At 37.7% G+C, this 109370-nt stretch overlaps 5 protein-coding genes across 12 annotated transcripts in view; 3 read left to right on the top strand and 2 right to left on the bottom strand.

The window, feature by feature from the left end:
* Positions 1-1499, top strand: part of LOC146466268 (uncharacterized) — a 77783-nt gene extending 76284 nt beyond the window's left edge. For all 8 annotated transcript variants that reach the window (XM_085127575.1, XM_085127570.1, XM_085127574.1 and 5 more), the window contains exon 3: positions 1-1499. This exon is cut by the window's left edge and continues 1523 nt beyond it. The gene's annotated coding sequence lies outside the window, so the exon portion shown is untranslated.
* A 2271-nt stretch (positions 1500-3770) lies between these two features.
* Positions 3771-21508, bottom strand: LOC146466267 (dipeptidyl peptidase 2-like). Its single transcript, XM_085127567.1, has 11 exons — positions 21331-21508; positions 20087-20223; positions 17663-17826; positions 16533-16671; positions 15678-15765; positions 14885-14943; positions 9407-9697; positions 8679-8835; positions 7397-7461; positions 5656-5726; positions 3771-5223 (listed from the first exon to the last, which is right to left on the bottom strand). Exons 1-11 carry the CDS (start codon positions 21479-21481, stop codon positions 5142-5144), a joined length of 1404 nt encoding a protein of 467 aa, XP_084983693.1. The 5' UTR covers positions 21482-21508; the 3' UTR covers positions 3771-5141.
* Positions 21509-35568: 14060 nt separating this feature from the next.
* LOC146466266 (dynein axonemal intermediate chain 3-like) lies at positions 35569-58372 on the top strand. The gene is made up of 25 exons (XM_085127579.1): positions 35569-35902; positions 37439-37543; positions 38364-38522; positions 39189-39347; positions 39640-39680; positions 39910-40029; positions 40837-40948; positions 41213-41291; positions 41743-41867; positions 43306-43395; positions 43764-43856; positions 44337-44462; positions 45380-45453; positions 46154-46280; positions 47700-47787; positions 49059-49180; positions 49477-49540; positions 50738-50868; positions 52126-52198; positions 53240-53297; positions 53394-53467; positions 54680-54771; positions 55760-55882; positions 57434-57487; positions 58149-58372. The coding sequence occupies exons 1-25, from the start codon at positions 35654-35656 to the stop codon at positions 58233-58235; spliced, it is 2625 nt and encodes an 874-aa protein (XP_084983705.1). The 5' UTR covers positions 35569-35653; the 3' UTR covers positions 58236-58372.
* A 5247-nt stretch (positions 58373-63619) lies between these two features.
* On the top strand, positions 63620-67572 carry LOC146466265 (histamine H2 receptor-like). Its single transcript, XM_085127593.1, has one exon. The coding sequence runs from the start codon at positions 64825-64827 to the stop codon at positions 65926-65928; it is 1104 nt and encodes a 367-aa protein (XP_084983719.1). The 5' UTR covers positions 63620-64824; the 3' UTR covers positions 65929-67572.
* Positions 67573-73701: 6129 nt separating this feature from the next.
* On the bottom strand, positions 73702-80882 carry LOC146466264 (uncharacterized). The gene is made up of 5 exons (XM_085127595.1): positions 80558-80882; positions 77403-77447; positions 75652-75827; positions 74778-75111; positions 73702-73904 (listed from the first exon to the last, which is right to left on the bottom strand). Exons 1-5 carry the CDS (start codon positions 80880-80882, stop codon positions 73861-73863), a joined length of 924 nt encoding a protein of 307 aa, XP_084983721.1. The 3' UTR covers positions 73702-73860.
* Positions 80883-109370: the final 28488 nt, after the last annotated feature.

The raw sequence follows: 109370 nt of genomic DNA, 5'->3' as shown, positions 1-109370 counted from the left end.
GATTTCTATCCTTGTAAACCTGACTGGAAATTTAATTATTTGAAAGAGACCAAAAAGTTAAAACACATGGAGGACATCAAATCTTCTTTGAGTGTAGTAGGAGAGAAAATAAAATATCTATAGGCGAATCCTTGCTGACGTCATTGTTTACATTTTTCCTCATTAGCATACGACTTAAATCATAGAAGCCGTGGCCGTATATGTGAACTAAATGCAAACGTAGAAAGAGCTGATTAAGTTAAGCTGTTTGAGCAATTTTCAGCTCTTTGCAAGTAATATTGAAGGAAATATCAGCCATCAAAAACTGCGAAATTGCTGGGTGGCAAAAAAGTTCATGAGCCATACATTCTCTGTACAATTTCGATGTTTTTAGAAGAGAATGTCATAGGGCTTAAATTTTCAGAGAAAACTGAAACTGTTATGCCGTTTCAATATTCAGAGTTTTTAGTTTATTAGAGTCATCAGATAGTGATAAGAATACGTAATGAGGCAAAAAGTGTAAACAAGGACTCGCCTGTAATTCCTTGTTGTGAAAGCCACCTTTGGATGAGCTCCACCAATTACGTCCATTTGAGCCAATACGCTCTCATTTATTCACATTCCCACTTTTAATGTTTTTGCGAAGATTGCACTGCCCATAAACCAGTATTTTTTTATTGCGGGTCTTAACGGGTGAAATGGAAACTTGGATTTGTCTTTTTTCGGACTAGGAAAATAGGATTTCACACACTGGAAATAGGTTGGTCACTGGAACTAAGGAAAATAATTTCGAAGCTGGAAATAGGAATATATTTCAAAACACCTGCTAACACTCGTAGATGGTAAAACAGTAAAAAATCAGAATTTTTTAACTTTAGACTGCAGTGCTGTTTCGCCATTCTACAATCTAGTCACTCTTTTGTATATCAGGGTTTGTCACTTAGAACGGCGGACCAAAGTAAGTGTCTATGGTCATTGGTAAGCCGTTGCAATGACATGCGCAGTAGGGCCGGTACATTTTAGTGGAAAATACTCTTGCATAGCTGTTAAGAAGTACATTAAAAATATAAAACGAATATACGACAATAAATTCTAGTGGTGTCTAGGTATTGCCATGTAGAGCCCCTTCCCCGATTGCCTGGTTATCTATCACAAGGTTGGATGGACAGCCCTGCAGAATTGGATGATGAGAAACATCACGAAGTTTCTTCTTCAAGGAAACAGTACACGATAGAACAGCCACTCGCAACTGTTATAAGTACTCCTTCTTTGTACGTATTGCTAGTAAGACGATGTAGTACACGCTTGTTCATTCCGAAGCAAACTTAATTAAGATGTACATGTGTACTACTGAATGATTGTAAATAGTTTTCATTTTAAATGTTTTGTGATTGTTTTAGATTTTAGAATGGTTATTTGGGGAAATTGTTTTATATCGGGTTAACCTCACAACTTCCCCTTTCAGGAAGTGTTTGACTGGTTATTTGATTTCCTGAATAAAATATAATTATGTTATGTTATGGAGAAGCAGGATTGTAATACTGGTCGATCCCTCCAACATGACCACCCAATTGATTTATCGCATCTCTCGCTACAGGCTAGGCTGTGATCAGCGGGAATTTAGCTATTTCAGTGAGTCTTTCAATCTTTGAGAAGATATCATATTTGCCATGTACTTGTGAAGTTCACATGTACACCAGACTATCACAGTCATGTTAACACATATTTTGAAATTTTTATATTTCAACATTTTGATCAACATATTTAGATTGATTTATTGAAGTACTTTACAAGTCGTGATCGTGATCTGAGGTAGTAACCCGCTACAAATATTTGGGAGTGGCGCAAGCCTTTAAAAGCCAATTTAGCTCATAAAAAACATATCCGTGTAAGCTAGATTTAAAAAGGCTAAAACACGAAACCAGGGAGTCGCGTACGCTTCTCAGTCTTTATTTACAAGCCAGATTCTAAACCACAGACAGCCCAAATTACAAAATCATTATCTTCATAAGGAAACTCGGACTGGCTTTTGCCTCCAAAATATTTTCAAAATAGTAATTTGGAATTCACATTGAAGGAAGAATTTTTCAGTCAATTTGTCGATTTTCTTGTGATTTCGGGCCAATATAGCTACAAGAAATAGCTCAGCAAACTCAAACACCATGTTAGAAAAAAATATTGAGTTTTCCTGGCAGGGGCACTCCCCGCTATGGTACCCCGCTGGGTACTTTAACGGCAACATCAAAAAAACGACACTTGAAAATGTGAGTTAGCGTGAACAACTGGGGCCCGGTATATACCAAACAAGTGGATAAATAGCCAACCCCAATTAATCACCTTCTATATGTATAGAATGAATGATTTGCCAGTAATCATACTATTTCGAACTATTTTCATACTATTTCGAGACCATTACTTGACGTAGATTCAATAGATTTCACAATCAACCTTACGCAAGAAAGAGTGTTTATTAGTATATTTTATCGCATCAATCACACAAAAACTTACAATTATCACGTACCAACATTATTCATCTCCTCTTCTCACAAAACCACGGCGTTATTCTTTGTCCAGAAACAACTTTACGCCATACCTTTCTTTCTAGCGACTTGCAATGTTTTCTCCCTGGTGATCCCAGAATCCTTTGCGCAAACCTATGTCTCTAGTTGTGAAATCATTCATTTGAGCGTCCAATCAGAGCGCACGAAAAACGTTATCCACTGGTTTTCTATTTACTAACAGCAATTATTGATTACACTTAAACTTTCAACACAGATTCAAGATTGATTGAATAATTTCTTTCCATGCAACCAATTAGTTACAAATTCATGGGAATTCTCGGCAAAGTTCATGTACCTCTTTCAAGTTGCCCATAAGACTTTTTAAAATCCCTTTCTAATTTTATTTTCCCTTTTACTCTTTATGTTATGTTGGTTTTAGTGACTTCTGGCGACGTTCGTCGCTCGCTGTCGCGACTTCGTAGCTTCAAGAAGTCGATTTGTGCAAAGTCTAGTTACCCATCAGTCCCGAACCCTTCGTCCCATTTGTCTCGTGGTAGGTAATGGCAAGAATTGAACTAAAGAAATAGGGGTTCTGAGCTAAACCCCATCTTGGACCCCCTTCCTCGTTGGGCACCTCGAAACACTTAAAGCACTCGGCCTATAGCCTCATGCTTTCATCTGTTTCTCGGTGACTGGATACCCCTATGAAGCACTCGCACTCGTTTTTGATATATGACTTGAAAAAATTGGCCAATTTGTTTTCAAGTTTTTTTCCCAGCGTTTTGGAAAAATCACTAAAAACAAATAAAATTGTATTTCATTCTTCCTCTGAGCAATCATTTCATAGGTTAGAAAAGAGATTCTTATTTTATATTTGAGTAGTTCTGACCAACCCACAGCAGAATCTCCATGACAGTGCCTCTTTAAAACCATTGAATCAACTGTATTATACACGAATTTCTTGGTCTTCAGCTATGCTCGAAATACAATTCGTTAGTAACCAGCTTTCAAGTTACAGAGGTAAGCTTGCTGGTGACTAGCATTTGGCCGGTGTTTCGTTCATCTTTCTTAATCTATAATACGTTATTTCCCGTTAGCAACGGATTAAATCACCAGGTCCATAGCAATAACAATTTGAGTCATCATCGGTTACAAAATTTCTTATTCATATTTTAACAGTTTCTCCCATTGTTTGGCAAAAAATCAACATTAAAAGCAAGAAGCGAAAATTACAAACATTTCCAAACGAAAACAAAACCAAAACAAACTCTCAAGAGTTACACAATCAGAAGCTTTATTGCATTTATTTTATTAATTTGTTGTTGTGAACTTCATAGAACTCTGCTTATTACTAGGCGGCTGCCTTATAAATTGATCGGGTCACTACTTGTATCACTTTTTCTTACTCGTCGATGAAAGAATAATCTACACGTCAAGTATAACACTGAGTTATCGGCCGATTAGTAAGTTTAATCGCGTGAGCCAATTAACACGTTAAAATTTGACGGCCGATTTCTTTTTCTGTTGGTGTAGCAGTAAAAATCGGCCTGATTCAAAAAATCTCAGGCATGATTTTCGTCCACTCACTCATTTTCTTGGTCAAATTGGGCCACATTGGCGCAATAGACCATTCTCCAAAATGACGGCCAAAAATTCAAATAAGTTAAAATTAAAAACGTATACCAGCACTAGAAAGAGCACTTTTCCTTTAGTAACCCTGCCAAGTTTCAGCATGTCAGGTGTAATATCGGCCGAGAAAAATGAAAAATTTACAGACGTTTGTATGACTGGGGGTATGACGTAAACCCCAGTCATACAAACGTCTGTAAATTTGTCAAATTTCATCTACATTTCCTAAGCTGATATAACACCTAATATGCTGAAACTTCGCAAGGTTACTAAAGTAAATTAAAGGTGCTCTTTCCAGTGCTGGTATCAGTTTTTCATTCAGTTCAATTTTAACTCATTCAAATCTGTTTTCCGTCATTTTGGAGAAGGGTCTATTTAAAGGTACGTGTAAATAAGTCTTAATCCTCTTTCATATTGCTAGCAAGTTCGTGAACTGGTACGTTCAACAACGAAGGAGCTTTTTTGTCGATTAACACGTTGTCATCCATAAATGTAAACAAGTGACAAGCAACATGACTCTTTTCTACGAGCATTGTTGTTGAAATTTATCTAATTTTCAGACTAGGCATTGTAAACAAAGTAAACGAGAAGTGTCGGCATGCAAAGAGCCTGGCCTGGCAATAATGAAGTTCTCAAAAAAACACCAGTCTTTTCCACGAGCTGTGCTGATGAAATTTGCCCAATCTTCGAATTACGAATTTTTATTTTCATTGTTGCGGTAATCTTCTGTTTTTTAATGACATTTTAATGCATGGTCATCTCAGAGGATGCTTAAATTTAACACTGTACCTTGACTGAACAACGTGCAAACTTCAAACGCTGTTGTCTCTTCTACAGTAGAACGTCTTGTTTAAGCAGGCTATTTTTGCAATGTAAATTTTAAGAACCAGGCTCTTGGCTAGCCCAGAATGCCTACAATATAAAAAATTATTCACGTTTCCGATCACTTAACTTAATTTAGCTTAGTAAGCCACTGTTATTTTAATCTTCAAATCCTATTTGAGAGATGTTACGATTCTACAAGACGTGCATCTACTGCAAAAATTTACGGATCAGTTGTAGCTCTAATTCCCGAGCTTGGGTAACTGTTGGTGGATCCTGGGGGTTGGATGCTCTGAAAAACAAACAAAAATATACAACAGTCAGCATCTACAGAAATGTTACAATAACAAACAAAAACAGACAAACCACCCTCTGAGGATTTTTCACCTCCTTAAGAAAACAAACTCACATTTTCGTCCATTTTAAGTCAACAGGGGTGGGTTGCAAAAACTGGGTTGCGTAACTGCCAATGTCAGAGGTTAAACTTTTAAGTCCCAAATGGTAACCAGCATCATGTTTCTCCTTATAAATATCTTTACTTAATCAAACAAGACGTGACGAGAATAAAGTAGTAATACTAACAGCTGTCAAATTTTACCGCTATTTTAGGTGAGTCACTGCATTAGTGGGTCCTTACCTGGGAAACTCAAAAGTAATTGCAAAGAGGGAATAAAAATTATCACATACAAATCAGTAACGGGCTAAAAATCATGAGAAAATATACCTGAGATCAAGATGGTGAGCTCCACCCTTGACCAGAACTGCGACAAGTGTCGGGGACACATCTTCCAGAACCTAACAACACAAAACCGGGACAATCATTATTCGTCATCAAAATATCAACACTATCACCATGCTATGCACAAAAAAATACTGCAACTGTTTTCATTTAACATTTTACATAAGCTACGCCTACTTCTGCAAATTGCAAAAATACTTTGAAAACTTTGTACGGTAGGAGATGCAACCTAGATTCTTTTTCTCTCTTTGTCTGTGCTCTTCCCTCGACTCGATTGGCTCGTTCCTATTTGTTGTTTTATGATATTGATAGATACGAAAACCGTCAGCAAATTGTCAAAACATGATAATGATGTATTACTCAGTGAGTGAAACGGGCATAAATAAATCCGAGTATTCCATCTTATTAGGACTCGAACCTAAGACCTTCCGATTACTAGTTCGGATGCTCTTCCACTGAGCTACAGGAGACTCGTGGGAGCTAAGGCCATTAAACTCGGTTCATGGGACAAACATCCTGCATACTGCTAGGATTTGTCAAAACATGTTAAAAGAAAGAAAAAAAACGCCAGCCACTGGTAACGGTATGACGCTCAGCACTGTAACACAGCCTAAGGAATAAACATTTTTATAATATAGAAGGGGGAAGAGCTCCGGTATAAATGTGGCTAGGGTACTTGTTATCACCCCTTAGCCATGACATTCGCCAGCGATGTAAGCAAAATACAAAGGATCAAAACCATTCAAACGCTGAGAATGGAAGAGAAAACACAAGAATCAACATGTTTTGATGCTCATATTCTTCCATGGTTTAAACACCCTTGAACAAACTCGCTTTTACTTGCATTGCTTGCTTCGTTTGGCACTGTTGAAATCTAATGAACAATAAAGACCTATTAAGCTTGCTTTTTGAGGGGTGTGGGGTTGTTGACCTTTTTTTTAAAACCTTTTCTACGAAAAACACCATCCACAAATTGCTCCTTGCAATGGACTTGGATCCCATTCGGGGAGGGGAAGGGAGAAAACGTAACCAGGAGAAAGGGAAGTCCCTAGACGGTTTCTTGATCACCAAGGGCGTGTTTTTTGGTCTCCTCTGGAATGAGAATGGACCAAATGTAAATGACTAGAATTACTGATATAAAAAAGATTAACGAAAAAGGACCATTTTGAAAGAGGAATAAAAACTCGTCGATTCTGTTCAATTTCCGTCCCAAGGAACACAATGAATGGAATGGTATTTTAACGATTCTAGAATGAAAATAGGTAATTAAGAAAACACGTCAGAACGCGATTACAAGTAATTTCTCACTCGGACTCCAGAAGTATTCCCTAAGTGAGAAAAATTAATAACCTGAGAATATCAGGAGTATAATTGAAGGGCTTTAGCTTAAATTCACTGGATTTTTTTCCTTTTCCATTAATTCTATCTGGAAACGTAACCTCGATGTTTTATCGCTGCTTTGCTTTGCGAGCTTCGTTTTGTGATGAAAACGGAAATCTTGCCTATAATCATGTGTTTTTATTCCAAACGAACTGCAAAAAAGCAAAACAATCTCGAGGCAACGTTTCCTAATATAAAGGAACTGAAGGCCGCAAGCAAAAACTACAACAAATCTGAGCCAAAACAGCAAAAAGCGATCTAAAATTCGGTTAAGCCTCGAGCCCTTCAATTAAGACTCGTTATGCCACATGTAGAGAGGAGATGCCTACTGTTGAGTTCAACATACCCCTCCTGGTCTCCATGGATCTAGGTCACCATTGGAGAAAATAATATTGGAAGCTGAAGATATATCTGAAAGAAAGAATAAAAGTTCAAAACAATACAATGTCTTGGATCCTCTATTTACTTGAACATGACACCAACTGGTCGGGAATCGGAAAAATGATGTCCTTATTTGATCAACCATTGCTCTAGCGACTGGGCTTCATGGCCAGGGAGCAAGTCGCGAGAGGTCATGATTAGCTCGTAGTAATTGCTGCAACGTGAATGTGAAAGGTACAATGCAGCGAGACCACATTCTCTAGCAAAGCTCTAGTAGACCATACTCAATACCTTGGTGTTCTATTCCAAGTCAACTGTGGTGAAACCAAGAGCCATATCGGGGGTATCCAGGGATGCATTGGACAGACATACCACAGGATTTGAAAAAAGCAGGAAGGCAGTACTGAACGGTCTAATTACTTCCCATATAACATGAAGTATTCCCATTTCCCTCCCCTTCTGTGATACGTGTCTCCTGGGCCACGAGAAAGATTGACATGTGGGATAAGTAAGCAGCATTTGCTAGTATGAGGTGCATTGATGAGTTCTGTCAACGAAAATAGTGAATCTTGAGTAAAGGCTATTCAGCCCTTCTTCAACAATACAAACTTTGCACTTTAAAAGAGTTGTGATGTTATGTTTTAACACTATAACATAATAAATGGTAGTTTTTTGCAGTCAGTGACACTGACATACTCGGGAAAGAAAATTCGTCTTCTCCCAATAAAAGTTAAACGTTCTTGACCTTCTGGGTCCAGTAAAACAAAGCCCGATTAAGCTAATCCTGGATTAACGCGAAACTTTGGTTCGAGTTTAATTACTAATCAATAAAGATTCTTGCAAAAGATTTTTGGCCCTCAGTTTTGATTTAGACTTTTCTTTTCCTTGAGCTTGAAATTAGCCTTTAAAACCATTCTTAACGAGCGAGATGAAAACCTTGATCATTTTTAAATCGTAGATTAGCGTTAATCGCCTTTCGAACAACCCTGCCTTGGTAACTAATTTGGATTGTCTACGACTAAGCTATAGAGGAATTGTGGAAACCAGGCCTTTAAACTAGATCTATGTGACAAACATGCCACATACTGCTATGATCTGAATGGCCTAGCGGTCTTTTAATGCGCAGTGGTAGATAATATTGAACTTGTAATCGGAAGGTCATAGGTTTGCCGCAGGACTGTAAGAAGAATTCAGAGTACATGTATGTCTGTGGCACTGACTGAACAAAAACCTCTATCAAAACAAACCTTTTCCCCAGAATTGAATGGGAGTCCAGTCGGGTCGTTGAGTCACTCCCCATTTTTCCAAGCAGTAGTCTGCTCTCATTTTCGGAGTAAACGGCAGAACAGGAAACATGTCTGTCTTGTTATTGGAACCTGCAGGCAGTGCCAACTCAGTGCAAGCCTAAAAAAATGTCACAGAAGTTTGTCACACAAATTTGTTATGAAGCCTATTCCAGACACCAGATTGTGGGGCATACAGGAAGTCACCTAAAAGTCAACTGGGGAGAGTTTGGACAGCACCGTTTTCACTATCGTCGAGCCTGGAATGGGCTGGTTTGGCAAGGTTGTGTTTAAAACGTTTTGAAGTTGAGCTCCAAACTGAATGGGGTCTTGTAAGAGTCGGGGGCTTAACGGGGACATTGAGTTGGGCCAGAGACCTAAAATCAAACACGATATTGTCACAAATCCTTTCCGGCACACCAAAACAGTGTCGATGGACAAAAATTGGTGTGGGTGGTGCAAGTGATTTTTTGCACCAAAGGGGAACATAATTATTATCAGGCACATACAACAGAGAGACTGGCAATTAGCTGAAAAAGGCTAATTATTGAAAGAAAAATTCCAAGCCTTGGAAAACACTTTGGGCATAAACCTTTTCGTGAGGAGCCAATGATCATTTATGCTCCTTCAGATTTGTATGTGAAGAAAAAGATCCCACATTTTTTAAACAAAAAACAGTTCCTTTTTCACACCTGGTAGTCCCAGGCCTGGCTCTCTGGTCCCAGACCACACCCAGTGGGATCAGCGCAATCAATATACTCAGTAGCTGGGTCAAGGCATGGCAGTGTTCCATTGGTTCCATTGTATACCAGCTCTGTGGCACCAGCAAGACCCTCAAGCTTGGATGATGCACTGGCCATCATTTTACACACCACATCCACAGGATGCCCAGGCAAGGGTGCAAGAAAGTCGGTAGGATATGGATAGTCACCCATAGCAAGGGTGGTGAAGGCGTTACGAATCCAACTTAAAAAGTGCGGAATCTAAAAAAAAGGGTTTTACCATCATTTTGACAAAAGGTTAATAAGCCATTGTCGGAAAAATATTGAACTCTAATAGAATTAAAATACCTGTACCTGTCATCTAGCTGCTTCATAACCTACATATGGTACTGATATCAATAATTGATATCAGATAACATTTCATTTACAAGCTGTATACATTTCAACAGCCATACAGACATGGTTTTTCATTTTTGTGACACAGAACATATTAATCCTTATCAGTCACTTTTCAAAACTCAACTTGCAGGCTTACTGTATCATCAACAAAAAATATTTTTCTCAAATTGATTGATTTGATCTTCTAAATTCAAGGTGCGACTCAACAGAGAGCTTAAGCAACGGCGACGGCAATGCAAAAATGTCATTTACTTGAAAATATTACTTCATTTTATTTGTGCTACTTCGCAATTATTTCAATAACTGACTAATACATGTTATATTGCAAGAGCTGGCGTAGTGGTCAAAATATAATTTAAGGTTACCTTATACCTTCAGAGGTGTCTTCAGATGTGTCTCGCGTCCAAGCGATGTAGCGCGTCCGGTTTAAACTGTAGATACCTACACCCTTATAACAAATTGAAGCTTATAAAGCTGGCTATCAAACTAAACCAAGAATTTTGAAATACAATGAATTGCCGAATTTTTAGCGCTGTTTTCTCTAATCAATTTTTTTACTTGGAGGAGCCACTTCAAAGCGCTAAAAGTCAAAGGGAATTTGTTCGTTTGCCTTCAAATTTGGACAGTTGCTAGTTTAACATATAAACAACAAAACCGTGTCTGCGAATTTTTTCTTTCGAAATAGTTTTTCTCTGAGAGCCATTTTTGTACGATCACTCCACATTTTTTTCATCCTATTTCAAAAATGCTCAATAACTTTTCATTGCGATTGAATATGGCAAAACGCAGACACGTTTTTTAGCGCTTTGGGTCAGGAAACTGAGAAGCAAATTAAATTAGCGAAAAACAAAATTCGCTTTGACTTGTAGCTTTAAAAAGGTGATTCAGACGCTCGCATTTAGAGGTCGTGAAAAATTCGACAATTCATTTTATTCCAAAATTCTTGGTATAGTTTGATAGCCACGTCTATAAGCTTTAAGGTTACCGGATACCTTCGAGAGTCGTTTTATTGCCAAAAAAAATTTTGAGGCCAAATTAAACATTTCTAGTCTCGCTTCATTTTCAAAAAAATATATATTACAAATCTTGAGGCGTGCGCGAATTATCAACAAGAAAGCTTTTTCAAATGAAATTCCATCACCCGCCAATTAAACTTTGTCAGCGTCTGGGCTTCCCGTGATGTTTCTCGCGGTAAAACATCCGGAGACGTTCATTTCATGTCGCCTCTCTTCCTTTTGTTTACGTTTGCAACTTGTGATTTATTCACACCAAGTTTTCGCTTGTGTTCGTTTTGCGAATCGTGTATGGCGAAAGATAAGAAAGAAAAGAGTCCGTGATTGAAAACTAAGACGAAAACTGGTCCTAAGAAAAAGAAGAAGAAAGTTTCCGATGAAGGATGGCGAAAAACTCTTGCCGAAACGGCATAAGCGCGTAGCGCATAAGCCCAGGTACAATAATCGATATATCGAGTTCTTTGAGGCCCTTTCCCTCCCCACATATTGCGCTCAACGCTGGCCTCCAGGTTGCGGGTGAAAATATCTCCATCAAACCTGCAAAGCAGAAAAACTCGGATATTGAGCTGCAAGCTTGCGACGGCAATTTATTCGCATGGACAATGGAATATATAAATAGTCCTTCAACGTACCCCAGTGGCCGCATTTCTGCCTGCAGCTGTTCTTTCGGATCGATGGGGCTCACTGTCGAGGCCACTGCAGTTTTCCTTTTCTTCGAAGAATTTTTTCTGCCCGGCATTTCGCGAGGAAATCCGAGAAATTCTGACTGTAATAGAACTGCAGTCACGCACTCAATTTTTCTGGCGCGACACCAGTAATCTCAGGGGACTCAGCAGTAGATCTCTTGTAATTCTATTGGCTTTCGATGTCGGCGGCATCCACAGTGTTGAAATATGGCGCAGCAAGGGCGTGAAATGTTTGTAAACCTTTAGCCTGCGAGCAAGCTCTCTTGGGGGTGGGGGGCGGGAGGGAGAAAGAGGAGAGAGCTTGCAACGATGTCTCAGGAATTTGAATGCCGCCCCCAATACTCCCGCGGCTCCCTGCTGTCCTAGCTGTCAGAATTTGGCCAATAAGCGCTAACCGAAAACAATAGCAAACGTAAACAAACATGTGAAAGGTACAATATACACTTCGAAAAACGGGAATCCTTGCTGACAAAAACTGTAGTTTCTCTGATCGAGTATGCCTACCGAGTGCCACAAAAATCAGAAAATTTAGTGAAGGATTTTACTTAATTGTGAGCACACTAAAAGCCGATTGACCAAAAGGTCGAGGTCACAAATCAAATGTCGTCCCAAGGGTCAAGCGAATCTTGCCGACTGCAGTGTCAACGCCACAAAACTACTGGACATAAAAAATGTCGAAAACTTGACACGGTCCGGCCAGGGAAAAAAGAAGCAGTGCAAGGAAATCGGAAGGATCTCAATTTTGCAGCCGGGTTACCGAGAACGAGGACGCAATTCTCAATATCGACAATGTGGTTTCATTGGAACACTCAACTCATGTGAAATTGGTGATGTTATGAACGAATAGCAAAGCCGCAGACGTGAGAGTGCCAGATCAAAAGGAAATCGTTGCGCTTCTAAAGAACGTTGCCCTAAAAAACTGGCAGTTCGCTGCTAACGCCGTACCGAAGCACTCGGAATTGAGTCAATATATTCAGAAAGCTTTAATTTGTGGCGTAAGCTGAAAGATATTCATATTTTTTTCAGCTGAGCCAAACACCAAACAAAAGCTTAAATTTGGCCTCAAACTTGTCCCAAATCTCGTAGGTAAAACTGCAAGAACATCGCGACTTTGAATTAAAGCATTAGCAGCTTGACTTTGCTCGGGTTTTAATTCCAGAGAAAACCTAAGTTATTTAGAGAAATTCTCGTAACCTTCACAAATAGAAACTCCGCCACCATTTTTGTGTTGTCAACACGACGCACGCGAAGAGCAATGACGTAAGCACCAAATTCAATATCCACCAATCAGCATTTTGCGTTGAAAAATTCAACGCAGAAATGAAAATTCCTGAGACATCGTTGCAAGCTCTCTCCTCTTTCTCCCTCCCGCCCCCCACCCCCAAGAGAGCTTGCTCGCAGGCTAGTAAACCTTTAGAAGCGAAAAAGCCTACTTCGTTTTTACGCGAGTGCGCTTCCTTTAAAGCAATTTATACGATACAAGGATTTGACGGATTGCCTTGAAATTTGGCCCGAAGATTCCCAAGACACCGAGCAAAAAAGCTGTGTGAGAGATTTCCGTTTTGTAAAATTGATCTCCCGCAATGGCCTTCGTCGTAAAACGTATCGGTGAATTTTTGATCGTCAAAATTGACAGTAAAATTGCGAAGCAACCAATAGGAATATCGAAAAAGCCTCACACAGTTTTGAAGATTAATGCCTTGTGATTGATATGATGCAGTAGTTTTGATTCTGCGGTCGAATTCCATACCCGATAAATTCGCTCAAAGAGACATCGGTCGTTTTGGGCTTTTGGGACGCACTCTCCTTACGGCTAGAAAAAATCAAAGCGAAATAATTTTTACCGGATAGTACATTTTATTAGCTTTGTACTGATATATAGTTTATGGTTGTTGCATTTAAGACAGCGCGCAAATATTTTTTTTCGCGAAGGACACATGCGAAGGTATCCGGTAACCTTAATTTGATATAGAGGTTTAGGTATCTACAGTTTCAACTGGACGCGCTACATCGCTTGGACGCGAGACAACTCTGAAGGTATAAGGTAACCTTAAGTGGAAATTGACCTTGAAATCAAAATTGCTCAAAATTGGCCACAATTTGGGAAATAGACTCTATCAGACATTAAAGTAAAGTCCTACATTTTGTTTTATTGAAATATTTCTATAATCTTGACATCTTAATGGAATTAGTGGAGTTGTAGCTTATAGGTTACTTCTTGAAATTTCAACCTTAAGATCAAAAAATAATTATGCAGGAGCTGTGATTCTTACACAATAATAAAATTTCATACAATACTAGAATTAACTTATTTTAAGGTGGCCGAACACAGTTATCCAGTACACAAGTGTTAGTAAACGTTATTTGAAAACTACGTACTTCTGAGTACCCGAAATTACTATGGTGCAAGATTAACTAAGAAGGAATAAATTTTGATACTTCTTGTTGAGCAAGGTGCCGTTGCCATGGCAACACAGCAAGCTTTTAACTGTCCACAAATAATGGTTTTTCTTAATTTTTAGAAAATGCACTCGTTAGATTTTTTCCATTTTTTGTATCCAGAAAAACTCACAAAATACTGACATAGTGGCGCTGCTTCCACGTAATTTTAACAGACAGATCTCCTGTAAATGTTGGTTTTGCACTTTAATGTTTTTTGAAGATACCCTCCGTTAGATTTTGTTTTTGGTTAGTAGGCAAGTTACGCTTTTAGAAAACTACTGTTTTGTCAAATTTCACGAAATTCTAACGAGCGGTTCCTTAGAAAACAGTTCATTTCCATTAAAACAACCAGTCACAATTTTTCGCTCAAATGCGCATGCGTGGCTTTTAATTAGGTTTTCTCAGCAAAGATGAAAAGCGTACAAAAAGGCTTAGCTCATTGTGAACTCACTTTCTTTGTTCGGCGATAAATGAAGAAGGATTCACAAACCAGAAACTAAGTTATTTTAAGAGCAAAAATTACCTTTGTGATCCATTTGGTATAAAATCGAGGGATCGATAGTAATTTGCTTACCACAACCCTCGCGCGCGCTTAATAGCATCACCTAACAGAATGTGTAAAGCGCGCGCAAACTGTGTTCGGCCACCTTAAAACCAAATTTCTCCCTTAATAGCATGTAGTTTTTTTTACCACATTTAATAATTTATACATCAGGCTGCCAATAAATATTATAATTAATAATATTTTCATTGAAGTAGTGTGTGTAAAAGGCCCTATTAGTGACTCTTGATTTCATGTTAAATTCTCCCCTTTTTGACATAGGAAACACAAGGTAATTTCAAAGGAGAATCTGGTAGTTTATGAGAATTCACTTAGCTAGCTACTTTCTAGACACCTCTTCAATTACCTCTGCAACTGATTCAAGTGGCTTGCAAAGCTTAAAGGTCCTTGAGATCTCTGCTAGTCCTGTAAATAAGAATCATAAGAATGCATTGAAGCTATACACTGATATATAAATGGAATCACAGTTTTTTAGTTTACAGTGTTGCAGGTGTCAATTCCCATATACAGGAAAAATCTGCCAATCAAAAGGGGATGATTTAGAGAATCTTTGCTGTTTTCACTGGCTTGCAAGCTAAAGGTGGCAAGCATGAGATGCAAAGAGGTTTTCAATACCTCAGTTTGTTGCACCATCTAGGAACGAAGTTCAGAGAAAATCTGATAAGCTTCCTTTAGCTTATCCTCTATGTACCTCTCACACATTTATTAAGTTAAATGTTTAAGACATGAGCAGCAGTGTTTTATCGGGATTTTAAAAACCACGAGGCGTAGCCGAGTGGTTTTAGACCTCATAAAACATGTGTTGCAAGTTTTTGAACGGCTTCAAAAACATTCCTGGAAAAGCGTGTGTCAAGAGAGTTCATAACAATGATGCTTTTGTGAGCATTGGAAATTAGCATACGAGAAAAACATTAAACACCGCATACTAATAAGGAGGATTTATCCGGTTTTAAAACCACTGCACATGATGTTTTATCGACCATTTGATAGGTCAATGTGCTTATGAATTATTAATGAGTTTTTGAAGTCATTGTAAGAAATGGTCTTCATAATTATTACGTATAAATTATTTGTTTGTAGTGGATCAATTTATGATAAACAGTTCCTTTAAATTTGCTCATGTATTCATGTACACACACCTTTGGGCCCTTGATTCTTTAGCATCTCAATCATTTCAAAAGCAGTGACAACATAACCAGGGCAGCTGGGATCAGCATTATAAAAGTCCTGGAAAGTACAACGTAATAATTATAAGAAAGAAATACTTAAAATTAAATAGTAATACAGTAAACTCTCGCATTGTGGACAACTCACTATTACGGACACCCTGATAATACGGACAGCAGCATAAATTCCCGCTATTATGGACTCTCGCTATTGGACACTACATGTAACTAGTGGCTCCGAGGGTCTCCGCAATAAAAGGAGTTGACTGTATTTAAGAAACAAATGGAAAGACAGGAAGCACATTTTTGAAACTTTTATGTTAACAAGGTGGTTATAGGAAAGCATAGACCCCAAGTGACCTGCGCCGGGTGGGTCTGGCCCGCATTTGAACGTTTAAACCCGCTGACCCACCGCAACTGAGTAAAAACCCACATTTGTGTTCAAGCTCTGAATTTTTGATAAAATCAGCCAATTCCTAAAAGAATCTTAATTTTCATGCCATGAATCCTACAAATAACAAATAAATGGCTCGTAAAACATGTTGAAAAACTACACAAATTGCATGAAATGGCCATTTTAGAGACCCTAATTTTCAAAAATATCTGGGGGGGCATGTCAAGTCGCTTTGTTTTGGATGTCCCAGGATGGTAGATTTTGTGCCATGTGACCGTAAGCTGCAAAGGGTCCATTATTACATGTATTTAATAATCCACTATTATTTATAATAATGATAAGGATGAGATGTTTCTGCAGTTGATTATTTTTTCAAGAAAAGTGTTAAAACCATGTCATAATTAAATGACTCATATATTTCAGGGTTATATCACCTTTGTTACTGCAGAAAAGAAGAATTCTCTCTCAGTACCCTGAAAGGTAACCATGTAAATTGGCGCACTTGCTGCCAAAGCTGCATCAATCACATTTGGATACTTAAATCTCATGTAGGCACTGAGCATTCCACCATAACTGAAATTATTAAACGGATTAACATATATTTAGTTAATTTAAGTGCATCTGAAGAAAAACATTTAATGAACCTTTTTTGAATTTCTTCTCTCATTCCAGAAATATTTAAGTAAAACTGATAGCATCACAAATCATCTCACTGTAAAGATAAAATCATATCAAAATCTATCTTGGGAAATATTGGAGTGATGCTGAACTCAAACTTGGCACCAGTAATGTACATCAGGTAAGAAACAAAATGACACCCATTTGATGTTACCATGGCATTACTCTTGCCACTAGTCCCTTTCTGCTATATCTCCATTTTTGACCAGATAAGGAGAGGCAGACAGTCTTACTTGAAATGCAAAAAGTGCCCATGTTGCCCTACATTTTCTCACCAGCTCATTGGAAGTAAACAATGTCTGATTAACACAAAAAGTGAGAATGTCAATCGAGCATGAAACAGACCGAAAAACAAAGCGGGCATCGTTTTGTGTCTTACCTGAGCTATATATTACGTAATTAAAGTTATGCAATAAAAAATGGTAATTTCTTCCAGTAAGATTCAAATGAGGCCCTTAGTGATCTGACGTATGGTATTATATTTAGAAATTAGTGTAGCAAATATAATGAATAGTTGGGCTTGGTGCAATTTAAGTAAATGAAATTGTGGCAATGATTGTCAGTTGGTTGGGGAAGAGGTACACTCAGAGCACTTTCATGCCGTCAATAAAATGTTCTGGCCTTTCTCTGATGTAACCACATGTAGACCTTGACTGAGTATTGAGACAATGACTAGTGACAGTGCACTTAACAACTCTGCAGAGAACAGCTTTGTAAATAATAATAATAATAATAATAATAATAATAATAATAATAATAATAATAATAATAAAATAATAATAATAATAATAATAATAATAATAATAATAATAATAATCATACTCTTAGAGCGACAGACTGGTCTAACATCAAAATCTTTTTGTGCTTGGCCTCATAAAGTGCTAACCTTCCGCCAAAAGCGACGACTTTGGTCTTTGTTGCTTCAAACTGAATCTTGAGTTCTGTTACCAAAACAGCAAAGTCTGCCAAGGCATGCTCTACGGTAAGGTAACCAACGTTGTTATGTTCAAATGACTCTGAACCAAAGGGCATAGAATCTCCATAATAACGCTGCAAATAAATAAATAAATAAATAAATGAATAAATAAGCAAATTAATAATTAAAACAAAAATATGTAAAATAGCAAGTACTATCTAGTGACTTTATTTGTAAAAAAATAGTATGTCATTTTAATTTGTTTTAGCAATACATACAAAGTCATCTACTACATACTTTAAACACTGAATTTAAAACAAAAACAAAAAAATAAAATTGCGGGCACAAAACTATAAGCTTATATTATTTAAAAAAACATCTTGATGTTAAAGATTGCTGACTAATTAACCTTCCCTCAAATGTTGAGGTTTAATTTTTTTGCTTAAAATTTTTCAAAACCATGTTATTGATTTTTGTTTTCCTTTGTGCAAAAAAAAAATCGATGAAACACAGCAGCTCGATCTAGTACTCTAAGTGTAAATCTCAAAACACCATCTTGGTAATAAGCTTAAGATCGGGGCCCAGTTGTTCTAAAGCCGATTAACACTAATCCACGATTTTAAAAAAGTTAACCAAGGTTTTCAGCTCGCTCGTTAAAAACCCAATTTTAAGCCGATGGTAAAGAAAAGTCAAAGTCAAAACTGAGGGACAGAAATATTTTTGAAAAATATTTTATTATTGTTTAGTAGTTTAACTCAAATCAAAATTCTTCTTAAAATTATCCAGGATTAGCTTAATGGGGCTTTGAACAACTGGGCCCAGGTTTTTTTCTTATATTACATAAGCCAGCCCTATAACATTTTTTGCACTTTAATTTAGTTGGCTGTTTGAAGCTGTTAGGTTGTATACACCTTAACTGGGTTAAATAAAAAATACTTTCTGCTAGAAGTAAGCAGTCAGTTTTTACTGTGGCCCAAAAATTAAAAATTAATTATAGATAGGGCTTCTGATATTATGCGATGTTGCGATTTCGCATACTTGACCTAAAATCGCAACAAATCGCATAATTCATGAAAAATTGCAGAATTTGTACAAAATCGCACAATTTAAGAAAAAAAGAGCAAAAATCTTGCTTAATGTTAAGTTCTCCGATAATTTGAATGTTATCTCAAGGAGTTTTTTCTTTCAAAAGGTGTCAAAAATCACCTGGAAGCATTCCTTCCTTGGAATTGAACAAGCGAACCAACAGACGTTGGGGACCTGGTGCTGGTTTTCAATATTAAGCGAGTGATCGTTGGCACGGAATAAACAATCCTTTTATGTAAATACACCAATCACTGCAATCATTGATATATTTTCAAGATGTCATTTGATCCCTTCATACTTGCGATGTAGGTATTGGTGTGAAAAGTGCTCGAAAGTCGCTTCCAATATGTACTAGCTATTTTGTTTTAACTGAAACAGACATCCTCATTATGGATAAGTTTGATGTTAAAATGCCGAGCGCTTCTTCGCAGGAGAAAAAAAGATCGCACCTTCCTGTAAATATTTCGGCGAAAGCAGTAGTGAAAGACAGGGAAAGAAAGTACCCCAAAGGAATTTTTCATGTTGACAATGGTCTGTTGTTTTACTCTTTGTGCAACATAGTGGTTGATCATCTTCGAAAGTTTGTGACCTTCAAGCTTGAAGCCTAGTCACACGTACAAGCAGAGCGCGGAAAAAAATGCAGATGGGAAGCAACAAATGCTGACTTGACCAAATTAGCAATATCTGATTTTCAATGATTTGAAATGAGGCAACAAATGATTTATTTCAGCTGTTTCTTCATTTATCTGTGCTCTAATTGCTTCTTGAACAGCAAAAAAATGGATTATGCTCCTCTTAGACCTAATAAAACAAGGATAAATTAGCTAAAATGAAATCGCATAATTTGCCGCATAGTAGACCTTTCTTGCCACATAATGAGACTTAAAAGTGCCGCATAATTTCCAAATTTTTTTCGCACCCTATCAGAAGCCCAGTTAAATAGAGAATACAAAAAGAATGCAATTTTTGGTAAAATAATAAATATAAATGTTAATCTTGAATTAATAAATAACTAAAAATAAAAATTGTATGCACATGCATATATAAATAGTTATAATAAATTATTTAGTTTACAACACAAATCATTTTAAGTACGCAGCTCTGTTGTCAACACAAACTCATTTTAAATGAAATTTCATCCAATTTCTAGATCATCGACTGTAAAGAAGCCAAGGTATTGGGATGTTATACCTCAAACTTTAATCGCTGGAATTAATTGCTGGTACAGTATAATTGCATGTGTAACTAAACACTGTACTATTTAAAACACAACACAAATGTGACCAATAATAAACAACTATAACTAACATGTTCACCAAATATGACCAGGGCATTAAACTGTTCAGCTGCCTCAAACATAAAGCCAGTGTTGTCCCAGAAGCCAGTGATTGGACCTTCATTACCAGTGTAAAAGAAGATGGGTCCCTCTTTATCCCAGTACTGATCTGCAAAGATATCTTTGATAGTTATGATAATAGTAAATGGCCATGACACATGTTTGAAACATTGCAGTTATCAAATGAATACACCTGTAACTGACAAAGCTGTGGACTTAACACAAGTGTGCTTTATTGGGGCTTATCAAGACCTTCTTCACCTATACTTTGCTTATAACCAATAAAGGACATACTCAGGACAAAGATTTGGTGTACATAATAAGAGATAGAGCCATGAATTTTATCTGTAGCAATAATGGAGCTACAAATTGTGCAGTTCCAGGAAAAAATCCATACCCACCCCATGGTAGGTCATCCAAAATTCCTACGGGGGAGGGGGGTCTTTGAAGCCAAAAATTTAGAAGCAAAGTATGAAGCTAAACTGGAATTTTCTGGGCAGAGGGGGGGGGGGGGGTGCAAAACAAAAAACCTTCCATAGGGGGAGTATGGATATTTTTTCGGAACCGCACAATGTATTTTCAGTCAGTAAATAAATATGACACCAGTGTCCTAGACTTTGTGACTAGAAAATTTGAAATGTTTAGCCTTATTTTTTTTTTTTTTTTGGTACTGTGTAATGTGGCCATCCCCCCCCCCCCCCCATGGGGGGAGTATGGATATTTTCTGGAACTGTACAATGTATTTTCAGTCAGTAAATAAATATGAAACCAGTGTCCTCGAGTTTCTCACTAGAAAATTTGAAATGTTTAGCGTTGTTTTTGGTACTGTGATTGTTGGCCGGGGAAGTCATATTCTCCATATTTGAAGGCGTGTGAGGTTGACAACCCTGTAATAGTTATTATTTAAGCAGGTAGATATATGTGGGTCTGTGTTTAACAGCTGTGGAAACATGAACAGTAAACAAGAAACGGTAAAAAAAAGGCAGTAAACTCCCAGAGGAGAAATTAAAGTCTTATTGTTCAGGTCCACCAACATGGCTGCCATGACGTCAATGTAGGGCTGTGCGGATCCCGGAAATCTTGCCGTATGTTCTTTATGCAAAAGCAGCAGTCGTGCAGACTATGGATTTATATATAACGCAGTTAATTAAAAGAGGCAGTTGTGCAGAATTTGGCGTTCTTCGGAACTGCAGGCTTTTTTTCATCAACCACTTACCTGTGTATAGGTAACGCTGTTTAAACGTCAGATCTTGCACGAAATTAAAATGGTCAAGTTTCTGCACAAAATATCCCGTCTTGTACGGAACGATAGCACCAGCGAAGGAAAAGAAAGCGCCCACACACAGCCAAAAACATAACCAAGTCATTTTCGTGCTTCAACTGAGCGCAGTCCTGTGAGACACGTGACTGTCAACTGATTTTGATAAAGCTGTCACGGCTAGGTGATGCGAACGTAGAGTTGCGTGACGGCGAATCTTGCCTGGGCGCGCGAGCGCTGAATAATAAATTTAGTTCGCGTATTTGAAGGAGGCTGAGGGGGAGAGGGAGGGGGGGGGGGGAAGGAAATACGAGCGAAAAAACATTTTTCCTCCTCTCCCCCTCCCCCCTCCTTAATTTCTCAGCCAGCCGTCCTCACTTTTGACTCGCTCCAGCTCTCTCGCGCTTCCTCGCCCAAGATGACAGCAACGAAGGATTATTCAGCGCTCCCGCGCGCTCCAAAAATACGCCTGCATTGCAGGCTACCTTATCCCAGGATCCTCGCGAAATTCAAACTGGCTTACGATCGTCCTTACGATTATGTTGAGGCCCATAATGATCTAAATGACTAACAATTAACAGAATGGACAATTTAGCATATTCTTGCTCCTAAGAGTAAATGTTCTTCATTAGAGAAGTAATTTGTTGCCACTGTGCTACACAGATTAACCTAAAACCAGGAATCCGGAGTAAAAAAACAAAAATGAAAATTCGTCGATGTGAAAATTTCAACAAAGGTTAAAGTCACTTGGGAAATAGTTTTTATAGCTCTTGAAAAATTAACATATCAGTCAGGAGCCCAGTGACATTTTCAAAAGTTTGCCTAAGATTTCAATTGCTGCAGTTAAGCCTATGGTGTTAGTATTCCGAGGCAGTCCTTTTAAAGCGTAAAACTTTAAAACACACCAGAACGACACCTATCGATGATAATAAAATCAAATACACAGAATCAGTAAATCAGGATATACTTTCTTTTCTTTCTATTTTTCTTTTTCTGTGTAACTTGCCATATGCCGCAGGCCCGTAGTGGGGGGGAGGGGCAGGGGGGGGGCTTGAGGCCTTCCAGAATTTTTGGAAGTTAAAAGGCAATGTGCCCAAAAATATATAATTAAAACAAATAAATGTTGCATTCTGACGCTGCAAGTGCCTTTTCACTACCTGTCAGTTTTCTTCGCTAACAGGCACTCCTATCTTGTGAATCGGAAATAAGAATCAAAATGGATTGAAATCAACCAATCTGAAGCCGTGAAAGCTGTCGAAATAAACTACTTGTTTTCTAAGACATCCGCTCACTTTAAGCAATACAAATGTCCCTAGTTTATAACAATTTAGTGTTCCCGCGTTGTCACACAAAAAAGCCACACAAATAAATCCTCAAGACCAGAGAAAAAAAATTATCCTGCAGTCGGATTCTTACTGCCCGATTCGAAATTTAAAAAGAGAAAGAAAAATTTGTCGTCGTTTGTCTACGTCCTCCTTCAAAGGTGAAATTAGGCCGGAAACTTCACGTAGTAGTCCACGTTAAAGAAAAGACAAAAACATGTACCTAAGAGTGTGATGCAGGTGAAAAGTTATTAATTGTTTTACTTACTAAAGCCCCATTTACACTACAGGAAATTTTTGGCACGGCTCGGATAAAAATGGTACACGTACCAAAAACTATAGCACTGATGTCCTGTTTACACGTCTTTTTTTCTGCCGTGCTAAGCGGCGTGAGAAAATGTTTTGGTACGGGTAAAAGGCTCAACATCTTGGGTAGCGTACGCGATTATTCCTTAGGGCGCATGCGGCTTATGGCTTCTTTCATTCAAACATGGCGGGTGAGAAGTATTTGGAGTGTCTACTTCTAAAAAGGCCACACATCTTGTCGCATGGACGTCGAAAATTATTCTCTTCCTTTTCTTCTTTCCAGAATAATAGAAAAGGCGTGAAGACGCAAATATGTTCATTGTCATAGCAGCAATGCTGCCTTGTAACTGTCCTATCGAGCAACGATTTTGGATGTTAACACGTAATGGTCACTGATTTGAGTTGCTAGAAACAGTATTCAGGGACAAGGAGTGTATTCCTTTACATCATTTCCTTCCTTAGAGTGACCGTGAGATTTTCTTGGTGACTTGCTTGTTGCAGGGCGCGCCGATTCCGCCATGTTGAATGGAATTACTACACATGCTCCAACAGATGGTGCTGACCACAGTAACGAAGGCTCGTCAGGAAAAAATTGGTTTGGCACGGTCAATCGATTACACTACACATTTCGTCCGAGCCGGGCCGAGTTTTTGGGAACGCGTACCAATTTCACCCGTGCTCGGACTACCTTTTCAGAAGGGCCGAGCACGGGTGAAATTTTGGGTCGGCAGGGATAAAATTTGGTACGGAAAAATCGTTTACACTACAAAATTTACCCGAGCCGAACCTTTTTTTTGGGTACGCGTGCCATTTTTATCCGAGCCGTGCCAAAAATTTTCTGTAGTGTAAATGGGGCTTAAATCTACCGGGATTTTTTATGTTCTCGTTGCATCTTAAACTCCCAAATCAGTCTGTTTCTGAGTGACGAGAGGGGGGGGGGGGGGAGGGAGAGTAATTTTGTTTCACCATTTTGCTAAGCCCCCTCAGTTGTTTTAGCCTTGCTACGGGCCTGTGCTGATTAGCTTTTGTGATCGAGTAGGGGATTTTCGTTTTTTCGGAAGAGCTAGGAGCGAGAGATGTGTACGATTGGTGGTATATTGACAGGTACAGTAGGCAAATTAACGCATTAACGATGGTCACAATGGAAATATATCTTTACACCTGTCATAACATTGTGACTAACGTATATTATGGCTCAACAAATTTTTTGGGCATAAGGGTGGGAATGGGGCTTAAAATATTTAGATTTATTACCTCTAAATCAAAATCAATAGATCTACGGCTACCAAGGTATCGGGAATTAGAGGGTATGAAATAATTTGTTATCTACATCCTGCTATTGTGATTACTCTGGGAAATCGTTCACAGGCTCCTGAAGTTCTTACTGTATTTCAAAAAAGGCCACCACCATAAAGCGTTTCCTTTGTACCGGCAGCTCAACACTCTTTTTTGAAAAGGCGGATAAATGAATACATGCATACATGACTGAACGTACGAATGTATGCCGGCAGACATGACAGAACCAGGAGTGAGTGAGTAAGTGAGCGAAGGAACGAATGAATGAATGAATGAATGAACGAACGAACGAACGAACGAACGAACGAACGAACGAACGAACGAACGAACGAACGAACGAACGAACGAACGAACGAACGAACAAACGGACAGACGGACGGACGGATGAGTTAATATAAATGAATAAATAACTTTGCCCGCTATCTTTGCAGGGTCGGTGCCAATTCGAAGCTGTTTTTTAGATGAAACCTAAGCCACCCCAATACCGACTTGTTTCAAGAATTTATTATTATGCAGACAGTGAGTCTTGCGAAGAGTTGATGAGTGATAAACGCAACCCTGATTCTTTTCTCTAGTTACCTTTTTTATTGTCTCTCTACTTGCTATGGCAGGAAAAACGTGACGAGAAGGAAGAGGTGTTGGGGTATTTTAAGAGTACGTTTGAAGTTTGGGAACCTTTATTCCAAACCAGTGACTCAACTGCCTCAGCACTTGAAATCTAAGGCAAACTTTTGAAAATTTTACTGGGCCCCTGACGGCTATTATAATTTTTCAAAAGCGACAAAAACTGTTTCCCAAGTGGCTTTAACCTTCGTTGAAATTTTCATGTTGACGAATTTTTATATTTTTTTTTTATTCCGGATTTCCATTTCCGGATTCCTGGTCTTAGGTAAACCCTTTCTCGAGATAACACGGAAACTATAATCCCTGATTATGGCTCCTGGATACAATATGAAGTGAAATTAAACTATAAAAGAAAAAAAAAAATGAAAACAAGAAGCACTTCAGGTCACGTTGATATAATTTTGAGATCTGTTTTGCAATGGCTTCTGGACATCGAATTCCACCAGTGCCACTATACTGAGGCCTCTTGAGTCAATACGTAAAACCAACTAGTCTTTTTTTTAAGAATCAAGAGGGGGCTTAGCCATGTTTCACCAAAATACGAATTTTCAATTTGAATTATATAGCACGTCTTTGTTAAATTTTCTTGATGGGAATGTTAGCATATGAAGTGAAATTGAATGAAAGATCAACTGAATTACAAGATTCAAAAGAACAAATTATAACCAAGGATCCGTTGAGAAAAGTAGGCTCTTAAGGCTGGTTTCCATATGATCGCGGATCGCAGATCGCAATAAGGTCTGCGATCGTCTGCGATCATATGGAAACTACTTCTGCGATCGTCTGCGATCCTGCGATCGTGATCGCAGAAGATAGAACCATGCTCTATCTAAAGGCTGGTTTCCATATGATCGTGGATCGCAGATCGCAGATCGCAAACAATCGCAATTGATCGCAGACGATCGCAGGAGATAGAACGTGGTTCTATCTTCTGCGATCGTCTGCGATCACGATCGCAGTATCGCAGGCGATCGCAGACCTTATTGCGATCTGCAATCTGCGATCTGCGATCCGCGATCATATGAAAACCAGCCTTTACATCTTCCCAAATTATAGGTATCGTTCTCTGAGTACACGAGGTAAATAAAATCACAGGAAATTAAAAAGGAACGCAGTCGAAGATAGCATTTGGATGCTGGTAGTGGAAAAAGAAGATAGTTAAAAGCATTGAAAGAATTGAGAAGAAAAACTTGGTACAAAATAAAAACCCGTCATTATTCATAGAGGAGCAGCATTTTAATAAATTTACGGTTTTGTGATATTGTTTTTTTCAATTAGCTAATTCTTCCCCCAGAAAGGATATTTTTATCCAGTATTGTTTCATTGTTGCCATTGTATGGAACGTTAGAATGACCTATCTGATTCACTGTTTGCCCACATGTTTATAGGAGGGTCTGGATGGGGTTAACTGACAACTGACAAATAGCCAAAATTTTAACTGACAACTGACAAATAGCATAAAATTTAACCGACAACTGACATTTATACTCGCTGGTACTGACAACTGACGAAAGACTTGCTGCTACGTTTTTCGGCTAATAATTGATATATTTTATACCAAATCACCAAACAAACGTGTAAAACAAACAGCAGCAGAGTAGGGCGTCATATTTTATACCAACAATTCATATTAGTTAATAGTTTATTTCTAACATGACCCAAATTTACGTGGAACGCGCTCTAGCAATATACCGAGTCAATACCATGTCCGCTCGTTCCGGCGTAATAAAGGCGATTGCTAGTATGGTCGTCCAAATGTTTCAATATTCGCTAAGTTGTATTCGCTGTCGCTAAATTACATTCGTTATCGCTAAATTACATTCGCTGTCGCTAAATTGTTCATTCGCTGTCGCTAATACTTATTCGCTATCGCTAAAATGTAAATTCGCTGTCGCTAATACTCATTTGCTATCGCTAAATTACATTCGCTGTCGCTAATACTTATTCGCTATCGCTAAATTGTACATTCGCTGTCGCTAATACTCATTTGCTATCGCTAAATTTCATTCGCTTTCGCTAAATTACATTCGCTGTCGCTAATACTTATTCGATAACATTGATATTCATTCGCTCTCGCTAAATTTCATTCGCTGTCGTTGAGTGTTTCCATTTCATGCGCTAAAAATTAACTCAGGGTATCCCCACACGGGAAAGTTTGTGGAAAGCCGCTAACCGCAGAAGCATGTGAGATCTCACGATGGCCGACGAAAAGGTATGGAAATGCCCTTCTGAAATTAAAATTTCAGATTTAGTTCGCTTCTAAGCCGTTCCTCAGTGAAAAGCTGGAGCTAGTATACGAAAAGGCTTTCTCCGGGGCTTTGTATGAGCTTAAAGTTTGGTTCATGGCACCATCGTGCTTCGTCGAGGCGGGAAAATACTTCAGGCGAATGCAGCGGGACTCTGTAAAATGTAGATACGGACAGACGGGCGGGCGGATGCGGACGGCGGATGGCGGATGGGGCTTTAAAAAAAAAAAAAAAACAAGAAAAAAGAAAATAGCTAGGATGTTGATACTCTTAAATTTTTTGATTAATTGCCACCTTCTAAGAAATGCTAGCTTTGGCTATTTTTTTTTTTTAATTTGAATTAATTTAAATCTTATTGTCAGTCAAACAGCGAAAACGCTAGAGAATGTTTCTTCTCGTTTTTCAACCAAATCAGTCTGAGTTTGCAGAGGAACTCCGTGCATTAGTACGACACACCATCCGGCAAAACAACACTTTTATATTCATGAACAGTTACGGGATAATCTAGCCTCCCAAAAACGACTGCGTGGGAGGCTAGGGATAATCTGATAAACGGGAAAAGTAATGTATGAGCTCTTGTTAGGCATTATAGATTGGAAATCGTGGTTATTGTTCGAACAGACACATCGATACAAGTTATTAAAGATTATTTTAAGATGTCCAAAGATTTCCCTGCGTAGGATTTGCGAACGTGTCATTTTCCTCCCAGGACATGAAATCTGCACACAAGCGACGTTTCCTTTCGAGTTTTAATTTAGAGCAGAGCATGTCTTGAACAATCGAGACGAATTAAAGATCGCGATTTTTTTTGTGGTCCCTCGCTGAAACGAACATGAACTTCTCGTGCTTGAAAAAATGTCACTTTTTTTCTCTGGGAAAATTTTATGGGTTCCATATTTGGACGTTTGCGGACACGAAAAAGTTACGTTCTGCCAAGATGTCTGATGTAGAGGAACACGAGTTAGAAAAGACAGTATTCCTCGGTTTATTCAGCAGTGGAACACCAATTTCAGGTCCGCTTCTTAAGGAGAAAGCGAAACATTTCTCAGCGCAGTTGAAAGCGGAGTCGACCGATCGCGAAAGCTTCATCAACCGGTTGGTCAGACAAGTTTAAAAGTCTAGTCACAATTAAATTCTATTTACTTTATTTCGTTCCTTTACATTACTGTCTCATTAATATTCATATTTTCGATTATCCGGACTATTTATTCAAGTCCCAACGAGTCCGGATAATCGAGGTTCGACTGTACCAAGTTCACGGAGAAGACGACCCCTGACAACTAGGGACTGAAGGTCGCCGCCGAGGCAACTGGGGAAAACCAGAAACTGACCGAAAAAACCTGTTTTTTCTGTCAGGTAAAAAAACTGAATGTTCAAAAAGGGAAAAACCAAAATCCGCAATGAATATCAAAACCGAAAAGACGCAAAACCCGATCAAAAAAGTCCCCCTATTGTAAGGAAAACTTTGCTTGTGTGCAAATTTAAAGGGAAGAAAATGATACGTTCGCAAATCCTACCCATATAAATCTTTGGACATCTTAATTAAAATAATCTTTTAATAACTTGTATCAATCTGTCTGTTGCCTAACAAGAGCTCGTACAGTACTTTTCCCGTTAATCAGATTATCCCGTAACTGTTCATGAATGTGAATGTGTTGTTTTGCTGGATGGTGTGTCGTACTAATGTACGGAGTTCCACTGCAAACTGATTTGGTTGAAAAACGAGAAGAAACATTCTACGGCGTTGTCGCTTTTTGACTTACAATAAGATATAAATTAATTCAAATTAAAAAAAAATGGCCAAAGCTAGCATTTCTTAGAAGGTGACAATTAACCAATAAATTTAACAGTATCAACATCCTATTTCTTCTTCTTCTTCTTCTTTTTTTTTTTTTTTAAAGCCCCATCCGCCGTCCGCCGTCCGCCATCTGCCATCCTCCGTCCGCATCCACCCGTCCGTATCCTTGTTTTACAGAGTCCCGTATTTTCCCACCTCGACGAAGCACGATGGTGCCATGAACCAAACTTTAAGCTCATACAAAGCCCCGGAGAAAGCCTTTTCGTATACTAGCTCCAGCTTTTCACTGAGGAACGGCTTAGAAGCGAACTAAATCTGAAATTTTAATTTCAGAAGGGCATGTCCATACCTTTTCGTCGGCCATCGTGAGATCTCACATGCTTTTGAAGGCAAATCTGCGGTTAGCGGCTTTCCACAAACTTTCCCGTGTGGGGATACCCTGAGTTAATTTTTAGCGCATGAAATGGAAACACTCAGCGACAGCGAATGAATATCAGCGATAGCGAATAAGTATTAGCGACAGCGAATGTAATTTAGCGACAGCGAATGAAATTTAGCGATAGCAAATGAGTATTAGCGACAGCGAATGTACAATTTAGCGATAGCGAATAAGTATTAGCGACAGCGAATGTAATTTAGCGACAGCGAATGAAATTTAGCGATAGCAAATGAGTATTAGCGACAGCGAATGTACAATTTAGCGATAGCGAATAAGTATTAGCGACAGCGAATGTAATTTAGCGATAGCAAATGAGTATTAGCGACAGCGAATGTACAATTTAGCGATAGCGAATAAGTATTAGCGACAGCGAATGAAATTTAGCGATAGCAAATGAGTATTAGCGACAGCGAATTTACATTTTAGCGATAGCGAATAAGTATTCGCGACAGCGAATGAACAATTTAGCGACAGCGAATGTAATTTAGCGATAGCGAATGTAATTTAGCGACAGCCAATACAACTTAGCGAATATTGAAACATTTGGACGACCATATGCTAGCTTTTGCCGCGTTGATTCGGATACGGCATTCGAACGACACCGAAGCCGTATTCCAATCAATTCCGATGAGCTAGAGACAGTTCAGTCTCTAAAGAAGGATCTGTTGTCATTTCTTGGGCTGAGAGAACTGGCAATAAAATTCGGCCTTGGAGAGTTTGATTTAAAACTTTACCGCATGGCACCGAAGCAGGGAGGAACAAGCGAAAATTTTGCGATAATTACAGATGGTCAGTGGAAAATGGAGCTGCCAAGCTTGCTGGAGGAAACAGGCAGCGAACTAACGCTTCTGAAACAAGGAATGCGCCGGCTGCATGACAGCATGGCTGCGACTAACAAGGAATACCTTGAAGAGGTTGAGTTGTGCACGTTACTCACAACAGTTGTGGAGAACATTGACGCCGTCTCCCTTTTAAACATGAGACGTTCACCGCCTTACAGTCAGGGGCACCCAACGGATCGTTTCGGTAAATTATCTGTTCGGAGGGCCCTTAATCCCCTACAATTTTCTAAAGGGAATTTTCACCACGAACTTTCGTGATATGGGAAATTTAAGGCCTAGTGTTTTCGGATTGATAAAAATGTTGATTCGGGTACCAAAAAAAAGGTCAGCTAAGATTTTCGGAAAGGAAATAACTGACCTAAGGTTTTCGGGAAATGGACAAAAATGCCTTACTAATTTCGAAAAGACTCAAGTTCCCCTAGATCCCCCAAGAATAACCGAACAGATAAAAATATTATAGCGCTGCCTAAAATGAACTTATAGAGCTTTAAAGCCACTCCAGATCGCCTAAAATAACGTTTCAAAGGATAAGAGAGGAAATTGTCGTTGGGTGCCTCTGTACAGTATTCCCAAGACTTTGGAACCATCACAAAGGAGACTTTACAAAAGACCACCATGGCTTTTGAAAGTATAAAATCCATGCAACCGCTTCCGTCAGCAGAGATTAGCGCTGAAACGGAGACTGCCATGAAAGAATTGGTAGAGAAGTATCGTCCAGTAAGACAAAGAACAGTCAGGGGTGAGACTACAAATGACAAAGCAGGGGCTCTACCACCAACGGTGTATACGAAGCCACCAGATTGCAGTAAAGTAAACTTTATGTCAAACGAAGAGAGCAATTCTATCATGGAAGATCCAGAACGACTCAACAGAGATGTTGAAGATGAATCAGTCCTGAGGTGCCATCTAATGATGTTACAGAAGTCACACTTGTAAATGACTGTCTCATTGATGTGGTCGTTGGTGCTGTGCGACCTCCACAAGAGGACGAGTACGATACAGCTTCAGACAACGATATCTCTGACACTGAGGAGGAAATTTCACCTGTCGCAGTTTCAAGGTCTGGCCGACCAATACGCGCCCATTTCCGCCTGGATTCGTAAGGTATGTTCTCAGTAGATTGGCCATGGGATGATTTGCATAAAGGCCAAAGAAACGATTGTTGTTACAAAAATGTAAACATAAAATTAAACATTAACCAGAAACAAGTTTTTACAATACTTTTTCGGTTATCAGGGTACGCTCCTATCTGTCTTACATGACGTTTAAGTTTATTTGGGTCCTCAAGAAATTATTAAAATCTGCAGTTAATTATTAACAGCCATTTAACTGACAACTGACAAATGGCCCAAAATTTAACTGACAACTGACAAATAGCCTAAAATTTAACTGACAACTGACATTTGTACCCCCCCATCCAGACCCTCTTATAGGTGTTAGTGAGGCCTAGAATAAAAAGGCTTTTGTCTTTCGAACAAAACATCAAATTATCAATTTTCATCAATGAAAAGGAACTGGAAAAGAGTCAAAACCTTTCCTGAAAAAGTCCGAAAGATACCTTTTTCAGGCTGGACGTATGTTAAAGTGTTAGCATTTCACTAACTGAAGAACAGAAAATGGTGGGGAAACCTATCATTTAGGTATGTGAAAGGGCCTTCAAAAATATCTTGAACAGAGCCAACGAAAAAAGAAGCAGTACTTTACTCTAGGTATGGGAAAGGGCTGCCATTTTCTATGGAACGAATATGAAAGTGGTAACGGTAAGGGTAAAGTGGTAAAGGGCCGACCATTGCTTCAAAGTCACACCTCGAGGGTGTGAAATGCAAATTTACTCATCTTTCAGTCGTTGCCCGTTGTTGACTCCAGTATCTACTGGTATGAAATAACCATCCCTTAAAACTTTATAAAGAAAATCAAAACATCCGCCACGACACAAGGTGTAAGCTTGTATCAAATTTTGTCCGGTGATTGCTGTCTAGAAGGCTTGTTGGTCCAATCGTTATGTATAATATAACCTAATTATAGCTACTAAGACTACTGATTCGGAGCAAATACAATCCCCGTTCGAGGTCCTCTGACTTATTTCCAATTCTTTATTCCCGATACTGTCTTATACACTGCCACGAAACTCAACTACTTTCAGTTGATTTTCCAAATAAAAACCTGTTTACAACTCCTAGGCTCGGCCAGTTCTAAATGTGTACACTGATGGATATTTAAACGCGAAAATTCTAGAAAATAGGTTCTTAAGGACGGTGCCTACTATTGTTACTGCGCATACGTTCTGCGCATCGCAAGATACTCGGGTTTCCTATGGGTGGTGCCTACTAATACAGGAATATTTTTGCGCGGTTTAAAACTATACGGAGAAAGCAGAACTTGTCAAATGCTTTAGGTATCTCAAAAGAAAATTGGGGGTGACCATGCATTTTTCAGAGATAATTAAGCGTCAATTTAGGAAAAAATCCCATACATTGCTTTATATTTTGGCGCTTTTTAGAGATATTATTGCTTAATTATCTCTGAAAAGTGCGTGGTTACCCCCAATTTTCTTTTTGGATTCCAATAGGCCTTGCTAAGATCTACTTTTCCCGCATTGTCATAAACCGAACAAAAATACTTCGGTATTAGTAGGCACCGTCCTTAATCCAAGCGAGTTTTTATTCTATGTCGTCCGCCTCGTCCGAGGCGTTCGAAGAACGATCAGCGCTAATGCAGGTCAGCTACCATGGCAACTCATAGTATATTTGTGGGAATTCGTTAAACAATAAGATAACAATAGGAATTGAGATTAAATCTATGAAAATAAAACTGAACGGGGCAATTCATTTTCTTGATTTATATAATTTACTTTAGCGGAGCTTCGTGCGCCGAATGCGCGCGCGCGGAGCCTCATGGAAAAGAAAATTTGAAAAGTACACAGGACATGATCAAAGGTGGTGACTGTGCCCCTTTTAGAAAATTAAATTTCTCCGTTAGTATTTCTAACACCATAGAAACAGGCGAAAATGCTGATTTTTTTCTTAGCGAGAACCAAATAGAGATTGATTAAAAGAACAATGTCTTCAATCTGATCTTAAACACAGAATTCCCTTAACGCATGTGATATTGGGTTGAAATTTGTTCACTTATTCTAGTAGTTTATTTAGGCAGGAATAGACTTGCGAAAGCTGGTTTTTTACCTTTAAATTTAAAATTTAATCAATTAATTAAAATTTTACTTTTCTCTCTCTCACAGAAGATTTATGAAAATGGTGCCAAATTGTTTCTGGTTGTCATAGCAATAGGCTTTGCTTGCATTGCTGCAAAATCTCGAACTCCTTTAATTCCATTAAGGAAGGGGACGGTGACAAAGTCAGTGGGTGAGTGAGTTCTTTGGTTGGGGGAGGGGGGGGGGGGGAGGTGAAAAATATGCTCAAAACATTCCTTTACTATGACGACAAGAAAGTACCACCAAGGAATTGTGAAAGTACCGAGGAAGTGCAGTCCTGATTATCTCTACCAATAAAGTGAGTATATTAAATTAAACAGATAAAGAGGTTAGTTTCTAAAGAAAAATTTAGTTTTATTGCCAGAGTGGATAAGGTAAGTTGGCCACTGTAAGGTGATTTGAGTGTTAAGTGACTCGCGAAAAAATTAAAGGTGAAGTTCACATGGAATAATTGGAGAAAGCGTACGAAACCGTGGCGTGAAAAGGCGCCAATCGTGAAAGTTCTACGAGGAACAAGGTAAATCAGCGGGTAGACTCAGTTTGACAAGGATTTCTGTCTCAAGCGTCCAAATAACAGTAAGTTATCACTATCCAGATTGGACCTTTTTTTTATCGGACCGAGGGGATTCCCCCCCCCCCCCTCCCCCAATGCAAATATATAAACTCTGACAATGAGGCTTAGAGGATAGAAAGAACGTGCAAAGATCTTTCTTTGAGGTCCGCAACAGCAGATGATGTTGTTGGATGACGTGGCAACTACGTCGTAATCGACAAATAATGGCCATTTTGGATCCACCGTCTTGGAATTCTGGACTCCCCAAAACTTCAGGAAAGAGTAATTAATACCAATAAGTAAAAACTAATATGAGCTAAAAACTTGAAAGTTACCGTAAGAAAAACTATTTTTTTTCTCTATTTTATAAAAGGATTTTCCAATTTCTGAAAAAACTTCCTTTTCAAAAATTGGTTGCCATGGGAACATCAAAGTCAATAAATATTAACCGACCACACCAAATTTTTCCCAGATAAATTTCCAAAAAGTCATTAATTTTTTTGTGGCGTTTACGCAAATATTAAAAGGTATTCAGGTTCAAAGTTGTTTAAAGGAACTTAGCTGTTTGTTTTTTGATATAATTTAATTCAATTCGATTAGTTATTGGAAACTATAATGTCACCCATATTGCATCCAACTAAAGGTTGAAATTTCGGTTTCTTGCCTCTTTAGTGGCTTCGTAATTTGAGTGGTTATTTAAGAGTGAGTAATATTGAATCTGATGAATTCCTGTATGGCCATATAAAAACCCGTCCAAAACTCATAGATTGTTCCCTATTTAGAAAGGCTTAAAACGTGTTAAGGAAAAGAGAAAGGATACAAAGCCCCCAGGCACCCCCATTCCACACTCTTCCTTCCCACCAACACTTTGTTAATTGTGACTTATCCATCAATTTTCAAAAGAAAAAGCAAGCCAATGCAGGTGTTTTTTTGGCATTAAATAAAGGAAAGGGATAAACAGGATTTAGGACGTTCTCAAGTAAATATGAAACATAACAAACATATTCGTTTGTAACAAAAAGTTAAAATTAAACACTTCTTGAAGTTTTTGCTCTTATCTCAAAAGATGATTAATATAAATGACCGCGGGGAAGTCGCAGCCCCTCTCCCTGCATGTGCACATGATCAGTGCTCTACCAACTGAGCTATCAAGCCAACTGGGAGCTGGTCATATTGTAAGTTCAATAATGACCAGCTCCCAGTTGGCTTGATAGCTCTGTTGGTAGAGCACTGCACCGGTATCGCAGACGTCATGGGTTCGATCAGAGATTCCGTTCAAGCCTGAATTTTTTTAGGCTTTCTTTTCGCAACTGCTTTTCAAGTTGTGTACTAACAGCGAAGATCTTTCTTAATTCCATTTAATCTTTCATCTGCGCTTCAAAATGTATGTTACATATATTCTTATTTGATAATTGAATGATGGAAATGTTTGAGAAGGAATAATAAAACAATGAACACTCCGTTATTCCTCTTCAACCCTCGAACGGCTCCAGTCCCCCTCATACTTGTAGCTGGCGAGGTCCACGTTCTCATGGTTACGTATGTTTGAATTTTGATCCGGGACATTGTTATTCAAAATGGCGGCAATTAGAAGCAGGCTGTACACCATTTGAGCTTAATTTTGTAGAGAATTATTGTTAGAAAATGCCCGAGGAAAGGAAAGAAGAAGCAGATACTGCCAATGCGGGTGAAGAAGAAGGAGAAGAAGAGATTCCGTCCGACATATTGCCTCTTTTCTTCACGAGCAAAACGCAAGAAATTTTTGGTTGCAAGGGCGACGAGGATGTGACTGAGGAGAATCCGTGCAAGTTGATCCCAAAAGGGACAATTCTTCAGGATTTTAAAGACAGAGCAGCTGTTTCAGATTTCCATCCAGCTAAGCAAATTGTTTTGGTAAGTTTGGCTTGTTGGGTCATGATCATTGATGGACACGATCGTAGATTTTTATCCCCGTCTCAAGCCTATTGAAGTTAATACAGTAGTAAGCTTAAGTTTAAGCTTAAGTTTTAACCTGAGCGCTCAGAGGTTAAACTTTGAAGTAACTTTAACTTTATTTATTGCTTAAAATCACTTGCGTGCATCGTTACTTTAGTACTTCTTGACAAAAGTCGTAACATAGTGAACTGGAAGCCTGACAGATCAGAAGCCTTTCTAAGCTTATCTAGGAGAACCCCCCCCCCCCCCCCCCCTACAAAAATCGATCGTAATGTACTGTCACTTGATAATTAAACTTTCCTCTTCTCCACGTTTTACAATGAAAAGTTCAAAATAGTACCAGAAACATGCCGATAAACTTACATATTTGTACTTGGTTTACGGAGTTGGAGCTCGGCTTTGGCTGACTGAGTTAAAGGGAAACTGAAGTCATTGTTAGTGTATGTGCGAGTTTTAATCCAAGACTTGAAAAATATGCACCTCACTTGTTGAATTTGATTCGGCAAAGTCAAAATGGAATCTCAAAAAATGAGGAAGGCAGCCATGGTTTAAACCAAGCTAAACTAAGCTAATAGACATTAGGAAAGATGTCATTATAGGCCTTATCACCGTTTTCAATGCCATTTTGACGAGTAGGTAAACAGGCTTGAAATAACAGTGTTTGTATGGAAATCCGATGTCAAATAATTTTCATAAAACATCGCTTCTGAAAACTCCATGAATTGGAAACTTCTGGCACTAGGAAAAGGATTTTAAGAAAAAAAATTGAGGGATGTAGCTGTGCCAGAAAGCTTCCAGTCGTGTTTTGAACTTTCCCTACATTTCCCTGTATTTTCTCCTGCTAACTCTTTTTAGTAGCAGTTCACAGCTTGTTCGCTATACAGACAAATGTACATGTATGGAAAGTTCAAAACACGACTGGACACTTTCTGGCACAGCTACATCCCTCAAATTTTTTTTCTTAAAATCCTTTTTTTTCCTAGTGCCAAAAGTTTCCAATTCATGAATATTTTTTCAGAAGCGATGTTTTATGAAAATTATTTGACATCGGATTTTCATACAAACACTGTTATTGCAAGCCTGTTTGCCTACTCGTCAAAATGGCGTCCAAAACCATGATAAGGCCTATTGGCAGATAGTTTGTGGCTGATGATTAAAGCTGTACACACCAGTATGTAGTGGATGAAGCTAATTTCTCCTCATTTGACCTCATTGTGATCAAGGAAAAATTTAGGGAGACAAAAGAGAGTGGTTAAGAGAAAATGACTAATGACCAGTTGAAATAATCATTTTTAGCAATATTTATCTTTTATCACTAAATGTACATATACAGTGCATTTCAAAGAACTTAGCTATCCATTTTTGCCAAACAATCCCTCTTGTCTGCTATTTACAGTGTAATGCCATGGTTGACCAGATGGTGCATGTACAATAAATATAACACAGTTGTATGACTGTATTTCATAATTATGATTGTTATATTTGTTAATGCAGGATTACCCAGGTGATGAGCTTCTTGTGGTGTATGATCCCGTGTTCAAGTATGGACAGAACTTTTACCTTGTCCTTACAGAGGAAGCTAAGGAGAAGATCCTTAATGTAAGTTTTACATGATATTTAAATTGTGTTTATTTAAATTCACACATCGCATAAAAAATGAATCATAATGTGTTTACAAATGAAGACGAAAACATGTAGATAATTATTGATTTATAAATGTAATTGATTATTTACCTGGTGTAACATCTCCTTTTTTGTATTGTATGAAGAAGGGCCATTAGATTCAGATTATGAAGTTTTCTTTTAAATCATACAATCATGTAGGTATGCTATCCAGTCCACATAGTAGGGAGCTTAAGCAACAAGGACGGCAACGACAACGCCGCAAAACAATAGGTTTAATGAGCAAAAACAATTGCTCTGCACGTGCCTTTTACATTTTGGTACATTTCTTTGCGGTCCTCTGTAAAACAGCAAGTGAACGTGAAATGACCACATTTAAGGTTTTGTGGAGAACGTGAACGCGCAACAGTGATTTTTTTATTTTCTTTCTTAACTTGTGTGCCACACCTACCAATTTTGTTCCTGGATATTTCGAAATTTTTTGTAAAAGTTGAGCGAGTTGAAATAATCGCGAAGTAGCACAAATGAAATAAAGATTTTTTTTTGGGGGGGGGGGGGGGGGGTGACATTTTCATTGCTGTTGCCGTCGTGGTACTGCATGCAGAATAATCTTTGAAGTTACCTGCATGCACTGATGCATGTAGGTTGTTACACTTCAGTATAAAACCTCCCCTGGAGGTTATTAGTCCCAGAGGCCTGGAGGTCAGAAAGCTTTACATGTATCTCCAATCTGCATGTTTGTAAATCCTAGGGAAATAATAATGTGTAATAATGTAATGTTTGTATTTCTAATCAGCCTCCTCAAGAGGAACTCCCAGTTGGCGAAGGAGAGGAAGGGGAAGAAGAAGACTTGGTCTTAACACTAAGGAAGTTTCCCAGAACTCCTCAACCTTGGGAATCACTAGGAAGCGAAGTGGAAGTGGAGGAAGAAAATGTGACAGAAAGCAGGCCAAAGGTTAGTTGCTCAACATGTACAGCTGAAAATCACTCATCATCTTGTCTGGCAAGATACTGTACCATTTTTTTTTAAGCCAGCTATTACAGATACATGTACTGTACATGTACAAGCACAAGGAAGTTGTGCACACTTTTTTGTAAGTTTGCATGCATTAAAAGGGACTGCGTTAGCTGGATCACATGCGCAGTTAAGTCTGGTTGAGACTTATTGACATTACAACTCGTTGCAGGATTTTTGCTTTTCTGCCATAATAATATTGTAAAAACTTTCAAAAATATCGCAACAAACAGCGTCTGTGTAAATTACATGTCCTAAAGAACGTTTGTAAAATAAAAAAATTGTCTTTCCGAAGATGAACGTGATTCAAACAGTTGAAAACAGCTTGCTGAACTCTGCAGTGCTCTACCAGCTAAGCATCTAAGCCAACTGGGAGTTGGTCATTGCAGTGTGAATTTGTAATAATACCTGTAGACTAAGTTTATTTTAATACCTCTACCAGTACATTACATGTATGTGGTACAGGTGTACTCTAAATTATTCAGTGTTTTATTTGGAGGGATTTCATAATCATTATTTTACCTTTTCATTGGTCATGCATAGACCTGGAAAATATAATTGTATACACGCATGTACTATTTTAAAAGTGCTTGTTATCTTTTTCAGGTCAAGTTTAGGATTTCAAGGAAAAGGCGCGAGTTTGGAGCTCCTGTGTATTTTAGTGACCGAAATGTTTCTGATGCTAAAGATGGATTCATAGAATGTCCATCATATGAAGATGACAGTTATGGACTCCTGAAGAAAGAGTTGGACAAGGGCATACAGGTTAGTCTGAAGCCATAACACAAGTTTAAAAAAAAAAATGGTTGCTTCATACAGTACTGGTTAAAACTAATTTGACGTGGCCTCTTTCAAGTCTCAATCCTTGACAAAGAAAAGTTTTGACCTATGTGCACGACTAAACCATGTCAGCTCCAGAAACTGAGTCCAAGCCACATTCGTCTGAGGAAGCTGCTGTCATTCCACTGCTCTCCAATAATGCAGCCTTAACACCCACTTGTCAAACTAAGTGGGTTAAGTGATAAATCATAAATGCTGAAACTTGCCTTTTTTTTAGGCTGTTCCAGTGTTAACTGATACTGGGAATCAAACAGAATGGTAAGTTGTACATGTATATCACCAGGTGTGTAGCTTTGAAGTAAAATGTCATCTGGATATCTTGTGAATTTTAGTTATTGATCCTGTGGCATGGGCACATTAATCAGTACATAATGTATGTTTCTAAGAGATCAGTTTATTAACCCCCACGTTTTTGGTGGAGACTGCAAGTACATCTACAATTACACTGTACAGTCATGTACATGTAATACTCTTGGTTGCACCACAGGAGAAAGCCTCGCAATGCTGTGACACAGTATGTTCCAAGAACCCTTGAAGAGAAATCTAAGGAAGACAAGAAAAAATCATCTACTGACTTACTCAGTTTTATTGACAAGGTCACACCAAGGTAAGAAAAACCTTACATTATTTTGTACTATAATTATATAATTTTAATAATGATAAAGTCATGTCCAGGATATGAATATGATCAGACGTTTCCTAACTTGTTTGTAACTGACTGTATAATTTACATCTGTACAATGTAACATGGTATTTAAACAGTATGCGCAGAATCTGTGAACTGGAAACATAATTATCATTTGGAATAATTTCAACTCTGAAGTTAACATTGTAGCTTAAAAATGGTAAAGTCATGCGAGCGCTTGTGTGCTGTGCGTGATAGCTGTTCATCCATTTTCAGTTGTTGTTTTTTCAATTGTCTGTGACACTTTGAGTGCGCTTCACAGGATGTGACCATGTTTTGAATGCAGGACTGCTGTTAAGTTTTAAGCCACATGTTGCATTAAGCTTCATTCATAATTGTACCTGTATTAAATAATTAAATAATCTAGTAATGTTGCTTTGTGAGTAAAACAAACCTATGACCATTGTAGTATTAATTTTGTCAAAACATCAAGTCCCTGTCAAGGGTGTTCAGCCGTAACAGGTAGGTTACAGCTCTCAATTACAGCTCTGGAATGGATGCTGTAAAGCTGTATTTCCCCAGAATGTAGCTGAACTACAGTGTACAGTGTACAGTGTACAGTGTAGTCTGCATTGAAGCCTGGAATGAGGCTAAAATGCATTTCCTTGGTTTAGCTTTCTGGGTTTCACATACAAACAATAATTTATTAACCTCTGTCAGTTTGAGGCTCAGGTGATTGATTCTGGTGAGATGTGGATTATGATGATATTAACTGCTTTTTTGTTGCAGGTTTGAGCTGGCTTTGCAGCAGAATGAGATTTTAGACGTATTTTATGATGACTATTTCTCCCTGGCAGATGATGAGACCACTTTTGGCGCAAAATCTGACAACTATTTGAAGGTACATGCATTGTACATTGTACATTAAGACAATTTTTCAGATTTTGACATCATGATTTGTGCCTCATACCTGAACAAGATCACCAGAAATTATGCAGCACAGCACCAGTGCTACAGTGCAAGCAATTGTAAAAAAGTTCTTTATCTTAGCTCTCAGTATTTTTCCTATTTCCTGCAAATAATGCAGGGCCAATGAACAATGTAATGTAACTAAGTGAAATAATATTAATTAAATGTGTTAAAATAATTTGTTCATTTCTGGCAGGAGTACCAGTCTTTTACTGATCTTCAGTATAGCAAAGAGAAAACTATCACAGATATTCAGTGGCATCCTGCTATCAAAGGTGTGAATTATTTTACGTATTACCTTAATAGTTATTGGTTAAAATTTAATGTATTTAAATGCAATTTAAAGGAGTGAACAACAAAGAGCGCCAACAGTACCCGTGGTCAGAGGTCCGTTTGGAAGCGCATGCGCAATAGAGTGGTGTAGGTCTGGCAGTGCGTGGAGTTCGTTCAGCCAGCGTGGCCGAGAGCAGTCGTCATCTAGTTCTCCCCCCTACCCTCCCTTTTTTCTCTTTCTTTCCACTGATTTTTCAGTGTGACGGGTGCCTGTTTTTGTCTCTTGTGCGTGGGGGCTCATGGCTGGGTTGCAGTGTTGTGCCAGCCATGGGGGCGTTATTCAGTCTAGGGGCTGGCTGCCAAAAGTGGAAGCCCTTGGATATTCCAGGCACTCAACCTCCACTAAGCGATGCAGATTCTGTGAACCTACCAATCTTAGTTTTTTGTCAACAGGGATCATTGCAGTTTCATGTGGCGAGGGTCTTTCTTTTGACGACAGGGTAGATAACTTCTCACATATTCTTATGACATCTTCATTGGTTCTTATTTGGAGTTTCTCTGATCCAATTCATCCTCTGGTAAGTAACTTTAGCATGAATGTACTGTAGTATGGCTACAGACTCACCCATGACTGATTCAGGGCTGTCCCAGTTATTATTATATCTCTCAGTTAGTCATACGCAGTGTGATTGGTCAATTTTGTGGGCCATATTTCACTGTATGCCTGCTTCAACTAGTTTCAATTCCTGCATGGACAATAAATAACCTCACAAAAAAAAAAAAAAACGGGAAAAAACTTACAGTACAGACCTCAAACTTGGTTAGTAAGAGGTATGTACATGTATTAAACTGAAGAAACTGATTTTGCAGGGAAAGTAGCCAGCTGTACAGTAGACAAAAATTAGTCTCTGCTTCTTCAGGTGTCAGTTCTTGACAAAATCATAAATAGACTGTTTTTTTCCCTGTGGTTCTAATAAGGCCCTAATACATTGGAAGCTCGATTTTACGATCCCGCAAGGGTACAGCAAAATCGTGTCGTTAAATCGGGATATTGTTGTAAACGAACTCCCGATTTATAAGTAATTTTTGCCAGGACACAGAATGTTGATAGTTAAATTGGGAATATTGTTAGATTGCCGATCGTTATAATTAATTGGGGTTCCACTGTATCCAGTTATATGTAGCTGTATTTAGTGTAATACAGCAGCAAATTTATGTTTTACCACAATTGTTTCTAATCTCACAATCTGATTGGCTAATTTTCCATTGTCGATAAGAGTCTAGACAACGCTGCTCATGTCAATCAGAGCGCGGAAATTTTGACAGTTATTGTAAAAATTTTCTTTGGCATTGATTTTGTGGTAAAAAACAAATGGAATGTGGTTTAGCGTTGTCTGCACTCTTATCGACAACGATATTCGTCATCACAGTGGCTGCGCCTCGTGAGTCCACAACATTTTGATTCCTGTGATGACGAATATCGTTGTCGATAAGAGTGCAGACAATGCTAAACCACATTCGATTTGTTAAATTGAGAAATTGATGGCAGTTTTCTATAATGCACTGTCTACAATGTATACTCTTACAGACCATAAGATTGTATCATGATAAAAATTAATGTTCAAAACTCAAGCGGTTTCACTGCCAACTTTTGAACATTTTATGGCGTCTTTTTATGGTTACTCTATAAGAGTATAGACCAAAGAAAACTGTCATTGATTTGTTTTTCAAGAACAAGAAAAAAGAAAAAAGAAAAAGTACCAACAAAATTGGCTGTACATGTATTTTCCAATTGAGCATGGGTTACATCTGACGTCATTTTTATTGTCTGTACTCTTATAAAAAATAGCTACGAGCCAATCAGCATGTGGGAATTTTGACAGTTATTGTCAAATCTTGTGTCCATGGTTTACACTACTCATTGTATTGTCTCAAGATGGTTAACTAAAATTATATGAAGTATTAAAACACTGAATTAGTTAGTAATCAACTGCTCAATGTTTGTATCATTTTCAGGCTCTGCTTGAAGCTCCTGATGATATCTTCTCCTTCAAGTTTAATCCTTCTGATCCAAATATTATTGCTGGAGGCTGCATCAATGGACAGGTAACCATTATTTTGCCTTGCCTATAAATTTTATTCATTTTGATGCACAGCAGAATTCACCTGATTTGCTAATTGTCTTGATCAGTAATCAAATTTTAGGCGACCTTTAGAACAAGTCTTTTAGAGATTTTGTGCCTGTCCCCTCTTCCCAGTGCATTGCTGTTTCCTAAGAAAACTTTGAAGGAGCCCACCAGGCCAATTTAGCTAGAAAGTTTATAGGAGCCCACCATGTGAAGTGTTAGGTGCTGCTGCAAAAAATTTTGGCACCTAGAGCATTTTCTTGGGCAACCCAGGCTACTGGGCTCAATTGCTAGTCAGCCGGCAGCCTTTTTTTTTGCAAATAAATTATTATGTTGTTGTTGTTGTAGATTGTGTTGTGGGACATAACAAACCACGCTGACAGGTTACGCAGTCACAGACAATCCCACGGACAAAGCAAGAAAAACTCCATGAACTCCTTGGTAAGGAAGAATTGTAAAATAGGAATAAATTGATTTTGATTGTTATGAAAAAAAACTTAAGAAATGTAGAGAAAAAAATGGGGGTTATTGTTAACACTTACATGTCGGTTTAATCCCTACATGTAAGAGTGCCAATTGGCAAATAATGCTGTAAATTTTTCAATATTAGATAGATTTCTATGAATTTTTGACACCAACTGAAGATAGTCTTGTGAGCCAAGTTTTTCAAGTTTTTCTTGTGTGCATGTTTGTATTACAGAAAAATCGCCTAAAACTGATTATGGCTCAGAGTCTTCCTCTTAAACATCTCTTAAGGTTTTCCCCCTGGTTTTCTAAAAATAACCTCAAAATTATCAGAGAAAGGGTTCTTTGTCAAATATTTGGGCAGTTTTGCACAACATCAGCAAAATTCGTCGTGACAGCGCTCGTTTCAAGCAGATAGTGCTCATGAAAACATCAAATGAATGTTTCCTTTTATAGCCTGGATTTGAAGATGAATCAAGCTTTGATCGCTCACCCATTCTCCGATACTGTGCAGTGTCATCCATTGAACACAGCCACAAGACAGTTGTGACTGACATTACATGGATTCCAGACCACATGGAGGTAATTTCTCTACCAAACAGATTTAAAATTTATCACCTTCCTTTAGCAACTGAATGCCCGGCCCCTGCCATTTTGTTTTTCTTATCTTGATTACTACTAGGACCTTCTGAGTGAATGAGCTTACAGCTGTACATAGTGCTAGCATCTTCCTAGTGCTAGGATCTTCATTATATCTCTCAGCTATATGTAGGAAGATCCTATCGAGAAGAACATCCTAGCGCTAGGGCCAAGTAAAACCTTATGCATGTTGACCGAATACAGCATTCTGCAGTTCACGTTCCGGCGAGTATCGAGCGATTGTCAGCTTGATAGTTCTGCTCCAGGGTTAAGTTTAAACAGTTGCTGGCTTTCTTTTTAAACGGGTAAGCAAACCGTTTTCCCTAGAACGTCAAACGGATGCAAATTTTTTTAAACGGATAAGCAAACCGTTTAAACGTTTTCCTTATGGCTTTAAACGGATGCAAACTTTTTTAAACGGATGAGCAAACGAACCGTTTAAACGTTTTCCCTATGGCGTTAAACGGATGAGCAAACCGTTTAAACGCTTGAATGAACCATTTAAACGGATATAAACGGATGGTAAATGGTTTTGCTGTTTAGAAAAGCGTTAGTGTCCGTTTTCCCAAAGAAGGTCACATATGGCCTTAGGATGATCCGCCTTGTAGAAAGAAAAGAAAACTTTCGAAAGCTTTGCTGGGAACTAGTGTAGAACAAACTCAACACCTTCAACTACATGTGCCAAGTTAAACTTCAAGGTTTGCATGAATAGCATAAAATTTAAAAAAAAATTTAGGATTAATTATTTAAAAATTTGATCACACCAAGCTTACATGTACATGTATGGCAGAAACTTCATTCACCAAATAATTTGAATAATTGAATGCAAGATTCAAACAATGATGAATTAATTCCTGCAGATTGGTCGAATGGGAGTTGTAGTGGAAAACAAAGCTCAGTATTGTAATCAGTTGATGTCCTCTGCTGCTGATGGGTAAGTAACAATACAGTTAAGAAAGGTCTGGAAAACAGTAGGCAGGTTAAAAGTTTAAGAAAAAACGACAACAGAATGAATGAGAATGATGATTATTCTAGAAAGTGACGCAGGCATACTCGGAAAAAAGAAATCTGAGTGCTCCTATCAGGATAGGAGGAGACATGAGTGTACACTGTACACTGTAATCCGAGTGCTCCTGATAGGAGCACTCGGATTTCTTTTTTCCGAGTATGCCTGCGTCACTTTTTAGAATAATCATCATTCTCATTCATTCACCAGGCTGGAAATATACCATCACATTTCTTTCATATACCACACGTTCGACATTCAAGTCCTAGCAGTATGCAGGATGTTTGTCCCATGAACCTAGTTTAATGGCCTCAGCTCCCACGAGTCTCCTGTAGCTCAGTGGTAGAGCATCCGAACTAGTAATCGGAAGGTCTTAGGTTCGACTCCTGATAGGAGCACTCGGATTTCTTTTTTCCGAGTATGCCTGCGTCACTTTCTAGAATAATCATCATTCTCATTCATTCACCAGGCTGGAAATATACCATCACATTTCTTTCAAAAGTAAACATTTACACTGTAATTCCTAGTGACACTGTATTGAAAACTGTTCAAATTGTGTTTCGACTTGCCTTTTTTAACACATCACGATTCTTTGTTCAATTACTGAGACCCAGTTGTTTCTGTTCAGGACTGTCCTTGTTTGGGACACCCGCCCAAGCAAATCTGCTGCACCCGCTCAGGCTGCTGGTCATAATCCAGTTGGAACTCTGCCTACCTTCAAACACCTGGACTTAACTTGGAAACCTGTACTCAGGGTAATGTCTCGTTTTTAGTCCTAGTTTTTTACTCTATAACTGTAAGTGGGTTGAGTACTGAACAAGCTTTTGATCGACTGGGAAAATCTGTTTACAGCGTGAGTAGGGTACCTACTCACACATCCGTCCATCCCAGGCTGTTGGATTAAGATTGGTAGACTGATCACCCAAGAGTGGTCTCTGTAAGGATTTATTTCTTCAGATAGTAGAGAGCCACGGATGGCAACCGGAAGTCGAATGTTTCCTTTTTTGGCACGTTTTTGCTCCTCACAAAAAAACGGGAAAAGCTCTTTTTGGACCTCTGTGGCTCGACGTTACAAACGTGATGGCATCAAAACGCTCCAAAAAGGAAAAAATTCGACTTCCCGCGGTTGCCGTACGTGGCTCACGAACGTCTGTGCTTAAGCTCCCTAATATCATATGAGACTTCGCTTTACATTGTATCTTGAAATTCAAGTGTATACAGCAGGGTATCCTGCTTGGAAAACCAATGAAATTCTTACTTGCGATCAGGTCCAATTTTTCAGCGCTCTTATTTTCTCTTATTTCGTCGCTCGCTAAAATTGGTTCTGCATTTCCCGTGGAAATGGTTTACCAAGCGAAACGAAAAAAGAGCCCTAGCTGATCGCAGAATGAAATGCCAGGGGATAACCGAGGGAATAAACAACTGAGAAGAAGGTGCTACCTTTGCTTTGACGTCTGCAAATTTTTAGACCTTCACGTGGCTCAGATGACCATGTCTCCAATTTAGGAACTTAAAAGAACCACATGAGGACATAATGAGTCCTGGCTGTGACCACCCTTAGTGCCAGTTTGTGGTCTGCTTGGTGTGACTCTCTGAAAGGTTTCTGAGTAAATGAGACCACAACAGCCAGAAAGGCAATGGTGGTGCCGAGTACTGGGATATAGTGATGATGGTGATGATGATGATGTTGATGATGATGATGATGATGATGATGATGATGATGATGATGATGATGATGATGATGATGATGATGATGATGGCGATGATGATGATCCAGGGGGAAGAAGAAAAGCTCCGTAGGTCAGACGTTAGCTCCAGAACTAATGGGTCATGTGCTCAGAGTTAAGTTTCTTATCAATCTGGATAATTACTCTTTTAGCTTAGCCTTCTGAAAAGATTGAAATCTTCCAAAGACTGTTTTTGAAAATGTATAAACCCAGCGAGGGAAAGTTGGAAAAACATAGAAGCGGCCAAGGAAGGAGACGGAAGAAGAAAGAGTATGTCAAGTGTCTGGAAAACAGAGCGGCAGAGTAAGATGCTGATGGAATAACTCAAGAGGCTCAAGGACTTGTATTGCCACAAGTCTAAATAAAACCTCTTACTACACTCTACCAAACGTAGAGCAATTTTCCAATGAATAATTCGGTATTTTTTTTTCCATTTTCTTACTCCAGGTTACAGTGTCTCATTTTTCTGGTGCTGGTGAATTTGGACCAAGCGTGTTCAGCATTTCAGAAAGACAAGGAGCACGGACTTCTGGTGGTTAGTAACGCTGGACTATTGGGGGGATTGTTAGTTTGTTGTTACTATTTTACCAAGATAGCAATAACATTTGACAGTTATTATAGAATCTTGAAAATAGAGGCCCCGTGAACATGGTGGCTCCCCAAAATTAACGATTGCAAGGCAAGGTTTGTACGGGTCATGGAAAACCTGGGAAGTGATGGAATTTGTGATTTCGTTTTCCAGGCCTGGAAAGTCATGGATTTTAATGGTGTGTCATAGAAAGTCATTGAAAATATTGTTAATGGAGAGAAAAATCACGAAGAAAGCTTTTTTTACGGAACAAAAAAGGAAGAACAATTAAAAACAACCAAACCGAACCAAGCAACAGATTTCACTCAGTAGAAGTAAACACTGCGTATTTTGACACTGTATAATGTGAACGCTTTGTGATGGAAAACTTGAAAAGGTCGTGGAAAGTCCTGGATTTTTAAAAAAGCCCAAAAGGGTGCGAACCCTGCAAGGCAACACAAAAAGAAACAGCGATGGCATACACTATATTAACAATAAGAACTGGAAAATATCACCTTACATGTAAAAATAGATTTTTGTAGCCATTTTTAATGTTACGTGCACAGCGACTATCTTTCGACATACAGTTTAACCAGTAAGCACAACTGCTTTGTTTACCGTTGAATTCGAATTTGGATTATGGACATGGGTTTATTTATCAACAAATTGAAGTGTGGAATATCCAGAAGTAAATCCGATATCGATAAATGGACGGTTTTGAATGTAGGCACCTTGCAAATAAAGTGGTCGAACTCTACGGACAAAAGCCGATTGAAAGTGGACAAATCGTTTAAACTTTCCCGTAAATTGTTAGCCGTCAAGGTTAGCACCTCTCTTCAGCAATTTGAAGGCAATAGTTCTGGTCTATTTGTGGTTTCTTTGCCAATAACTGCAAATTGTCAAGCTTGTTTGTTTAAACGGTCCTTTAGCTGTTTGCATAGCATGACGAAATATAGTCGTTATTCTCTGCTATGCATTTACGTAACAATGCAAATGGTTGTATTAACAGTTTAATGTTGTGGGACTTGGGAATCCTCAGTCTCTTCAGACGTTTTACTCTAATATTCGAAGACTGAGGCGATAAGCCAATACAAAAATGAGGATTGTTTTGCAGTATAGACTAGCAGGCTTCTGTGAGCTGCCATCATAGTGCGCAATGTTCTGTGGCATGATATCGTGTTGCCATATCAGCTAAGCTGAGAACAATACTTCTGAAATATCCAATTGTTGTATCACAGCTAAACCATCTGAAGAGAAAGAATCAGGTGGAATATCCAATTTAGGATCCAGCATATCCAAAGGAAGAGATCAAGGCAAGCTGCTGGAGAATGTCAGCTCTAAGTTTTTCGTCGGCACTGAGGTGAGTCATGGCAGAGCTAAGCACCAGTGACCTACAGTAAACTGTTTTTAGTTTGCAAATAAGCTTCTTTATCATCAGATGTAGATCCTGTTTGTCCAGTTTTTTTGTTACACTCGCCAGGAGGGAGCCCTGCAGACATTGAGGATGGGGTACGACAACCTAGATTTGTCTTAGACTGGCGAGAATTTCTTGATTCACCTCTCCGCAGATATAATTATTATGTTGATCTTAACCTCATTAGTCTGTGTAGAAGGCACTTGTCACATCTTGCGCTTGTGTTCTTGTTTTGATTTTAGGAAGGTGACCTTGTTTACATGGATTGGAAACCCGAGAAAGATACTGATAGTGGAAAAATTGTCAGTGAGTATTGTTTGAATCAAGACGGTCTGTCACTTATGTCATTGTCTGAAGAATTGCTTGGTTAGGACGAAGGTCTTGGGACACAAACTTTGTCACGGTCTCTAAAATCTTTTATGTTCAACCTTCTGTTTAAAGACTGAAAATTCGAATTAACAGTTTAAGTGATAAAAATAGAAGAAAAGGTTCTCGCAGTATCTACATGTATTTAATCTTTCATCCGCAGTGCACATACATGTTACACATGTTACACATATATTCAGTTTAAGTGATGTTTCATTTGATGGTAAAAAGTAGCATAAAAAAAGTAGCGCCACGTTTCGATGTCATCATGGCATCAATCTCAAGCTTTAAAATAACGGTCGATAAAACTAATATAATGGCCTAATTTAGTGGCCTTAGTTCCCACGAGTAGCTCAGTGGTAGAGCATCCGAACTTGTAATCGGAAGGTTTTAGGCTCGACTACTGATCGGAGCACTCGGATTCTTTCCGAGCCTTTGTCACTTACTGAATAATGCATCATTTTATATACACGGAGTTCACAAAGACTGGCTTGCATAAATATTCTATTCTATTTATGCAAGTCTTTGTCAACTCCGTTTAGTTCTATCGGCCGCTATTTTTGAGCTTCCTTGAGAATGATGCCGTGGTCACATCGTAACTTGGTACGACTTTTGGTTATTTTTTCATCATTTTAATTATTTCTCAAAATTTATTTTATTAAGTGATGTTTCGTTCGAAATAAAATTGGTCAACAGTGGGGCCAAAACAGTGCTTCTCTCTCTGGGCTATTGGTCTGAAACATGTAGTTCACCCTTGGAAATTTGATGTCCTTAAACCTTGCATATATGCTCTCGACCTATAGTTTCTCTGGCTAAAATATATTGCGTTCGACGTAGAAAGAACGCAATCCTAACACAGATTGGGGTCGAGATTGTATGGAACGTTGATTGAATGAATGGATCTTGGGACGCGTATCTGGCATCCCCCGCAGATTTTGCAGGGGCGAATGATATCATCACCAACTTGGCAAAGAAGAGAGAGCCTGGTGACATCGAACGCACTCCTTAAACTTTGATTATTACTAGCTTTAAGAACATCAAATTGCCGCAGATGAGTTTGAAGTGATAGTTCCTCGACAGAACCACTCTACTGCAGAACAGATCTTATTGGTGTATTGTTTTGCCTTGTTTTCTCAGCCCCTCGGCCAGAGCAAGTGTGGGCAGCACATGATGGTCCCATCACCACCCTACAGAGGTCACCTTTCTTCAGAGACATCATCCTTACTGTTGGTGGATGGACATTCGCAATTTGGAAGGAAGGAGTAACGGTACAATGCCTATTTTAGTCTTGAGCCTGTATTCAAGATAATCATGTCAAAATGTAACAATTTTTAGAGTGGTAGAGGCCAATGGGAATACTGTGAAGCCGATTTAGCAGTCGTCCTATAGCTTAAAGGGGAAGTATCACGCGAATTTGATATCATTTCAAAACCCAGAAATGTTTGCCTGTCAACAGAAACAAACAAACAAAAAAAAAATAATAATAATGACTAGCTTTGTTATAAGTTATCACCCCAGTGCAATAAAACTGTCGATTAGTGCCTCTGGCCAGAGACGGAGGAGGTCGGTATGGATTGTAACTTGAAAAATGTTAGGCTAATGTTTTTTAAGTTCACGCATTTTTGTTTTCCAAAATGCGCTAGAACAGATCGCGAATTGTTCCTTTCAAAAATTAAGTTGATTCTTTCCTCTAGTTGTTCAAGAATTATTTTGTAGCGAAGCAAAGGTCTAACTTCTCGTTTCCAAAATGCGCTAGAACAGATCACGAGATGTTCCTTTCAAGAACTGAGTTGATTTCTTTCCTCTCGTTCTAAAATTATTTTGTAGCTAAGTGAAGAGGTCAAAAACCCCATGAAACTTCCCCTTTAAGGAACGTGCCTCCTGTTGTTACTGCGCATACATTTTCTCGGGATGGTCCGAAATACTCGGGTTTCATACTGGCGTCGCCTACTAATACAGGGATATTTTGCGTGGTTTATAACTGTGGGAAAAGCAAATCTTAGCAAGTACTCTTGGTATCCAAAAAAGAAAAATGGGGGTAACCATGTATTTTGCAGAGATAATTGAGGTTCAATTTGCAATTAAACCGCCGACAGACAGACGTTCTTGTCATTGTGATTTTAATTTAATATGACTTCATGTTTGACAGAATGATTGGTGTCTTAGCAAGAATTAAGGTTAGGGGACACCTTGTGATGTCTATCTTACGGTTCATTTCACCTCTTTGTAATGTCCGGCATTTGAACGGAATCTTGAACATTTCTCTGGAAATCTTTCCGAAAAAGACGCATTAACTGAAAATTTCAAAATACTTGGGAAACAATTATTATTCTTGAAATACTTATTGCTGTAATGTAAAGAAAAATTCATGGCTTTATACCTTCAAAAAAACTAGGGAAATTTCCACGGGAACTCTGAAATCTCGTTGGGGATGTTCAAGACTGACATGTAAATTTCCAAACTCCGTTCAAATTTCAAAACTACTGGTCACGCGTGACGTGGATTGACTGTAATTGTGTTTATAGAGTGGACCGCTTCTTCAGTCAGCAAGTCACCTGATGAGGCTTACAAGAGGACACTGGAGTCCGTCCCGACCAGGTACAGACTGTATACAGAAACAATAGTGGAACTATCGACCATTGAGCTGTGAGGAGTTACTGTAAATGTGTTTAAAGATAAGTAAACAATAAAGGTGCTTATGTATTCCACTTGGCACTTAACTCACAGTTATGATAGTGACGCAATAAGGCAGCTTTTGATGGCACATTATGCGGCTGTCATCAGTACTTTGTTGAACTCATTAAGAAGTGTATGACTCAAAATGTTGCACTCGTTTGGCCTCCACGTGGCACGATGTTGGATGATGTTGAACGAAGTTTGATTTCCATCATATTCAACATCGTACAACATTTCTTTTTGTTCTCAGGTGTGAACAACAATGTTGCATTCGGTTAGCTATCGTGTTCAACGATAGTTAAACGCGCGCATGCCTACTTAGTTGTCTTTGTGGGTTTCTGTATCCATGGTAATGATTTCTTGTTTATATTTGCTTCGCGCGTTGTTTGCGTGAGTGTCCAAACTATAGCATGGCAACCGAACAAAGTTTCGAATCTCTCGAAACGAAAACTTAAACACAAACGATCTCTCTTTAAATAGAAAGAGAAAGGGCAAATTAAGGAGTAAGTGAATCTGTAAGACCAGGAAAAGCGAGAAGATGGTCTGACGCGGACGCCGGAGGTTGATCTGTCTTGCGCCATTTTGTGGGCAAACCAATATGGCGCGGGTTTACTTTCTAAGGGTAGATATTGGTCCCAGACCCTTGAGTTTAAGTGGCCAAACAAATGCAACATGTTTGATGCAGCACCTCGTTTAACACTGCACAAGATCGTCTGACAATGTTGGATAATGTTGCAATCGTTTGGCCGGGCCTTAATATCCACAGTTCTTAGTACACATTTTGACAAGCCTTGATGCCTTCAAAGTAAATTTAAAATTAATTAAATTACAGCAAGTTTTGATGTACTTAGTATTTATTTTATTAAAACTAAAACTACAAATTAAAAAAGGAGATGTCTAAATAAGCTTTAGAAAGCCCTTTAATTTGTCGTTTAACTTAGGGACCTTTCTTTTCCTTTTCAGGAGTATTTTTCATCACGAAGACAGATGGAAATGTAGACGTGTGGGACTTACTTGACAGGTATGAGATTTTTTACAAAATTACCAAGAATGTCATAAATTCGTTGCTCTTAAGATTAAAATTATTATGTTATAATTTTGCTGTTGTTGTTGTTAGGTCCCACGAACCTTCCTTGACTCAGAATGTTACTGCTGCTCCGATCACTACAATTGCGCCTCACCAGGTCTCAAGTAAGTTTGTAACCTGAGTATTAGTCTTTTCGAGGGGGGGGGGGGGAGAGGATCTCCTCTTCTCCCCCTCCCCCTCCCCTTCTCCCCCTCCCCTTCTCCCCTCCCCTTAGGAAGGCCTGATACTCAGGCTAGTAAGTTTGAAACAAGCTCATATTGGTGACTTACTTATTGTGCGAATTCGAAAACTGTGAATACACTCTCTAAACTTTAGCTTCTAGGACGAGTACGAGTATGAGTTTTTCAACATTCAAAGGGCGCGCGCGAGTGAATCAGTGTCATTTTGGTAGGAAAACGAGATAGTCATCGTAAATTCACTACGAGTTTTTGTAAGAACAACGTTGTGGCGAAAACAAGCCCTCGGAAACGAAGGTGATCTCGTCTTTTTGGAATCGCAAAAGGGCTTAGCTATCAATATTCAAAACAACTGAGTCAAGTTCGTCGTCACTTACAAAGAGTAAAGTGAAGCTTCGTGGTCTACATCTCTTCTTAGTACTTCGCTAAAACCTTGAAGTCAAATTTCTTACATCTATTCGTATTCGTTGTCGTACTAAAATCTAAATGTCTCTAATCAGGTTTTGAGTTTTTGTAATTTTTAATTTGTTTTAAATTTCTTTATAGTGGAAATGCACTTAGTTACCCAAAGCTATCTTACAGGCATTCCACTCAGAAATAGCGAGAAGCAAATAATAATCAAATTAAATATAACATGTTAAAAATCCCAACTGGCAGGGAGCAAACCAGCTGGCTATATACAAGCGTGGTCGAGGACGGGCCTTGAACCCGGAAACCTGGATTTCAAGACCAGCGCCCTAAACCGCTGCACCATGCCGCCATGATAGAAGTTCGACACTTCTATCGTTTGATAGTGGATGAAAGCATAGCCCGGATCAACTATCCCATATGGAAACTCGAGAGCGAGCAACCTAATTGTTTTAGTGTAAACCTTGCTTGGCATTTGACTGAAATGAATCCTTCATTTTAAAGTTGTTTTGAAGCTTAAGGAGACTATAAAGGGTTTTCAGCTGCGCTCGCTCGAGGTCATCTCGAATCGTCACCTCAAAAGATAGAACCATCTTGTATATAGCATAATAAACACCGCCACAGGGAAGCATTGCCCAGTAGCTTTCATTTGAATGGTCACATCTTAGGATTTCGTCAAAGGACTGAAGAGCAGGTTTAGAATAATGACGACTCTCCTCTTTGCTTCTTTAGGTAAACAACAACTATTAGCTGTAGGTGATAGTATGGGAACCTTACATGTAATGGAGGTACCTTGGAATCTCAGACACCCATCAGCTAATGAGGTAACTCGCACTCGTTCGTTTGTAGTTGAAATTACTAAACTAGTTTATTGCTACGGATGTAAGTGAGGTAAAGTCGCCTACGAGCTATTTGTGGCTTATATGGCTGGAGATTAAACCAGTTTCCTTAGCATAAAGCAGCTAGGAGTATTGCTACTCCCCCGTGGATGGGATGCTAGTCCATCCCTGGGTCACCCCCAGGACCGTGTCCCTGATGCCTATTTCACGTCTTGCGAAAGAGAGAAAGTGTCCGTTGGTCGTCGTGGTGTGTCCATAGACAAGAAACTGCTTCACATTCTCTCCTTTCCCAGTTGTATAATTGGGTATTGACATGGCCCTGGTTGTTCAAAGAGTGGATAACTTTATCTAGTGGATAAAATGTATTGGTTGGAGTACATTTTGTCCGCTGGATAGAATCTATCCGCTCTTTGAACAACAGGGACCTGAAGCACAAACCTTGATATCCGATAAATTCGTTTGATATAATGTGAGGCCTTTCATCAATTTACGGAAAAAAAAACAACAAACAAACAAACAAGTACACCATTGCAACGGATGAAAACATCTCGGGCCCGGAAAGCCATTTTACGTGCACAACGTTTGTAGCTAAAACTTCAATTATTAATAATTTTAGAAGCTAAAAGGTTGAAAGCTTTATAAAGTAAGAAACACATTGGGCTAATTTGCTCTAGAATTACCACCGCGAAGCGATAGAAAACAGGTTTGAAAAGTACTTTTTGGGCCAGAAAACTCTTCGGAAAGGTTTGAGAAATGGAGTCCACCTACGGCTCCAGAAGTCAACAAAAAGGAAATTTGCGACGTCAGCACGTACGTGTAGGCTACGACAACAGTTGCTATTTCTTAATTCACCAAGCGTATAAGCGTGTGTGGCAACTTGTAGCCTGTAGCAAATGGTACAAGGCTTGTGGTTACACAAACACCTGTTGTTTATTGTTCCATGCATGTTTTTCTCTTTATTAATCTCTGGTAGAGCACTGCCATGGAGAACTTTTTTGAGCGAGAAGTGAAACGCTTGGCTTTCGTGGAAGAAAGAATGAAAATCCGAGAACAGGAGAAGAGACAGTTGGACGCAGAGGAAAGCAAACGACAACAGGTGAGTCGACCGTGTTCACACTCAGTGACTTGGCTATTGGCAGTGCGAGGAGAGTGGAAGCGCTTTCCATTTGTATGGAAAAAAAACAATTGTTCCGTTGTGGAATCAAATGGAACGGTTCTTTCCACTGGAATTTTGGGAAATAAACGCGTATCTCACCAAGGAGCGTCGTGCGTGAGTGTGATGAAGCAAACGGTTCAGTCATATCCCAGTCATTTCGGTAATTTTTTTTTTTTCACGCATGCTCGCATATTCTCGCCTAGCCAAGGACTAGTTGTTGTCTACACAGGAAAGGTCAACTACTTCCTTTCTTTTCGTCATTTTGATCATGTTGTTAGCGTAAAGCCTGAGACATGAGTAGTAGGCACACGGCAAACTGTGTGAAGATAAGGAACCGTGATTGGACATAATTCGTCGACCAGAACGGGTTCTTGGCACACTTGTCAAGCTGTTCGTTGTTCGTCTTTTGTGACAGTAGAATAAAGAACTCAAAACAAATGGTTTATACAGCTATTTCAATTAACGTTATCGGATCAAAGCTTAAAGCTTAAAGACATCTTCAAAAAGGCTGCCACCTCATCCATTTGATAACCTAACATTTCTTTCATCCAAATGGCTCGCCATCGTATGTCTTTACTGGACGGACGAGGAATGGCTGATTTTCATGAAAGCTGGTGAACTTATTCATAAAAAAATTCACAGAATCTTGAGGTCTTGTCTCACAACTTTATACTTTGATCCGACAACGTTAATTGAAATAGCTGTACGTTAATTGTATTTACCACGTAGTCCTAATTGGGAACACTAAGCAGCAGGGGCACCCAACGGATTGTTTCGGTAAATTATCTGTTCGGAAGGCCCTTAATCCCCTACAATTTTCTAAAGGGAATTTTCACCACGAACTTTCGTGATATGGGAAATTCAAGGCCTAGTGTTTTCGAAATGATAAAAATGTTGTTTCGGGTACCGAAAAAAGGTCAGCTAAGATTTTCGGAAAGGAAATAAGACCTAAGGTTTTCGGGAAATGGACAAAAATGCCCTACTAATTTCAAAAGACTCAAGTTCCCCTAGAATGACCGAACAGATAAAATTATTATAGCGCTGCCTAAAATGAACCTACAGAGCTTTAAAGCCACTCCAGATCGCCTAAAATAACGTTTCAAAGGATCTGAGAGAAAATTGTCGTTGGGTGCCCCTGAAGCAGATCTGACCCTTTTGAGTAGAAGTGGAAGCTCTGTTATTTAGAAGCAGCCGCAAGCAGCGGGAGCTACAATAACAACAAAGCTGACCGTCTGTTGAGAATTGAAAGTAATCGTTGCACCTGCAAAGAAGCCAAGAAAAACGTAATATCGGTTTGTTGACACGTTTCAGTGGAGGATTTGCTCTCATTGCCAAACTGAGCTTTGTAGGCGTTTGGTACAAGTTTCTTGTTAAATCCCGTCCCACACATAATCGTGACATTGCAAAACTGCTAGTCGGTGCAGGAACAATCGTACAATTTCAAATTAGTGCAGGAATAATCTGTCGCGTCAATTTGCTTCGAAATTGCAGGAAGGAAAAAAGGCAGAGGAGAGTGACGCGGATGTAGAAGCTCGGCAAAGAATGGTGGGTAGAAAAATATTAAGCTGATACAATGTAGAACGCAAGTCCTGACACAACTAGTTGGGCTAGTTATTTAAACAGAGTCTAACTTAGGCCGCGGCTTAAGACAATTAGTGGGCCTCCAAATCTGTTTATAAGTGGTTTATTTTAAGTAGATAAATGGTTTTCTAGTCTGGGATGCAAGCCCTCTTGTTACCGTCAGCAGCAAACAATGTTTAGATATGACTGTTGGCAAAATTGAAAATGCCTTGGAACGTGGTTTTGTTAAACACTGTCTAAACTGTCTTTTAATAACTGACCCTATATCTCTTGAAAGAACATGTGATGTTATTTTTTTTTTAGCGTCAGAAAAAGAAAATCCGAGTTTTCCCAAGAAGAGTCGAACCTATGACCTTTCGACTAGGTCGGAAGCTCTACACTGAGCTACAGGAGACTCGTGGGAGCTTAAGGTCGTTACAGTGACATTCAAATCTTTGCACTAGGCAGGATTTTCACCAGGCTTAAAAGATAACATCGCAATTTTTGGTTAATAATCATTTAATTATTTATTATAATATTAACAAAAAGTTGCCGTGTATTCCTTCATAACACATCATTCTCAAAGTCTTCCTTTTTGCCGAATGGCTTAATTCAAACATTCCTTTCTTTATTGGATTCTTTACAGGAATACCAGGAATATCTAGAGATGGAAAAACAATTACTGGAAGAACTTGGCATTAGAGAGGAATTGGATGATCCGCAGGAGCTTTAGGTTAACACACGAGCCAAAGGGCTATGATTGGTTTATTGTGATATTTAACCAGACTTCGTAATGATGTTGTTCCTGTGTCCAAAACCCTTTGGACAAAGCATTTTTTGTTGTTGTTAAGTCTCATCCATGTAGGGCCTAATGTATTACCGTTTGTTAATGGTAAAGCTACAGAGTTCTTTTGTTGGTGGATGGTTGGAAGTTGGCCGTTTGATGTTTGAACCGCGTAGTGATACAAATACTCTGAATTACTGCGACTTTCTCGGCTCGGCAAAATAGATTCTTGTGTTAATAGTTATACATTTTGATGTAAATAGTGTTTTATACTTATATTCAACAATTATCCTGCGAAAGTCGCGCGGTATATCGCCTGATACTTAGCCGACGAGGCCGTAGGCCGATTTGGCTAAGATCAGGGTATATTCCGCAAGATTGAGCAGGACAATTGTTTTATTATTAGCTATTATTGAACACATGGATGCAAAGCATTTTTATCGCAGAAAATCTGGAGACGGTCTTCCGAGCTCGTTACTAAATCTCTCTGCCATTTTTCTCCCCGCCACTCGAAATTACGTATTATCGCACGATAGCTGTTGTATACGGTCAATGATATGTACCATGACCATATGTGGGCAGGGATACCATGTGTTGAATAATATACATAGCTGTTGTATAGGGTCGACGAATGCAACATGTCCATTTTTGGGCAGTGATGCAATGTGTTGAATGATAATGTTGTATATTCTGTAATGCAGTTGTCAGGTTTTCATTATTGACGCAAGAGCAAATGTTGAAGCCATTCGCTGTGTTTTCGAAAGTTACCTTTCTCCACACATTTGGGAGTTTAAGGTCGCTAGCAGAGGTTGATTAATAATTATAAATTTTCCTTGACTCTGCAACGTTTCAGGAAGTAAACTCGTAATCACCTGTGCCTTGATTTCAAACGAACTTCTCAAAAAGACCTCTACAAAATGAAAGAGTTAACCTGCACATATTCCAAGCCTTTCTCTTCATTAGAGTTTTACAGTGCGTTGTGTGGAATGCTTTCATTCCATCGTGTAATTGTTTTTAATAGGCTTCGTCTTAACCATACTCGTATTTATACACCACTGTAAGTTATCGAAGGTTTACAAATAACAAGACGCATATGTGCGTGAACTTGGGCTTCTTTCCTGGCATTTCCAGCTGTAAACGCCAGAAAGTTGACATGATAAAATCTCAGTTGTCATTTCTTGATTGTTTTACAGCATAGTACAAGCAAGTATATTGAAAGCAATGTTACAGTATATTCCTGGTCTAAATTTTATCCTCTGTCCGTTTTTTACGCCCGGTCTGTAGTCTGCGTTTTACACTGACCGATTAAGTAATAAATTTTAGAATCTAATAAAGGTTCTGACAGTAAAATCCGAGCTTTCAACCCATTTTATTGCATTCAATTCGTGTGCATCTATCTGGCCAACAGGATTTAGCAAAGTGGACAGGGATATCTTGTGTTGGCTTCATCCCCCCCTCGCAAAAGTTTTTGTTTTTTGAAAAAAGGGAATTCTGATTGAAATTGGTGTTTCGTGGGAATTTCTTTTTGTCAGTATCTTTCACCCATTAATCGATGAAATTTGTCCTCGCGTCACATAGGCGAAATTTGATCCGTCTCCAGTGCATTCGTTTGTTTACCCAAGATTACGCAGTTGTCACGATTTGGCAATTAAAATAGAGAGAAAAACAGACAATGCTTTCCTAAAGGAAAAATTTATTCAGAAAAGTCTTTGTTTACGCCTAAGAAAGAAACGCTTATAATTCTAAATGTGAGACGAGAGGCGCGAAAGCGATTTGAAGGAACTACCAGTCCATTTCGAAGCGAATTTATCAACCCGTGCATGCCACGTTTTTCAAATTTTCGCAAAAACTGTTCAGAATATAAAGAATCGGTCAATTAGAATGGTATTTCAGTACTAATTCACGATCAAACCTGTAATTTTTCAGCCGTTGAATTCCCAGAAGTACTAAAAAATTTTGTAGAAAGTCCGTGGCCTGAATAAGGATTTGAGATGTCCGCGCTCCGCTAACTCGTCGCCTGGATAAAACAACAATTTGTACTCGAAGCAAAGTTTCTTCGCCGTTATTTCTCGAATTTCCGCTATCGAAACTGTTGAGTATTCCTAAGTAGTTCTTCTTTCGATGTAACATTTCGAAAGTTGTGTTTTCCTTCGGAAAACGCGAAAATCGGCGACTGAAAAATGGCCGATCCATGCAAACCCATGCAGCGACAAGATTACCTACGCATGCGTATTAAGGCCCAGACGGCGATTTGTGACTGAATGAGGAAAACAAAAACAAAAAAAAAAAAAAAAAACGAAGGGCAATTTTCAACTTGGTCTCCCTTTGGGATGCCCAAGTAATAAAAAAGAGCGAAAAATTATTTTCTTTACCAGAAATATATTTCGGTGAGATTTGCATGCAACTTTAGTTTGAGAGGGTTTGACTTGATAGTCTCGTACCAGCTCACATTTGGTATCGCCGCGCAACGCTCTTCCCTTCCAGGGACAAGCGTCACGCCCTTCAGGGAGGAGCGTCACGCAACACTAACCCTTCAGGGAGAAGCGTCACGTCACGCGCTTCCCTTCAGGGACAAGCGTTCCGTGGCCACCCAAATAACGGCTGGATAGGAGAACAATCGCTAGACAGCCGAGGCTGCATAACAGGCGTTATACACACGCGAAAAAAACTTGTAAAAATAAAAATATAATAAGATGTTCACCAAAGCTAATGAACAGTTACGACATCACTATACAACTCCACGAGATGGTTGACGAAACCCGTTCAGAAATTTCGTCCTGTTTATATTTGTCTAAATTCATTCCTTTGCTACCTCTTTCTTTCTAAATATAATCAATCAGCTCAAATTATTTATATAACTCTCAAGACATCAATATGATCGAGTTAAGAGCATTTCGTTTTACACTTCTCCGTGATTTTAGGGAGCTTAAGCAACGACGACGGCAACGAAAACGTCACCTGAAAATATATCTTTATATCATTTGTGCTACTTCGCGATTATTTCAACTCGCTCAACTTTTACAAAAATGGCGAACTATCCAGGAACCAAATTGGTAGGAGTGGCGTACAAGTTATGAGGGAAAATGAAAAATTCACCGTCGTGCGTTTACGTTCTCCACAAAACCTTAAATGTCTCATTTCACGTTGTTGTTTTGCAGAGGACGGCAAAGAAATGTACCAAAATGTAAAACGCACGTGCAGAGCGATTGTTTTTGCTCATTAAACCTATTGCTTTGCGGCGTTGTCGTTGCCGTCGCCGTCGTCGTTGCTTAATAGGGAACTTAAAATCCGACAACGGCGGGTGTCTGCGACGGCAACTATGACCGTGGAAAACTGGGGAGAGACCGCCGTTGCAAGGAGTGAAAAGTAAAACTTAAGAAACCGACCAGAGGACGGCTGTGTGTTGAAGAAAGGGTTCAATAATTTTTATTGTAGTTATAGCTTCATTTAGATCGGCTAGTGGCCCTCTCCTTGAAAGCTTCGACGACTGAGAAATTTCAGAGGACGAATTTGTTCTCTTGTACGGTTAAAATAACTCGAAAAATCCAGATTTTTCTTTTGCTTCTTCATTCCGTAGAGATTCTGCCATTTAAAATTACATATTTTCAATGCAGGTAACAAGACAACGTGTAAATATGCGTACAGACAAAACCAAACCAGATTAAAAAAAAAAACAACAAAAACTTGTAAATATACGGAGAATAGAAATCATCGCTAAACTAATGAAGATACAATATTTCAACTCCATTCCAGAGTTATAATCATATCGTGACATAATTATGGCTTTGGAATATAGTTGAAATATTGTATCTTCTTCATTAGTCCTGCGATGATTTCTATTCTCGGACTCGCCTTTTTCCTTGTTGATTTAAAACTGTCTGATGGATCTGGATCAAAACAAGCTCGATTTTGTGTTGTCAACAAACTGAGCCGAGATTGTGGAATGTTGACTCGTTATTTCGATGAAGGACGACTCGTCTAATCTGGGTACAACAACAGAATTTAAACGGGGTATTTAATGACTGAAATCTTTATATTCCTAACAGTTCATCACGAAAAAAGGAAAACTTACTGGTTTGGAATTGGCGGCTTCGTGACTGAGCCACAGCGGCTTTCCATGTGGTCATCGACAGCCCGCCAAGATGGACAAAATGAAACGGAGATTTATCCTTTAAAATCGTTTTCTCTTTGTAAAATACTTAAATAATACTATCCACTGAGATTGAAAAATCTTTAACTATTGAAAGTATCAAAGAATTTCGTCGAATAAGACCTAAAATGAGATAATTTTACTCACGTTTTAGACGCGACGGCAAACTAGGCATTTTGACGTCGTAGACAACCCCGCTACGGCTGGAAACTTTTCACGACGGCTGTCCGGAAGTTATTTGGTAACTTATTTTACTTTCGCCCGCCGTCATAGACACCCGCCGTCGTCGGATCAATAAGCTCCCTTTTATGTCGTCTGCAACTCTGAATAATGACAAGAGAATTTTTGAAACGCGAGAGTTGCTCTGCTTTGCTGTTAATTTAAGGACGGTGCCTCCTAATACAGAAGTATTTTTGCACAGTTTATGACTGTGCGGGTAAAGCAGATCTTGGTATGGGCTACTGGAATCCGGAAAGAAAATTGAGGGTAGTGGGGCTACCAAAGTAAAATACAAAGCAATGTTTGTGTTTTTCCCACATTGAAGCTTTGTTACCTCTGAAAGATTATGCACGGTAACCCCCAATGTTCTTTTTGGATACCAAGAGCGCTTGTTAAGTTCTACTTTCTCCGCATAGTTTTAAACCGCGCAAAAATATCCCTGTATTAGTAGGCATCACCCATAGGAAACACAAGTATCTTGAGATGCACAGAACGTATGCGACGTAACAAATTAGGCATCGTTCTGAAGAAACGGTAGAGCAAGCTTGCTAATTACTGGGTGTCGGTTCAGTTCCTTTACTTTATTTTGTTAATAATCGCACTTTAGCCAATTTCCTGGGTTGAATTTCATTTACTAATGAATTGCAAGATAAGAGAGCTGACGGCTCAGATTCATTTTGAAAATTAGCATGTGTGCGGTTGTAAACCCATAGCGTATTTGTTTTGTGCTTTAATCAAGCCGTTAAGAGGGGATATCAAGCTGCTAAGTATCGGAAGATTCGTTTTCGAGAAATTCAAGTAGATATATTGCTTCAATATCGTAATATCGCTTGGAGATATGTCATACCTTCAATTGTTTTCGAAATTGTTTTTACTGCGATTAAGCCAAGCTACAGAACTAAGATAGTAATTGTTGTTAGGTATCAAAGTTTTCTCTTTTTTTAATTTAATTCAGTGAAGATTCAGAAGTATGAAGATCTCCTGCAAGCCGAAAATACAAGGAAAGGCAAAGGAAAAACTGTAACAAACTGCTTTTGGCCTACTGGCAAAAGTAAACATTTAGTCCTGTTTACATAATCAGCCACTTTTTTGCAGACAACTGATAACAATAGAAAATTCACCGGCTTATACACCAATTTTTTTTATTTTTTCGCATTCAATAATGTTCAAAATATCAAATAAAAGAATGAGAAACGCATTTAAGGCTGGGATGGAAGATTAGCATATGAATGAAAGAAAAAAAAAGGAGATTTGCAAAGAGCGGTTTGACAAAGCTAATTGCAATTTGCCTCGTCGAATCACCGGCAACTTGCCTTGAAGGACTGTCAAGACTGAAACAGGAGTTTTGTAATTACAGTTATTTTGTTTGCGATCAGGAAGCACATTGCAATTGCTCTTCAATTTTGACATCTGGAAATTTTTTGCCAAAGAATAATAGAAAGAAGTCCAATCTTCCGCCTTTGTTTGTGATTTTTAATAACCTATTCCATCTTGGCGAAATTAAATCTCGCGCGTTGGAAATTGCTTTTTCTACCTTAATGTGTAATCAGTTTTGTCAATTTAAAGATACTCACCTATGCTGTATTCTTTGTACATAAAAACGCGATTCCGTTCACGCTTTCGTCTTGTTGAATAGTCTAAAACAACAGCGATCATTGAAATACTTCATTTTAATGCCATTTTGGTTGTATATCATTCTTTCAAATAAATTATTGTTGCCCTCTTCACATGATTTACCTCCGTTTCCTCAAGGTGTGCATTGAAGTCGCCATAATGAAAAATAAACATGTCCGACCACTTCCAACAATAAGGCAGGTGTGTTTAAGTTTTCACATGCCATATACATGTGGGCTAGTCGAAACTGACGCTCGTACCTAAAACATCAACTGGGGTGTTTCATTATGGTTTTGGTTTGTTCCAGCGCTTAAAGAAAAATCGTAGAAACCGATTTCGCGTTTGATCACAGCCTTATATCTCGGTGAATTTCACTGGAAAGGCGGCCGGGAGCCAATCAGTTTTCCGCGCGTTTTCTAATTAGGTTCGCGTTGCCGTTGGCAATTGTCCTTCGTCAAGTTTGTTGAAGAAGAGACAGCGTTGCCAGGAAGGTTTGGGTCAATCGGTAACGACGTTTTCTGAATGATCGTTCAGTTTTAGTATTATCAGATACAAATGCCTTCTCTCAGTTCCTCTACCGTCTCGGAAGAAATGGACGTCGTTAATTGCAGTTTCCAAGAGGTGATCCGCTTTCCCCACACCATGTCAGCACGGGTGACGGCGGTTTCTACCTGTATTATCAGCGCGCTGGGCTTGATAACTGCTGTGTCGTGCAATACGTTATTTGTGGTCGCCTTTGCACGGACGCGGGAACTCCGAACCTTAGCGAATCTGTTCCTCGTCAGTCTGTCTTTCACGGATTTGCTGGTTGGTGCCGTGGTGGAACCTCTGTACATTGCTCGTCAATCTTTGGCTCTATCTGGGTTTGATCACTGTGGAGTATGGATTGCTTATCTTACAATGGCTTTATTCTGCACGGGTGCCTCTTTCCTTAACCTCACATTAATAAGCTGTGAAAGATACGTCGCCATTTTTTCACCGCTAAACTACATGAGGCTGGTGACAAAAACTCGTGTTTTGTCCATCATTGGTTGTATGTGGTTGACTTGGGTGACACTTACTTCTATGCGCTTTGCTGGAATACCTAACCGCATAGTGTATCTAATATGCTTTGCAGTGATCGGTTCATGTTACGCAGTTACAGCTTTTGTCTACTTCTTTATATTCCGCGAAGCAAGGAGACATCATCGAAGAATTGTTGCAGAGCAACAAAACTACGATCCACTTGCCCCAAGCGTAGCACGCGAAACCAAATTCGCCAAGACAATGGCTTATATATTTGGAGCGTTATTAATCTGCTATTCTCCTGGCATGGTCATTTTACTCATTCGCACAATCAAAGGCGATTCACCTGAACTTTTGTACAACTTCTACCCCTGGGCGGAAAATCTGATTTTTCTAAACAGCTCTTTGAATCCCATGATTTACTGCTGGCGTAATCGTGAAATACGGTGTGCAGTGTTTCGGGTTATTACGCCGGTGACAAGTCTGATATGTCCCAATCGTGTGGGATTCTCAGGAAATGTGGGTTATATTGCAGAAGCGAGATCGAGAACCCCGAGAAGCGAATATTTAAGTCATGTTACAAGAGGGAGGGCAGAAAACTCGCCTGAAAGGTTGAAAGACGTCGATGTCCTATCTATTTGCTCTCAAGGATAAAGCTCTGTAATTGAACATTGCATTGCCTGTGTTCAAATTTACGCCCTTTTTAGAAGTGAACTCTTACGGCTTTGCTAATGACAACTGAGTTACATTTTAAAACTACATGTTCAAGCAAGTAAAAACAAGCTGCATTGCATTTACTACTCTATGTATACTGAGCGAGCGCTATTGGTCACCAAAATGAAGAGTAAATGAACATGTCATGTTCAGTTAAGGAAAATGGACGTTTTCACTAATAGTGGTGCACCTTTGGGTAAACAAAAAGAGCCGTCCTTTCTTCCATTAAATAAAGTGGTGTTTAATAAAATGACGCAATTTTTCTTGTAAAAAAGGCCTTTCTACAATTGTTTCAGTTTGTAGATGTAGGTTTTCGCTCACTATATTTCAGTATCAAAGTAAAGCCGACGTTTTGAGCATTAATCCTAGAATTTAATAAAATCGATCAAGTACCTGTATGCAAGGACTAAACACCGCTGTGTACAAACTGCCTGCTGAAAATTTTGTTACCTTGCTTTAAACACACAAATGTTATGAATTGTGATAACTGGCTAAATTTATCTCCCTTGATATCCAGAAAATAACGCTTGAAAGGCTCTCGCAGCAATATTTTTCTTAGATATAATTTAGAAATAATGTTTAGATATAATTTAGATGTAACTTTGGGATTCTAAAAGTTGTTGTTGTTGTTGTTTAAATTGGCAACATTTTAGTCGGTGCACTTCCGAAATATGAATAAATTATCATTCCAAAATGATCCCTTCAATCGCCATTTTTTGCTAAAAATGTACCCCTGAAAATCTGGATTCCGCATTACAACTCAATTTTGCGTAGAGAGCTACTTTTAAGACCAGAGACGCTCAACGGTTTCCCAGATTGTGAAGAAAAATTTAATTTTCTTTTGGATTCGCTAAGTGGCGATTGTCAAAGCGTCGTTTAGTAACAAAAAAAAAATCAAAACAGTGAAAAATAAAAGCAAACCTTTCGTTGAAAGCGTCAAAAGGTTTATCTCACAAAGGTTTCATGCTACGTCCTCCATTAGAGAATTGCTAAATTAAATGCTTTGTACGGAAATTCACCGATAAGCCGTTAGAATATGATTTTATCTGGCTGCAACTTACATTTGTTAACGTTTTAAAAATTATCAAGCCAGTTTTTATTTATTTATTTTATTTTTTAATGCCTCAGATTCATTACCTTCGTCTTCAATAATGGAACATTGACATAAAAAGCACCCAAAACTGGTTTGAGAAACTTCAAAGCCAAAAGCGAATTTTAACCACAACATCCACATCAAGTCGGCTTCTCTTGTGACGACTTTCTCTGTCCCTGTCATGCACACGATTAAATTGATTGTGAAAAGCGACAAAAAGTCCCCTTTTGATCTTTGAATTATCCCTACTATTAGGAAAGTACTTTTCTCTTTGTTCTAAAATCGTTTTAGTGAACTGATTTTTTTCCTATTTCACTTAGAAAAAGAATTGACGCTTCCGCTTTTGTATATGCAGGAAATTTGTGCTGTACCTCTTGAAGTTAATCATCCTGGGTTTTCACAGGTAGTCATTGCTTCCGTCATTAAAACATTTCACTGCCTTACCTCAATTGCGTTTTTGACTTGGAAACGGAAATTAGCATTTCCCTTTGAACAACTCTTTTATTTAAAATGATTTATTACATTTTTTAGTATGTAGTAACAAAATGCAGTAATAAATAAAACAGTAAAATAAAGTAATAAGTAAACAGTGGCAGTCATTAATTTAGTTTATGAATGCATGTTGTCATTACAAAGACAGAAAGATTGCCAGTTTCAGAGTATAAAATATTTTTAGTTTCTATTGTACTGTCTTTTAAAGGGGAAGTATCACGAAAATTTGCTGTCATTTCAAAACCCAAAAATGTTTGACTGTCAGCAGAAACAAGGAAGTAATTGCCAAGTTTGTTAAAAATTATCACCCCAGTGCAATAAAACTGTCGATTAGTGCCTCTGGCCAGAGACAGGGTAGGCCGGTTTGGATTGAAACTTGAAAAATATTAGTTCTCGCATTTTTGTTTCCAAAATGCCCTAGAACAGAGCACAAGTTGTTTCTTTCAAGAATTGAGTTGATTTCGTTCCTCTCGTCATTCTAGAATTATTTGACAGGTGATTGAAGGTCTTATTTCATCATTTTTAACAAAAGATGTCAAAAACCCCATGATACTTCCCCTTTAAATCGGGGGTTCATCTCCATTTTTTTTCTCTCGAAAGTAAAATTAAATTCAATACAACTGGTCTGCCTTAAATGTTTGCGTTGTCACCCGCAGTTGTCTGATTGCTTTCCTTTAAAAAGCTCTTGCCTTCCGCTCCTTCAGATGGACTACTAGTCCTAAAAGGCTTTTGCACATTTTGCCAGCATTATTTATCTAGTTTTAGTAAGACAGAATCATTGAGCATTATTTCAGCATTTCATTGGTGTTTTCATTTCTTGGAAAATAAAGATTTAAAAAGAATAATAATAATAATAATGTTTATTTCTTATATTGCGCAGTCTAACATGCTAGATATGATCGAGTGCGCATTACAAAATCTTAATATAAAGTAATGAATAGCTAATCTAAATAATAACAACAATAATAATAATTTACAATCTCCGGAAAAAACAATAAAATTAAAATATGAGTTAATAAGAGAACTAATAAAAATAAAAAGAAAACAAAAGCAAATACCAAATGAAAGACCAAGCAGGTGAATCCTAATGCCAAGTTAAGAATGAGGAAGGTGAGCTGTTTTAGGTTTGAGCAGGCAAGAGAGACCATGTTTCGTTTCATTTACTGCTGGATAAGTTGTTGCACGTTATACCGTTGATATATACGGATGCTGAAGTTAACACCCTGTTAAAATCATTAGAATTAGTAAAATAAACTTGTGTACATTGAGTATTATTCGAGCGATTTAGTGACCCGTTTTGGAGTAGACCGAGCATTGTAGAAGCTAGTAGAGAGAAATTTCCGCGCAAATAGAATCCTGGTTCAATTCCCTTTGGGGATAACCAGAGAGGGAGGTGGAAGGGGTGATTGGTGATAACATTCATGTGAGAAAATCCAGTGAGTGAAGGGGCAGGGGTGATAAATATTTTTCAATATTTGTGTGCAATTTGTATTTCATGGCAGCCGTCTCGAGCCGTCCGTCTTAGGTATATACCATCTTTTGTTATCTATAAACCGAGAATTTTAGTAATTTTATACATGCAATCAGCTTCTCGTATAGCTTTTCTCACACGTGCAACATATAACCAATCAGCATCTAGAGTACAACCACTTAGCCAATCAGAGCATAAGCGATCAAATGGCTTTAGAGATTCAGAGCGGGAAAACGTTCTGCGCAATTTTTCTCGGCATATCCGTTCGCGGGCTCAAGTGATCTGTGAATGAGCTGAAAACGCTGCCGTTCGATTCTGCTGTCGTTGTTGAGAGTGGCTTTTGTGGTAAAAGTATGATAAGCCTCCCACGAAATGGAAAACTTGTCCATGATATAAAGTATTGCCCTAATCTTATCCTTTTCGGCTACTGGCAACTTCTCATAGGCACGCGTCTTCTTCTCTGAAGGAAATAGTCACATCAAAATTTGTTTGAAGGCTTTCCCTTGGTAACCATTTTGTTTACATTAGTTACAGCAATCGATTAAAGTTTACTCACTGTATTTGTGTCAAATGTCTGTGTTACTGCTTTTTTCCTACTTCTGTAAAATCATTTCCAGTGTGGGCCAGTTTCTGTTGCATCTTGTGGTACAAATCGGCCGCCTTTTCCTCCACGCTCGCCCGAAGGTTGTTGTTTTCTTGCATCAGGTGCACCAACACGTCTTTTGGTGATTGCTCGATCTCTTCCGGTTTTATTCCCAGCTTCAACCACGTCTCCGTCCGTATTTGTTTCCATTTTTTCGTGTTTTTGCTGTCCTGTATCTTTCGCCAAAATCTCCTGATACTCTCGGCCGACGCACTCCCAACACGCTCCCGAGCAGATTCCGCTAATCGGTAGCAGAGAGGCAGAATACTTGATTGCAGAATCGCAAACACTTTGCTGGTTGCCCACAAAATTATCTCATTCTCCAAACTGTTTCGCCGTTTAGTTCGATGTGAAACATAGGGCTGTTTTCGTTAACAAAAGGAGGTACAATATTGACTAACAGCGGGTGGATCGGGTTTTCAAAGAGCTCTGAAAAGAGCTCCCGATCGCTTACGTTTTCGCTTTCCTGGCTCATTACGCGACAGGTTTTCGAATGAACCAGCTGTGCTAACAAGAACACTTTTAAAGTTCGCGGTAATTGGGATATTTTACAGTCAAGTGGTTTTCTTGAATGGGTTATTGTTAGCTTTGACAGCCATTGTTATGCAGACCTGTGCTTATGACAATAGCTCTTCGACCCAAGACGCGCCATTTTCAAACACAACTTCAACAGGTAGTTTTCAAACTCAAAAGGCGAATGGTTCCTGTCGACTTATTTTCAAAGTGGAAACGGATTTTTTTTCAGGAAAGACCTATCTTTCATTTGCCGTGCGTGAAAATTTGAAAGGCCGTTTGGATTGTCAGAAAATCGCTTCTGAAAACGGCCCCCATACAAAAATGGCCTATTTTTGTCCATTTTTAAACACAAAAAGCGAATCCTTATACCTTCTATATCCACTAACTTTTCGGCTTAAATTGAAGATACAACCTTCTTTTTCAAAAAGCCGCGCGTGAAAGTTAAAGTTCTAACTCCAGGAAATCAGCAAAGTAAGTTTTATCAACCCTTGTGGGCTAATTTGGGCACTTTCTTCTATTATTAAGACCATTTCACGGCACGCGCACATTCGAATTTGCCGCTTCACCGCTTATACATAATTAATGATGTCCAGGCATTCTGTGCCGGCGGCACATTTTGCCATCCACGTTTCGTCCAGTTTCATCGAATATGCTATAAAGTCGGACCGGGCGTTTTACCGACACCGTATAAGGACAGCAACGAAAAGTGGACTTATGGTACAGGTTCCGGTGCATGACTAACACAATCCTACATGGCTATACACAAGCCTACAAAGCTCTAAGCGAGCCTGTGTAGGCTTGCAGCGTAGAGCTTTGTAAAGCTCTGTCTGGTCGTGGAGGGCTATGCATGATTGGCTGTTGGGCTGTAGTCTTCGTGTCGTTCCATCCATGACTGTTACACCACGTATATTTTAACACGATTTCGACATCATTAACACTTTCGACAATGTTAAGCAACCTGTTTAAATGGTCTCAGCAACTGGTTGGACAAGATGTTGAACGAATGTTAAAGCAAATGTTGAAACCGTTTAAAAAGGGCCTTTAGAAGTCTAGGAACTTTTCCTTTACCCTAATAAATTAAACGAAGCCTTAATTTTAACGCCTGGTGGGTGCAAGCTGTTGAAGCCAGTGTACTGAAATGTTTCAATAGGCTTGTAACAAAAGCGCACGTCGAGAAACGAGTCCTTCTTGAATGTCTTTCTCTTGTATACTCAGCTTTTTTTCTGAGACTTCAGCTTTGAACTTTATAGCAGGGTGGTTAGCATTGGTCTGTTCAATGAATGTTCTTTTCATTCTTGTTAGGACCATATCCACAGAGAGAATACATCATCAGTGTATCTTTTGCAGGCTAGGGATTTGTTAATGCCCGTTTAAATGGTTTCAACATTTCCTTCAACATGCGTTCAACACTTTGTTGAACCAAGGATGTCGGGGGATTTTGAACAGGTAGTTCACGATCAACATTGATGCAAGCAGAAAAAATGTTGAAAGCGTGTTGAATCAAGTTTAATTTGGTTTAAACTTTCATTCAACATCGATTCAAGATTTCCTTTGTTCTTGAAAATGTGGAATTGCGTTGGAACCGTTTGAACACCCCGTTCATCCAACATTTGCTCAACATCCCTTCAACTTTTGTTGAACGGATGTTGTTCAATGTTGAAACCCTTTAACAGGCCTTTAGTGTTTTGCCTTAAGGTCGGTCTTTCCCGGTTGCTGCCACTGATGCTGAAGGAGGCTGCGTTGATTTTCATGCCTGTTGTAGTTCTGTGTGTTTGGAGATTTCATTTCTAAAGATTCAGCGACGCCAGCGACGACGATGAGAACGTCAGAAAACAATAACTTTAAGGACGGTGCCTACTAATAGCGAAGTATTATTGAACGGTTTATCACTATGCGGGAAAAGCAGATCTTGCTAACGGCTATTGAAATCCAAAAAGGAAAATTGGGGGTAACCACGCATTTTTTAGAGATAGGTAAGCAACAATTATTCTAAAAAGCAGCAAAATACAAAGCAATGTATGGAGCTTTTTTCCAACTTGAAGCTTTATTATCTTTGAAAAATGCATGGTTACCCCCAATTTTGTTTTTGGATACCAAAATCACTTGCTAAGTTCTGCTTTCTACGCATAGTTTTAAAGCGCGCAAAAATATCCCTGTAATAGTAGGCACCACGCATAAGAAACCCGAGTATCCACAGATGCGCAGAACGTATGCGCAGTAACAATAGCAGGCACCGTCCTTAATTAGCACAACACCGTGCTGTACACGTGCGTTATAAAGTTTGGTAAATTTCTTTGCCATCTTCTGCTAAGCAGCAAGGCGAATGGAGAACGTGAACGACATGATGATTGATTTTCCTTTGTCTTTCTGAACTTTAAGGGGGGAATAAATTAAATTTGAATGAAATATGAAGAGGTTTTAAGAAGGAATAGAAGAAAGAAAATGATTTTGGAACACTAACAGCAGCTGATACCCACGCAAGAACACCCCAGGTTGCTAGTGGACTAACTTGGTGTCCGTCTATTAATTATTAAGTACAAATTCCAATTTTAAAACTGAACTAAATCTTCAATATTTCTTATTTTTCTTAATTTCACCAATCTTTCTAGAAAAACTACTCCTCCCAAATATACCCAAAAATCACCCAAAAATTCATAAATGCCCCACAAGACAGATTCACGATATGACTGGGATAAGGTTTTTGGATTGCTTCAAAACGTGAACGATATATTTCCATCAAAGCCATAACAAGTGGCGGAAAAATGGCGTTCAGGTGTAACTCCTCCTTAAAGCGAGCACCAAGACTTAAGTTCCAGGGGTTAGATTCAAGGAGCCTTTCTAAGTTAAGATGTATCCTAGTATTGTTTCTTAACAAAAGTCTATTGCTGGCATAGCAATACCGTATTGTTGAAAACAATACTTTTAAAAGACATGTATCTTAACTTATGAGGACTTCGTTAATCTGGCTCCAGGATAGTTAGGCCATATTCCTAAACTAAATGTGTTGGTATCGTCAAGAAGTTATTCAGATAGAAAACGCGAATTTTTACAGTGTAACGAACTCAACTGGGGCCACCCAACAATGATCAGCCAATCACAGGTCACGTTATCAACAAAGGAGTCTGGCTTTGGTAGTTTGTAAACCAATCAAAAACGAGATTTCAAAGTGTCGGTTTTTTCGGTGGCCCCGGTTGAGTTCGCAGCACTGTAAGTTACGTTTTTGTTGACACGGTCGTCCTTGTTTACGAAAACCTAACGTATGATGTCACGGAAATCGCTTATGAAGGGCACGCCAACGTTCTTTTCCGGCGTGTGAGACAAAATGCGTAAGATGCGTCTGATGCAGCAGGCTCAGTCCAATCAAGATTGCACTCACATCTATGCGAAATAACAAGACAAATCGGATTTATAATCGACGCTAAATGTTTTTAGAAGTCACCTGTGTAAACAGACCTGAAGAGTTGAACAGAAGAAGAATCGAAATGGCTATTCTGCTTTTCAAATGCTTTATTTTAAGTGAGGTAGAACATCAATCATTAACATTAAATCTATATCAAACCAAGATACTAGAAACACCCGTTTACATGATGTGAACTACAGTCTACAGCCTCAAAACGTCGTAATTCGCTCTGGTCAGGTGGTGGCTGTCTTGTTGCCTCAACGAACGTAAACAGCCAAAACGTCTGCAACCCGGACATTACCTGTAGCGAAAGACATAAAAAGTGTTAAGGCAAGAGAAGAAGAAAGTAAAAATTCTCCTTGGTTTAATGTTACGATTTGTACATGGCACAAACACTTCTTCAGTCCCAGTCAACGGTGATCTTGATAAGTATCATCCTCGGAGGCCCAGGGGCAGTTAGTCGGGTTGAAAGATTTTCGTGGGCAAAAGTTTATTGTAAGAACGGGAGAGCCCCTGAGCAATTACTCTTACCGAACCTGTTCCAAAAGCATGTAAATTCTCCGCTTTTGATTGGCCAGAAAAATATAATCAGCGAAGAGGACCAGCCGGGCGACTCTGCTGCCTTCTTACACAAAGTTGTTTTCCTCATCGATCGCCACAAGTGCGTGGGCCGTTCAACGCGCTGAATTTTTGTCTGAAACTCTTGTCGAGAATCTCTCGTTGAACGGTCCACGCAACTGTGGCGATCGATGGGGAAAACAACTTCGTGTAAGAAGGCACCAGAGTCGCCCGGCTGGTACTCTTCGCTGATTGGCCAGAAAAATTATTTCTGGGCAATCAAAAGCGAGGAATTCAAATGCTTCTGGAACAGGTTCGGTAAGAGTAATTACCCAGGGGATCTCCCGTTCTTACAGCAAACTTTCACCCACGAAAATCCCTTCCATCCGACTAACTGCCCCTGGGTCTCAGAAGATGGATAAGCATAAAACCGTTTCTTAAAACTTTTAACAGCTTAAGCATCCAAACAGATCAATCTGCATTAGTTTACAAAAATGTGCGTTTAATGCGGTGTAAAAGGGCAAGAGACAATCTGGGAACACAGAAGTCAACATCATTTTAGAATTTTTCTTATGTGTTCCCGTTGGGTCTCCCTATTGAACGTTGTTTTACTCACCGTGATGGCTCCAGGTTGTATAGGTAGAAAGCGTGCTGTACAGGATGGCACGATTTTTGGGGTTAAAGTGTGTTTCCCATCCGCAGTCACCTCCGGCTATTACCATCCACCCTGCGTCTTTAGGGCAAAGTCCATAGGACCTATTTATAAAAAAGCGGCGTTTTGCCCCGTCATCACCTTGGATCGAGAAGTGATTCCTCTGTTCAGTTTGAATGTCGTGCCAGGGTGTTTTAACCAGTTTGTCCACTGTGAACCAATTGAATTTGTCCGTTCCATTGGCATTGAACTCCAGCTCCTTGACGGCCTTCCCTTTCTCATAAAGGACAACTTTGGCCTTTGAAAATCAAACACATAACTGTGGTTTGTTCGTATGTTAATAGTTCTCCTATAGAAACAGCAAAACATCTCAAGTGTTTGCGCACCTAAACGAAAGGCTTATAATCTCTAGACATAAAATTTTCAGTCTGCTTTCTCGCCATCTGGCAATCCTTATCGCAGTCAGCTTAATGATCTTTTATAACTTTGATTATCTAGACAATGGCCAGCTCGAAAGCTGGAAGACATTGTATCCACGCCGGAGGATTATCATGTTAACTTGTTAACTTGTTGCTCCAAGTTTACCTGTATTTTGTTTCGAAGCGTGGCTCAATGTGACCTAGAGTCAGTTACTCAATTTCACCCTTCTGTGCCTGTGTTTTGTCAAAATTTATTTTCACTCTGAGCCAAAATAATGAATTGAAATATACATCTTATTCTCTCGTAAATGGTCACTGGAGGCCATGAGCACTCATCAAACGGCAGGAAATTATAACAAAGGCATTGAAAATCATTATAAAACCCTCTAGTCGGACTTAGTGCAAGTGACATTTTTTACCTTAGAGGGACCGAAGTTTTCCCAGTTTAAAACAATCCTGTTCTTGTACATGTCGAAATATTTGTTTGAAACATCAAGAGCGTCATATTCCATCTCGGAGTACGTGGAACTGGAGCTGTAAGTGGTATACGCATCCCTTTGAACACCACTTACAGCCTTAAAAACCATGGTCCAACCTAGAGGTTAATTTTAAACAATGAGATTACGGCAAAGTAATGACGTAATATACCGATCAACTCGAAGCGCCTAAAACTGGATAGTCTCAATCAATCAATCAATCAATCAATCAATCAATCAATCAATCAATCAATCAATCGGTCAGTCAATCAGTCAGTCAGTCAGTCAGTCAGTCAGTCAGTCAGTCAGTCAGTCAGTCAATCAATCAATCAATCAATCAATCAATCAATCAATCAATCAATCAACAAATCAATCAATCGTTGTTCTTTCTTTGCCGATCACACAGATCACACAGCTATTTGCCCCGGAGGAGAGGAGGAGGGAAGGGGGGGGGGGGGGGGGAAGGGCGTGGGGGGTGGTAATTCTCAGAATTTTCGGTTGGGTTGTTGGGCTCCTTTCCTCAAGACTTGACTCTATTTCAGATCAGAATATGCAATTCTCCGGTACCTTTTTTTTAGACCTGGCCCCAGTTGTTCAAACAGCGGTTAACTTTATCGATATGCAGCGGATAAAATCTATTAGTTGGAGTACATTTTATCCTTCAACTCTTCTGCACAGAGCCCTAAATCTACCCAATTCCTCCGAAGGAAAAAAGCGGGAACTTAATTATGTTCATGCAGCTCTGGAGTCCAACGGTTATCCACCTAAGTTTATCCAAAACATACAGGCTAAAAAAACCCGAACCTCAACAACAAATGTATCCCCAGAGGAACTTGTTGGAATGTTTTTTAAGATGGTCGAACCAACCGAATCACGCAACCTTTGACACGTATCCTCGAAAAACACGATGTCACAGTTGTAAACAAACCATTCACCACACTACAACAACAGTTCCCAGCTCCGAAATTTCGATCTTCCATGGAATCGCAGACCAATGTCGTGTATAAAATTCCCTGTACAAATTGTTCGTAGTGTTACATTGGGGAAACCGGCAGAGCTTTTAATACCCGAAAAAAAGAACATTTGAGGAATACCAAAACTGCGGCCAAAGGTTCTAAAATTGTTAATCACGCCTGGTCCAACAACCATGTCATTGATTTTGAAAACGCGTCAATTATTGACAAAGGCACCTTCAGAACCAGAAAAACATTAGAAGCGTGGCATACCAAAGTGACACCTAACGCAGATGACAATTCTTGCCCGTTACCTGGACAATACAACATTCTTTTTAACAAACATTCATAACTATTTACATTTTTATTATTTCGCAATTCACATTTTTTGTAAAAAAAAATTTTTCTCAGCGCTTTCTCATCACTCATTTTACCCGTCGAAGACTGCAGTTCGGGCAGTCGAAAGCTCGTAGTTTTTTAATAATTTTAGCCAGAGATCGCTTTTTTAAATTTTAACACCCGTTTCCGTAAAATCCATATCCCTTTTCAGGGCCTTCAGTCCAGAATGGTTAAAATCTATACCCTATTTTAGACCAAGAAGTCTCTAAAACCAAATACCTTGACGCAGCAAATACCTATATAGTTTATATAAGGGGGACAACCTCTGGTTTTGAGTGACCTTTACCGATTAATAAGCGAGTTACTTTTAATTTACGTATAGCTATAGATATATTGTCTGACCTCCTGCCGACATATCGCAGTAAACAGGAAATGCTGCATTGCTGCCTGTTAAAAAAGTAAGAAAAGTATCTCTAAGTTCAGTTGCACATCTTATCGATAGTAAAATTGAATGACTCTTTTGCTAAGTTACGAGTCTGAAAGTATATAAGTGAGTGAGTAAGTGAGTGAGTAACAGTAACAGTAAATCTTTATTGCGCCTTACTCTCCAAAGGGAGGAATTGGTCTTGTTACAATAAAGGTTTTGATATCTACTAGAATAACTAATTAACTAAAAGATCATACAATAACTTGTAATACAATTGGTCAAGAGACTATGAGGTAAGAGAGCGAATCCCCCATACATGCCCCTCTTCCTATAACAAATGTTTTTAAATCTATTTTTGTTTGCGTTGCTATTTTAATGTCGACTCTTATTGGTCAGTTAGAGTGACGTCATTTATTTTTAAACTCAATGGCGGATTATAATTTCCCAAAATAGCATGGCGCGAACTAAAAAAAGATTGAAAGTAATTATCACGGGCACAGGGATTCGCTCTTTTACCTCATAGTCTCTTGAATTGGTATAGAACTATTATATTTAATTATATTTTGAATTTAGGATGTCTTTTCTCTTCTGAAACATTAAATATGTGTATTTACCGACTATTTTCGAAGTGGTTTCATTTTCTAGGGTAAGTAAATACTGTATCTTATCCTCATCATTTAGGTTTTTGAAAAAAAAGAACCGTGTGTTGAAACGATAGAATGCAGCTCATTTCTAATGTTATCGTACCCTGTGAGTGAGTAAGTGAGTGATTGAGTGAGTGAGGTATTGATAGGTAAATTGGCTAAAACTAAAAATTAACGAAATTTTTTGGTGAAAAAAGACAACATTTATTGAGTTTCACGAGGAAAGAAGGTAACTCAAGGGTCTTACAGCCCTCGTATTTAGGATGGCTTACAACGGTTTCCAGCCATTTCATTTAATTAAAGTTTCTTTTATTATTTGTGCCACTCTTCATCAGAAGATACTTCAGTAATATTATCAAACAAATGGAGGGAGAAAATTTAAGGTGGTCCTGAACCCCTTTCTACAACTGATTTGTTTTAAAACATTGCAAAAAGCTGCGCCCTGACATGCTGTTTACAATTCGACAAAAGAAAATAATTGTGGTCACCAAGCTTGTTTTTTTGAGTTGGTATGCTCATTAATGCAAGATTTGGGCCTGTTAAAAAAAAGTTATATATGTTGCTATGGTAACCTAAATAGCTGAGAAAACAACTGCAACTTGTTCTCCAATAATTACTCGGGATGCCCATGCCAGACCGCGTTGAGATTTTGGTCCAATTTCTTGTTTTTTTTTTCCTTCCTCGTAGTCACAAATTGTAATTTATTTTAATTAATTAATTCATTAAACCTGGATTAAACCCTCTTCCCCCCAGAAGGGATATTTTTGTCCTATATTGTTCCAGTTGTCTACAGCAAACAAGGCCCAATCAGAATCCATTACATTCTGCGCGTATATTTATAGTTCTTAGTGGGGCCTAGGAAGGAAGGCTTTTGTTAATATCTAAGTTAAAATGCCGGCCCTGTTATTCACGTTTTAAGACTCTAATATGCCATTTTCGGAAAGAAAGCAAACCTTTTTGAAGCAGTAAATCGAAGAATAAGTTCTAAGATGTCCTCAACAGTTTGAACGGTAGAAATTGTATACTTTACGGCTTTAAATGGATGGAAGATCGAGGCAGGTCAAAACGACTAGAAAAATATCATAACCTCAAATCGTCAACAGCGCTGCAGACTTTGTCGAAAATGCTTGAGCGCTGCTAGGAATCCATCTTACAAAAATTAAAGATTTCATTGTCAATTTTTACTATTGATATTTACCGATTCTTCGTTTTCGCTGAAGTTTTGAAAAACGTGCTCCACACTGGTCAATAATATATTTTTTCAAATTTATCTCGCAATTCTTTCAAATCGCTTGGGTAACTGAAAATTGTACGCGTTCGCTTTTTTTAGATGTAATTTAAACCTTATCTGAGTAAATTTTTCATTTAGGAAAGCTTTGTTTGTCTTTTTTTTTTTTCATTAATGAAACGTGGTAACTAAGTAATCTTAAAAGATGGACAGCGAAATAACTCTGCAGGTAATTCATTCAATTCATTCATGCATGATTAAAATATACCACCGCATTTGTTCCATTGCGCATATGCCACACATTGACATTCATATCCCAGCAGTATGCAGGATGTTTGTCCCATGGAACTCCTTTAATGGCGTAAGCTCCCATAAGCCTCCTGTATTAAGTTCAGTCGTAGAGGGTCCGAGCTAGTAATCGGAAGGTCTTAGGTTCGGTTTAGTTATGCCTGTGTCAGTCACTGATTAATACATCATTCTCAAAATCTGCAGTGTATGCTTAAGTTCTTAAGTGAACCATGAAGGATTGTGACTTTGTTTATCCATACATTCAAAGTTAATGCTTACATCGACCAAAATATCCTGCGTGAACGCCTTCAGACGTCATGTTGGGACATTTTGTTTGATATTGTTGTTGTAGTATCTTCTGATAAAGAGTGGTGGTAATGATCGATCCAATTATAACTGTAGGGAATTAAAAGTCCTGGAAAACCATTGTCAACCAATTTAACTGAAACTTTCTTGTTATTACACAAGCGTGACGCGTACACTATCATGGCAGCTGTTAATCGATCAGATTCGAGAGTGTTGCCATAGCTATTATTTAATAGAATCGCCTGTCATCAGCCGCCCAATTTTCTTGTAACCGGGACATTACCATGCATTCTAACGTACGACGGCTCAAAAGCGACAAAGAATCGTTTTACTGAGTTAATTAAAGTGCTTGTGGCATCTGACATGTCTGCATTTACACATTTCACTGCCCCAGATTCTACAAATTCTCGATCACTCCGGATCTGGTACCCATTTGGTTACTGCTTTCAAGGATGAAGGGGGCGGAGGGGAATGGCTTTATATATTAACGCCTCCCCTAGGTACCCACATTTTTTTCGTTAAAAGGTAAATTTACTCTGTTTTTCGGCCTTTTTTTGGGCTGTCGTTAGTTTCAAAGCTCTTTTAGTAACTAAACCCTAACCACAACGCTTAAACCTTTAGGTTAGATTGGGGTTAGTTTAGGAACTTTACGATATCATTTTACCTTCCAATGCGATCCAGTAAACGCCATTTTGCGTTTGACTTGGGTTGTTGTCCTTGATATCTTTACAAGAATAACCCGGATTTGATATTGAGCCTTCTGGAAGTTTGTACTGCAATGCTTCCCATTCACTTCCGGTACAGACAAGTAGTTCACCGTTCTCATATTTCAACTGACCAGCTCTTTTGGGCAGACAGGAGCACTCATGCTGTTGGGCTTTTAACGGAAAGCGGGGAGGTTTTTTAGGCCCATCACACTTCAGCTTCAGTGCACTTGCGATAAAGAAAGCGCTGATGAGTATGGCGCAGAACACCTTCAGATGCACCATGTTTAGCGAGAAACAATATCTGTTTAAGAATAAACAAAAAGGGGAGTTAACTTATACCACTAATGTTCTTCATCAAACCAGACTAGTTTGAAGTGATCTTAATAAGTATACAAGAAAGACAATTTTTACTCTGGAAGATCAAGTACATGCTTCATTTACATGATCACTAAATTGTAATGTTGTAAATGGTTTGAACCCAGGAGTCATGTCATAAGTACGTAAATTATGATCATCCGGGTGAGTGTAGTCCTGAGAAGGACTGTTTGTGGTGACTTTGACTGACGTTTCGACAACCTGAGCGGAAGTCATCTTCAGAGTCAAGATGAGTCTGAAGATGACTCTGAAGATGACTCTGACTCTGACTCTGATCACTTGACTCTGGTTGAGAAAAACATGCAGCATCACCGTGCGTACGTTAACAGTATGAAAAAAAGAGAGAGAAAGCAAAAGGGAGAAAGCAGAAAGGGAGAGTAACTTGACCTATGAGGATGCGGAGTGGGAGAAACTCCTCAGTGGGGATTTGCTGAGAAAGCAGGAATTTCTGTCCGAGTTTAGATCGAGTTTCCACTGTAAACTGAGGGCGGTTTTACATGTAGAGAACGTGAAACATTTGATTGAAATAACTGCTCCTATACTCAATTCAGCGATAAAATTTAATAAGCTCAAAGTATTTTGAAAGGCATATGACTGAAATTAGATCCATGCAGACATAGAAGAGTCACTGCCACAAAAGCGGAATACTAATCAAGACAAGAAATTACAATTCAAAACTGGCCCGGTACGAAATTTTTCAGGCATTACTTGCTAGAGATTAAAATACTTATTCAACGCGTTCGCAGACTAGGGCGCTGATCTCCCGAGAAACATCTTCGTGGGTTTATTGTAGCTTGGATATGGGAAAGCATAATACAGCTTATTTTCGACTGCAAAAAGAAAGTGTTAGCACAAAAGGAAAGTGATAAGCAGATTATATAGAAATAGACGGTGATCTCAGGACTTTCCCATTTCGTTAATCTTTAAAATAGACCCGAAGTTAAGATAACGATGCTCAACAGATATTGAACTTGCCTTCTGGATTTCTTACCACTAGAAGACCATGCAAGTAAAATGACTTATAGATAAAAGCATTGTTGTTATATTAAGGGTAGAGTCCTGATGAGACGTGGATTTACTTGCATTTTTGGGAAATATTAGAAGCCACAAAGTTTTGACGTTACCTTCAGGGAGTCGCTACTTTCGCTATTATCGGGATTTATTAATTAGAAAAATTGTCAAATACTTGTCAAATGTTTGGGGCTAGTCTGACGCGGCGTTTCGTCTCGGCCAAGAGACTCTTCAGAGACCTTCAGAATTCATAGGCAAACTCCTTGAGCATCACGCCCAGAGGTCCCGTTCGCAAATTTAAGATGTTAGCAGTCTGGCCCTCCATCGAGGAAGGATTCCCAACTGCAAGTACACGACTTGAAATTTAAACAATAAAAATTAACAAAATTGAAGAGAGCGGAAGACTAAATACGTAGAGAAAAAAACCGATCAGTTGTTTGGTAAAGGTTTCGCTTCTTTGTGAGATTATTCTAGTTAGAGCGTACGAAGCACCAAAGAACTAATTCTCGAATCCAAAACAAAACTGTTAGCGCGAAGAGCACATGAATTAAAGAAGATTTTGATAATTATATTGCATAGACTAAACGGTGATTCATCGACTCTCCCATTTCGTTAACCTTTAAGATTGACTGGAGTTATGATAGCATTAACGTTTGTTAACAAAGAGTCAACTTACCTTCTAAATTTGCAAACACTGGAGGCTCAAACAAATAAAATGACTCTCGGATAAAAGCAATGTCTAGTATATATTATGAAAAGGCTACTAATACGAAATGCCCTACGGACTTACAATAATTAATTAATTACGAAATGATCTGTACTAAGATGAATCGTAATGACTAAGTCGTCGACTACTTGTGTTGCGTACAAAGCAAAGATGATTTTTCACTTATTAATTATTTTATCCGTAGTACAAATAATTTTATATATGTGTTTCACATATTCCACTTCCATCACTTCCTCTCGCTGAGTATATTACGAAGTCACAAAATCATCGGCTCTCAGTCACTTGGCTTGTTTCTATATTATTTTATTTGCGAGGTTGGAATCAAAAGCAGTGCATCGGTTGGAATTCCTTCCACGTTTCTGCTGGGATGTAGACTTGAGGATTTTCCATTGATATTATCTATTATGGGAAAACTTGAAGGAAACATTACTGTACATTCAGCACTAATATATAGCTGACACTAAGAGAAAAAACAGCTCCTTAACAAGAAAGGCTGTGTCAGGAGCAATATCTGCATCTAATTTATACTGTTTTATTAATTTAGTGGCGGGCATATGGCGCCAACGCCGGGAATCGATCACAGGTTCAGTTTGTACCTTGTTAAGTCTCGTTTCCACTCCGAGACTTTTTTCTCCGCACTCCGGTCTTCCTTCCTCCACAAAATCCAACTCTTAAAGTTTACTCAAATTAAGGTCGAGTTACCTCGGTGCTACCCTCTCTAAATGCTGTTATTGTTATTTATTATCTAATACATTGAAAGTCCATGGACCAGACATTTTCCGGGTAATCACGGCTTACACGGTCCGTTTCAACTTTGATTCACATTATGACTAGGACGCCGTCATATATCACCGAGCGTCCACTTGGGCGCTGTATATGAAGCAGAAGTTTAGACTCTCGGCCAAAACACACAGACAAAGAAACTTTTAAAGGTGAAAAATCACGTTAATTACAACGTTTTCTTTAGGCCAGATGTCAACAAATAAAATCATCTCAGACCAGGACCCCTTCAAATACAAATTTAGTTTCAATGGTCTCTGTTAAACAAGTGTGCCTCATTTGTAACACGTAGCAGTCACTAAGGTACATCAACAGAGTAACAGCAAAGCGAAACAGGCCAAATTTCTAGAACATCGCTCCCTTGTACAACTGAGAAATCAACGGAACGCATGGTTTTTACGATCGAGTTATGCGATTTTGGAATTCACAGCAGCTCATCGATTGGAATTCTTTCCATGTTTCTTGCGGGAGTTAGACTAGAGGATATTCCATATTAGCTCTAGTGGGAATGCTTAATGGGAACATTACTTTACATCCAGTGCTAATCTAAAGCTGGTAGGAGGGAAAGAAAACAGTACTTGGCTTACGGAAGACTTTTTCAATTGGACGATATCTGCCTTTATTTTACACTGTTTTACCTATTCAGTTTTGAAGATATGACAGAGATTATAAAAAGAGAATCAACGAGGATACTTTTATAAACGTGAAACATTTACCCTATTTCCAAGCTTTAAGAGCTTTCCATATATAGGAATGGAATTGGTAATTTTCAGACGATTAAAATTTGCTGTAGGTGTTGAAGGGAGCGAAAGACTTTAAAAGTCGCAGAGGAAAATTTCAAGGAACAGATCACTTTTTGTCCCAAAATTTTAAAAAGGAACTGCTTTCAGCCTTTCTGAAGATACTAGCTGGCCTCCTTTCGCTCTCTTAACGACATTTTTCTTCACTTAAAAACAAAGAGATTTATTTTCCATGTCACTTAATTATTTCAAACAAGCTTCGGGTAATAAAGCCCAAAAGAAAGCTTTACTATTTCTTCAGAATTTAATATTTCGCGATCAGATATTGACCGAAATGAACCGTTTGGTGATGGGTAACTTAAACCGTCTTTACAAAACGTCGCTCCCAAATGACGATAGTAGAGTTATCTCCTATTCTGCAGTTTAGAGGGGAGTCATGCCTTATTAGAGTTATCCCATATCCCTACATCATAGAGGACTGTTATCCATTATCCCTACAGCCAAGAGGAGAGTTATCTCTCAACCCTAAAGTTTATTTCAATATATAGTTTAGAGGAAAGTGGTCCCTTATCACTAGAACACCTGAAATATTAAGGTTGTAAATATCCCTAAACCTATACTGCGTTTTTTTGCAAATTGGGTTATCTACTCTTCTTAAAATAATTTCTCTAGTCATTCTTTATCCGCCAAATTATTTTGCACGTCAAAACCCGTGCAGTTTTTAAACCCTTAAACAGGGTTCCATGGTTTTGGTTACGGAATCGGATTCTCGAGTTGATCGGCAGAGCTTTGTAAACTTGGAGGCAAGGTGTAGATCCGATGAAAAGGCTTCCAACAAACTGATTGCGGTTTGTACTAAACTTTGACTTTTTCAAAACACCGCATGAATGACCAACAATATCACAGACATCTTTTAATTTTGGTATCAGATTTACACCGGGACACCTGCTTTAACAAGTGCGTCGTTTGCCGCTATCAGGTGCACTATAAATGACGACAACTAAATCAGCGCGATGCTTAGTGTGGACGGTCGTAAGGCAAGTTGACGGCTTGAGTTACACCGAAATAATGTGAAGTACTATTTTATCGCTTAACTTGACGTTAGCAAAGAAAAATGCGGCACTGTAATTTTCTTTAATACTATTAACACTGTATGAACTACATATACGAAGATGATGATCGTAGAAACCTTAGACATGGGCTCGAGGTACAAAGCAAAATTATTAAATAAATCTAGCGCAGCAGATCCCTGTGTTAGATCTTACCTTAATTTCTTTGAGTTGTGTACGGCAAGGGAGCCAATCCTCAAATGATCAAGTAACGGTGCTAATTAAAAGCTACAACTATTGTAGTGGGTAATTAAAGTAGAACTTTTCTTAATTTGGCTTAGATGTACGTTTCCTTAAAACTTTTCCGTGTGGGCAGAAAAAAGAAGACATTTATTTAAAGAAGAATCGTTTTAATAAAAGAAAATTAGGCTGAGACAGATTTAATCCTCGTCTATACAATAAAGTACTTTCAAACCCTACAAACAGCAAATCGCACAATTACCTTATAAATAGGCCATTTCCGCCATTTAGCTGAAATAAGCCATTTAGACCATTTATCTTAAGTCGCAGAAAGTGTCAAGCTAGAACAGTTTACTTTTTTTCCAAATTCATGAAATGCTATTGCCTTTCTTTCGCTCTCTTAACGACGTTTTTCTTCTCCTCAAAAACAAAAGGGATTAATTTCCCATGTCACTTAGTTTTAATGCGTTTAAGGTAATAAAATACCGAAGAAAACTTTAGTATTTCTTCAGAATTTAATCCGACTTTTTGAGGCGATCAATGCATTGCAAACAGATGTTGATCGAAGTGAACCGTTTGGTGATGGGTAAATCTGTCTTTCAAAAAACATCGCCCTAAGTGATTTCCCTATGCCCCATGTGTATAGTTTGTGTATAGTATAATCAACGATTCCTCCAAGTTTAAACCTATTAGTAAAGACCCTACCCTTACTCGTGAAGGTAGGCTTCAATGGATTCGCAGGATCTGAGAAAACAAGGCAAATTGGAGAATGACAGCGTCTATCCCAATGGGTCCCAACCGGCCAGAATATACGGTTTGCCCAAAATGCATAAATTACGCGATCCCACATCCACACCCCCTTTCCGCCCCATAGTTTAATTTCATCTATTGGCAAGTGTCGTAATCTTCTTAAAAATTACGATTTTTTTCTGCTGCCTCGACCTTTTGGTAAACCTATACAATAATAAATTATAAATTTGTAAAGTGCATAAGTATCGTATGACGAGATGATCAAATGTGTTTAAGATGTGTTTTACCTCAGATTAAGTTTAAAGGGAGCACTGTCACGGTGATTTTGCTTCATTTAGGTCAAAACTGCTCGAAATGACTGAAGAACATTACGATTTAACATGAGGAGGAAAATATTAAGTGATATATCCGAGGAAGAACACTAAACATTTATCAATTTTACGCTATTTCTCCTAAATACGTAGGAAGAACGTGGGAAAGTGACGAATATTTTCAAAGTAAAACCCATTTCCATTCTAGCCATGCACAACCAAAGATCATCAATACTAGTTTCTGTGCAACAGTAGGGTTAAAACTGAACCATTAGTTTAATGTTTCCGTCAATAATGTTTTTCTTTACGATCTTTGCTCATGAATTTTTACGAGATCTTGATTGGCATGGTAAACAGTTTTTCTAATTTAAAGGAAGTTACAGCTACAAATTAAGAGCACCTTATTCCACATTGACAATATTCTTTGTTAGTATAGGTTCATTTTTAAAGTTTTCAGTTCTTTCCTTGACAACGTTTAAAATTCTTAACGAGCATTACTCTAGATGATTATTGCTTTATGGTATAGAGGGTGGAATACTTTTACGAGAACTTTGACATCTTCCCAGCAATGTTTCAAACTTACATTCAAATCAGTTCAAAACCCTTTCAAATTTAAAAAGTAAGTACTGGTCATGCTCGATGTAGTTTGACTGTACCCTGGTTCCACATTCGTGTTCTTAAGAAAAGTCACTAAAATAACGAAAACGTAGCACGACGAGAGTGTGTGAAAACAACGGTATACAACATAATCCTTTACCATTTTGTAACGTTTATTTTCTTCGTGAAATTCATGCACACAAATCAAAAGAGATCCTATTTCCCAGCCGGTGAGAATATGGTGAGAACAAACTAGCTGAATTGCTCGGTGAATTCGTACTGATACTTCGAGAAATCAACCCTTTCTTTCACCAGGACTTGCAAAAAACTGATCGAGAGTCGGAGAACGGGCCAGGAATCCCTATCGATAAAAGCGAGCCTATGAAGTTTGTGAAAAGTGACTAAAATTTTGAGAGATACATATTTTTCTAAAGGATCGTATATTTGCGATACTGTTATGCTCTGATCTGAAAAGCGGGAGATCCATTCAGCAGACTATTAATGCTCTGTTCTTACGGAAAAGCGCGCAAATCTTACCCAGGTCTAGAATTTTGTTTTACAATTGTTTAGGGATAAATCGAGACCCAGTTGTAGCACTCACCTTCAGTCAGCACCTTGGAACTCCTAAACACAAACTGATATCAGGCAGTATAGTGCGACGAAGGAAATAACATAAACACTGGGCGGGGAAAACGCTATTAATCACTCAAGTTTGTCATTTTACTGATCCGTTTCCAAGAAGTTGCAGTCACCACTCGCCCTTTTTGAAATAATTATCGTGATGCTTTACAAACATTGTGTGGTTGTTATTTCACTGATCCCGAGTTTCCAAGAAGTTGCAGTCAACACTCGCCCTTTTTGAAATAATCGTGATGCTTTACAAACATTGTGCGGTTGTCATTTTAGTCATCCGTTTCCAAGAAGTTGCAGTCAACACTCGTCCTTATTTAAAAATAATTGTCGTGATGCTTTGAAATTATCTGTTAATTTTGAATGAAATAACGAATTGGGTATACGGACACATTTTCCTTGCCGGATTTAACAAACTGATTTAGAGCTCCCACAGCCTTTCTGAAATGTCAGTAGAAGGAGGGCTGTGTGTGCCTGTTTGCTTTACACCAAAATCGTGGGTGATTTCATTTTTTTATGTTTTCTTCAGTTTACAAAAGAATGCTATGAAACTCCACCTTTTTCTCTATAGAGTAAGACAAATCTAGCTAGTAGTAATGCAACCATTTCATTCGCTATTAAGTAAAAGCAAACGAAGACTATTCAAATTAAAATTGCTTCGGCGGAAACTTACAAAGATTGGGTGGTTGACTTAGAAACAAAGTAACCTTTCCAGAAATGCCTTTCAATACTGCTTGACGATGTGTTCCTTTGCTCTAATGTAACCGATCATTTCTTCTCCTTCTATAATTCTTTTGTAAAATCAATTGAATCAAACAACAGGAGGTCATATCACGCTGTCTCTAAGCCAGCAAAGGAAGATTCAGGAATTTTTTTTTATTTTTAGGGGTCCATGCAAATGACAAATAACAATTCACACAGTTGACAGCAAATAAAATGCTTTATACTAATGTTTTAGTGTGTTTCACCGATACCCTATGAATATTGCTGTTATTTTACATAGCATGTATTGGTCAATTCCAGACAAATGAACAACTATCTATTTACAACGTTTTCTGCCTCACTCTGCTTTTAACTCATTGGGGTTAAATTTCAACCAAGTCAAAATATGTCAAATGCAACTAGTCAAACGCATTCTTATTTTAGAGTACAGTCTCTCGTTTGAAATATCATCTGACATAAGGACGAAGTTTACCCAAAGCTCCCTACTGCTAAATTTAGACATTTTAATAGCAGCGTTTACACTGAAACGTTCCGAAATACAAGAAAAGATATTGGCCTTATCGGTTTTAAAGGAGGGCCTGAAGGTTTCTATTACGCTACAAGGTGCTTGGTATTCAGCTGAGGATTGTGGATTTATAAAGTCACTCCTTTCATTTAACCAAACTCGTTATGATGACGCAAGTATAACCCTTTTAATAATCGCTTTATTTTATTCTTTTCTTCCATTATAATCCACCTTAAAAACAAGAAAGAGTACTCCGCTTGCCCATCACTGAATATAGTAGTTAGATATTTACCGCTTTTGGCACACTTTTGAAAATTTCACTGAATTCATATCTGATTCAACAATGACTCCTGCAACGGAGACGCCATAAACCACACATTATCTCACCCCAATAACTACATAAAATACTATTTCAGCCTTTGAATTCAACAATGAACTCCTGCAACGGAGACGTCAAAAACCTAAAAACCTAAAAACCTAAATTTAGCTTTTGACCTAAAACCTAAATTTAGCTTTTGACCTAAAACCTAAAACTCCTGCAACGGAGACGCTAAATTTTTACTTTCATAAATGACACCAAACTCACAAACAATCATCGATTAAATCCAACCAACTCATCAATCGCTGATTTGAATGATGAATACAATATTTTTGAACACCAATTTGGATAAAAAAATAATCATTATGGTTGTTGTGTGACTGGATGCCGTTACTGTCACGCGTGACGTTGTGTGACTTGTCACGAAAATGGACAAAAACCCTGAACGTGGGGTGCTCGGTTGGCTGTTTACTTGCCTGGCCCCAGCCAGGTCTTTTTCCCGCCGCTGACAAGGCGGCTGTCCATTTCCCAGTTTACCTCTGGGACAGAGGGAGGTTGAGTTCGGGAAAGAACTCTGAGCACCCCGCTGTAAACCAGTAGGGCCTGAGCGGGCTCACCCTGGAGGTACCGTCCACTGGAAGACATCCCACACTACTCAGTAATTCACCATCTGCACAAGCCGTTAAACAGGTTTCAGTCAGGGGCCAGCTGACACCACCCTAAAGCTTCACCAAAGTTTGTGAACTAATATAATAATGGCCCGATTACCTATATATTACACTCAGTTCTGAAATTTTTACACTTGTGGTGCTATTTTTCTGTATATTGCGTAATATTGCTTGATTTGGATTAACACGCATGCGCTTTCATGCACACAACCCAAAGCGGACTGGACACTAGTTTGTTTAACACACGTGTCGGCCATTTTGTTGCCATTTTGCGAAGAGGTTGTATTTTAATGTTTATGGCTCCTGTTTTGGGATTTTTGAACATTTATTTTTCCACTTTCATTGTTCTGATGTTTGTAGACGCTTTTTGAGGTAAGGAATATCATTTATTTTGCATCTAACAATAGATTTTTTTATTGAATCGACTCGCTATCGAATACTCGTGAAACCGTGACTGTATGATAGAATGATTACACATCGACTAAATCCTTGATTGGGATCCAAGTATTAAAGGTATCACTGTATGATAGAATGATTACACATCGACTAAATCCTTGATTGGGATCCAAGTATTGAAGGTATCACTGTATCCTTTCCACTTTACCAAAGCTTGTTTCTTCTTGTAATCTCTCCTGATAACTTTATCGATTCTGAATATCTCCTGATTAGCTTTCAATAATTCTGGTTCATAAAAACTACCTTTAATTTCTTCATTATTGAGATCTCTCAGTTTATATGTGATCGGATTCGTGTATTGTATTTTATCGATAATGAAGACCTCTTCTGTGAAATTGGGTGTATAACCCCGATCGAACACTTTTCTTTTGTACTTTGATATTCGAACCTTGTCACCAATTCGGAATTTTGGCTTGTTTGATACTGGTTTCAAATTGCCAAATAGATTGAAGTAAACAGTTCCTTCATTCTTTTTCTTAGATGCCTCTGTCGGTGTCATTTTTATTGAACTGTGTTTAGTGTTATTATACTGCTTCAATATTTTAGGCAAAATATCCAGATACATTGTATTGCCTTGAGCAGTGAATCGTTTCCACATTTTATTTTTAATCGTTCGGTTCCACCTTTCCACCACTGAGGACTTTTCTTCATTTTCAGTCGAATACAGTTTAATGTTATGTTTATTGAGCAAGTCTTTGAAATGTTTGTTGTAGAACTCTGAGCCTTTATCAGTCCACAGATACTTTGGTTTTCGACCCTCTTTGAATATGCTTTCAAATGCTTTCGTTATGGTCTCACCTTTTTTATCTTTTAATGGAACAATCCAGCCGTATTTGCTGAAAACGTCTATAGTCGTGAGAAGATACCTATTACCTTTATTCCATTTACTGAATTGTTGCATTTCAACAAGATCAGCAGCCCATATTTCATCAATATTATTTACAATAACACGCCGCCGAGTAAAGTTACGTCTTATGGGTTTATGCAACTCATTAGCTAATTCTTCTTGCCAGTTTTCCTCTTTACCCGACGGCTTTTGACGTTTTTTGGAACCCCAAGACCCAGTTTCTGTTTTGTATTTATTGTATTTCTTGCCAACCAATGTCCCCATTGTCGTTCGGAATATGGAACAGCATCCAATGACTTTACCATCTTTTTGTCAGCTTTTAATTTACATTTTTTATCATCTTTGCAAACTGAATAATCAACATCATGTTGCATGGCTATTGCATCTGTTTTGCCTGTTGGTTTATCGTATATTTCCAATATTTGTCCAGTTTTGGGGTTATATTTGACTTGATTTTCCAAATCATTGTATGGACCAGTGTATTTGTGTCCAGGTAATACCCACCCAGCTTTGGGTTTTGGGAGCTTACCAATCATTTTGTGTATATCAATTGATCCACCGCTTTTGGGTCGTCCTTTGATTCCCTTTTCATATTCATCCCAATTTGGTGTATGCCAACCAATGGATTTATAACTTTCACAACTCGGTGTATTATGATATTTGCTCCCAATTTTTACCATGCTTTCACATGGATAATTTTTGTATTTTTCTAATGTCTTTTTTCCAGCCTTGCCAGACCAAAATTGACTCGACAATATACCAGTATCTGTGCTAAATGCACTTTTGGCAATGTCACCGGATTTGTATCTATCAAAGACTTCCTTTGTTGATGGAATTAATGTTCCAACAACATCCATCGACTTCGATGCAACCTTACCTGGTGTGCCAAATTGTTCTAAAATTGTATCTAAATTACCACCATCAAGTTCTTTTCGGTCAGTTTTGTACCTTCTTTTTGGCCTTACTTTGGTTGATAATTTATCAAACATCTCTGATCCAGTCTTTTGAACAAAAGGTGTTGCTTTAGAGATAGCATAATCAATAGCTTTTTTCTGCAATTTAGGGTTTCTAAGTGCTTCAGAACCATAATATCGACCCATTTCAACCGCTTTCTTTCCCAACCATGGAATACCATGTTGAATTAACATATCAGCACCAGTTGATGCTAAAGTATCCATTATGCCCCCCCCTTCAGAGGGGCTATTTAGTTTCCCTGTTTTTTAACAAATTTGGTTTTAGTTATCCCACATTCAGCACAGGTACAGAAGAACATGAGCCGACCATTTTTGGCTTGCTTGTAACCTGCAGGCTCAATACATTCAGTTTCTTTCTTTTGTTTAACACAATATGATTTGACCATTTTATATCACTATATTAGATTAATTATCATCAGAGTCTGACTCAGAATCTGTTACCAATGTACACCATAAACATAATTTTCCTGAAAATTCTGTGTACTCATCACACTCTTCACAATATCTTATATCAACCATTATACAAACTAATTAGATAATTTTTTTAAAATATTGGATTATAAAATTATGATTGACACTTTGATTGTTCATGTCAAAATGTGCATTGTGGATTGTTTTCAATATACTTGTACCCTTTTGTCTCTCAAATAAATAATACAAACACCAATAGCCACATAATACTGAATCTCTTTCCTGGATTTCATCACCTGAATACATTAATCGTTTGCCACTTGTTGACATGAATTGCATAATTTCTTTTGGCATAATTAACCCAAAACTATCAAAATATTCTACATATTTGTCTCCGTTTCGATACGAAACCCAATGTGTACCTGGTCCAATCTGTGAATCCAGGTTAATGATACCAACTTCATCTTTTTTCATCTTTTGTGGTAGATTATCTCTGCTGTAAATGCCTCTGAAGTGTTTTATTTTGAGTTTTTTGACCCAGTCAATGAGTTCAAAGTTACTGAGTGGTTTATTTATGAATTTCACAGAATGTCTCCGATTAATGGAATCCCCTTGAATGGACTGTTTTTGCCTAACAACAGACCTTTTCCTTTTTTGGTTTTTTTTTTCCCTTTACCATACTGATCCCATGTACCGAAAAATGGAGGCGGTCTATAATTAAGTGGTAGGACCAAACCACCATCTTTTTTGGTTGTGTTTGGAACAAAAACTGGGACCGATCTTCTGGATCTACTTCTATCCACCTGCAAGCCTTTACCCATTAATGCATTCAAAACCATTGGAATGCCAATTGAAGCCAATAATGTCCCCAAAAAACCTCCTGATTGTGTCTTAGTTGGTTTAATTACAATCTGTCCACCAGTATGTATTGCATTGACAATTTGCTTCTTTTGTGCTTCAGTGAGCCAATCTTTGTATTTTATTAATTGATCAATTTTATTTTGAGGAATGAGGAAACCACCAAATATTTTATTGACTCCAACATTTGCAAGCCCAGAAAGTGCTCCAGTAGCTAATGGTCCAACTGCTTTCGTTGCCATTGGTAGTAATTTTGTGCCAATTTTGAATAATGATGACCAAAGACTGCCTCCTTGTTGTACAGCTTTTCGTATCTGTGTTTTGCTTATTTTAATATCTGCTCCAGTTTTGTTTTGCATTGCCTTTTTCAGCCTATTTATTTGTGTTTTGGTTAACATCAGCTGATCCGGTCCAGTTAATTCAGAATTTGATAATCTTATTGTTATTGCTGAATTGTTTTTTAATGCTTTTGCTAGTCTATCTTTTTGCCCAATTGATAGTGTTACTCCATGTGAATGATAAGTTGTCATATCTTCTATATAACTAACGTTACATTAATTATCGAAACAATAGTTTGCCATCTTTTTGAATGAGCTCCGCGTCTTGCTCGTATAATGTCAATGCATAAACTGAATATGCAGTTGCAGTTGTGCCAGATAATTCATAGTGGAATGTCAGCTTTGTGGTACCATCTTTGATATCCATTTTTTGTTTTGTTAAATCGAAATACAAGAATGGGAATAGTGTTTTGAAATTGTTGACATTCAATAAAGTTCCTTGACTGTACTCATTGTTTGCATGCACATATTTGAGGACATCTCTGTAAACTCGAGTCAAATCAGCTTCTGGAGTGTAATGTACATCAGGATATTCATTGCCATTAGCCACAGATAAATGACAATTTAGCAATGTTCTGGGATCTGTTGATACACTAAATGTATTGTACAAAAATGGATTTACTGTTTGTGCAGCAAGATTTGCATCATTGATAATGAAAACAAATACATGCCTTGGCTTTGAAATCCCACTTGTTATCTGAAAATTACCACTTCTTTGTGTTGAAGAATTACTTCTCTCAATATTTTCTCGCAAATAAACCCATTTATGTGGCTTCAAAAACTGACTCATATACAGTGATTGTCCTTCTGAATTGAAAGTGATTCTTGGTACAATAAGCTCCATTCTGGTAATAATTACACGACAATCAGTCCCAGCTTGCCATATTAGAATAGTATCAGATTCAATCTGCAAATTTAATTCCAATCTTGTTGATGGCAATAACTCATCCATCAATGCTTCAAAGAATGAGTATCGATTCAATGGTATTTCTGTATTGACAACAACTGATAGACCCAAAAGTGCTTTTCTTACAGCAAATCCTTTATTGTAGTTATCTTCAGCCGATCGTTCTTCAGCGTGTCGGTTTGTATCCAGATAGAAAAACTCATTTGTTGCTGTCGATTGAGCATATCCTGGACTATATTCCAATAGATTCTTGATATTAACACAATGATTTGCATCATTACAATCATATACCATTTTACCATTCAATCTTACATCGAAATCATGTATAAGACTGTGTGAACCATTAACAATACCATTATGGTCTTCAGCTGCTATATTTGCATTCTGCATTGTTTGGACTTTAAAACCAACTGATATTCTTGCATTATACCAATCAAATGGGGTCACTTCTCCTGTGTTGTCAACAACAAAACGATAACCATCTTTCTTTTGTGACCTATTATTTCCTGGATTACCAGTATTCAATGGTGTCTCCAATTGGAAGAAGACATCTTCGTATCTCTCAATGTATTTTGGATTTCTGAATGATTTCATATATACAGATATGTTACATTATTTTCATTTCCTCCTTCTTTTGAGTTTTCCACCAGATATCATCCTATTAACTCTCTCAGCTATTTGAAAATCAGTCAGTGGCTGCTCCATTTTTGGTTGGCTCATTGTCACTGATTTTGTTTTGGAAGGTTGTTTTTTGCTCAATAATTGAATTATTTTATCACCTGCTTTATTACCAGCAAACTCACCAGTTTTGGTGACTGCTTTTTCAGCTGCAGTTTTGGCTCCTTTCTTAGCTAATTCTTTTGCTGTTTTTCCGAAAAGTTTTGATCCAACTGATCTGAAAAGATCCATAATTCCTTCACCATGGATATGTTTCATCGCATAACGACCCAATTCTGGGTCAAAACGTGGCTTAAATTCACTTTGTCGTACCATATATTGATATATTATATTAAACTAGACCTGAGAATCAAGCTCATGAACCAGTCAATGCCATTCAAGTCAATTGGCCGACCCAAAGCGTCAGTCACTGTTATCCCCATTTCTGAAATAATTGATTTGGAAACTGGGCTGAATAATGCTCTTTTTGGCTCAAAAGTAAAGGGATAACTCCTTGTTAAATTGTCAGTGGGTATCATTATCAGTGTATTTGTGAATCGTCCATCACTGAGGCTATCAGTTATTATATCACAATTAATGTCCAAAACGTCAATATCATTGGTAATATTTGGCAATTTTGTCCCATGTTCAGTTTGGCTAATTAACTTTGGTTCAAATCCAATAAGTGCTCCAAAATTAGAGTTTCTAATATCAAGCTGCCATTGGTTGTCCAGCTCAATGACAACTCTATATGATGAAAGCACAAAATATAGATTGATTCCCTTGCTGGAAGATGGTTTATCTCCATTTTGAATTATTGATTGAGTGATATAATCATCAAGATCATCATATGAATACATTCCATCAACAAATGTGATTGTTTCCCATTTTGTACCATTATCTGGGCTGTATTTTATTGTATTATTGTTGTATCCTGCATTGACATTATGCCACGAGTATGTCATTGAAACTCGATCAACAGCTAGCTCATGTCTCATTGTTGTGTCAAGCTTCAATGGTGGATCAAATTTGATAATAAAGTCTTCAGGCCGACTTCGACCTATTTTCTGTCGGTTAACAGATGAAATATGTATCGCCCTTTCTTGCATATATCATTACATTATATATTGTTGCAATAAATCAATGAGTTGTTTGTTGTTTATCAAGCCAAGTTGATTCAATTTATGGGCTATTTGTGAAAATTCCTCTTTGACTCCATTATTGCCAGCCAAAATGGATCCACCAAGCAATTCCATTCTGTCAATCAAATCATTAGCATCATTGAAATAAACAACACCAGAGCCCAATTTCTTGAATTTTTTGCTGGATTTCTTCTTTGGTTGCGTATAACCAGAACCTTTTTTGATGGTTTTCATTCCTTCTGGGATTATTTTAATGCGCCCTCTGTATTTTTGCAATAATTTTATATCTTCATCTATTTTATCAATTTTGTCTTTATTCTTGGTCTTTCCTTGGCCCTTGGATAAAGGACCCTTCTTTGTTCCAAGTTTTTTCAACATTTTGCCAATATAAGCATCGTAATCATTGATGTCAATATCTCCTTGCATAGAAGCTTGGAGAACAGAACTCGGAGGTGCAAGATCGTATTGCATCAATTTTTGGATTTCATCAATATCAAAACCAACATCCAAATTTGATTCAACATCAGGTGACATCATTAATGGTTTATAGTCAATTGGTAGCTTTGCTTCTGGTGATTGTGTTTCAGGCTGATAAGTTAACATAGCAATGTCTTCCAAACCTGAAGTTAACGCTTTTTGGTTTTTCTCCAATTGTTCAATCAGTTTGTCTTGTTTTTCATCAATTGTTTGTTTTGTTTCCTCTTGAGCTTTAATAATTGGTTTGAAAGTTTCTGTTAAACCTTGTTGTAAATCTTGTTTATCATGCTTGTACTCCTTCAATGTATCTCTAACTTGTTTGGTTATTGTTCCAGCCTTAATCTTGGCTTCAGATAATTGTTTTAATCTCTGTAAATCCATTATATTATTAACTTATATAATGTATTGATATACATGGAAATCCCAAATTATGATAGACATGATAAAAACACTAATTTCAAAAGATTGTATGGTTACATGCCAAGTGACACGTTTCGGATGTTAATATGTGGTAATTCAGGATCTGGAAAGACAAATTTATTGTACCATATGCTGATGAAACCACTTTTGTATTATGATAGAATACATTTGTATGCCAAAAATTTGGAGCAACAAAAATACAAGGATATGCTACAAACATTGACTGATATATCAAATAGTGTCGGGTATAATGTCCTTGTTTGTAGCAATGATGATATAATTCCAGTGGAGGAATTGAAGGATGAAGATGCCCAGAAGATAGTCATATTTGATGACTTTATTTGTGAAAAAAACCAGAAACCATTGATTGATTATTTTATTCGTGGCAGACACAAGAACTGCTCTGTTATTTATCTGAGCCAATCGTTCTACAAAACACCAAAAGATATTCGACTCAATTGCTCTCATTTCTGTGTCTATGACTTTCCTAGCAGCAATGAAAGAGGTCTGATATCCCGTGAGTTGGGTGTCGAAAAGGATAAATACATTAAAGCAACCAAAGAGCCATTTTCATTTCTATATGTTGATAAGCCCATGAAGAGAATTAACAGGAATTTTTATGGAACAATATAACCAAATGATATAAATGGGAATATTCAACGAACATAGTTCATCGTCTTCTTTCACAACGGTTCCTCTTCAAGGAGCCGCTGGGCCTCAAGGAATAGGGTTTAAATTAACCCCAAATGGAAATTATGATATACAAAACAAAAAACTTGTTAATGTTAAACAAGGAGCTGATCCCAATGATGTTGTCACAAAGAGCCAAATACAATTGTTGGATAATGCTCCTGGTGATGTGCGAGCTAATAAAGCAGTAATTTACAGCAACAGTGGAAGTGTTCATACCAATAGTATTTATCTACAAGACACGCCAGACGGTGCTGGCAGCTCCAATGATGTTCGATTATTGACTGAGCATCAGTCTTATGAAAACATTCATCTTAATATACCAGATTTGAAAAACTTTGATGGCCATGGTGGACGAGCTAAAAGTGAAATAATGGTTACATCAACAGAACAACATATTACTGGACGAAAAACATTTTTTGATATTAGTGTTTTAAAACCTGATAATAACGATCAAGCGGCGAATAAAAAATATGTTGATGATGAGATTAAAAAAATACCATCACCTGATTTGTCTACATATTTGAAAAAAGATGGCACTGTTGAAATGACTGGAAATCTGGATATGGGTAATCAACAAATTACTCATCTTGGAGACAATATACAAAATACATATGATGTCGTTAATTTAGGTTTCTGTGATACAAAATATTTACAAAAAGTCTCCAATAGTGACCTCGATATGGACAATCATAAAATCAAAGATATGGCTCAACCAACTGATGATAACGATGCTGTTAATAAACACTACGTTGATCATAACTTTCTCAACAGGTTAACACCCAATGCTCTTGGTGGTGAATTAGATATGAGAGGTCATAAAATAATCGTTCTTGGAAATCCTTCCGATCCCAATGATGCTTCCACTAAAGCATATGTTGATACAGAAATAGCTAAAATACCATCTGTTGGAAGTGATTTGAGTGTATATTTGAAAAAAGATGGAAGTGTTGCAATGACTGGAAATCTTGATATGAATAATAAACAAATCAAAGATATGGCTCAACCAACTGATGATAATGATGCTACTACCAAAAAATATTTTGATGACAAATTGGAGCAAAGTCATCTTGTCAGCAGCCATAAAACAAATGAATTCAAATATCTTACAGATACCGATGAAAGCAGTTCAGAATACAATATCATAGTGTATGGAATAGCTGCTTTCAATCAATCCCCACATCAGAATAAAAAAGCTTATGATATCACATTGATTAAAGACAGTGGAAGTAATGATTACAGATCAAGGATAGGTTTCAATATTTATACTCTTGCTATTGGAACATACACAATTGTGTTTGAATTCTACCCACCAGAAATGACTAATATTCAATTATCATGTACTGCTTCTGAAGCATACATCCACAAAGCTGTACAGCGTGATTTCACTGCTTATAGCAAGCTATTGGTTCAATTCAATAACAACAGCAAACAAACTCCAAATTACATCTATTTGACGATGCATGGAACAGCTACAGCGACTCCAGTACAATGTCATCTGGTTGTTTACGGTGTCAAAGATTGGTCAGATAGCGTTTATCCAGGAGTGTATGATGGCTTGGACAATGTCATGTTCGAATATAAAAATGGAGATATGGAGATGAAAGTCAATATGGATATGAATAATAAGATTATTTCTGGTTTAATAAATCCGATATTTGATTCTGAAGCAATGAATTTGGGTTATTTTACCAACTTATTCAAAACGAAATACACTGGAACTATTGCCAGTGGTGTTTTCCAAAGAACAAATCCAACAAATAATTTTCAAATCGCTGCTGATGGAAATAACTTTTTCAATCTATACTCCGTTGTTTTCCAAAGCAATCAACAAGTTGCAAATGCACAAATTTTGATAAATGGGAAAAAACAAGGTGAAACAACCAACACTGACACATACCACAGAATTGGAAACATAATAAGTGGAAGCAATACATTTGATTTGCCCAAATCAAGAAAATTTGTCAGTATTGATTCTATGTCAATATTGGATAATATTGGAGCAGGAACTGCTGTTAATGGAACTTTTGAATTGAAAGTATTATACTCTGATTATTTTGAAAGATATCATGCTGACGATAAAAGTTGGTTGTCAAATATTGAAACTACAAGTGTTGTTAACGGCAACATAGAAAATGGAGTTTTTGAAAATGTTCATGGTTTCAATTTTGGAACATTAGGGCCGGTTAAAATAAAAAATATTGTAATTAATACAAAACAGCATTACCAAGTTTCTTTTGTTGCCATTGCTAACAGTAAAACTTCATTTTCCCATTTAATACAATTTAATATGAGAATTGGGAGAAATTTCATAACTACAAATACAACAATCAAACCCATGATAATTCAAATGGGGATTTTTAAAAGACGTCCAGGGTTTACTTCTCCAACTTTGAACCATGAAGTCACAGGAACTTTTGAAATTTATTTATCAACACTATTAATATAATGCCATACGTTGAAGATGAAAATGGAAACCATATTCTTGATGAAAATGGAGATAAAATAGAATACACAGTAACTTATGACAACTTACCAGATGGATTCAAATATAGAGAATCTATCCATGTGAATGATGATGGTCATTTGGATACAGAAAACAGACATTTAGTTATCAAAGATGGAGTTAATTCAAATCATGCAATTTCACTCCAACAATTAATTAACAACAATGAAGACATCATCAAACCATATATTGAAACACAAATACAACAAGCTCTGGCTCAGTTTAAAGCTCAACAAGCTCAGGAAGCTGTAACGTTTCTCAACAATCAAGTTGCAATGAGAATAGGAAGAAAAAGTGGTACAATACCAAAAACAAATTACAAGTGGATAAAATTATTGAGTAAAGATGACATTAAAGGAATCAATACATTGCAAGAGATTATTGTGACAAACACATATATCAGGAGAAAGGACAGATATCATCATTCCAAATCCGGTTTGGTGTCATCATCATTTGATCAATTGGAATTCTTCTTTGATGTGTCATTTGAAAACTATTATTGCTACTTCAAGAATCATCCATCTGATTGGACAATGAAGTATTTTGTTGAATATATTAGGATACAATTACCTGACAATAATGATAAATAAAAATATTGTAATCAAATTGTATAATGAAAGAATTGTCAGAATTGCAAGAACACATTCGAACATCGATGATAGATTTTCACCGGAAATTGAGTCTTCCAATATTACCCAGACAGGAATGCATGATAAAAAGTATCGTAATATTCACATATTTGTATGAAAAACATTACAACACAGGTTTACCTGATGAAGTTTACAAAGAGTTAATTCATGATGGAATCGGATTAATTGGGCCTGGAGATGGATGGTTAACAGCTATTCTCCATCGATTATTTGGTTGGCAACCATATATCAGGTCTCATGGAATATTACATGATGCTTATGGCCAATTTTACAACAGATATCATCATGACAAAGGATACATGTACACCATTAATGAGAAAAAAACATATCCTTGGATGAAAAAATGCATGTTTTTGGGTCAAATAACTGGTCTCTATTATTGCATCAAAAATAAGATAACCATATAATATATGCAAAAGAAGAGATTAATAATTGATTTCAATCATATTTCAAATCAATTATCAACAGAAGAAATTGATGAATTGAAAGCTTATTACATGACATATCACAAAAAGATGTGGATGTACAAAAGTGCATACAAAAGATTCAAAAAATGGGAATTCGCTGGTAATATTTCATCCATTGTATTTGCAACTGGTGGTATTGCATCATCGGTTGCAACCAGTGGAGCTTCATTATTGGCAATATCATCGGTGTCTGTCATAATTCAAGCTTATATGAAGCATAAAAAAGTTGAAATCAAACTTTATCAATGCCAATATGCTTTCCAAACTTATGGTCATTTATTAAATGAAATAAAAGAAATAATGAGAAATGGACATTTTGATAGAGATGATTTAACAAACAAGCTTACTCAAAATGATGATTTCATTTTGGATAATTCGCCGATTGTCGATAAATGGGGTAACAAATATGATAAAAAATATCAGATATTCACTTATGTTTGATTGATAATGTGCATGATTTGGGGGCCAATAATGTCCATAATTTTATCCCAATAAACATTGTATAATTTCATTGTTTTTTTGGATTTTGTCAACTCAATTTGGGAAGAATCAATTTTCATTAATTGCAATATTCTATGCAAAAGATATTTCAAACTGATTATTCTCTTTCTTTTACCATTGATTTGTGGCAGTATTTTGTTTATTTCAACGAATATTTTATGAATTTTGAAATTGGTTGAACAACTGATTTCAATTTTGTTTTTCAAAATAATTTTATCTAATGTATGCGACAAATGGTATTTTCTATTATACACTGTTTTCTTGTATATTTTGAACAAATTGGCATGAAAATTGATATATTCTGTTTTGTATTCTTCACCAACAACCTGTCCACAAGCAACACACGTTAATTGACATTCCATGTTTCTCAAATTCTGTGATCCACAACATTCAGGCATTGATGGTTGTTTCTCAACTTTGGATTCATCATGATATCCACAAAATTCACATTCATCTTTGCAATGCAGGAATTGGCACAGAGATGATTCCACCTGCTTGGAAACATCTTTTGGTTTTTTCAAAATGGATTTCATTTTTGTATAAATATAGTATATAATATAATTACACAAAAATGTTTTCAAAAATATCTCATCACAAAAGATGATACAAAGTCTCGAAATCAAATATTTATCAAAAAATCAATAAAATCACAATTTTGTCACAAGTTTTTGTCGCAATGTTTTGATCACAAGTTGATACTATCATTGGATAGCATAATGACCATAGGCCAATGAGTGTATTCCATCGGGATGTAAATATCGTTTATCATCAAAACATGACAACGATGTCTTGTTGATGGTGTAACTACCAAGTTCATGATTGTTGCTGCGGATTGTTTTCATTTGGTGAAATAATTGTTTCTCATTGAACAACACATCTTTGTAATCAAAATGTTGAATATCATTTTTGATGACATTCTTTTTGATTCCTTTGGCTGTTTTTCCACCATTTTTGTTATCTTTGATATATGAATACATTTTGGATCTCAATCCAACGAATTCAGTAATGGGTACACCAGCGGCTTCATCTTTGAATTTTCCAATAACTTTTTTATTTGTGGAGTCATAAAATTGATGATTTGATGGATAATCCGAGTTATCAAACATTTCTTTTTTATTCCAAAAATCGGCATACACATCTTTGGCTTCAATTTCGTATGTCAAACTGTCTGTATCCGTAAACAGTAACTTAGCTTTGTTACCATATTTGTTTTTAACGAAATTGTAATGGAAATCGTACATCAATGTTTTGCTCAAATCAAGGATACACATACCAACATAGGCTGGTCTGTTGAGTGTCAAACATTCTTTTATTTTATGGACTGCAACCAGGTTTTCATTAAAGATTTTGCTATTGATGAATGTTGGTTTGGAAGTCATTTTCAATAATTGTTTCTCATTAGTCACCAATTTGATGTCTTCTCGTTTTCTGATATTCTCCATTGTTTTCCCAAAGACACTATTGTTCATCAGTTTGAAGAAATCTTTCTCAAAAGCATTCTTTGCATTAGTTCTTTGATGTGTATTGAAATCAATGTATGTCTTCAACCAAGGACTTTGATTAAAGGATAATACACGGTATATTTTAGTCAATTTCAAACCCAATTCACGATACAATTGCAGATTACGATAATGTAATACATATTTTGATTTCTTTGACAATGTTGGAATCAGCTTTTTGACTTGTCCACTTGTTATTCCAAATTTTTCTGCAATTCTTTGGCAATAATCTGACAGCATATTTGGTGCCACTTTGATTTGTTCAGCGCCACATGGATAATCATTATGCAGGTCATGTAATTCATGAGGATATTCCAAATCAACTTCCAATAAATATCCAGTCTTATTATCTTTGGGAATCGTTTTCCAATTAATGTTTTTTATTTGTTGTTTATTCAACCATTTGAAATTCCCAGTTGGAAGATGTTGTGACATAGCCCAACCATAGAGATTGTTGGCATCCAAATACATGATATGTTTACTGGGTTCATTTGGATTCCAATTTTGCATGTATTTGTTGTTTGCTTTGCCGTATCTGTTGGCAATATAACTGATTCCTCCACGCATGCCCTTTTCAACAAATTGATACATATCAATATCCGTGATTAATTCAAGTTGGACTTCAGTCATTTTCAACATTGCATCCCAACTCAATCCTGGAGATGTGAAATAATGACATGGATCCAATCTATAATATTCCAAACATGTTTTACGGAAATTTTCAAAAACATCAGCCAGCAATAATACATCAGATTTGAGATATAAATCATGGTATTCGCCCATGGTTTTCAATTGAAATGTATTCCAAACATTTTGTGCATGACTGTATTCTTCATTGGAAATATGTGTATTATTCATTTGACTGTAAAATTCATCTTTGGTTGGTAATTGAGTATCATTGAATTTATCAAAATTACTCATATTATCATACGGATAAACTCCTTTTTGTTTCATTAATTGTAATTTACGACCTTTGAAAACTTCACTGGTATATTTGAAGGCATCTTCTGGTAGATTCTTTACAAGATTTGCCAATGATTGATTCATAAACTGAAGACTGTCGATAAATACTAAATTATAACCCAACATGAAGGCCATGTATTGTTCCATGTTATTTGGGATTACATTAATTTTGTGTTGTCTGGTTTCACCTTTTTTATCCACATAAGTATTGGTCTCAATAATTTTACCAATTTCTTGCATTATAAAATGACTATCATATCCTTTCAAATTATGAAATATTACAGGGATTTTGTTAGTTATTGTAAAATCCCTGTTACATTGATTATGGGCTGAGCCACGGAATTTTCCAGTAATATGGCAATGGTCTCTGACACGTCTATCATTTGGTTTATATTTTTTACCACAAATATGACAAGATGTTGATTTTTGGAATTTGTCTTCATCTTCTGGAGACATAACTAATGGTTTATTGAATTTGTATTTGATTGTATTGCGGCAATATTTGACTTCATCAAGCATTGCTTGCATAAATTTGTAAACAGCTTTTTCTCCACGATAATATTTTATTGGTTTGGAATATTTGTCATCATAGCAGCAAACAACTTTGTAACCATAACCACAATCAGTGTGTTTTTGATAAGCTTCAGTAAAAGATTGTTGGTTAGATTGATTACAACCATGAATTGGTTCAGTGATTGCTTCAAAATCAGCATAAATCACGAATGGCGCTTGCATTTGTTTATTAAAATTTTTGAATTCTATTTTGGAACCAACTTCGGGCATTTTGATTGATTGTACACCATTGATTTCAATACATACTTCCTGATGCTTGGTTAAAACTCGTTCTGATGAAAAACATTGCAAACAATGCATACAGAAATGTTTCTTATGTTGGGTTTTATTTTTACTAAACATGAATCGGTTAAAATCTTTGATAAGACAGTAATGTTTGTTTTCATCTTCTGAGATTAGCAATAGATTCATCACATTCTCAAACTTTTCTTTTGAAACATAAATTGGATAAGTTTGTTTGTTTTCATAACCAAAAACATTGATGTTGATACTGTTTTGGATTTCAATTTTGTTGTATTGTTTGACTGAAACAGGGAATTCAATGTTATCATAATTCAATTGTTTGACAAATGCTTTATCAGTTTTTTTGATTCTTTGTGGATTGTCATTTCGTGGATTCAAATGTCTAACGTGACACCAACGAAAGCATTCATTATCTTTATTCTTGAGATTAATCAATCCACTTTTGTTATGTTGTAGTTCAGTTGGAAGTTTAATGTAAGAACTTCCAGTAAGAGGCTGATATTTGATAATATTAATGTAATGTCCATTGATTGATTTAATTATCCAAGCTGAACCTTCACTAATCCATTTGTGAATATCATTCACAATTTGTTCAACATTAACATCCAAAGATTCTTGAAAATCATTGGCATTAGTTATTGTTTTTGGTTTACTATTAAAATATCCAATTCTGGAGACAGTTTGGTTTCCTTTTTGTTGTTCAAAATAAATTGTCAAAGTTTCAATAAATTTAATTCCTTTCATTTGAGTTAATAATTGTTTCATAAAATGAGCAATAGCTAATCTGGTTGAACTCATTTGTATCAAAGGATCTGTTTCATTTTTAATTCCAACTTCATAAGATTTGTTATATCCCTTGAATGCTCTTGCGACTTCTGTGATTTGAGTTCTCTGTCTAGGAATCGGAGCCATTTTCTTCATTCTTGGCTTCGGGACTGGTGTATCAGCAAATTGTTTTGGAGGAGGAATAATGTTGTTTCTTGGTTGAACAATTGGTCGATCTCTGAATTGCATTGGCGGCTTGATGATTGTATTCTCGTAATCTTTTACCATTTGTTTGACTGATTTTCGTGGAAAGGGTATTGGTTTCACTTTCTTGGTTCTCGGCATTGGAACCGGTTTTTGTTTAGCGATTAACAATTCAATTAATTGATTTTTCGTTAATTTGGATAGATTATTTTTATCCATTTTATATATATATGTCATATTATTTTCAAAAGGTGCGTTTGGGGTTTTGCTTAATGTCTGGCCACCCAATTGACCAGTCATTCCAGGATTAGCAGTTTGTGGACCACCTGGACGGATCCATTTTCGTGTTACTTTATTGTGGGACATGCCCTGAATACACTCATTTGTAGCATACTCAGGAAATGTTTACACAATATTTACCAAAATTCAATGTTTGGTAAATGTTCTTGAAGTTGTTTTTTGTATGGAAATTTACCATTTTTGATTTTATTGATTATGGCATTATATTTTTTATCAATTAATTGTTTCTCATCTTCTGTAAACTCGTCTTCTGATTTCTCCAATTCAATGTCCATTTTAATTGATTTAATTGGTTTTTCAGTTGTTATTTCAATCTTTGTTTTATATTTCTTGGCTTCATAAGCGTGTTTAGCATTTTCTGAACGAGTCATTAATTCAAGATTTTTAATGCAATTGTTTTGTTTATTTGAGTCGATATGGTTTATTTCCATTTTATCAGGAATTGGACCATTGAATATTTCATAAACTAATCGATGGATATAAAAGTTTTTTTGAGGTAATCCAATTTGTGTTAATGTATTTCGCATGTAACCATCTGGTAGTAAATTACCAAATGAACATCTTTTGGTTTTTTTATTAAATATTTGGCCATATTTGTTGGCTCCATAGTTCGTATAAACTGGATGATAATAAAATTTTTCACATTTCATTGAAACATTTTGTGGTGATTCAATTTTTTTACCTTTGCATTCATTTCCTTTGTATATCATGTTTTGTTGTTTGGTTACAAGTTCCAAATTTTTAATTGAGTTATCTTGTCTATCATTATTGATATGGTGGATTTGATATCCATCTGGTATTATTTTTTGGTTTATTGCTTCCCAGATGAACCGGTGGGCTTGGTATAATTTTCTTCCATTTTGATTGTAAACACCAATATTTAAATATCCATTTGGTTGTAAGTTACCTTTTCTTGGTTTCAATCTTTTGCGATTAATGATGTATCCATCAGTTGAAGATCCATAATTATGGTAAATTGGATGAACATAATATGTTTTTCCTTCGTGAAAAACAGTGTTTGATGCCAGAATTTGCGTTGATGAATTTTCACTGGCAGAAGAATCCACATATGTGATTTTTGATTTTTGATTTTTTTTCTCACCTTCTTTCATTCTAATATTGTATACTCACCAAAGCTTTATATCGGTTAAGGTTTTCAAATTCATGTCCAAATTACCCTCCAAAAAGACATCAACCATTGTTGAATTCAAAATAAAGCCAAACAACCCTTGAATTCATTGATGATTAATCCCTGTACAATGGAAAATCTTTGTCATCCAAATCGTTACACATTCTGTAAAACATCTTATTTATCAGTTTTGTTTCCGTCTTTGTGAATTCACAATCATTGTCTTCCATTGGTGGAAATTCCATCAATTGATTTATTATTTGTAATTCATTTTCTGTATAAGATGTGTTAAAATACTCTTTTCTGGCTTTGTGCATGTGTTTAATATTTTCAGAGGCTGTAACCAATTGCAAATTTTCAATGAAATTGTCTTGACGGTTGGAATTGATGTGATTAACTTGCAATCCAGGTGGAATATGTGTCTGATTTACGGCCTCATAGACGAATCGATGAGCGGGGCATGTATTGTTACGTCCCGGAGAAATTATATAATAGCCATTCTCAGACAAATATCCTTTTCTAGGTTCTAATCTTTTACGATTGATTATATAACCATCAACTGAGGCTCCGTAATTTTCAAATCTTGGATGAATAAAATATGTTTTATCATTGTGATCAAATTGGTTGTTACTCATTTTTCAAATATAAATTAGATTACATAAAATTGAATAACCGGTTTAAACCAGTTTTGAAAAAAGCAAGGAAAATTTAGCGTCTCCGTTGCAGGAGTTTTAGGTTTTAGGTCAAAAGCTAAATTTAGGTTTTTAGGTTTTAGGTCAAAAGCTAAATTTAGGTTTTTAGGTTTTTAGGTTTTAGGTCAAAAGCTAAATTTAGGTTTTTAGGTTTTTAGGTTTTTGACGTCTCCGTTGCAGGAGTTCATTGTTAAATTCAAAGGCTGAAATAGTATTTTATGTAGTTATTGGGGTGAGATAATGTGTGGTTTATGGCGTCTCCGTTGCAGGAGTCATTGTTGAATCAGATATGAATTCAGTGAAATTTTCAAAAGTGTGCCAAAAGCGGTAAATATCTAACTACTGAATATATTTACCTGTAGAACGCTCTTTGACGTGTACGGTTGCAAGGTTCAAATTACCATTGTTTTAAAAGGTTTCGAGGGCCGCCTTTTTTATCGATCATCTTTTCCTGGTTACCAATACAACACACTGACTAATAACTCCCAAGTCTTAGCTTTGTTAATGATCGCGTTTTACACTGATCAACAATTGTCATGTACCCTGCAAAAAAAAAGGCTTATCGCGAAGCCCTCGGCTAACAATGAATCTTAATTGAGATAACACGTAGATTTAACTTGTAGCTGGTGGGACCGTTACCTCCAATTAATACCGAAGATTTTCATCAGCGTTTTAA

This window comes from Pavona decussata, unplaced genomic scaffold, assembly GCF_977016875.1.
Source record: "Pavona decussata unplaced genomic scaffold, jaPavDecu1.1 SCAFFOLD_149, whole genome shotgun sequence".
Classification (NCBI taxonomy): Eukaryota; Metazoa; Cnidaria; class Anthozoa; order Scleractinia; family Agariciidae; genus Pavona; species Pavona decussata.
The sequence above is the reverse complement of the archived record's forward strand: the minus strand, read 5'-3'. Positions and strand labels throughout refer to the sequence as shown.

What these genes read in the sequence shown, in the direction of transcription:
- LOC146466267 (XM_085127567.1), bottom strand. Translation starts at nt 21,481, where the DNA reads ATGACTTGGTTATGTTTTTGGCTGTGTGTGGGCGCTTTCTTTTCCTTC. An exon ending in AAAGAATCAAGGGCCCAAAG is followed by an intron (nt 14,944 to 15,677) that starts GTGTGTGTACAT and finishes TCTTATTTACAG; the next exon opens with GACTAGCAGAGATCTCAAGG. An exon ending in CACTTGAATCAGTTGCAGAG is followed by an intron (nt 9,698 to 14,884) that starts GTAATTGAAGAG and finishes CCTTTTTTTTAG; the next exon opens with ATTCCGCACTTTTTAAGTTG.
- LOC146466266 (XM_085127579.1), top strand. Translation starts at nt 35,654, where the DNA reads ATGCCCGAGGAAAGGAAAGAAGAAGCAGATACTGCCAATGCGGGTGAA. An exon ending in GTGTGGGACTTACTTGACAG is followed by an intron (nt 53,298 to 53,393) that starts GTATGAGATTTT and finishes TGTTGTTGTTAG; the next exon opens with GTCCCACGAACCTTCCTTGA. An exon ending in TGCGCCTCACCAGGTCTCAA is followed by an intron (nt 53,468 to 54,679) that starts GTAAGTTTGTAA and finishes TTGCTTCTTTAG; the next exon opens with GTAAACAACAACTATTAGCT.
- LOC146466265 (XM_085127593.1), top strand. Translation starts at nt 64,825, where the DNA reads ATGCCTTCTCTCAGTTCCTCTACCGTCTCGGAAGAAATGGACGTCGTT.
- LOC146466264 (XM_085127595.1), bottom strand. Translation starts at nt 80,882, where the DNA reads ATGGTGCATCTGAAGGTGTTCTGCGCCATACTCATCAGCGCTTTCTTT. An exon ending in TTACTGGATCGCATTGGAAG is followed by an intron (nt 77,448 to 80,557) that starts GTAAAATGATAT and finishes CTTTTTTAACAG; the next exon opens with GCAGCAATGCAGCATTTCCT. An exon ending in AAAACTTCGGTCCCTCTAAG is followed by an intron (nt 75,112 to 75,651) that starts GTAAAAAATGTC and finishes TGATTTTCAAAG; the next exon opens with GCCAAAGTTGTCCTTTATGA.